At 34.7% G+C, this 110022-nt stretch overlaps 1 protein-coding gene across 2 annotated transcripts; it reads left to right on the top strand.

Annotated features, from left to right (window-relative positions):
* Window positions 1-658: 658 nt before the first annotated feature.
* On the top strand, window positions 659-71374 carry LOC140163028 (uncharacterized). 2 transcript variants are annotated; one of them, XM_072186365.1, is made up of 16 exons: window positions 659-1759; window positions 7063-7216; window positions 8048-8104; window positions 8699-8782; window positions 9447-9514; window positions 11189-11240; window positions 12088-12193; window positions 13373-13515; window positions 14882-15039; window positions 28878-28959; window positions 29613-29659; window positions 34132-34282; window positions 34556-34637; window positions 35850-35967; window positions 37512-37604; window positions 70451-71374. In XM_072186365.1, the coding sequence occupies exons 1-16, from the start codon at window positions 1506-1508 to the stop codon at window positions 70626-70628; spliced, it is 1827 nt and encodes a 608-aa protein (XP_072042466.1). In that variant the 5' UTR covers window positions 659-1505; the 3' UTR covers window positions 70629-71374. The 2 variants fall into 2 exon arrangements, with proteins under 2 accessions (XP_072042466.1, XP_072042467.1); XM_072186366.1 differs by lacking the exons at window positions 34132-34282; window positions 34556-34637; window positions 35850-35967.
* Window positions 71375-110022: the final 38648 nt, after the last annotated feature.

The raw sequence follows: 110022 nt of genomic DNA on the forward strand, positions 1-110022 counted from the left end.
GTTATTTCATTATGCTTAAATTAAATTCAAATATGACATTACTACTATCTAGAAGTAACCACAATAATTTAATCGTACTAACACTTATTACCTTGACGAATGCAAACTTCATTAAGTCAAACGCCGACATACTTTATTAAAAACCTGACTCATATACCTCTAACTTAATTTAAATCTATCCCATTAATAAGTAATTCGCACCGACGTCGGTGTAGTTTTACAAAAAAAGGTGCAGCTTCGCGGCGCCGTCGATGTGGTAGGGTATTCTAAAGGTACTCCATATATTGATTCAGATAATGAAACTTGGATTTTTTTGGCTGCTTCGACCAACCTCGTAGGCCTATACCCTTAAATGTTAAAGACAGACCAGCACAGTATAATTAGGGTCAGGGGTTACTAACCCTAGTCTAACCATAACCCCGTAACCCTAATTAGAGTAATTATCGTGACTATGGTGTCTTGAATGAGACATCTACCTTTTTGGTCAAACCAAAAACTAATCTACCTTTTTGGTCCCTGACACAAATATTGAACGGTCCCTAATCAATAGTTAGTGATAGTCGAATAAAGATCTACAAGTATTTTCATCGTCTGCCCCCGTACAAATACAATATTTATTCAATCGATAAATCAATATCCTTACACATCCTTGCTCCATTAGGCCCTATGTTATTAATATAAATCATCTCGGGAAAATTCCAGGAAAGTGAGCATTTATGCCTACACATAATAGTTTTATGACTTTTTACCAACAGAAAAGAGTCCATTGTTAAATCATGTTAAACTTTATGAACCATTTCAGTTCATTTCGACTGCGGAGCAAAATACAAAGTTTCTACAAGCAGTTAGCGTCATAATGCAGTACATCGTAGATGATAACAACTCAAAGTGAGCAGTCATAAAGTCTTCAGTTCATCGTCATCTTTATTTTTTTACATGGACTATCATGACTATATATATGCCTACTCGATTTTCAAAACTTGCGCTTGCATGCATGACGCCCGGCATGACGCCACCTCTTGAAGAAGTTACGAGTTTGACTTAAAATGACTAAAACTGAGCATACATAGTGATGATAGTGAGCAACCAAACATCCCCGTTGACTGGTGGCGTTGTGCTTCGTTCATGTACGTAGGACCTCAGTTTGATTTGAACAGGCTCAGTGATCAATTATCATCTTCTCATCTTCTCTGGAATCTGGATGGACATACATTAGCACAGCTCAAGTCCTTCACGGCATCGTCTGTCACGATAGTTTTGTGGACACAATTATTCTGTCCAAAGATGACGCTTCTCATCCGATAAATGGTTGTTTAAGTTTTGACAGATATTTGAGTCGACATTGCTATCTGATTCACCAACTTCTGTGGTCGAAGGCCTATGCACCATTATCTACATGTATTCTGTATTGTTTAATTAATGGCATGTTGCAGGTGGCTTGATTGTAAGTCGTGCTCAAGCGCAATTGAATATTCTCCTTATCAGAAATTATCGCTTGATAAGTTATGATGGTTAAATTAACAGCAATGGTACTGATGAAGCACCGTGCATTCATCATTGGGTCATTCATTGGAATATCCATAGGACTTTTCCCTCTCCTTTTCCTGATAAGTTACCATTACCAACAACAACTTTGTAGTGATACTATCATTGCGGCACCTCTGGCTCCAGAGATATGGCATCCCAGAGCTGGTCATTCGGGCAAGCTGGTAATACGAGCATTGCGGAGTAAGGAGGAGGAGATATTTGACGATGTAAGGTAGGTTATATAATCGAAAGCGCTCACGGTAAGCGAAATAAACAAGTTGTGCTAGAAGTATAATTTTATTTAAGTGTTATTGTTTTAAATGAGGCGTTTGGTTTTATGTTATTTAAGTTTTACTTGTTTCAGTTGAGGCGTTTGGTTTTATAGAGTTTATCATTACAGACATAGGCCCTAATGTATTATTTCTGTCAATGCTTTTTAATTCTTTACCAAATGATATGGAATTAGAAATAACTGTTCATTACCGCAAACTTAAAAAATAAAATGGCTGTTTTTACCGTTGATAACACGGTAGTTCGCAACACAAACTTAAAAAACCAGACAAAACAGACACATCATTTATTAATAGTATGACATTTTCGTATTAGAGCCCGGAGAGGGGGAGGGGGGTACATAAACACAATCATTTTGAATGAGGTCAATAGATGTAAATTGAGACATGTGTATAAACATTACATACGGTACTATGCCAAATTTCGGGCCAAATTCATTAAAAGAATCGTACATTGTGACTTTAATTTCACAAGATCACCAAAGATCAGCGGAACTTAATTGACAACCTTAAAGCAAATCTGTTTTTTTCCACATCGACACCATCGTCTCTGCTTGCATCTTTCTTTTTCTCGCTTCGTTTTGTTCTTATTTCCAACTTCTTTCGTTTGTTCATGTTCTTTCTGTTCTTTCCCTGTCATATCGTACAAGGGCGAGTCCTAAAACGATGCGTTAGGTGATAATATTTATTAATATTTTCTAATTTTGTAATGCAATTAAACAACTTCTTTTAATTCTAATGTGTATTTCTGACCCGGAATTTCTGTCCATGCACCACATAGAAAAGCTTGATCCGGGAGATTGATATAGTATGCTATATTTATGTTAGGGGGTAGGGGGGGTTATGGGAGAGTGTATGTGGGAATACGAACCAAAATGGACCATTTGAGAAGGTAACATAATGCAATAGATTGTCACAATAGCTTTTGAACGCGACTATCGTTACATTTCAAAATATTTTTTGAAACAGTAAAACATTTCCAAAATTTGGGTAATGGACATAAAACAACAATAAGATACTGAACTATGCTGCAGTAATACATTTTACTTCCGCGAAAGTATTTCAATTCTACACTGTATACCATCTTCTAATTCAATTGCATTATAAGAAATCAATTTGAATAAATAATAACCTTGTCCAGTAACAATACAACCATGTTATCATCAGCTTATTCTGTTTAATTTAACACCATTTGCTTTTGTCCGCCCTTAATCGGGTTATTGGATTATATTTTACCAGGGGGTCACCCCTATTACTGAGGTGACGCGTATGTAGCAATAGCGGCCGGCGGAAGTATTTAAATTTTGGCGGCCAGTTAGACTGTATTTTGGTGTTTTTTGGGGGGCTAAAAAGGAAAGATGCGGGACAATTATTCCAGGGGGGGGTCATTCCCCGGTCATTCCCATTGTGGCCTGTACACCATCCGCGATAATAAAAACGCGTAAAAAGGGTAGTTTTTCGTGGGTAGGCACGATACGCGCGTATCGTATTGAGGGTGTCAAAAACATGAACAATTTAGGGTATGAAATTTGATGCAAGTAATAAAATCCCTGTTTAGGGCGTGAAAACAGGCACGTGTTACCTGTTTAGGGTATCGTTTTAGCCAAGGGTTAAATCCTTGCTTAGGGTGCTTTTCAAAAGTTGATTATCGCAGATGGTACAGGCCACAATGGGAAACTATTAGGCCTACTCTCACGCAAAGGCACTGTTAAAAAATTACCCCAAATTTAGGTCCAACATTCTGTCTCTCAACAAAAGACCGTAGGCCTATTTATCTCACCGATTGCCCCTTAAGGGATCCAAAATGAGCGTTTATTGCGTTTCGACAGTATTTTTTGTGGGACATGAGAGCACCTCAGACCTATCGAATTGCATTCTGAATACGAAGCATGTCTTTCTGATATCAAACAATTTTCATTTTTTTAAATCACAATATAATACAAATTTTATGACAAATTATAAAAATTTGATATTTTTCGAATTTTTGATATATAACAGTCCTCGAAGTAAATTATATAAAATCTAATGATATATTCTTAAAGTGTATGTAGCAGGGAGGAAAAGCCGACGGTCAATTGAAAATTTTGACCTTTCATATTGAAGATATGGATTTTTTCCCAAAAAGACCTAATTTTTTTTGGTGTTTTGGGAAAAAAATCCATATCTTCAATACGAAAGGTCAAAATTTTCAATTGATCGTCGGCTTTTCAACCCACCTACATACACTTTAAGTATAAATCATCAGATTTATAAAGTTTACTTCAAGTACTGTTAAATATCAAAAATATCAATTTTAATGATTTGCCATAAAATGTGTATTAAATTGCGAATTTCAAAATTCAAAATTATTTGATATCAGAATGACATTCTTCGTATTCAGAATGCAATTCGATATGTCTGATGTGCTCTAATGTCCCAAAATAAATACTGTCCAAACGTTCATACCCCAGCCCTTAAACAACGAAAAAAACCTTATTCTACGGGTCTGACCGCCCGGGGGAACTCCCATATATTGGTAGGCCTACACGTTATGTGCCTGTCATTAGACCTACCCCCATTTTGAGGCAAATCTTCTACCCAATGACCCCCTTCATCAGCTTACACCCAATGACCGCTTTTTTTCCCTTCAAATCTGCCAACCAATGACCCCCTTTTTTCATTAGCTTTACACCAAATCTACAAATTTTTGTGCGCTTTGCGCGCATTTTAAACAAATTTTACATTTTGGTACCCATTTAACAGCAAAATTGCCAATTTTTTGCGCATTTGCTCAATGACGCCCAATTTTTATCATTTTACCACTGAATGACCCCATTTTCTTGGAACCCCCACTGAATGACCCCCCTTTTTCGACGAAAATCGCCACAGATAGACCCCTAGTTTTGTACTCCGGTAGGCACTGCACAGGTACGTCACTTTCATATTCGAGTGCGCCCCCCGGGCCAGACCCAGATTTTTCGATTTGAGAATCGTGTTGTTTTTTAATTTGCAGTAGGCCTATTCATGTAAAGTCAGCCGTTTTTGATAAAAAGTGAACTGGGTTTGACGGAAATTGTTGTATGCATGCACAGTTGTTTAAGGCAAAAGGTAGATTTATTTTGACTGAAAAAAAACACAAAACAAATGTAAAATGAGAGGAAAATTGCAACAAAAAAGTAATTTATTTACAGATTTTGAGGATATTTAAAACCATAGTCCCACCTTCGAGTAAAGTCCCACCCCAAAATTTTCGAAAATTTTTCAGAAATTAAAAAAAAAAAGAAAAAAAGAAATTGAAAGTTATTTATTTTTTCGGCTTTGGAGTGTCCCTGAACCTAGACCTAAATGCTAGGATCATTCATGGTTGACCTAAAAAAAAATAATTTTGCACGGTGTTTGGTGTTTTTAATATGAAAATTGATACTTTGTTTTCATGTCATACTCTATTAATGATATCAAAATGCATTGAATTTGAATGTCAAAGACTTTAAATTCATTATGTGAGGGCAAAAATGCTCATTTTTGGAGAAAAAAAAGTTTTTTGTTTTACCCAAATTTTATCGGACCACGTACCAAAAATATATATATTATTCATTTTTAAAAACTAGATAAAAAATATATAGGACCCGTTTATTAATTTAAAAAAAAATTTTGACCAACTTTGAGACGTTTGAACCAATAATGAATTAAAAATGAAAATCATAAAGAAGCTTAATTTTTGCCCAAATTTCAAATGATCAAAATTAAAAAATTTGGGCCAAAAAACATATAAACCCCGTTTTGGGGGGATTTTCTCCAAAAATGAACATTTGCCCAAATGTCTTATTATGTCTTTAATACACGCCTTTCAGTTAACCATAGTAGGTAATTTTAGCACATCTGTAACACCAACAAACATGACAAAGGTACCAAAATCTCAATTTTGATGTTTTTACGATCCTCCGTATGAAATCTTTTAATAGGCCTTTAAGGGATGGAGTATGAACGTTTGGACAGTATTTATTGTGGGACATTAGAGCACATCAGACATATCGAATTGCATTCTGAATACGAAGAATGTCCTTCTGATATCAAATAATTTTTGAAATTCGCAATGCACATTTTATGGCAAATAATTAAAAATTGATATTTTTGATATTTAACAGTACTCGAAGTAAACTTTATAAATCTGATGATTTATACTTGAAGTGTATGTAGGTGGGATGAAAAGCCGACAATCAATTGAAAATGTTGACCTTTCGTATTGAAGATATGGATTTTTTCCCCAAAACACCGTCCTTCTGGGAAAAAAATTCATAACTTCAATATGAAAGGTCAAAATTTTCAATTGATCGTCGGCTTTTTCTCCCAGCTACATACACTTATATATCATTAGATTTATAAAATTTACTTTGAGGACTGTTGTATATCAAAAATGTGAAAAATATCAAATTTTAATAATTTGTCATAAAATTTGTATCATATCGTGAATTTCAAAAAATGAAAATTATTTGATATCAGAACGACATTCTTAATGCAATTCGATATGTCTGATGTGCTCTCATGTCCCACAAAATGCCAGATCCCTTAAGGGTAGACGCGGTATTGTTGGTCGAAGCAGCCAAAATATTGACTTTCATTATCTAATTACACTTTGCAAAAGTTCATTCTACAAAATAATTTGAGAACTTGCTTGATTTGTTATTAATGAGTTACGTACGTTTTACAAAAATGTTGTTGCTTCAGCCCTCTTTAGAACGTAACTCAAGAACCACAGGACCAACAAAAGTATATCTGTGATACTTAGTATTAGAATCCTTCTATACACGTACTTGCTATGAACTGATCAATGCAATGTTTGTCAAAGCTCACTGCCATTCACAAGATGCTGTGAACTACCAAATTGCAACAGTTTAAAATAGTTGCTAACCACCATGCTTCAACAAGCACAAGGCTAGACAATATTACACTAACCTCACCACTTACTTTTGAACCAATACTAGGCTTGTTTGATCTCATTTCAATGCATTTTTCATACTGATTCCAAATATGGACATGAAAGTTTACAATTCTGAAATTTTTTAATTAAAAAAAAAGAAACTTGTTGTCTGCAGTCGACACCCGGAACCGGAACATGGAGAGAGTTAAACAAGAATGGAAAATTACACCATCATCATCAGTCGGCTGCGGAGCAGGCGACTACAAACTTTCTCCAACTTACATTAACCTCTCCAAAATTGCACTAACCACACGTTTTTCCGTTGTTTTTTGGTGGTTTTTTTTATAGTGATACTAGTAGTATCAATATTGCTGATATGCAGAACCTTCTGTCCCAAAAAGTAATATCGGGCGACGAACTGGGAATAGATGGTTGGTGGATGTCACACTCAAAATGGAATGCCACAACACGATGCGATCAGGATGCCAAGAATTGTACGCAGGTAGGTAATGAAATGGCCGCCATCATGGAATTTAATATGGCCGCTCTTTTAAAGAAATTAATTAATATGAAGTTGAGAGTTGGTCATGCCAGAGCACGATGCGATCGGTACGCGAAGCATTGATTATACGCAGGTATCACCTGATCATGATAATGATATATAGAAGAAATAGTGGCCATATTGGAATCTAATTATGTAATTATATAGGGAATTTTGATTTGATTTGATTTGTTCGGGTTTTGACAACCCTGGATAACCCAAGAAAGCCTCTATTGAAGCTTATTTCCATTGGGGTCCATTTAACACCCTACTCTTTTCGAAACTGGCTGCGAGATACATGTACGGCTCTCTGTACACGGGACCGACGGCTTAACGTCCCCTCCGAAGGACGGAGTACTTTCATGATTCATTTACCCAATTCTAAATGAACCATGGGGAGAGCGGAAGTCTGCAGAATTTGCAAATTAATTTCAGACTTTTTTTTCCAAGTCAATATCCCAGCAAATCGCCACCGCCGGGAATCGAACCCGGGACCTCATGCACTAAAGGCAAGTACCCTAACCATTGCGCCACGCTCTCCCTTAAAATGGCCGCCATTTTGGAATCTAATATGGCCGCTGATTTAGAGAAAGAAATTAATTTAATGTTGGTAGTGCGTGTCGGGTTTAATGATATAAAGGGGAAATGGGCCGACCAACTTGGAATCTGATGTTAGAGAAGTGAATTTATATTTGATGGCTTTGGAAGTTTGAAAAACTATTCAAACCGAGTTAGAGGTATATAGCATCAGTCATTGTTCAATAATTTTGTTAAGTTTTTTTCTCTCCTCAGGTTTTTACTACTGCTTGCAGAAAGCAAATGACCACGGCCATCTACCAGTTCCTACCTGTAAGTCAACGTTACTGTTATTTAAAGTACATTGGGCTATTCCATTTAAAATTCACACTACCCCTGTGGAACATTTACCTAAAGTATTCCACAGAGGGAGTATGCATTTTGAATAGAATAGACAATTGTGTATAAGCAACCATGACTGATCACAAAATCCAGAAATCCGAACTCCTCTAATTGAATTGGGGTCAAAAATCATACAATCGCCCCTCTCGCAATTTCTTGAAAATACGATGTCAACATTTTATGTGTGGGGTGCTTTTTCAAGTCACTGTCAAGACCATAGTATACAATAGCTGCCCTATAGATAATCGACAATATCTGCATTTACCTTTTTGGTAAATCCCATAAGCCTTTGCGGGTAGACCTGAGATGTCGTCATTTGACGTCATGCCGATGATACACATCGTTCAGCGATCATCGTTACTGCGCATTTCATAGCCGTGAAGTCTGTGAATACTAAAAACGATGTTCGCATCGGTGTGACGACATAACATGTCATATCCGAAACAGCTTATGGGATTTGTGAATTCTAATTGTACACATCTTAAGATAATGACATTTGGCTGCTATTATTTGTTTCCAATATAGATTGAGGCAGATAGTGGAATCATCGGTTTTGAATTCTCTGGTAAAGGATCGTCACAGTCAGATTTCCACTGGAAGAACAAAAAGGTAGGCCCTTATACGTCGGTTTATTATTTTTATAGGGTTGCTAAGAATACGCGATTTTGGAGGCCAAACAAACGCACCTTAATTTCCCCCAAACTCGAAAATACGCAAACGCAAACGCAAAATGTTAATAAGAAAATAATAAAACTGCGGATTTGGAGAATCTCTGGGCCTAACACCAAGTTTTTCAATCATTCATAATTGATGAAACAAATAGGGAAAAAAATCACCAACAAATTACAATTTTGTGTCCAAAAGAGACAGATTTGTAACTTGTATTCACTGCATTATTTATTAAGGATCTAGAAATGCATTGGTTTTGGAAATGTCAGTTACAAGCAGATTTATGTCATCCCAGATTACCAGTTTGGTCAAAAACCAGGAGCAGATGGGAGTCACACATTTATATCCAAGGGAACTGTTCCTGCGATGACCAGTTGACCAGTTTGATCAAAACCCAGGGACAGATGGGAGTCAGTTATCAGCAGATTTATATCCAAGGGAACTGATCTACAAGACGACCAGTTTACCAGTTTGGTTAAAACCACATTATTTGACCAAGGTTTTGTCGGGGGTTTTGTACAAGATGTAAGAAAATAAAATTAGTAAAAACAGTTAAACATCATAGATGATTAAAATTTGAAGATTCTTCCTTTAATTGGCACAGATGGATGCCGCTATTAACGGCGCCCAAACCTTGCTGAAGTACACAGACGACAGCTACGATATAGCCAGGTTAGTTCACTATGGATTACAGGAGTAGCTAAGAGTATGGGTCATGTATAGGTTAAATATGGGTCATGCATAGGTTAAATATGGGTCATGCATAGGTTAGATATGGGTCATGCATAGGTTAGATATGGGTCATGTATAGGTTAAATATGGGTCATGCATAGATTAAATATGGGTCATGCATAGGATAGATATGGGTCATGCATAGATTAAATATGGGTCATGCATAGGTTAGATATGGGTCATGCATAGGTTAGATATGGGTCATGTATAGGTTAAATATGGGTCATGCATAGATTAAATATGGGTCATGCATAGGATAGATATGGGTCATGTATAGGTTAAATATGGGTCATGCATAGGTTAGATATGGGTCATGTATAGGTTAAATATGGGTCATGCATAGGTTAAATATGGGTCATGCATAGGTTAAATATGGGTCATGCATAGGTTAGATATGGGTCATGTATAGGTTAAATATGAGTCATGCATAGGTTAGATATGGGTCATGCATAGGTTCAATACCACTAATTAGAGTCGGGCAGTGCCTGAAAAACGAGAGGGACTATTTTCTTTCATGGCATCTGAAAAATGTGTTTAAAAATCACTGAAAATACCAAGCTGTAGAGTCAAGTATAATTATGTGAGTAACATGCAGAAATGACATGCTGTCTACTATTATTTTACCGTGTTGATGAAAAGTTCACCCATATTCATCCGCTGCCCATCAATTTCCAGCCGGGTGAACTATACAATAGTGATATAATTAAGAAATAAGGGGTAATGCATTATCCTTTACACGCAAATAATGTGTCCGAGGCAGTAAAAACGTAAATAATGGGTGAGGCGCAGCCGAACCCATTATTTAAACGTTTTTACTGCCGAGGACACATTATTTGCGTGTAAAGCATAATGCTGCACCCTTTATTTCCATTATATTACCACAAAATAGTGCGATTTAAAGAGAAAATATCACATCAAGTTTTTTGCCCAAATATTTCAAGCTGTTTACCTCAATGTGGAGTTCCTACGCGTAGCCAAAGCGTAAGTGATAAAGTTCGTTGCCCTGGCCACTTTATTGCTAATTAATGGCCTTTCACGTGACGCGTTTCAACAAATCACAGTGCGCGATTTTGAGTAATGGGTCGTGGGGGTAATAGAATAATAAATAATATGACGTCGTTCCTTTAAGCGTGCAATTTGGCACGAATTTGGCAAGTATACGGTACTACAAATTATGTTCATTTAGAATACCTTTGTAAAATAACAAATGAAGAGCGTGTTTCCAAACCATGTTAAGTCCACAACCCCATGTGTCTCATTTACTTGTGTGATACAATCACAATTACTTTGACAAGTTTGACATTAGCAACAATGATTTGTACCATCAGCAAGCCAAATTTTTGCCACAACAAATGCTGCTTAACAATATGCCGACTATTGTTCTCATTTGGGCACCAAATGCCTCACACAGTATTGTTACTGTGCATCCATCCACTGTTTGCTTTATAATGGTGCATCCAACTGAAATTTCTATACATATAGCATCACAACCCATTGCAATATCGCACAGGTAAACCAGAAATAGGTGTTTATGGACTTAACATGGTTTAGAACAAACTCTTCAAATATTGCCTGCCTGTCTGTCTGACCACCTTATCATGTTATCCTTCACAGACTTCTTTTTCCGACTGGGAATTATTCAATAATGTCAGCTCAAGTATCAAAGGTAAATAAGTGGCAAGGGTGTGTGTGTGGGGGTGTCGGATTAACACGTAATCATGAAATCGTCATAAATACTCGTAAATGTAGTGTGTGTTGCTGAAGCAAAATTATGTTATTCTAAAACCGCCGAGGTGCGATTAACATGATTAAGTACCCCACAATAAGTAGACTTGTGTTGGCTTAAAAAGTTACCTTTTCAGAGCCTTAGCAGCGACGTAGCTTGCGAGACTACCACGGCCTCTTCATTCATCATTTAGCGTTGTGTTTACAATCCTCCGGTCTATCGGGTGGTCAAGTGTCAGCAGATGGCAGGCAGGTCATATCCGGCGTCCCCGTTGAGTGTAAACCCTACGCTGAATGAAGGTGTCGTAATATGGTGTCGCAAACTACGTCGCTGCTAACCAAGACTCTGGAAAAGGTAACTTTTTAAGCAAATGTTAAGAATGAGTAAGTCCAATAGCAGTATGGTATCCACGCTGCTAGGCCTGTGTTGTTTTTTCAATTCGTAACTATTAACCGTTTATTATTGAATGGTCTGTTAGCCTTGTAGTTTCGTCAACATCGTACGTCGTATGCGTAATAGGATCTCACCTTTCCCCTTTTTAGGGAAAAAAATTCCTCCTGGCGTAAATAATGACCGCTCACTTCATAGATTGAGCTATTCCAGTTAAAATTCACACACCATATGGAACTCATGACCTTAATTTTCCATACAGGCATTTGAAACCTGCACCCCCTGTCATGCCTGTGTGCGATATTAAGGACATGTCTTCCATAGGGGGAGTGTGAATTTTAACTGGAACAGCCCAATGGGCATCGTTTGCTTACCTCACCTGTTTTTAACATTTCAGATTTTTCCGCATGACAAGCAGATTAAAAGCATTACAGCCATGTTAACGTGTTATGGGTACGACGGCTTTGCTAGGTTTCAAGATATTGTAATCAAACCAATATATGGTAAGAATTAACAAATAACCGTTTACAAACAATATACCAATTAAAAGACAGCTCATATACACACGAGCCCCCACATAATGTAAACACATGCAGCATTACATTATAATTATTATATATATCATCATATCATACCAGTTATGAGATATTTTCTCAAAATATCAAGAGGTAGCTTTAGAACCACTAAACAAATACTAGGCTTGTTTGTACTCATCTTAATGCATTTTTCATGCTGATTCCAAATATGGTAATGACAAGTTAGAATTCTGCATTATTCAGAATATTTTAATGGTGGTTTATGTACGCTCATTTTGATACCCCATTTGCTCAATTTCGTTCAATATTAACAGCAATATTTTTAAAGAAATAAAAAACCCGAATTTAAAGGTTGCAGTAACCATTAATCGCTGTAAGTGCAACTTTAAATTCGGATGTTTTCTTTAAAAAAAATGCCTGTCTGTTGTTAATATTGAACGCAGTTGGGCGAACTGGTATCAAAAATAACGTACATAAACCATCATTATTTCTATGTAAAAATATTATGTTGAATATAAACCGAGCTCAAAAAGAAACTTATAATGTTTTACAACGCGTGAATCACAAGATCATATCTTAAAATACTGTCAATCAAAATGAACCAAAATTACACACAGGATTACTTTAATACTCTACTCAAAATACATGTCAGTAACCATGCAGTTGTCCAACTGACACAACAGCAAAATGCACTGTCATGGTACAGCTTCCTGGACTTCCTCCACTTTCACAGCCCATCATTTGGCACCCAGCACAAAAAAATCTGTGAGAATGCACACAAGATCCTTGCACAGATGATAAAACGGTGCTGCTTTCTGCTTTTCATACACTTTTTTCATGAAACAGGGCTGGGCTGTGAATGTGTTCCAGGAAGCTGTTCCATGTCAGTGCATTTTGCTGTTGTGTCAGTTGGATAACTGCGTGGTTACTGACATGTGTTAAGAGTAGAGTATTGAAGTAAACCTGTGTGTAATTTTGGTAGAATTTGATAGACAGGATTTCAAGATATGACCTTGTGAAAAATTATAAGTTTCTTTTTGAGCTCAATTTATATGTTGTAATAGTTCTGAAGTTATAGGTGTATTTGTAACGGCTGCGTTATTTTTTGGGAAGTCTTTATTATTCTTTATACTTTTAACATTATAGATGACAGTACTACTACCAGCTTATCAGTAAGGAAAGATAGAAAGAAATGTGTGTCATCGTGTCCCAAATATTACAAACAAGAAGACGTCACTCTCCCATTTGACACAGAGAAGGTGATCTCATCCTCAGATACGTCTGACACGGTAAGTCTCAGAGTATAATGTCTTCGTCTCTAATCTTTGAACAAGTTCATTTGGATTGTTAGATTTCACTGTTGACATATTTCTTTTTGTACAAATCCAATAAAAATGAAGATGTTAAACTCACATTTTAGTGACGTTTCACCACTACACTAGTGGTTTCATCAGACTGGCAACTCATCACATCTGACTGCTTCCTTTTATAGGCAACAGGAACCGCTATAGAGGGCCTGATGAGTTGGTCAAAGATGTTGTTGAGTGAGTAGGTCCCCTCGTCCTTGTTTAGAGTGTCTTTTCCTTTTCGGCGAATCCAGATGGCTTCTTTCAGCCATCTGGTGGTCTTGTCAGCTTCTCTATCGATGACTTTTGAGTCCTCCCAATTGATGGAATGGTTTGTCGAGGCAACGTGATCGGTGATAGCTGACTTGTGAATGTATGTAATTGATGACTTGCGGCTGGCTCGTGTGTAGGGCTTAGTTTCAAATTTCTCCACCTCTTTTTGGTGTTCTTTGAGGCGAACACCGAAAGGACGGCCGGTTTCTCCGATGTAAGTGCCAGCACAGTCCCCGCACTCAACAACATCTTTGACCAACTCATCACGCCCTCTATAGCGGTTCCTGTTGCCTATAAAAGGAAGCAGTCAGATGTGATGAGTTGCCAGTCTGATGAAACCACTAGTGTAGTGGTGAAACGTCACTAAAATGTGAGTTTAACATCTTCATTTTTATTGGATTTGTACAAAAAGAAATATGTCAACAGTCCTTCGTCTCTGTTCACATTGTTATTAAGTAAAATATATCGACCAATTTTGATGCGTTTGTTGTAATTACGGGACAACAAGAAAATTTGATGCCGGGAGTTTTCCCGTGATTTTACGAGACCAGTAAAATTACGGAATTTAAATTTTACTTTCAGTGTTTAAGCCGGATTATGAGGTAGTTAGGGACATACATGGATTTGTAGTATTACATGTAGGTATGTGTGTGGGGGTGGGGGAGGTGTGGATGTGGAGGTATGTAGGTGGTCCTGATAAGATCACAAAAAATATGTTTTGCTTACGGCTGGTTCCCGTAAAATTACGGAAAACTTCGAAATTTACGGTCCTTTTTACAATAATCCGCTCATCAGCTCAGTACAAAAACTCTTCGTCTTCATCTTCATCCACACCTTCACCTTCACTCATCCCTTCTACTCCATTCTTCATCTTCTCTTCATCTCTTCATTTTTACCGTCCATTGTCATCATCATCATCATCATCATCGTCATCATCTCGCTATCAACAACAAATATATTTCATCTATAAATTGAAGACCAAATTGTTACGTTGTCTCTTTTATTTCAACCTGTTTTTGTTGTTTTTTCTATATAGATAACTTCCAACCTGACTTTAGTAACCCATTTATCCATTGATCGCATGGAAGCATTACAAGCAATAGCTGATGTATGGACTGGTATCATGGCTGTCACTATATATGTACCAGTCCTAGATGCTAAGAACAGAAATGTCACTCAGACAGTCTTACAAAGGTAAGTTGACTTTAGTAACACATTGATCTATTGATCGCATGGAAGCATTACAAGCAATAGCTGATGTATGGACTGGTATAATGGCTGTCACTATATATGTACCAGTCCAAGATGCTAAGAACAGAAATGTCACTCAGACAGTCTTACAAAGGTAAGCTGACTTTAGTGACCCATTTATCTATTGATCGCATGGAAGTATTACAAGCGATAGCTGATTTATGGACTGGTATCATGGCTGTCACTATATATGTACCGGTCCAAGATGCTAAGAACAGAAATGTCACTCAGACAGTCTTACAAAGGTAAGCTGACTTTAGTAACCCATTTATCTATTGATCGCATTGACGCATTACAAGCAATAGCTGATGTATGGACTGGTATAATGGCTGTCACTATATATGTACCAGTGCAAGATGCTAAGAACAGAAATGTCACTCAGACAATCTTACAAAGGCAAGCTGACTTTAGTAACCCATTTATCTATTGATCGCATGGAAGCATTACAAGCAATAGCTGATGTATGGACTGGTATAATGGCTGTCTGTCTGTCACTATATATGCACCAGTCCAAGATGCTAAGAACAGAAATGTCACTCAGACAGTCTTACAAAGGTAAGCTGACTTTAGTAACCCATTTATCTATTGATCGCATGGAAGCATTACAAGCAATAGCTGATGTATGGACTGGTATAATGGCTGTCACTATATATGTACCAGTCCAAGATGCTAAGAACAGAAATGTCACTCAGACAGTCTTACAAAGGTAAGCTGACTTTAGTAACCCATTTATCCATTGATCGCATGGAAGCATTACAAGCAATAGCTGATGTATGGACTGGTATCATGGCTGTCACTATATATGTACCAGTCCAAGATGCTAAGAACAGAAATGTCACTCAGACAGTCTTACAAAGGTAAGCTGACTTTAGTGACCCATTTATCTATTGATCGCATGGAAGTATTACAAGCGATAGCTGATTTATGGACTGGTATCATGGCTGTCACTATATATGTACCAGTCCAAGATGCTAAGAACAGAAATGTCACTCAGACAGTCTTACAAAGGTAAGCTGACTTTAGTAACCCATTTATCTATTGATCGCATGGAAGTATTACAAGCGATAGCTGATTTATGGACTGGTATCATGGCTGTCACTATATATGTACCAGTCCAAGATGCTAAGAACAGAAATGTCACTCAGACAGTCTTACAAAGGTATGCTGACTTTAGTAACCCATTTATCTATTGATCGCATGGAAGCATTACAAGCGATAGCTGATGTATGGCCTGGTATAATGGCTGTCACTATATATGTACCAGTCCAAGATGCTAAGAACAGAAATGTCACTCAGACAGTCTTACAAAGGTAAGTTGACTTTAGTAACCCATTTATCTTTGATCGCATGGAAGCATTACAAGCAATAGCTGATGTATGGACTGGTATAATGGCTGTCACTATATATGTACCAGTCCAAGATGCTAAGAACAGAAATGTCACTCAGACAGTCTTACAAAGGTAAGTTGACTTTAGTAACCCATTTATCCATTGATCGCATTGAAGCATTACAAGCGATAGCTGATGTATGGACTGGTATAATGGCTGTCACTATATATGTACCAGTCCAAGATGCTAAGAACAGAAATGTCACTCAGACAGTCTTACAAAGGTAAGCTGACTTTAGTAACCCATTTATCCATTGATCGCATGGAAGCATTACAAGCAATAGCTGATGAATGGACTGGTATAATGGCTGTCACTATATATGTACCAGTCCAAGATGCTAAGAACAGAAATGTCACTCAGACAGTCTTACAAAGGTAAGCTGACTTTAGTAACCCATTTATCTATTGATCGCATTGACGCATTACAAGCGATAGCTGATGTATGGACTGGTATAATGGCTGTCACTATATATGTACCAGTCCAAGATGCTAAGAACAGAAATGTCACTCAGACAGTCTTACAAAGGTAAGCTGACTTTAGTAACCCATTTATCTATTGATCGCATGGAAGCATTACAAGCGATAGCTGATGTATGGACTGGTATCATGGCTGTCACTATATATGTACCAGTCCAAGATGCTAAGAACAGAAATGTCACTCAGACAGTCTTACAAAGGTATGCTGACTTTAGTAACCCATTTATCTATTGATCGCATTGACGCATTACAAGCGATAGCTGATGTATGGACTGGTATAATGGCTGTCACTATATATGTACCAGTCCAAGATGCTAAGAACAGAAATGTCACTCAGACAGTCTTACAAAGGTAAGCTGACTTTAGTAACCCATTTATCTATTGATCGCATGGAAGCATTACAAGCGATAGCTGATGTATGGACTGGTATCATGGCTGTCACTATATATGTACCAGTCCAAGATGCTAAGAACAGAAATGTCACTCAGACAGTCTTACAAAGGTAAGCTGACTTTAGTAACCCATTTATCTATTGATCGCATGGAAGCATTACAAGCAATAGCTGATGTATGGACTGGTATAATGGCTGTCACTATATATGTACCAGTCCAAGATGCTAAGAACAGAAATGTCACTCAGACAGTCTTACAAAGGTAAGCTGACTTTAGTAACCCATTTATCTATTGATCGCATGGAAGCATTACAAGCAATAGCTGATGTATGGACTGGTATAATGGCTGTCACTATATATGTAGCAGTGCAAGATGCTAAGAACAGAAATGTCACTCAGACAGTCTTACAAAGGTAAGCTGACTTTAGTAACCCATTTATCTATTGATCGCATGGAAGCATTACAAGCGATAGCTGATGTATGGCCTGGTATAATGGCTGTCACTATATATGTACCAGTCCAAGATGCTAAGAACAGAAATGTCACTCAGACAGTCTTACAAAGGTAAGTTGACTTTAGTAACCCATTTATCTTTGATCGCATGGAAGCATTACAAGCAATAGCTGATGTATGGACTGGTATAATGGCTGTCACTATATATGTACCAGTCCAAGATGCTAAGAACAGAAATGTCACTCAAACAGTCTTACAAAGGTAAGTTGACTTTAGTAACCCATTTATCCATTGGTCGCATTGAAGCATTACAAGCGATAGCTGATGTATGGACTGGTATAATGGCTGTCACTATATATGTACCAGTCCAAGATGCTAAGAACAGAAATGTCACTCAGACAGTCTTACAAAGGTAAGCTGACTTTAGTAACCCATTTATCCATTGATCGCATGGAAGCATTACAAGCAATAGCTGATGAATGGACTGGTATAATGGCTGTCACTATATATGTACCAGTCCAAGATGCTAAGAACAGAAATGTCACTCAGACAGTCTTACAAAGGTAAGCTGACTTTAGTAACCCATTTATCTATTGATCGCATTGACGCATTACAAGCGATAGCTGATGTATGGACTGGTATAATGGCTGTCACTATATATATACCAGTGCAAGATGCTAAGAACAGAAATGTCACTCAGACAATCTTACAAAGGCAAGCTGACTTTAGTAACCCATTTATCTATTGATCGCATGGAAGCATTACAAGCAATAGCTGATGTATGGACTGGTATAATGGCTGTCACTATATATGCACCAGTCCAAGATGCTAAGAACAGAAATGTCACTCAGACAGTCTTACAAAGGTAAGCTGACTTTAGTAACCCATTTATCTATTGATCGCATGGAAGCATTACAAGCAATAGCTGATGTATGGACTGGTATAATGGCTGTCACTATATATGTACCAGTCCAAGATGCTAAGAACAGAAATGTCACTCAGACAGTCTTACAAAGGTAAGCTGACTTTAGTGACCCATTTATCTATTGATCGCATGGAAGTATTACAAGCAATAGCTGATGTATGGACTGGTATAATGGCTGTCACTATATATGTACCAGTCCAAGATGCTAAGAACAGAAATGTCACTCAGACAGTCTTACAAAGGTATGCTGACTTTAGTAACCCATTTATCTATTGATCGCATGGAAGTATTACAAGCGATAGCTGATTTATGGACTGGTATCATGGCTGTCACTATATATGTACCAGTCCAAGATGCTAAGAACAGAAATGTCACTCAGACAGTCTTACAAAGGTAAGCTGACTTTAGTAACCCATTTATCTATTGATCGCATGGAAGCATTACAAGCAATAGCTGATGTATGGACTGGTATAATGGCTGTCACTATATATGTAGCAGTGCAAGATGCTAAGAACAGAAATGTCACTCAGACAGTCTTACAAAGGTAAGCTGACTTTAGTAACCCATTTATCTATTGATCGCATGGAAGCATTACAAGCGATAGCTGATGTATGGCCTGGTATAATGGCTGTCACTATATATGTACCAGTCCAAGATGCTAAGAACAGAAATGTCACTCAGACAGTCTTACAAAGGTAAGTTGACTTTAGTAACCCATTTATCCATTGATCGCATTGAAGCATTACAAGCGATAGCTGATGTATGGACTGGTATAATGGCTGTCACTATATATGTACCAGTCCAAGATGCTAAGAACAGAAATGTCACTCAGACAGTCTTACAAAGGTAAGATGACTTTAGTAACCCATTTATCCATTGATCGCATGGAAGCATTACAAGCAATAGCTGATGAATGGACTGGTATAATGGCTGTCACTATATATGTACCAGTCCAAGATGCTAAGAACAGAAATGTCACTCAGACAGTCTTACAAAGGTAAGCTGACTTTAGTAACCCATTTATCTATTGATCGCATTGACGCATTACAAGCGATAGCTGATGTATGGACTGGTATAATGGCTGTCACTATATATGTACCAGTCCAAGATGCTAAGAACTGAAATGTCACTCAGACAGTCTTACAAAGGTAAGCTGACTTTAGTAACCCATTTATCTATTTATCGCATGGAAGCATTACAAGCAATAGCTGATGTATGGCCTGGTATAATGGCTGTCACTATATATGTACCAGTCCAAGATGCTAAGAACAGAAATGTCACTCAGACAGTCTTACAAAGGTAAGCTGACTTTAGTAACCTATTTATCTATTGATCGCATTGAAGCATTACAAGCGATAGCTGATGAATGGACTGGTATTATGGCTGTCACTATATATGTACCAGTCCAAGATGCTAAGAACAGAAATGTCACTCAGACAGTCTTACAAAGGTAAGCTGACTTTAGTAACCATTTATCCATTGATCGCATGGAAGCATTACAAGCAATAGCTGATGTATGGACTGGTATCATGGCTGTCACTATATATGTACCAGTCCAAGATGCTAAGAACAGAAATGTCACCCAGACAGTCTTACAAAGGTAAGCTGACTTTAGTAACCCATTTATCCATTGATCGCATGGAAGCATTACAAGCGATAGCTGATGTATGGACTGGTATCATGGCTGTCACTATATATGTACCAGTCCAAGATGCTAAGAACAGAAATGTCACTCAGACAGTCTTACAAAGGTAAGCTGACTTTAGTAACCCATTTATCCATTGATCGCATGGAAGCATTACAAGCGATAGCTGATGTATGGACTGGTATAATGGCTGTCACCATATATTTACCAGTCCAAGATGTTAAGAACAGAAATGTCACTCAGACAGTCTTACAAAGGTAAGCTGACTTTAGTAACCCATTTATCTATTGATCGCATTGAAGCATTACAAGCGATAGCTGATGTATGGACTGGTATAATGGCTGTCACCATATATTTACCAGTCCAAGATGTTAAGAACAGAAATGTCACTCAGACAGTCTTACAAAGGTAAGCTGACTTTAGTAACCCATTTATCTATTGATCGCATTGAAGCATTACAAGCGATAGCTGATGTATGGACTGGTATCATGGCTGTCACTATATATGTACCAGTCCAAGATGCTAAGAACAGAAATGTCACTCAGACAGTCTTACAAAGGTAGGCTGACTTTAGTAACCCATTTATCTATTGATCGCATTGACGCATTACAAGCGATAGCTGATGTATGGACTGGTATAATGGCTGTCACTATATATGTACCAGTCCAAGATGCTAAGAACAGAAATGTCACTCAGACAGTCTTACAAAGGTAAGCTGACTTTAGTAACCCATTTATCTATTGATCGCATTGAAGCATTACAAGCGATAGCTGATGTATGGACTGGTATAATGGCTGTCACTATATATGTACCAGTCCAAGATGCTAAGAACAGAAATGTCACTCAGACAGTCTTACAAAGGTAAGCTGACTTTAGTAACCCATTTATCTATTGATCGCATGGAAGTATTACAAGCGATAGCTGATTTATGGACTGGTATCATGGCTGTCACTATATATGTACCAGTCCAAGATGCTAAGAACAGAAATGTCACTCAGACAGTCTTACAAAGGTATGCTGACTTTAGTAACCCATTTATCTATTGATCGCATGGAAGCATTACAAGCGATAGCTGATGTATGGCCTGGTATAATGGCTGTCACTATATATGTACCAGTCCAAGATGCTAAGAACAGAAATGTCACTCAGACAGTCTTACAAAGGTAAGTTGACTTTAGTAACCCATTTATCTTTGATCGCATGGAAGCATTACAAGCAATAGCTGATGTATGGACTGGTATAATGGCTGTCACTATATATGTACCAGTCCAAGATGCTAAGAACAGAAATGTCACTCAGACAGTCTTACAAAGGTAAGTTGACTTTAGTAACCCATTTATCCATTGATCGCATTGAAGCATTACAAGCGATAGCTGATGTATGGACTGGTATAATGGCTGTCACTATATATGTACCAGTCCAAGATGCTAAGAACAGAAATGTCACTCAGACAGTCTTACAAAGGTAAGCTGACTTTAGTAACCCATTTATCCATTGATCGCATGGAAGCATTACAAGCAATAGCTGATGAATGGACTGGTATAATGGCTGTCACTATATATGTACCAGTCCAAGATGCTAAGAACAGAAATGTCACTCAGACAGTCTTACAAAGGTAAGCTGACTTTAGTAACCCATTTATCTATTGATCGCATTGACGCATTACAAGCGATAGCTGATGTATGGACTGGTATAATGGCTGTCACTATATATGTACCAGTCCAAGATGCTAAGAACAGAAATGTCACTCAGACAGTCTTACAAAGGTAAGCTGACTTTAGTAACCCATTTATCTATTGATCGCATGGAAGCATTACAAGCGATAGCTGATGTATGGACTGGTATCATGGCTGTCACTATATATGTACCAGTCCAAGATGCTAAGAACAGAAATGTCACTCAGACAGTCTTACAAAGGTATGCTGACTTTAGTAACCCATTTATCTATTGATCGCATTGACGCATTACAAGCGATAGCTGATGTATGGACTGGTATAATGGCTGTCACTATATATGTACCAGTCCAAGATGCTAAGAACAGAAATGTCACTCAGACAGTCTTACAAAGGTAAGCTGACTTTAGTAACCCATTTATCTATTGATCGCATGGAAGCATTACAAGCGATAGCTGATGTATGGACTGGTATCATGGCTGTCACTATATATGTACCAGTCCAAGATGCTAAGAACAGAAATGTCACTCAGACAGTCTTACAAAGGTAAGCTGACTTTAGTAACCCATTTATCTATTGATCGCATGGAAGCATTACAAGCAATAGCTGATGTATGGACTGGTATAATGGCTGTCACTATATATGTACCAGTCCAAGATGCTAAGAACAGAAATGTCACTCAGACAGTCTTACAAAGGTAAGCTGACTTTAGTAACCCATTTATCTATTGATCGCATGGAAGCATTACAAGCAATAGCTGATGTATGGACTGGTATAATGGCTGTCACTATATATGTAGCAGTGCAAGATGCTAAGAACAGAAATGTCACTCAGACAGTCTTACAAAGGTAAGCTGACTTTAGTAACCCATTTATCTATTGATCGCATGGAAGCATTACAAGCGATAGCTGATGTATGGCCTGGTATAATGGCTGTCACTATATATGTACCAGTCCAAGATGCTAAGAACAGAAATGTCACTCAGACAGTCTTACAAAGGTAAGTTGACTTTAGTAACCCATTTATCTTTGATCGCATGGAAGCATTACAAGCAATAGCTGATGTATGGACTGGTATAATGGCTGTCACTATATATGTACCAGTCCAAGATGCTAAGAACAGAAATGTCACTCAAACAGTCTTACAAAGGTAAGTTGACTTTAGTAACCCATTTATCCATTGGTCGCATTGAAGCATTACAAGCGATAGCTGATGTATGGACTGGTATAATGGCTGTCACTATATATGTACCAGTCCAAGATGCTAAGAACAGAAATGTCACTCAGACAGTCTTACAAAGGTAAGCTGACTTTAGTAACCCATTTATCCATTGATCGCATGGAAGCATTACAAGCAATAGCTGATGAATGGACTGGTATAATGGCTGTCACTATATATGTACCAGTCCAAGATGCTAAGAACAGAAATGTCACTCAGACAGTCTTACAAAGGTAAGCTGACTTTAGTAACCCATTTATCTATTGATCGCATTGACGCATTACAAGCGATAGCTGATGTATGGACTGGTATAATGGCTGTCACTATATATATACCAGTGCAAGATGCTAAGAACAGAAATGTCACTCAGACAATCTTACAAAGGCAAGCTGACTTTAGTAACCCATTTATCTATTGATCGCATGGAAGCATTACAAGCAATAGCTGATGTATGGACTGGTATAATGGCTGTCACTATATATGCACCAGTCCAAGATGCTAAGAACAGAAATGTCACTCAGACAGTCTTACAAAGGTAAGCTGACTTTAGTAACCCATTTATCTATTGATCGCATGGAAGCATTACAAGCAATAGCTGATGTATGGACTGGTATAATGGCTGTCACTATATATGTACCAGTCCAAGATGCTAAGAACAGAAATGTCACTCAGACAGTCTTACAAAGGTAAGCTGACTTTAGTGACCCATTTATCTATTGATCGCATGGAAGTATTACAAGCAATAGCTGATGTATGGACTGGTATAATGGCTGTCACTATATATGTACCAGTCCAAGATGCTAAGAACAGAAATGTCACTCAGACAGTCTTACAAAGGTATGCTGACTTTAGTAACCCATTTATCTATTGATCGCATGGAAGTATTACAAGCGATAGCTGATTTATGGACTGGTATCATGGCTGTCACTATATATGTACCAGTCCAAGATGCTAAGAACAGAAATGTCACTCAGACAGTCTTACAAAGGTAAGCTGACTTTAGTAACCCATTTATCTATTGATCGCATGGAAGCATTACAAGCAATAGCTGATGTATGGACTGGTATAATGGCTGTCACTATATATGTAGCAGTGCAAGATGCTAAGAACAGAAATGTCACTCAGACAGTCTTACAAAGGTAAGCTGACTTTAGTAACCCATTTATCTATTGATCGCATGGAAGCATTACAAGCGATAGCTGATGTATGGCCTGGTATAATGGCTGTCACTATATATGTACCAGTCCAAGATGCTAAGAACAGAAATGTCACTCAGACAGTCTTACAAAGGTAAGTTGACTTTAGTAACCCATTTATCCATTGATCGCATTGAAGCATTACAAGCGATAGCTGATGTATGGACTGGTATAATGGCTGTCACTATATATGTACCAGTCCAAGATGCTAAGAACAGAAATGTCACTCAGACAGTCTTACAAAGGTAAGATGACTTTAGTAACCCATTTATCCATTGATCGCATGGAAGCATTACAAGCAATAGCTGATGAATGGACTGGTATAATGGCTGTCACTATATATGTACCAGTCCAAGATGCTAAGAACAGAAATGTCACTCAGACAGTCTTACAAAGGTAAGCTGACTTTAGTAACCCATTTATCTATTGATCGCATTGACGCATTACAAGCGATAGCTGATGTATGGACTGGTATAATGGCTGTCACTATATATGTACCAGTCCAAGATGCTAAGAACTGAAATGTCACTCAGACAGTCTTACAAAGGTAAGCTGACTTTAGTAACCCATTTATCTATTTATCGCATGGAAGCATTACAAGCAATAGCTGATGTATGGCCTGGTATAATGGCTGTCACTATATATGTACCAGTCCAAGATGCTAAGAACAGAAATGTCACTCAGACAGTCTTACAAAGGTAAGCTGACTTTAGTAACCTATTTATCTATTGATCGCATTGAAGCATTACAAGCGATAGCTGATGAATGGACTGGTATTATGGCTGTCACTATATATGTACCAGTCCAAGATGCTAAGAACAGAAATGTCACTCAGACAGTCTTACAAAGGTAAGCTGACTTTAGTAACCATTTATCCATTGATCGCATGGAAGCATTACAAGCAATAGCTGATGTATGGACTGGTATCATGGCTGTCACTATATATGTACCAGTCCAAGATGCTAAGAACAGAAATGTCACCCAGACAGTCTTACAAAGGTAAGCTGACTTTAGTAACCCATTTATCCATTGATCGCATGGAAGCATTACAAGCGATAGCTGATGTATGGACTGGTATCATGGCTGTCACTATATATGTACCAGTCCAAGATGCTAAGAACAGAAATGTCACTCAGACAGTCTTACAAAGGTAAGCTGACTTTAGTAACCCATTTATCCATTGATCGCATGGAAGCATTACAAGCGATAGCTGATGTATGGACTGGTATAATGGCTGTCACCATATATTTACCAGTCCAAGATGTTAAGAACAGAAATGTCACTCAGACAGTCTTACAAAGGTAAGCTGACTTTAGTAACCCATTTATCTATTGATCGCATTGAAGCATTACAAGCGATAGCTGATGTATGGACTGGTATAATGGCTGTCACCATATATTTACCAGTCCAAGATGTTAAGAACAGAAATGTCACTCAGACAGTCTTACAAAGGTAAGCTGACTTTAGTAACCCATTTATCTATTGATCGCATTGAAGCATTACAAGCGATAGCTGATGTATGGACTGGTATCATGGCTGTCACTATATATGTACCAGTCCAAGATGCTAAGAACAGAAATGTCACTCAGACAGTCTTACAAAGGTAGGCTGACTTTAGTAACCCATTTATCTATTGATCGCATTGACGCATTACAAGCGATAGCTGATGTATGGACTGGTATAATGGCTGTCACTATATATGTACCAGTCCAAGATGCTAAGAACAGAAATGTCACTCAGACAGTCTTACAAAGGTAAGCTGACTTTAGTAACCCATTTATCTATTGATCGCATTGAAGCATTACAAGCGATAGCTGATGTATGGACTGGTATAATGGCTGTCACTATATATGTACCAGTCCAAGATGCTAAGAACAGAAATGTCACTCAGACAGTCTTACAAAGGTAAGCTGACATTAGTAACCCATTTATCTATTGATCGCATTGAAGCATTACAAGCGATAGCTGATGTATGGACTGGTATCATGGCTGTCACTATATATGTACCAGTCCAAGATGCTAAGAACAGAAATGTCACTCAGACAGTCTTACAAAGGTAAGCTGACTTTAGTAACCCATTTATCTATTGATCGCATTGAAGCATTACAAGCGATAGCTGATGTATGGACTGGTATCATGGCTGTCACTATATATGTACCAGTCCAAGATGCTAAGAACAGAAATGTCACTCAGACAGTCTTACAAAGGTAAGCTGACTTTAGTAACCCATTTATCTATTGATCGCATTGAAGCATTACAAGCGATAGCTGATGTATGGACTGGTATCATGGCTGTCACTATATATGTACCAGTCCAAGATGCTAAGAACAGAAATGTCACTCAGACAGTCTTACAAAGGTAAGCTGACTTTAGTAACCCATTTATCCATTGATCGCATTGAAGCATTACAAGCGATAGCTGATGTATGGACTGGTATAATGGCTGTCACTATATATGTACCAGTCCAAGATGCTAAGAACAGAAATGTCACTCAGACAGTCTTACAAAGGTAAGCTGACCCATTTATCCATTGATCGCATGGAAGCATTACAAGCAATAGCTGATGTATGGACTGGTATAATGGCTGTCACTATATATGTACCAGTCCAAGATGCTAAGAACAGAAATGTCACTCAGACAGTCTTACAAAGGTAAGCTGACTTTAGTAACCCATTTATCTATTGATCGCATTGAAGCATTACAAGCGATAGCTGATGTATGGACTGGTATAATGGCTGTCACTATATATGTACCAGTCCAAGATGCTAAGAACAGAAATATCACTCAGACAGTCTTACAAAGGTAAGCTGACCCATTTATCCATTGATCGCATGGAAGCATTACAAGCAATAGCTGATGTATGGACTGGTATAATGGCTGTCACTATATATGTACCATTCCAAGATGCTAAGAAGAGAATGTCACTCAGTCAGTCTTACAAAGGTAAGCTGACTTTAGTACCCATTTATCTATTGATCGCATTGAAGCATTACAAGCAATAGCTGATGTATGGACTGGTATAATGGCTGTCACTATATATGTACCAGTCCAAGATGCTAAGAACAGAAATGTCACTCAGACAGTCTTACAAAGGTAAGCTGACTTTAGTAACCCATTTATCTATTTATCGCATGGAAGCATTACAAGCAATAGCTGATGTATGGACTGGTATAATGGCTGTCACTATATATGTACCAGTCCAAGATGCTAAGAACAGAAATGTCACTCAGACAGTCTTACAAAGGTATGCTGACTTTAGTAACCCATTTATCTATTGATCGCATGGAAGCATTACAAGCAATAGCTGATGTATGGACTGGTAAAATGGCTGTCACTATATATGTACCAGTCCAAGATGCTAAGAACAGAAATGTCACTCAGACAGTCTTACAAAGGTAGGCTGACTTTAGTAACCCATTTATCCATTGATCGCATGGAAGCATTACAAGCAATAGCTGATGTATGGACTGGTATAATGGCTGTCACTATATATGTACCAGTCCAAGATGCTAAGAACAGAAATGTCACTCAGACAGTCTTACAAAGGTAAGCTGACTTTAGTAACCCATTTATCTATTTATCGCATGGAAGCATTACAAGCGATAGCTGATGTATGGACTGGTATAATGGCTGTCACTATATATGTACCAGTCCAAGATGCTAAGAACAGAAATGTCACTCAGACAGTCTTACAAAGGTAAGCTGACTTTAGTAACCCATTTATCTATTGATCGCATTGAAGCATTACAAGCGATAGCTGATGTATGGACTGGTATAATGGCTGTCACTATATATGTACCAGTCCAAGATGCTAAGAACAGAAATGTCACTCAGACAGTCTTACAAAGGTAAGCTGACATTTGGGCTAGTCCAGTTGAAATTTATACACCCCCTATGGGATACATGACCTTAATCTTCACACAGGGAGTGTTAATTTCAAATGGGCTTACTTGAATGGGTGACTCCATATGAAATCTTCACGCCATATGTGGCAGATTCCGGGGGAGTTTAATGTCATTTCTTCCACATTTTCAAATGGAAGAGCCCATTACGAACAATTCCTCCTCATGATGAGATACAATCTTCCAATAATATGTTTCAAAGCAAGTTGTTTTAATACAGTAGAAAAGGTTATTTTTCAGATCCAATTATGCTGGTACTTACTCAGAAATATTTCAGTTCCTATCAGGAATCTTGATCACTCTGTTGTGGTGTTTCTAGATGTTTGATGAAACGGCAACACTGTTTGGTCTTGATGACGTAACCAAATTTCCTAGTTGCTGTTTGTTGATGAGTTGATCGTGGATCTGAAAAAGAACCTTTTCTACTGTATTGAACTATGAACGATCCTGATGAACATGATGAATCTGTTTCAAAAGTTGTTTTAATGTTTTTCATTTTTATTTTTTTATACAGTTCTAGACGAAAACTGCAAGAGGCCTTAAAGAAGATCAATCTCAGATGTCAATGTGATGTTATAGCAGTTTATGCCAAAAATGTAAGTTATATAACTACCGTAAAAATTCGTTAATAAGGTTACCGTAATTAAGATGGGGTCTTGTGGACCATGTCTGTAGGCCTATGTTCTTTTTTCCTTTCCACCAGGCCCAAGTACAGGTGAATAAAAATGGGGGAAAAATCGTTAATAAGCATAAGTATTAACGAGTTGATTTTTAGGGTATTTTGTTCAACTGGTTTTTTTCTTTTAATTTACAAATATGGTAGGCAGATATATGTAACACAACCATTCTTAAATTAAAAGAAGAAAATGAAAAAGTTGAACAACCTACCCTAAAAATTCGTTCTAGGCACATATGCTTATTAACGGATGTTTACGGTATACAGCTACAATCAAGAGATCAGGTTTTTGGGTCAAAATCAGAAGACTAGGCTAATAATCATCAGAATCAGAAGACGAATCAGAAGAATCAGAAGGAGGAAATAGAAGAAGAGTCAGAACTTCAGAAGGAGAGTCAATAGAAGAAAATTATTGGTAAGAAGAGTAAGAAGAAGAAGAGGAAAGGAAGAAGAAGAAGAAGAGGAGGAGGAAGAAAAGGAAGTTGGCGAGGAAGAAGGTGAGAAAGAGGAAGAAATGTTGCATTATTAAACCCAGCACGATTTACCATACCTCTGTTATTCTTTTTTTTTCAGGAAACTGATGAATATCCAACAAATCATATGAGAAACATTGGAATTAAGTAAGTAAACAATTGATATCAGTCCATTCTTACTATACTACGAACGTATTATTAATATCATTTTAAGGAGATACTACACCCATTGCTTTTTTTGTTGCATTTTGTGAAGAAATGAGAAAAAAACTGGACAAAGTGGTTCTATGTCTGTCAAGTTAGCGAATTTGATCTTACCCAGCAAACACAAAACGTTTTCGACATCATTCGCAAAAGGTTATAAAAGGTTGTCAGAAAACATTTAAATGTCGGGTTATATAAAGGGTACATTAATGGTATAAAACGTTTTCATAACATTAAATAACATTTGTTGGTAATTTACTGCACAGCAAACACAAATGTTTTACAGAAAACATTTAAATGTCGGGTTATATAAAGGGTATAAAAACATTTGAATAACATTCCAAAAACATTTTTGAAAACTTGGTACAAATCATTCTAAACAGAATGTTATTTTGGGGTTTAAAAAATATTTTGCAAAAAATGTTTGCTCATAATATTTACACTAACGTTTTTAAAATGTTTTCACGACCTTTATATAACCCGACATTTAAATGTTATTAAAACGTTTTGTAAAAAACATTGTAAGAACATTTTTGTGTTTTCCGGGTGCAAATATTTTAACATAATGTTATTTAAGTGTTAACAAAATATTTGGTCAAAAATGTTTGCAAAAAAGAGTTTACAATGACATTTCGAAAACATTTTTAAAATATTGTTGTAGTGTGTTTTCATACAAAACGTTTTAAAACGATTTCATGGCGTTTATATAACCCGACAAAACCCAACATATAACTTATTTAAAACGTTTTAAAAACGTTTTTGTGTTTGCTGGGTAGGCATCAGACTTCAGTGTGAGAGGTCTCGAGTTCGAGCCTGTCTGATCTCGGTTACGATGGTTATACGTGGGTAGACTATGAGACTGCGCATATATTGAACTGTGTTCCTGAATGTTGTTTGATTGATAAGGTGTGTCTTTGGCCACAATGGTCAGCGAAAATCTGTAAAATATGACTTTGAACAGTTTTATGCAAATTGACGTCGTCTTTATTTATGCAAATTTATGCAAATTGACGGGGCAAATCTTCTCGATCTATTGATGGCATCGGTATCAATGTAGCTTACATGCTTTTAAAGGTAGAAGCCAAAAAGTGGTACATCGGTGGAACGAGAAGATTTGCCCCTTCATTTTGCATACCACTTTGTCTTTTGTTTCTCATTTCTTCAGAAAATGCCATAAAAACGCAAAAAAAAATGCAATGGGTGTAGTACCCCCATAAGGTGGTACTACACCCCTTGATATATTTGTGACTATTTTTGCATTTTCCTCAAAAATATAACAACACACTGGTAACAAAAGTAATGCTATATTATAAGGGCAAGGAATCCAGTTACTACACTGGAATTTCAGTGACTCAAGACAAGCGGTACGTTATTTATGATAAGAAAAGAGGTACCGCTAGAATGTAGCTCATTTCTTAATGAACCACTTGTCTTGAATCACTGAAATTTCAGTGAAGTTATTGGAGTCATTGTCCCTATACATTTACTTTTGTTACCTGTGTGTAGTTAATTTTTTTAGAAAAATGCAAAATTAGTCACAAAACTTAACAAGGGGTGTAGTACCACCTTAAAAGGGCATTTCGTGATCCACAGACTCATTCCCCACTTTTCTCAAAAAAAGTTTTTTTTACCACTGGAAACCTCTGGCTACATGATGTTTATGTACCAAAAATTTTCTTGCAGATTAATGCGTGTCGCAAAGATATCGTCAAATTTGAATTTCGTTCTGGTATACCAGAACGAAATTACAGCACTGGCCTTTGGAGCTGTGTAATACACATGCATAACTCGCAAACGCAAAATCGATATCAACTGAAATTTTGGGAATAAGCTTATTTCGTGGATATCTACTGAAACAAGTATTCCTGAAAAAAAATTGGTGTCAGTTCCAATTTACAATGTAATTATTATTTGAATGTAATGTTAAAGAGAAGTTTTGCACTGTAGCGCTGACAAGAACATGAGTGGTAGTTCATATATCATTAAATAGGCCCACATGTTTTGGCGCAACGTCAGCCTTCTATTCTTCAAATCTTTTCAGAGGGCGCACCACCAAATCACTCCACGATTTATGTACCAGTGAAATTCGGTTAAAATAGTCCACCGCTTATTTGAGCTTGTTGCGGCTTTATTTTCTAAGATAATTGTCAAAATTCGCCCGTTTTCAGCTCATTTGCTTCTGGCAAGTGTCTACATGAAGGAGTCTGAGAAAAAATCCCAATATTTTATTTTTGAGGTGAAGTTTTGGCGCAAATTTGAACAACGTCCGGTTTCAAAAATGAGTGATTTTGTAGGGTTAAATTTGAAATGGAGCCTTGATCTTTGGTGCGAGTTGTATTTTTTCCTGAATGTATTTTATGCTTTCTCTCCCCACCAGCTCCAAGTACAGATAAAATACAAAAAGCTGAAAAAGGAAAAAAAAAGAAAGAAAAAAAAAGATGTGGACACCGTCGGCTTCCGCCGTGTATTATCCGCCGGTGCCATTATCACGTGACTGTAGAAAAATGCTGCTGCCACCAGATATAGGCTAATTAAAACAGCGTATTACTATCAAGACTTATGTTTGAAAGCTGTCCTCAGATCGATGCGTGAAGTTTCCAGTCCATCACACTACGTGCTCTATAATTAGTCCATGTCGATATTATCAAGACAGAGATTGCGTCTGATGACGTCATCTGTCAAAGTCGTTGATGATGACCCGGCGGTAACGGCGCCTAATTTAAGCTTATTGTTAATTTTGCACCTTCAAACCGTACAAACCATTTCAAAAGTTAGGTCTTTATAGTAGGAAACTTTCTTTAGCGGGGGCACCATGTCAACAATGCCTAGAAAAGTTGCTTTTTGCCTTGTAAAAGTACGTAATTTTTCGGCATTTCCTGGTATCAGGTCGATTCGGCCCAAACCAAGTCCACAGTTGACTTGGCCATATGCCAATTCATGCATTGGCCCCAAGCTAACTCAGACACAAACCAATTCGATATTGACCAAAAGGGATAAATGATTTAATATGTTAATGAATATATGTGACCGTCCATAACGAAACAGCTGTAAAGTCGGCTGGTGGTCAATTTTGTTTTATTTCGTGTTTAGAAAATATATCATAAGCTTTAAAATGAAAAATCATTTGACTCCAAACGATATCCAGAAGTAAAAAACAAGGGGGTTAAGTGCACAACGTACAAAAAAGTGACTATATCTCATTTATAACCGATGATCCTACAGATATGCGACCACTGACTTTTCTGTTCCTTTTTGACATATGGCACGACTCTCTAAGATATTTGGTTAAAAATTTAAAAAAGTGACTATATCTTATTGACCAATGATCCTACAGATATGCGACCACTGACTTTTTTTTTGTTCCTTTTGACCTAAGGGAAAAGTTTGACATATCTCACGACTCTGTAGGAAATGATGTACATCATCATCATCATACATCATCATTTTATTTTCATACAAATCGACATACAATATATATATAAAAGACACAACATTTGAATGAGGAGATGCTCAAAAGGCCTGAAGCGAGCACCCCCTTACACTGCCTTAAGTTACAACATACAATTACACAAAGCTAACAAATAAAAGAAAGAGGAGAAGAACATGCAAAGAAAGAAGCAATATAAATATTTATAACATTGCATATAGACCCCGGATATAGACATTCCACAGTTCACAGAAGAAATTGATAGTTGGGGTGGATATGGGTGGGGATGGGTGAGGTCATTAAATAATGCCTAAATATTAGATGTAATTTTTTATTAGACTTTTCTTTATTTGTAACTTAAGCTGGTTTACTGATTTTGCCATCTTTATATATTTATCAGTAATATTCCATTTCCTAGGACCGGCAGCTCACCGGAAGCCCGTGTTGTGAGGGCCACAATAACTGCGGTTACGTACCCCGCTACGTACAGATACGCGAACGCTGACTTTTTTTGTTCTTAAATTATGACCTGAGGAAAAGTTCGACATATCACGCGACTCTTTAGGATATTTGGTTTAAAAGATAGAGGGTTAAGTGCACAAAGTACAACGAATTGGTTTGTGACCGAATGCAAGACATCAAGGCATCTAAATATACAGATTTGGTGTAAAAACCACGGTTATGGAGAAAATCACGAAATAGTTAAAGTTGGCCAACTTTTTTGTACATCAATATACAGGGTTCGAATTAGCATGTGGGCGAATTGGTTTGGGGCTGAATTGACGAATAGTATTGATATCGATATTGATATTTTTGCCCACGTGATATTTCGATATGATGATTCGAATTGTCACGTGATCGTCAAACCTGTACTAAAGGTGTCAGTTCTGCAGGAACTGACACAAAAATGTCATAAAAAGAGGATGCTACGATCACGAAATCCTCCTTTAACTTCACTTACACTTTTATTACATATTATGCATTTCAGAGAAGTGAAGACAGACTACATGGTCATATTGGATGCAGATTTTGTGCCATGTCCTGAGTTTGAAAAGAGATTTTTTCAGACGATGAAAAAAGTGAAGAGGAAAGATCCTAAAATAGCATTTGTTGTGCCGGTATTCGAAGGTAGTAAAGAGGTAGGTAGTACGTACGAGTACGTGTACAGGTATCTGCAATAGCACACATACACTCTACGAAATAAAGGTTCAAGATAGAACCTTTCAACGGTGTTACATCCACTTTGTTCATAATTGACCACTTCGTTGCCGTTGGTGGCGCGGCGCTTGGATATATTTGAATGTTTTGTGTTTGTTGGCGTACCATCTGAAACGTAGTAATTAATTACTTGTGGCGGGACCAAGCGTTTAACTTAAAACCGTTTGATTTGTTTCTTTTAACTATTTCAACAGGTGACTGCATCAAATTTACCAAAAACTAAATTGGAGCTGAAGAAGATGGCGCGTGATGAAAACCCTGCTATCTATCCATTTGGTATCCTTGCCATTATTTATGCCAGTCAGATTAGCGTATTTGATAGGGCATCAGGTTTCAGTGTGAGAGGTACCGAGTTAGAGCCCATAAGAAAATTACCGTAAATGGCTTGTGCACCCAACCAAGCCCGGTGCCTCCTCCCTTATGCCCTCTCCATGGGATGAATCACGCTACGGCATGGCACTGGTTTATGTTAGCAAATTTGATAAGGCATCAGATCCCGAGTTAGACATGTTAGAGCCTGTCTGATCCTGGTTGCGATGGTTATATGTGGTGGGTAGACTAGAAAACTGCGCCTATATTGAGCTGCGTCTCCGAATGTTGTTTAATAAGAGAATGAAGGTGAAGTTGTTTTTAGCTTCTTGAGTGCATCTCCTCTCATATAACACTGGCGACATCATTACTTTAAATAAAACAACAAGGCGAAGATGAGTTGTTTTACGCCGAAAATAATGATGTTGCGCGTTATATGAGACGATAGATGCACGACAGCGGCTAAGATAAATGCCTTTATTCTTATTCTTAAAGATTTCAATTCAAATAAATATATTAATCATAATACCAAATTTTAATCAAATTATATCCTACATTTTACAAGAAACTTACCCAGGGCTTAGATTCGATCAGTCCTGTTGTTGCTATGCATATCCGATTGGTTTAAATACCGCCTATGAGTATCGCGTCGACACGCACGCGCTAAAGTGTGTGATATCGTGTCGTACCACACGGGTAAGAACCAATAAGGTTGCAGGAATGTTCTCAAGTGTATTAGAATAGTTTATAAGGTGTGTCTCGATCCACAGTGGTCAACGAAAATCTGTAAAGTGTGCAAAGGCCTGTGTATTAGTGGGTTGCATCATGCACTATAAATCCCCATATAAAAATATGTACTATGTCGTGTGTAGGCCTACATTGCAAAAACAGTGCTAAGACTTTAAACAATTTTCTAAAAACTATTTTGTAATTGATTTGTAGATATGTTTGAATGCCAAACATATTAAGGAATGTGATTGCTTGGAATTAAACATGGGAACAATGGAATTCAGTTTGACATAGGTGTTTGGGTCATGAACTTGTTTACAAATCGATTACAAAAAAAAGTGTTTATGAAGGAGTGTGTGGGGTTATGGGATGGAGGGGTGTTAAGGCTGGATATTTTAGCATGTTTAGTATTATCCCATTCATGTCCTTTTCCTTGACCATAAATGTCAGCCTATTACAGTTCTCCTTTATCTCATCATCTTACTAATTATACAAAATGGTATACAACATGGAAACCGTATAAGATAAAGAAATATGAAGATGGGTATGAACCCTACTTTGTTTTAAGGTAAGTTTGTTTGTTTCTTGTTTGTGTGTACATAGCAAGGATGGATAAACACCAACAAAACGGTGTGAATTTATGACAAATCGAGAACGCGTGTCCTCACTTCGCTGCACGATGCAACTTGCAATACGTTTTGATACCAGTACAAATTAAGTTATAGGGTCCACAACTTATAAGTTCCCCCTAAATACTTTTTGAAATAAATCGAAAAACATTTAACGAAAGGCAAACCTGTAAAAAGGTATGGATAGCCTTATTTGTTTTACCAAATTATAGCGTCACACGTCATTGCGTTCAGTCACAATGGTTCATTATCATAAATATAAAAGACCGATTTAAACAGTGTTAAAAGTTGCATCTGAGTCCATAGGAGTCAAATCTCAAACAATACAGTCAGCCAGGTCTATCCATGCGTTCGTTAAAGAAGGCCGGACTGCTATGGACTCAGGTGCAACTTTTAAAACGGCCTCTTTTCTTACACAATTAACCATCGTTATAAACGCAATGATGTGTGGTGCTATAAATTGGTCAACATGTGTAAAACAAATAGGGCTATACATACCTTTTTACATTTTTACATTTCGTAAAAATTTTTCGACTTATTTTAAAAAGTATTAGGGGGAACTTATAAATTGTGGACCCTATAGAATCAAATCCAAGCAAAATCCTCATTTGTATGTGTTTGTAATTTGATATGTTATTACTTGCATGTTTAATTTGATCAAATAATGCTTTGTCATTTTCAACTGAATAGCGCCAGCTGTTGGCTATATCCAAGCCGTGCATCGCGTGGTGAACACATAATTCAGTATCATTTAGCAGTGCGCCAGAGCAGTGCGCAATGTAGTGACTATTGTTTTTAATACAAAATAAGTATACCAATTAAAATATTAAAAGGGCATTTCGTGATCCACAGCCTCATCCCCCACTTTTCTCCAAAAAAGTTGAGATTTTTAAATCACTTGAAACCTCTGGCTACATAATGTTTATGTACAAAAAATTCTTGCAGATTAATTCGTTTAGCAAAGATATCTTGAAATTTGAATTTCGTTCTGGTATAACAGAACGAAATTACAACACATTGTCTATGGAGCAGTATACACATAATCATGCATAACTCCCAAATGCAAAATCGGAATCAACTGAAATTTTGGGAATAACCATTTTTCGTGGATATCTACTGACATAAAAAGAGGATGCTAGGATCAGGAAATACTCCTTTAAGTTGCTTGAAATCTATATTTTGTAATTAGCAATTCTGTTTGGAGTCACGTAGGGGTATGGCCACAATAAATTTGATTTAATTAATACACCGATTATAGGTTTCTCATCTTCTCCTATCTATAGCATTTATGAATTTATCACATCGTAAAAATACAAAATACAACGAAAGATGGTCATGATCTAGACGTTGAGGGAAGGATAAGAATATGATGATCAGTGACAAAGGAGGAGGACGAGATAAAGTATAAAAAGAAAAAAGAATGAAAGAAAGAAGAAAAACCACATTGATATTTATTGATATTTATTTATTGTTTATATTTCAGCACAAAAGACAAGAATATGCCTTTATTTGATACACGGTTTTCTGGCTATGGATTTAACAAGATTCAACACACAATTGAATTGATGCATAGCGGGTATGTAGCACAGTATAATAATTATACACTATGCAAAAAAGTTTCTTTATTGTTAGGAAATTTACCCACTATTAAAATCTAGTGACTAATTTTGTACGTTTGCTAAATAATCGCATGCGGGTGATTGTCTTGCGCATTGTGACACCTCAATCACTACCCTACGACACTCCTGAGAAAAGATATGAATGTGTAAGTAACACGAGGCGAAAAATAAAAATTGCAAAAAGGCCTATTCAAGTTTTCAGCATAAAAGAACACACACAAAAAAAAAACATGCAGATAACAGTTAGCAGCCTGGACAACCGATTCTTTAGAAATGCTTAGTCGCGCTGAAAGTCGATCGATACATGTTAAAATCAGCACAATTCAGAGATACACCTTTTTGCTATGAAATTAATTTTCTCGGTCAAATATAAAGCAATATTTTTTTTTCTTCAGTAATGTCAGTTAAAAACTTGGTGCTTGGATATACATTTTTTTACAAATCCTGGTGTTAAAATTAAGCATCAAATTGTGTCTTTTAGTGTGATATTTTGATTTTATAGGCCTTCAGTTCGCACGCGAGCTTTTTACGGAATTCATTTTTAGCGTCTCAAACTAATATAGTTTGCTAAAGAAAGATATTTCCCACCTCTGTAAAGCACATCGTGTGGGTCTATATATTATAGTTTTGTTAGAATTTCCGTTTTATTTTACCCTTTTTCCCTTCATACTCGGAAATGTCTAACTCAGTACTTTTATCTCGAGAGCAACCAACAGAAATAGTCGATATTTCCTTTGTTGTTTATCCAGGTCAATTTTCCATTGAAAGCAAATTGCCCGACCAGCGATTTGGTAGCCCAAATCCCCAATTGAGTGTTCTGGTTAAACATGATCAGTAGGAGCGCTATAGGCCTGGGAATTTCTTTGCTATATTGAAGTTCTAGCAACACTGTAGCCATGCCGGTATTCCTATTAAACCCAGGGATATCGATCCACAATGCTAGTATTAGCCTTAGATTTCACTCGTTGATTTTGAAAAATGGTCAGCCGGCAGTTAAAATAGTGAAATGAAAACGCAAATTCTGACAAAACTATGATATATCGCTCACGGTGATGTGCGTTAGAAAGTTGGGAAAAATCCTTCATTAGCGAACTATCTTACTTTGAAAAGCTAAAAGGTTGATCCAAAAAAAGGCTCGCGGACAGAGTTTAAGCCTATCAAAATCGAAAATCTTACACTAAATGACTAAATTTCACGCCTAAGTTTAACACTAGAATTTGAAAAAAATACAGTATCAAGCACTACAATTTTTCCTGACATTTACTGAAAAAATTAAAATGATTGCTTTTCATTTGGCCGAGAAAATTAATTTTACATCGAAAAGGTGTAACTAAAGATTTAGCTCATTTCAACACCAAATTCGATCGTTTGTATTGCCTCATTAAATGACTGAGTGAGCCTTGCCAAACAAAAGAATCGGTTGTGCAGGCTGCTAACTGATAACATTGTTTGTGTACTTGCTGAGCACATTTCAGGCATCATACTGCCGCAGCTTCCAACTTCACTTGAGATTAATCTCTTTTTTCTTTCAGTACTTTGTGTGTCCACCGTTGGCTTCCTTTACAGCAGCCACGCGGCGTCTCATGCTCCCATTGAGGCGACGAATGTTACCTTGCTCAATCCCGTTCCACTCATTGATAACGATGCGACGCAATCCCACCAGAGTTGTATCTGCCTTTATCTTCTTTTTGACTCGTCTCTTGGGTTAAGATCAAGGCTTCTGGAGGGCCACTCAAGTGTCTCAATTCCTTCTGTTTTGGGAACATATTGAACATACAGTATTTTCCAAACTGCTGTTCATCATGACCTGTTTTGAATCCCTTTTCCAAACCCATCTCTCAACACGTAAATGTCTTTGTACCCACTCACCTTTGTCTTTGATCATTTATCTGCACAATAAGCAAAGGATTATCCAACATGCACCAAGGAAAATGCTTTAAATTGAAAAGGCGGGAATAATGAAACCATCTTCGATCAGTGAATCAGCTCTAAAACCATTGAATAGGCTTCTTTGCAATTTTAATTTTCGACCTCATGTTACTTAAACATTCATATCTTTTCTCGGGAGTGTCGTAGGGTAGTGATTGAGGTGTCAAAATACGCAGGACAATCACCCGCATGCGATTATTCAGCAAACGTACAAAAGTAGTTGCTAGATTTTAACAGTGGGTAAATTTCCTAACCATAAAGAAATTTTTTTTGCGTAGTTTAGTTGCACTATATGGCGACGAAAGAAACTCTCTTCTACCAGTTAAATTATGGGACTACACTTGCTTTGCTAAAAAATTCACAGTTAGCTGAATCCCTCAGGGTTTGGTATTTGTTCAGAGATAAGGTGAAAGAGAACCTACAATCAAGTGCAAATTTCCCTGGGACACTTGTTCATATTTCGCGCCCTCTGTTCAATAAAACCGGTCATATGAAGTTCACCATGTGATATTTTATTTGTATAGTTTCCAACCTATTTCGAATCCCCCCCTCCCCCACCAACCAATGTTGGAGCAAAAATATAGGCCATTTAAAAATGAGGCGTTTGGTATACAACATTGAATAAGGGGTGCGGGGAGGGTCATTGAACTATGAAAGTGTCCCAGCAAATTTGCACTTGATTGTATAGGGATGCGAAAAATAATCTATTAATATCAATAAAATCGCCATAACTCTCGAACGCGTTGCTCGATTTTCATAATTTTTCAGTGATGTCAAGTTAATTTCATTATGCATTACATGATTAGCCAATTTTTTAAAAATTTTATTAAAATAAACATTTTTTTTTTTTTTAACCCTGCAATGCATGCATTTTTCAAGAATATTTGACACATTGATTGCTTATATTAGAGTGGACATATAAATTCTCCTTTGGTAGAATTTACAAACATAATAAAAGCAAACCAAATAAGAAATTAAGAAAATCTAGAAATAAATAGAACAGAATCATGATGTTTGTCTCATCATTGATCTTTCAAACTCATTACCCTATTTCAAATGCTATTATCGGAATGCACGTTAAACTCTTTAATATAGGCCTTCAACTACCCATCACAGAAACGCTAATTCAACGTTACAATGCCATGCCAAAAAGTGTATATACAATTATATACAATTACACATTTTAAATGTGCTTATTATTGGTATTCAAAAATAAAAAAAGAGATAAAGAGCAGGATTTAAAAGTAAACATATCGGCGACAATGAGCTTCGAACCGTAGACCTCATGATCAGAAGGCAGTAAGCAAACCACTACACTATGGTTGAGCTGTTGTTATTCATGCGAATTAGAGTCATGCGGTAGCATGACCAGCAAGTTTTAAAAAACGACTGATAAAGAAGAATAAACAGATGCACCGCGGGACTATATTTACACGGAACAAAACGCTATTGTTCTATGATATTTTTCGCTGGGTACAAAATTTATCTAAAACCATGCTAAATCTTATTTACTGTCCAAAGTGTAATATTTTAATAACTCATTAATTCAAAAAGTTACACCAATCTTATAGTCAATCCGATTGTTTGATAATAAACAAACATTCTTGCTTCATTTCACGCGGTATTTTATAGCCAAAATTAGTGGCAAATCATAGCTAATCATACTGATATCCAGAATCTTTCGACACTGCTACAGCCATACATGGCTGTCACTGTCACCACTACTTTTGAGATTCACTTCCAAATATACCCTAGTATTTTCCTGGATACCCTCCATACAAATTCTGGATCCCATTCGCCAAAAAATCAAGTTTTTCACAATTCTTTTATTCTTTCCGGACCACAGCATACATTCATATTAATAAATACTCCACTTTTACACGTCGTTATATCGAGACGTCCCCTGGCGAAGCGGTTAAGGCCATGGACTTCTAATCCATTTATGAGTTTTTGCTCAAGTTCGAAACTTCCCACCACTTTTTTTTTCAATGTTTTATTAACCAATTTATTGTCATAAATCAAGAATAACACCATTTTGAACACCCGTTGCTATGGTGATATTATTTTTTTTCATCAAACAAACAATTTATCAGTGGCTCTGTTCACAGCTCAGACTGAAATTATATTTGGAATAAATATTATAAATTGTCACAAATTAAAATCACAAACCGCGAAAGATCGCCAACAACTGCCGCTAAATATTGATATCCAACTAGATTTCCCCACAGGGCTATAAAGAACCACAAACCGCGAAATTTGGATATCCAACTAGATTGCCCCGCAGGGCTACAAAGAATCACACACCACGAAATATGGATATATCCAACAAGCTTAAATTATAAATTAGCTCCCGATAGAGGGCAGGGCTTGATAAGGGAAATTCAAACCGCGGAAGATCGCCGACAACCGCCTTTTAATAGGGATATCCAACTAGATTGCCCCGCAGGGCTACAAAGAACCACAAACCGCGAAATTTGGATATCCAACCAGATTGCCCGTAGGCCTATCGATTATAAAGAACCACAAACTGCGAAATATGGATATCCAACAAATTAAGACCACAAACCGCGAAAGATCGCCAACAACTACCGCTCAATATTGATATCCAACTAGATTGCCCCGCAGGGCTATAAAGAACCACAAACCACGAAATATGGATATCCAACAAGCTTAAACTATAAATTAGCTCCCGATAGAGGGCAGGGCTTGATGAGGTAAATTAAAACCACAAATCACAAAAAATCGCCGATAACCGCCGCTTAATAGGGATATCCAACTAGCCCCGCATGGCTACAAAGAACCACAAACCGCGAAATTTGGATATCCAACCAGATTGCCCGCAGGCCTATCGATTATAAAGAACCACAAGCCGTGAAATATGGATATCCAACAAATTAAGACCACAAACCGCGAAAGATCAACAATATTGATATCCAACTAGATTTCCCGCAGGGATATAAAGAACCACAAACCGCAAAAGTTGGATATGCAACTAGATTGCCCCGTAGGGCTACAAAGAACCACAAACCGCGAAATTTGGATATCCAACAAGCTTATACTATAAATTAGCTCCCGATAGAGGGCAGGGCTTGCTGAAAACAACAAACCACGAAAGATCGCCGACAACCGCCGCTTAATAAGAATATCCAACTAGGTTGCCCCGAAGGGCTATACAAAGAACCACAAACCGCGAAATTCGGATAGCCAAGTAAATCGCTCCGCAGGGCTACAAAGAACCAAAAACATTAAAACACGATTATCTTGCCTAGTCGGGGCATTTAGACGCTTCCGTAGTATAGGCTTAAATATATGCGCATTAACCAGTTCCGACTTGACGTAGGCCTAAATCGGACTTACTCTCTGTGTCTCTCTGGCATTGTCAACATTGGGTGTGTGTTGTTCATATTTACATTTACTTTACATATTTACGTTGCCTTGAATAATTAAAGTGTATTAAAATGTATATTAACATTACAGTCACGCGTGACGAGCAAGTTTGAAAAATAAACGACTGATAAAGTTTTGTTTAATTTATTTTTTATTGTCATGAATCAATAATAGCAATCTCAAACATCTATTTTTCGTTTTATTCGTTTTATGGAGCACTTCGTAACCTGATGACTTTCCAAGCTTGGAGCTGATTGGCTACATTCATAAAAAGAAAAGAAATCTACCAAAAAAACGTTGACAACGTAAAGAAATCAGCAAGTTTAAAAGAACCCACCTCGGCTCACTTTTTGAAACTTGGTCCCATTTTCAGTTGAACACCAACAGCAAATCAGTGTTTTTATTTTATTTCAACAGAATACAGCGTTTCCAACAAGATTACAAGCCTACTTGTTATTCGTTTAATTCAATCATTAATCATGATTATTATAAAACAAAACACAATAGGATATTGGTTTACCATGCAAGAACAAGATAATAACCTTTCAGGTCGTTTCAGAAAGCTTACAAATTAATATCGCATTTGCACATTAAAGATACATAACACTTCTGGAAATGTTTTAAATTTATATAAATATGATCAAGTTTAAATCAGTATCTTTTACAAATGGGACCAAGTTTCAAAAAGTGAGCCGAGGTGGGTTTTTTTTAACTTGCTGATTTCTTTACGTTGTCAACGTTTTTTGGTAGATTTATTTATAACAAGGATAACAAGAATTAATGACGCAATAACGGTCTACCAGAATAATATAACTTAAAAAGTAATATATATTTATTTAACATTATGGTAGACCGTGCTCATTTGGCTTAAATGGAGGAATAATTACCAATAAACATATCAAAGTTAGGAAGGTATGTATAATGTGACCGTGTATATTCAAAATATACGTTAGATAAATGCTGAATACGACCAAAACATGAGTTTTAATGAATGATTCCATTGGATCGAAGCTCGATAACACAATACAGTAGCATTGCAATGATAGGATTAAATACGCTGAAATCGAGTGCAATTGTCATCAATCTTCCGGTGGCATATAGTTACTGGCTTTGCTTCTCGACCCCGAGATCTCGAGTTCGAATACATGTAATGCTATTTTTCTTTCTTTCTTTTTTTATTTCTTTTTGTCTTTCTTTCTTTCTTTTTTCTTTCTTTTTCTTTTTTTTTTTTCTTTCTTTCTTTTTTCTTTTTTCTTTTATGTTGCCAATTTACATTTACATTTATCAATGAACTAAAGGGAAACAATTGTTTTGTTTTATGATTTTTTTTGTTATTTCAGTAGGTATTTTTAACTGATTGTACTCTATATTTCCAATATGATTTAATTTTGATTAGTTTTGAATTGTTTTAAAAGTGAATTTTGAGATAATGCGCTTATAATAGCAATCATGTGTCAAATATGCCTTAAATAATGCATATATTACAGCGTTTTGATACCTAAAATATTTAGTTTGACAAAAATGACAATTAAAGTAACCAAAATATGCGCAATGTTATTTGTTTTAAATTAGTGAAAAATCATGTCAATCGAGCAACGCGTTTGCGAGTTATGGTAATTTTACTGAAAGTAATAGATTATTTTTGTCTTCTTCAGGGTATAGGGGATACGAAAAAATTATCTATTAATATCAATAAAATCGCCATAACTCTCGAACGCGTTGCTCGATTTTCATAATTTTTTCAGTGATGTCAAGTTAATTTCATTATGCATTACATGATTAGCCAATTTTAAAAAATTTTATTAAAATAAACATTTTTTTGAATATCTAACCCTGCAATGCATGCATTTTTCAAGGAATATTTGACACATTGATTGCTTATATTAGAGTGGACATATAAATTCTCCTTTGGTAGAATTTACAAACATAATAAAAGCAAACCAAATAAGAAATTAAGAAAATATAGAAATAAATAGAACAGAATCATGATGTTTGTCTCATCATTGATCTTTCAAACTCATTACCCTATTTCAAATGCTATTATCGGAATGCACGTTAAACTCTTTAATATAGGCCTTCAACTACCCATCACAGAAACGCTAATTCAACGTTACAATGCCATGCCAAAAAGTGTATATACAATTATATACAATTACACATTTTAAATGTGCTTATTATTGGTATTCAAAAATAAAAAAGAGATAAAGAGCAGGATTTAAAAGTAAACATATCGGCGACAATGAGCTTCGAACCGTAGACCTCATTATCAGAAGGCAGTAAGCAAACCACTACACTATGGTTGAGCTGTTGTTATTCATGCGAATTTATTTATAACAAGGATAACAAGAATTAATGACGCAATAACGGTCTACCAGAATAATATAACTTAAAAAGTAATATATATTTATTTAACATTATGGTAGACCGTGCTCATTTGGCTTAAATGGAGGAATAATTACCAATAAACATATCAAAGTTAGGAAGGTATGTATAATGTGACCGTGTATATTCAAAATATACGTTAGATAAATGCTGAATACGACCAAAACATGAGTTTTAATGAATGATTCCATTGGATCGAAGCTCGATAACACAATACAGTAGCATTGCAATGATAGGATTAAATACGCTGAAATCGAGTGCAATTGTCATCAATCTTCCGGTGGCATATAGTTACTGGCTTTGCTTCTCGACCCCGAGATCTCGAGTTCGAATACATGTAATGCTATTTTTCTTTCTTTCTTTTTATTCTTTTGTCTTTCTTTCTTTCTTTCTTTTTCTTTCTTTTTCTTTTTTCTTTCTTTCTTTCTTTTTTTTTCTTTTTTCTTTTTTCCTTTATGTTGCCAATTTACATTTACATTTATCAATGAACTAAAGGGAACCATTTGTTTTGTTTTATGATTTTTTTTGTTATTTCAGTAGGTATTTTTAACTGATTGTACTCTATATTTCCAATATGATTTAATTTTGATTAGTTTTGAATTGTTTTAAAAGTGAATTTTGAGATAATGCGCTTATAATAGCAATCATGTGTCAAATATGCCTTAAATAATGCATATATTACAGCGTTTTGATACCTAAAATATTTAGTTTGACAAAAAATGACAATTAAAGTAACCAAAATATGCGCAATGTTATTTGTTTTAAATTAGTGAAAAAATCATGTCAATCGAGCAACGCGTTTGCGAGTTATGGTAATTTTACTGAAAGTAATAGATTATTTTTGTCTTCTTCAATACAATCAAGTGCAAATTTCCCTGGGACACTTGTTCATATTTCGCGCCCTCTGTTCAATAAAACCGGTCATATGAAGTTCACCATGTGATATTTTATTTGTATAGTTTCCAACCTATTTCGAATCCCTCCTCCCCCACCAACCAATGTTGGAGCAAAATATAGGCCATTTAAAAAATGAGGCGTTTGGTATACAACATTGAATAAGGGGTGCGGGAGGTCATTGAACTATGAAAGTGTCCCAGCAAATTTGCACTTGATTGTATAGGGATGCGAAAAATAATCTATTAATATCAATAAAATCGCCATAACTCTCGAACGCGTTGCTCGATTTTCATAATTTTTCAGTGATGTCAAGTTAATTTCATTATGCATTACATGATTAGCCAATTTTAAAATTTTATTAAAATAAACATTTTTTGAATATCTAACCCTGCAATGCATGCATTTTTCAAGGAATATTTGACACATTGATTGCTTATATTAGAGTGGACATATAAATTCTCCTTTGGTAGAATTTACAAACATAATAAAAGCAAACCAAATAAGAAATTAAGAAAATATAGAAATAAATAGAACAGAATCATGATGTTTGTCTCATCATTGATCTTTCAAACTCATTACCCTATTTCAAATGCTATTATCGGAATGCACGTTAAACTCTTTAATATAGGCCTTCAACTACCCATCACAGAAACGCTAATTCAACGTTACAATGCCATGCCAAAAAGTGTATATACAATTATATACAATTACACATTTTAAATGTGCTTATTATTGGTATTCAAAAATAAAAAAAGAGATAAAGAGCAGGATTTAAAAGTAAACATATCGGCGACAAATATGAGCTTCGAACCGTAGACCTCATGATCAGAAGGCAGTAAGCAAACCACTACACTATGGTTGAGCTGTTGTTATTCATGCGAATTTATTTATAACAAGGATAACAAGAATTAATGACGCAATAACGGTCTACCAGAATAATATAACTTAAAAAGTAATATATATTTATTTAACATTATGGTAGACCGTGCTCATTTGGCTTAAATGGAGGAATAATTACCAATAAACATATCAAAGTTAGGAAGGTATGTATAATGTGACCGTGTATATTCAAAATATACGTTAGATAAATGCTGAATACGACCAAAACATGAGTTTTAATGAATGATTCCATTGGATCGAAGCTCGATAACACAATACAGTAGCATTGCAATGATAGGATTAAATACGCTGAAATCGAGTGCAATTGTCATCAATCTTCCGGTGGCATATAGTTACTGGCTTTGCTTCTCGACCCCGAGATCTCGAGTTCGAATACATGTAATGCTATTTTTCTTTCTTTCTTTTTTTCTTTTTGTCTTTCTTTCTTTCTTTTTTCTTTCTTTTTTTTTTTTCTTTCTTTCTTTCTTTTTTTTCTTTTTTTTTTATGTTGCCAATTTACATTTACATTTATCAATGAACTAAAGGGAAACAATTGTTTTGTTTTATGATTTTTTTTGTTATTTCAGTAGGTATTTTTAACTGATTGTACTCTATATTTCCAATATGATTTAATTTTGATTAGTTTTGAATTGTTTTAAAAGTGAATTTTGAGATAATGCGCTTATAATAGCAATCATGTGTCAAATATGCCTTAAATAATGCATATATTACAGCGTTTTGATACCTAAAAATATTTAGTTTGACAAAAAATGACAATTAAAGTAACCAAAATATGCGCAATGTTATTTGTTTTAAATTAGTGAAAAAATCATGTCAATCGAGCAACGCGTTTGCGAGTTATGGTAATTTTACTGAAAGTAATAGATTATTTTTTGTCTTCTTCAGGGTATAGGGGATGCGAAAAATAATCTATTAATATCAATAAAATCGCCATAACTCTCGAACGCGTTGCTCGATTTTCATAATTTTTCAGTGATGTCAAGTTAATTTCATTATGCATTACATGATTAGCCAATTTTAAAAAATTTTATTAAAATAAACATTTTTTTGAATATCTAACCCTGCAATGCATGCATTTTTCAAGGAATATTTGACACATTGATTGCTTATATTAGAGTGGACATATAAATTCTCCTTTGGTAGAATTTACAAACATAATAAAAGCAAACCAAATAAGAAATTAAGAAAATATAGAAATAAATATAACAGAATCATGATGTTTGTCTCATCATTGATCTTTCAAACTCATTACCCTATTTCAAATGCTATTATCGGAATGCACGTTAAACTCTTTAATATAGGCCTTCAACTACCCATCACAGAAACGCTAATTCAACGTTACAATGCCATGCCAAAAAGTGTATATACAATTATATACAATTACACATTTTAAATGTGCTTATTATTGGTATTCAAAAATAAAAAAGAGATAAAGAGCAGGATTTAAAAGTAAACATATCGGCGACAATGAGCTTCGAACCGTAGACCTCATGATCAGAAGGCAGTAAGCAAACCACTACACTATGGTTGAGCTGTTGTTATTCATGCGAATTTATTTATAACAAGGATAACAAGAATTAATGACGCAATAACGGTCTGCCAGAATAATATAACTTAAAAAGTAATATATATTTATTTAACATTATGGTAGACCGTGCTCATTTGGCTTAAATGGAGGAATAATTACCAATAAACATATCAAAGTTAGGAAGGTATGTATAATGTGACCGTGTATGTTCAAAATATACGTTAGATAAATGCTGAATACGACCAAAACATGAGTTTTAATGAATGATTCCATTGGATCGAAGCTCGATAACACAATACAGTAGCATTGCAATGATAGGATTAAATACGCTGAAATCGAGTGCAATTGTCATCAATCTTCCGGTGGCATATAGTTACTGGCTTTGCTTCTCGACCCCGAGATCTCGAGTTCGAATACATGTAATGCTATTTTTCTTTCTTTCTTTTTTTTTCTTTTTGTCTTTCTTTCTTTCTTTCTTTCTTTCGTTTCTTTTTTCTTTTTTTTTTTTCTTTCTTTCTTTCTTTTTTTTTTTTCTTTTTTTTCCTTTATGTTGCCAATTTACATTTACATTTATCAATGAACTAAAGGGAAACAATTGTTTTGTTTTATGATTTTTTTTTTATTTCAGTAGGTATTTTTAACTGATTGTACTCTATATTTCCAATATGATTTAATTTTGATTAGTTTTGAATTGTTTTAAAAGTGAATTTTGAGATAATGCGCTTATAATAGCAATCATGTGTCAAATATGCCTTAAATAATGCATATATTACAGCGTTTTGATACCTAAAATATTTAGTTTGACAAAAATGACAATTAAAGTAACCAAAATATGCGCAATGTTATTTGTTTTAAATTAGTGAAAAATCATGTCAATCGAGCAACGCGTTTGCGAGTTATGGTAATTTTACTGAAAGTAATAGATTATTTTTGTCTTCTTCAATACAATCAAGTGCAAATTTCCCTGGGACACTTGTTCATATTTCGCGCCCTCTGTTCAATAAAACCGGTCATATGAAGTTCACCATGTGATATTTTATTTGTATAGTTTCCAACCTATTTCGAATCCCTCCCTCCCCACCAACCAATGTTGGAGCAAAAATATAGGCCATTTAAAAAATGAGGCGTTTGGTATACAACATTGAATAAGGGGTGCGGGAGGGTCATTGAACTATGAAAGTGTCCCAGCAAATTTGCACTTGATTGTATAGGGGATGCGAAAAATAATCTATTAATATCAATAAAATCGCCATAACTCTCGAACGCGTTGCTCGATTTTCATAATTTTTTCAGTGATGTCAAGTTAATTTCATTATGCATTACATGATTAGCCAATTTAAAAAAATTTTATTAAAATAAACATTTTTTTGAATATCTAACCCTGCAATGCATGCATTTTTCAAGGAATATTTGACACATTGATTGCTTATATTAGAGTGGACATATAAATTCTCCTTTGGTAGAATTTACAAACATAATAAAAGCAAACCAAATAAGAAATTAAGAAAATATAGAAATAAATAGAACAGAATCATGATGTTTGTCTCATCATTGATCTTTCAAACTCATTACCCTATTTCAAATGCTATTATCGGAATGCACGTTAAACTCTTTAATATAGGCCTTCAACTACCCATCACAGAAACGCTAATTCAACGTTACAATGCCATGCCAAAAAGTGTATATACAATTATATACAATTACACATTTTAAATGTGCTTATTATTGGTATTCAAAAATAAAAAAGAGATAAAGAGCAGGATTTAAAAGTAAACATATCGGCGACAAATATGAGCTTCGAACCGTAGACCTCATGATCAGAAGGCAGTAAGCAAACCACTACACTATGGTTGAGCTGTTGTTATTCATGCGAATTTATTTATAACAAGGATAACAAGAATTAATGACGCAATAACGGTCTACCAGAATAATATAACTTAAAAAGTAATATATATTTATTTAACATTATGGTAGACCGTGCTCATTTGGCTTAAATGGAGGAATAATTACCAATAAACATATCAAAGTTAGGAAGGTATGTATAATGTGACCGTGTATATTCAAAATATACGTTAGATAAATGCTGAATACGACCAAAACATGAGTTTTAATGAATGATTCCATTGGATCGAAGCTCGATAACACAATACAGTAGCATTGCAATGATAGGATTAAATACGCTGAAATCGAGTGCAATTGTCATCAATCTTCCGGTGGCATATAGTTACTGGCTTTTGCTTCTCGACCCCGAGATCTCGAGTTCGAATACATGTAATGCTATTTTTCTTTCTTTCTTTTTTATTCTTTTGTCTTTCTTTCTTTCTTTTTTTCTTTCTTTCTTTCTTTTTTTCTTTCTTTTTTTCTTTCTTTCTTTCTTTTTTTTTTTTTTTCTTTTATGTTGCCAATTTACATTTACATTTATCAATGAACTAAAGGGAAACAATTGTTTTGTTTTATGATTTTTTTGTTATTTCAGTAGGTATTTTTAACTGATTGTACTCTATATTTCCAATATGATTTAATTTTGATTAGTTTTGAATTGTTTTAAAAGTGAATTTTGAGATAATGCGCTTATAATAGCAATCATGTGTCAAATATGCCTTAAATAATGCATATATTACAGCGTTTTGATACCTAAAAATATTTAGTTTGACAAAAAATGACAATTAAAGTAACCAAAATATGCGCAATGTTATTTGTTTTAAATTAGTGCAAAAATCATGTCAATCGAGCAACGCGTTTGCGAGTTATGGTAATTTTACTGAAAGTAATAGATTATTTTTGTCTTCTTCAGGGTATAGGGATGCGAAAAAATAATCTATTAATATCAATAAAATCGCCATAACTCTCGAACGCGTTGCTCGATTTTCATAATTTTTTCAGTGATGTCAAGTTAATTTCATTATGCATTACATGATTAGCCAATTTTTAAAAATTTTATTAAAATAAACATTTTTTTGAATATCTAACCCTGCAATGCATGCATTTTTCAAGGAATATTTGACACATTGATTGCTTATATTAGAGTGGACATATAAATTCTCCTTTGGTAGAATTTACAAACATAATAAAAGCAAACCAAATAAGAAATTAAGAAAATATAGAAATAAATATAACAGAATCATGATGTTTGTCTCATCATTGATCTTTCAAACTCATTACCCTATTTCAAATGCTATTATCGGAATGCACGTTAAACTCTTTAATATAGGCCTTCAACTACCCATCACAGAAACGCTAATTCAACGTTACAATGCCATGCAAAAAAGTGTATATACAATAATATACAATTACACATTTTAAATGTGCTTATTATTGGTATTCAAAAATAAAAAAGAGATAAAGAGCAGGATTTAAAAGTAAACATATCGGCGACAATGAGCTTCGAACCGTAGACCTCATGATCAGAAGGCAGTAAGCAAACCACTACACTATGGTTGAGCTGTTGTTATTCATGCGAATTTATTTATAACAAGGATAACAAGAATTAATGACGCAATAACGGTCTACCAGAATAATATAAAAAAAAAAGTAATATATATTTATTTAACATTATGGTAGACCGTGCTCATTTGGCTTAAATGGAGGAATAATTACCAATAAACATATCAAAGTTAGGAAGGTATGTATAATGTGACCGTGTATGTTCAAAATATACGTTAGATAAATGCTGAATACGACCAAAACATGAGTTTTAATGAATGATTCCATTGGATCGAAGCTCGATAACACAATACAGTAGCATTGCAATGATAGGATTAAATACGCTGAAATCGAGTGCAATTGTCATCAATCTTCCGGTGGCATATAGTTACTGGCTTTGCTTCTCGACCCCGAGATCTCGAGTTCGAATACATGTAATGCTATTTTTCTTTCTTTCTTTTTTATTCTTTTGTCTTTCTTTCTTTCTTTCTTTTTCTTTCTTTTCTTTTTTCTTTTTTTTTTTTTTTTTTTTTTTTCTTTTTTTTTTTGGGTTTTTTTTTTTTTTTTTTGTAAATTGGAAACAATTTTTTTGTTTTTTTTTTTTTGTTATTTCAGTAGGTATTTTTAACTGATTGTACTCTATATTTCCAATATGATTTAATTTTGATTAGTTTTGAATTGTTTTAAAAGTGAATTTTGAGATAATGCGCTTATAATAGCAATCATGTGTCAAATATGCCTTAAATAATGCATATATTACAGCGTTTTGATACCTAAAAATATTTAGTTTGACAAAAAATGACAATTAAAGTAACCAAAATATGCGCAATGTTATTTGTTTTAAATTAGTGCAAAAATCATGTCAATCGAGCAACGCGTTTGCGAGTTATGGTAATTTTACTGAAAGTAATAGATTATTTTTTGTCTTCTTCAATACAATCAAGTGCAAATTTACCTGGGACACTTGTTCATATTTCGCGCCCTCTGTTCAATAAAACCGGTCATATGAAGTTCACCATGTGATATTTTATTTGTATAGTTTCCAACCTATTTCGAATCCCTCCTCCCCCACCAACCAATGTTGGAGGGAGGGGTGCAGGGAGGGAGGGTCATTGAACTATGAAAGTGTCCCAGCAAATTTGCACTTGATTGTATAGGGGATGCGAAAAAATAATCTATTAATATCAATAAAATCGCCATAACTCTCGAACGCGTTGCTCGATTTTCATAATTTTTTCAGTGATGTCAAGTTAATTTCATTATGCATTACATGATTAGCCAATTTTAAAAATTTTATTAAAATAAACATTTTTTTTTTTTTTTAACTCTGCAATGCATGCATTTTCAAGGAATATTTGACACATTGATTGCTTATATTAGGAGTGGACATATAAATTCTCCTTTGGTAGAATTTACAAACATAATAAAAGCAAACCAAATAAGAAATTAAGAAAATATAGAAATAAATAGAACAGAATCATGATGTTTGTCTCATCATTGATCTTTCAAACTCATTACCCTATTTCAAATGCTATTATCGGAATGCACGTTAAACTCTTTAATATAGGCCTTCAACTACCCATCACAGAAACGCTAATTCAACGTTACAATGCCATGCCAAAAAATGTATATACAATTATATACAATTACACATTTTAAATGTGCTTATTATTGGTATTCAAAAATAAAAAAAGAGATAAAGAGCAGGATTTAAAAGTAAACATATCGGCGACAAATATGAGCTTCGAACCGTAGACCTCATGATCAGAAGGCAGTAAGCAAACCACTACACTATGGTTGAGCTGTTGTTATTCATGCGAATTTATTTATAACAAGGATAACAAGAATTAATGACGCAATAACGGTCTACCAGAATAATATAACTTAAAAAGTAATATATATTTATTTAACATTATGGTAGACCGTGCTCATTTGGCTTAAATGGAGGAATAATTACCAATAAACATATCAAAGTTAGGAAGGTATGTATAATGTGACCGTGTATATTCAAAATATACGTTAGATAAATGCTGAATACGACCAAAACATGAGTTTTAATGAATGATTCCATTGGATCGAAGCTCGATAACACAATACAGTAGCATTGCAATGATAGGATTAAATACGCTGAAATCGAGTGCAATTGTCATCAATCTTCCGGTGGCATATAGTTACTGGCTTTGCTTCTCGACCCCGAGATCTCGAGTTCGAATACATGTAATGCTATTTTTCTTTCTTTCTTTTTTATTCTTTCTTTCTTTCTTTTTTTCTTTCTTTTTTTTTTTTCTTTCTTTCTTTCTTTTTTTTTTTTTTTTCTTTTATGTTGCCAATTTACATTTTCATTTATCAATGAACTAAAGGGAAACAATTGTTTTGTTTTATGATTTTTTTTTTGTTATTTCAGTAGGTATTTTTAACTGATTGTACTCTATATTTCCAATATGATTTAATTTTGATTAGTTTTGAATTGTTTTAAAAGTGAATTTTGAGATAATGCGCTTATAATAGCAATCATGTGTCAAATATGCCTTAAATAATGCATATATTACAGCGTTTTGATACCTAAAATATTTAGTTTGACAAAAAATGACAATTAAAGTAACCAAAATATGCGCAATGTTATTTGTTTTAAATTAGTGAAAAAAATCATGTCAATCGAGCAACGCGTTTGCGAGTTATGGTAATTTTACTGAAAGTAATAGATTATTTTTGTCTTCTTCAGGGTATAGGGGATGCGAAAAAATAATCTATTAATATCAATAAAATCGCCATAACTCTCGAACGCGTTGCTCGATTTTCATAATTTTTTCAGTGATGTCAAGTTAATTTCATTATGCATTACATGATTAGCCAATTTTTAAAAATTTTATTAAAATAAACATTTTTTTGAATATCTAACCCTGCAATGCATGCATTTTTCAAGGAATATTTGACACATTGATTGCTTATATTAGAGTGGACATATAAATTCTCCTTTGGTAGAATTTACAAACATAATAAAAGCAAACCAAATAAGAAATTAAGAAAATATAGAAATAAATATAACAGAATCATGATGTTTATCTCATCATTGATCTTTCAAACTCATTACCCTATTTCAAATGCTATTATCGGAATGCACGTTAAACTCTTTAATATAGGCCTTCAACTACCCATCACAGAAACGCTAATTCAACGTTACAATGCCATGCCAAAAAGTGTATATACAATTATATACAATTACACATTTTAAATGGGCTTATTATTGGTATTCAAAAATAAAAAAGAGATAAAGAGCAGGATTTAAAAGTAAACATATCGGCGACAATGAGCTTCGAACCGTAGACCTCATGATCAGAAGGCAGTAAGCAAACCACTACACTATGGTTGAGCTGTTGTTATTCATGCGAATTTATTTATAACAAGGATAACAAGAATTAATGACGCAATAACGGTCTACCAGAATAATATAACTTAAAAAGTAATATATATTTATTTAACATTATGGTAGACCGTGCTCATTTGGCTTAAATGGAGGAATAATTACCAATAAACATATCAAAGTTAGGAAGGTATGTATAATGTGACCGTGTATGTTCAAAATATACGTTAGATAAATGCTGAATACGACCAAAACATGAGTTTTAATGAATGATTCCATTGGATCGAAGCTCGATAACACAATACAGTAGCATTGCAATGATAGGATTAAATACGCTGAAATCGAGTGCAATTGTCATCAATCTTCCGGTGGCATATAGTTACTGGCTTTGCTTCTCGACCCCGAGATCTCGAGTTCGAATACATGTAATGCTATTTTTCTTTCTTTCTTTTTTTTCTTTTTGTCTTTCTTTCTTTCTTTCTTTTTTTTTTTTTTTTTTTTTTTTCTTTCTTTCTTTTTTTTTTTTTTTTTTCTTTTTTCTTTTTTCCTTTATGTTGCCAATTTACATTTACATTTATCAATGAACTAAAGGGAAACAATTGTTTTGTTTTATGATTTTTTTTGTTATTTCAGTAGGTATTTTTAACTGATTGTACTCTATATTTCCAATATGATTTAATTTTGATTAGTTTTGAATTGTTTTAAAAGTGAATTTTGAGATAATGCGCTTATAATAGCAATCATGTGTCAAATATGCCTTAAATAATGCATATATTACAGCGTTTTGATACCTAAAAATATTTAGTTTGACAAAAAATGACAATTAAAGTAACCAAAATATGCGCAATGTTATTTGTTTTAATTAGTGAAAAATCATGTCAATCGAGCAACGCGTTTGCGAGTTATGGTAATTTTACTGAAAGTAATAGATTAGTTTTTTGTCTTCTTCAATACATAGGGGATGCGAAAAAAAATAATCTATTAATATCAATAAAATCGCCATAACTCTCGAACGCGTTGCTCGATTTTCATAATTTTTTCAGTGATGTCAAGTTAATTTCATTATGCATTACATGATTAGCCAATTTTAAAAAATTTTATTAAAATAAACATTTTTTTGAATATCTAACCCTGCAATGCATGCATTTTTCAAGGAATATTTGACACATTGATTGCTTATATTAGAGTGGACATATAAATTCTCCTTTGGTAGAATTTACAAACATAATAAAAGCAAACCAAATAAGAAATTAAGAAAATATAGAAATAAATAGAACAGAATCATGATGTTTGTCTCATCATTGATCTTTCAAACTCATTACCCTATTTCAAATGCTATTATCGGAATGCACGTTAAACTCTTTAATATAGGCCTTCAACTACCCATCACAGAAACGCTAATTCAACGTTACAATGCCATGCCAAAAGTGTATATACAATTATATACAATTACACATTTTAAATGTGCTTATTATTGGTATTCAAAAATAAAAAAGAGATAAAGAGCAGGATTTAAAAGTAAACATATCGGCGACAAATATGAGCTTCGAACCGTAGACCTCATGATCAGAAGGCAGTAAGCAAACCACTACACTATGGTTGAGCTGTTGTTATTCATGCGAATTTATTTATAACAAGGATAACAAGAATTAATGACGCAATAACGGTCTACCAGAATAATATAACTTAAAAAGTAATATATATTTATTTAACATTATGGTAGACCGTGCTCATTTGGCTTAAATGGAGGAATAATTACCAATAAACATATCAAAGTTAGGAAGGTATGTATAATGTGACCGTGTATATTCAAAATATACGTTAGATAAATGCTGAATACGACCAAAACATGAGTTTTAATGAATGATTCCATTGGATCGAAGCTCGATAACACAATACAGTAGCATTGCAATGATAGGATTAAATACGCTGAAATCGAGTGCAATTGTCATCAATCTTCCGGTGGCATATAGTTACTGGCTTTGCTTCTCGACCCCGAGATCTCGAGTTCGAATACATGTAATGCTATTTTTTTTCTTTTTTTCTTTTTGTCTTTCTTTCTTTCTTTTTTCTTTCTTTTTCTTTTTTTCTTTCTTTCTTTCTTTTTTTTTCTTTTTTCTTTTATGTTGCCAATTTACATTTACATTTATCAATGAACTAAAGGGAAACAATTGTTTTGTTTTATGATTTTTTTTTGTTATTTCAGTAGGTATTTTTAACTGATTGTACTCTATATTTCCAATATGATTTAATTTTGATTAGTTTTGAATTGTTTTAAAAGTGAATTTTGAGATAATGCGCTTATAATAGCAATCATGTGTCAAATATGCCTTAAATAATGCATATATTACAGCGTTTTGATACCTAAAAATATTTAGTTTGACAAAAATGACAATTAAAGTAACCAAAATATGCGCAATGTTATTTGTTTTAAATTAGTGAAAAAATCATGTCAATCGAGCAACGCGTTTGCGAGTTATGGTAATTTTACTGAAAGTAATAGATTATTTTTTGTCTTCTTCAGGGTATAGGGGATGCGAAAAATAATCTATTAATATCAATAAAATCGCCATAACTCTCGAACGCGTTGCTCGATTTTCATAATTTTTCAGTGATGTCAAGTTAATTTCATTATGCATCACATGATTAGCCAATTTTAAAAATTTTATTAAAATAAACATTTTTTGAATATCTAACCCTGCAATGCATGCATTTTTCAAGGAATATTTGACACATTGATTGCTTATATTAGAGTGGACATATAAATTCTCCTTTGGTAGAATTTACAAACATAATAAAAGCAAACCAAATAAGAAATTAAGAAAATATAGAAATAAATATAACAGAATCATGATGTTTGTCTCATCATTGATCTTTCAAACTCATTACCCTATTTCAAATGCTATTATCGGAATGCACGTTAAACTCTTTAATATAGGCCTTCAACTACCCATCACAGAAACGCTAATTCAACGTTACAATGCCATGCCAAAAAGTGTATATACAATTATATACAATTACACATTTTAAATGTGCTTATTATTGGTATTCAAAAATAAAAAGAGATAAAGAGCAGGATTTAAAAGTAAACATATCGGCGACAATGAGCTTCGAACCGTAGACCTCATGATCAGAAGGCAGTAAGCAAACCACTACACTATGGTTGAGCTGTTGTTATTCATGCGAATTTATTTATAACAAGGATAACAAGAATTAATGACGCAATAACGGTCTACCAGAATAATATAACTTAAAAAGTAATATATATTTATTTAACATTATGGTAGACCGTGCTCATTTGGCTTAAATGGAGGAATAATTACCAATAAACATATCAAAGTTAGGAAGGTATGTATAATGTGACCGTGTATGTTCAAAATATACGTTAGATAAATGCTGAATACGACCAAAACATGAGTTTTAATGAATGATTCCATTGGATCGAAGCTCGATAACACAATACAGTAGCATTGCAATGATAGGATTAAATACGCTGAAATCGAGTGCAATTGTCATCAATCTTCCGGTGGCATATAGTTACTGGCTTTGCTTCTCGACCCCGAGATCTCGAGTTCGAATACATGTAATGCTATTTTTCTTTCTTTCTTTTTTATTCTTTTTGTCTTTCTTTCTTTCTTTCGTTTTTCTTTCTTTTTCTTTTTTTCTTTCTTTCTTTCTTTTTTTTCTTTTTTCTTTTTTCCTTTATGTTGCCAATTTACATTTACATTTATCAATGAACTAAAGGGAAACAATTGTTTTGTTTTATGATTTTTTTTGTTATTTCAGTAGGTATTTTTAACTGATTGTACTCTATATTTCCAATATGATTTAATTTTGATTAGTTTTGAATTGTTTTAAAAGTTAATTTTGAGATAATGCGCTTATAATAGCAATCATGTGTCAAATATGCCTTAAATAATGCATATATTACAGCGTTTTGATACCTAAAAATATTTAGTTTGACAAAAAATGACAATTAAAGTAACCAAAATATGCGCAATGTTATTTGTTTTAAATTAGTGAAAAAATCATGTCAATCGAGCAACGCGTTTGCGAGTTATGGTAATTTTACTGAAAGTAATAGATTATTTTTGTCTTCTTCAATACATAGGGGATGCGAAAAATAATCTATTAATATCAATAAAATCGCCATAACTCTCGAACGCGTTGCTCGATTTTCATAATTTTTCAGTGATGTCAAGTTAATTTCATTATGCATTACATGATTAGCCAATTTTAAAAATTTTATTAAAATAAACATTTTTTGAATATCTAACCCTGCAATGCATGCATTTTTCAAGGAATATTTGACACATTGATTGCTTATATTAGAGTGGACATATAAATTCTCCTTTGGTAGAATTTACAAACATAATAAAAGCAAACCAAATAAGAAATTAAGAAAATATAGAAATAAATAGAACAGAATCATGATGTTTGTCTCATCATTGATCTTTCAAACTCATTACCCTATTTCAAATGCTATTATCGGAATGCACGTTAAACTCTTTAATATAGGCCTTCAACTACCCATCACAGAAACGCTAATTCAACGTTACAATGCCATGCCAAAAGTGTATATACAATTATATACAATTACACATTTTAAATGTGCTTATTATTGGTATTCAAAAATAAAAAAGAGATAAAGAGCAGGATTTAAAAGTAAACATATCGGCGACAAATATGAGCTTCGAACCGTAGACCTCATGATCAGAAGGCAGTAAGCAAACCACTACACTATGGTTGAGCTGTTGTTATTCATGCGAATTTATTTATAACAAGGATAACAAGAATTAATGACGCAATAACGGTCTACCAGAATAATATAACTTAAAAAGTAATATATATTTATTTAACATTATGGTAGACCGTGCTCATTTGGCTTAAATGGAGGAATAATTACCAATAAACATATCAAAGTTAGGAAGGTATGTATAATGTGACCGTGTATATTCAAAATATACGTTAGATAAATGCTGAATACGACCAAAACATGAGTTTTAATGAATGATTCCATTGGATCGAAGCTCGATAACACAATACAGTAGCATTGCAATGATAGGATTAAATACGCTGAAATCGAGTGCAATTGTCATCAATCTTCCGGTGGCATATAGTTACTGGCTTTGCTTCTCGACCCCGAGATCTCGAGTTCGAATACATGTAATGCTATTTTTCTTTCTTTCTTTTTTATTCTTTTTGTCTTTCTTTCTTTCTTTTTTCTTTCTTTTTCTTTTTTTCTTTCTTTCTTTCTTTTTTCTTTTTTCTTTTATGTTGCCAATTTACATTTACATTTATCAATGAACTAAAGGGAAACAATTGTTTTGTTTTATGATTTTTTTTTGTTATTTCAGTAGGTATTTTTAACTGATTGTACTCTATATTTCCAATATGATTTAATTTTGATTAGTTTTAAATTGTTTTAAAAGTGAATTTTGAGATAATGCGCTTATAATAGCAATCATGTGTCAAATATGCCTTAAATAATGCATATATTACAGCGTTTTGATACCTAAAAATATTTAGTTTGACAAAAATGACAATTAAAGTAACCAAAATATGCGCAATGTTATTTGTTTTAAATTAGTGAAAAAATCATGTCAATCGAGCAACGCGTTTGCGAGTTATGGTAATTTTACTGAAAGTAATAGATTATTTTTGTCTTCTTCAGGGTATAGGGATGCGAAAAATAATCTATTAATATCAATAAAATCGCCATAACTCTCGAACGCGTTGCTCGATTTTCATAATTTTTCAGTGATGTCAAGTTAATTTCATTATGCATCACATGATTAGCCAATTTTAAAAATTTTATTAAAATAAACATTTTTTGAATATCTAACCCTGCAATGCATGCATTTTTCAAGGAATATTTGACACATTGATTGCTTATATTAGAGTGGACATATAAATTCTCCTTTGGTAGAATTTACAAACATAATAAAAGCAAACCAAATAAGAAATTAAGAAAATATAGAAATAAATATAACAGAATCATGATGTTTGTCTCATCATTGATCTTTCAAACTCATTACCCTATTTCAAATGCTATTATCGGAATGCACGTTAAACTCTTTAATATAGGCCTTCAACTACCCATCACAGAAACGCTAATTCAACGTTACAATGCCATGCCAAAAAGTGTATATACAATTATATACAATTACACATTTTAAATGTGCTTATTATTGGTATTCAAAAATAAAAAGAGATAAAGAGCAGGATTTAAAAGTAAACATATCGGCGACAATGAGCTTCGAACCGTAGACCTCATGATCAGAAGGCAGTAAGCAAACCACTACACTATGGTTGAGCTGTTGTTATTCATGCGAATTTATTTATAACAAGGATAACAAGAATTAATGACGCAATAACGGTCTACCAGAATAATATAACTTAAAAAGTAATATATATTTATTTAACATTATGGTAGACCGTGCTCATTTGGCTTAAATGGAGGAATAATTACCAATAAACATATCAAAGTTAGGAAGGTATGTATAATGTGACCGTGTATGTTCAAAATATACGTTAGATAAATGCTGAATACGACCAAAACATGAGTTTTAATGAATGATTCCATTGGATCGAAGCTCGATAACACAATACAGTAGCATTGCAATGAAAGGATTAAATACGCTGAAATCGAGTGCAATTGTCATCAATCTTCCGGTGGCATATAGTTACTGGCTTTTGCTTCTCGACCCCGAGATCTCGAGTTCGAATACATGTAATGCTATTTTTCTTTCTTTCTTTTTTATTCTTTTTGTCTTTCTTTCTTTCTTTCGTTTTTCTTTCTTTTTTTCTTTTCTTTCTTTCTTTCTTTCTTTTTTTCTTTTTTCTTTTTTCCTTTATGTTGCCAATTTACATTTACATTTATCAATGAACTAAAGGGAAACAATTGTTTTGTTTTATGATTTTTTTTTGTTATTTCAGTAGGTATTTTTAACTGATTGTACTCTATATTTCCAATATGATTTAATTTTGATTAGTTTTGAATTGTTTTAAAAGTTAATTTTGAGATAATGCGCTTATAATAGCAATCATGTGTCAAATATGCCTTAAATAATGCATATATTACAGCGTTTTGATACCTAAAAATATTTAGTTTGACAAAAAATGACAATTAAAGTAACCAAAATATGCGCAATGTTATTTGTTTTAAATTAGTGAAAAATCATGTCAATCGAGCAACGCGTTTGCGAGTTATGGTAATTTTACTGAAAGTAATAGATTATTTTTGTCTTCTTCAATACAATCAAGTGCAAATTTCCCTGGGACACTTGTTCATATTTCGCGCCCTCTGTTCAATAAAACCGGTCATATGAAGTTCACCATGTGATATTTTATTTGTATAGTTTCCAACCTATTTCGAATCCCTCCTCCCCACCAACCAATGTTGGAGCAAAAATATAGGCCATTTAAAAAATGAGGCGTTTGGTATACAACATTGAATAAGGGGTGCGGGAGGTCATTGAACTATGAAAGTGTCCCAGCAAATTTGCACTTGATTGTATAGGGATGCGAAAAAATAATCTATTAATATCAATAAAATCGCCATAACTCTCGAACGCGTTGCTCGATTTTCATAATTTTTTCAGTGATGTCAAGTTAATTTCATTATGCATTACATGATTAGCCAATTTTTAAAAATTTTATTAAAATAAACATTTTTTGAATATCTAACCCTGCAATGCATGCATTTTTCAAGGAATATTTGACACATTGATTGCTTATATTAGAGTGGACATATAAATTCTCCTTTGGTAGAATTTACAAACATAATAAAAGCAAACCAAATAAGAAATTAAGAAAATATAGAAATAAATAGAACAGAATCATGATGTTTGTCTCATCATTGATCTTTCAAACTCATTACCCTATTTCAAATGCTATTATCGGAATGCACGTTAAACTCTTTAATATAGGCCTTCAACTACCCATCACAGAAACGCTAATTCAACGTTACAATGCCATGCCAAAAAGTGTATATACAATTATATACAATTACACATTTTAAATGTGCTTATTATTGGTATTCAAAAATAAAAAAAGAGATAAAGAGCAGGATTTAAAAGTAAACATATCGGCGACAAATATGAGCTTCGAACCGTAGACCTCATGATCAGAAGGCAGTAAGCAAACCACTACACTATGGTTGAGCTGTTGTTATTCATGCGAATTTATTTATAACAAGGATAACAAGAATTAATGACGCAATAACGGTCTACCAGAATAATATAACTTAAAAAGTAATATATATTTATTTAACATTATGGTAGACCGTGCTCATTTGGCTTAAATGGAGGAATAATTACCAATAAACATATCAAAGTTAGGAAGGTATGTATAATGTGACCGTGTATATTCAAAATATACGTTAGATAAATGCTGAATACGACCAAAACATGAGTTTTAATGAATGATTCCATTGGATCGAAGCTCGATAACACAATACAGTAGCATTGCAATGATAGGATTAAATACGCTGAAATCGAGTGCAATTGTCATCAATCTTCCGGTGGCATATAGTTACTGGCTTTGCTTCTCGACCCCGAGATCTCGAGTTCGAATACATGTAATGCTATTTTTCTTTCTTTCTTTTTTATTCTTTTTGTCTTTCTTTCTTTCTTTTTTCTTTCTTTTTCTTTTTTTTCTTTCTTTCTTTCTTTTTTTTTTTTTTTTTCTTTTATGTTGCCAATTTACATTTACATTTATCAATGAACTAAAGGGAAACAATTGTTTTGTTTTATGATTTTTTTTGTTATTTCAGTAGGTATTTTTAACTGATTGTACTCTATATTTCCAATATGATTTAATTTTGATTAGTTTTGAATTGTTTTAAAAGTGAATTTTGAGATAATGCGCTTATAATAGCAATCATGTGTCAAATATGCCTTAAATAATGCATATATTACAGCGTTTTGATACCTAAAAATATTTAGTTTGACAAAAAATGACAATTAAAGTAACCAAAATATGCGCAATGTTATTTGTTTTAAATTAGTGAAAAAATCATGTCAATCGAGCAACGCGTTTGCGAGTTATGGTAATTTTACTGAAAGTAATAGATTATTTTTTGTCTTCTTCAGGGTATAGGGGATGCGAAAAATAATCTATTAATATCAATAAAATCGCCATAACTCTCGAACGCGTTGCTCGATTTTCATAATTTTTCAGTGATGTCAAGTTAATTTCATTATGCATTACATGATTAGCCAATTTTTAAAAATTTTATTAAAATAAACATTTTTTTGAATATCTAACCCTGCAATGCATGCATTTTTCAAGGAATATTTGACACATTGATTGCTTATATTAGAGTGGACATATAAATTCTCCTTTGGTAGAATTTACAAACATAATAAAAGCAAACCAAATAAGAAATTAAGAAAATATAGAAATAAATATAACAGAATCATGATGTTTGTCTCATCATTGATCTTTCAAACTCATTACCCTATTTCAAATGCTATTATCGGAATGCACGTTAAACTCTTTAATATAGGCCTTCAACTACCCATCACAGAAACGCTAATTCAACGTTACAATGCCATGCCAAAAAGTGTATATACAATTATATACAATTACACATTTTAAATGGGCTTATTATTGGTATTCAAAAATAAAAAAGAGATAAAGAGCAGGATTTAAAAGTAAACATATCGGCGACAATGAGCTTCGAACCGTAGACCTCATGATCAGAAGGCAGTAAGCAAACCACTACACTATGGTTGAGCTGTTGTTATTCATGCGAATTTATTTATAACAAGGATAACAAGAATTAATGACGCAATAACGGTCTACCAGAATAATATAACTTAAAAAGTAATATATATTTATTTAACATTATGGTAGACCGTGCTCATTTGGCTTAAATGGAGGAATAATTACCAATAAACATATCAAAGTTAGGAAGGTATGTATAATGTGACCGTGTATGTTCAAAATATACGTTAGATAAATGCTGAATACGACCAAAACATGAGTTTTAATGAATGATTCCATTGGATCGAAGCTCGATAACACAATACAGTAGCATTGCAATGATAGGATTAAATACGCTGAAATCGAGTGCAATTGTCATCAATCTTCCGGTGGCATATAGTTACTGGCTTTGCTTCTCGACCCCGAGATCTCGAGTTCGAATACATGTAATGCTATTTTTCTTTCTTTCTTTTTATTCTTTTGTCTTTCTTTCTTTCTTTCGTTTTTTTTTTCGTTCTTTTTTTTTCTTTTTTTTTTTTCTTTTTTCCTTTATGTTGCCAATTTACATTTACATTTATCAATGAACTAAAGGGAAACAATTGTTTTGTTTTATGATTTTTTTTGTTATTTCAGTAGGTATTTTTAACTGATTGTACTCTATATTTCCAATATGATTTAATTTTGATTAGTTTTGAATTGTTTTAAAAGTGAATTTTGAGATAATGCGCTTATAATAGCAATCATGTGTCAAATATGCCTTAAATAATGCATATATTACAGCGTTTTGATACCTAAAAATATTTAGTTTGACAAACAATGACAATTAAAGTAACCAAAATATGCGCAATGTTATTTGTTTTAAATTAGTGAAAAAATCATGTCAATCGAGCAACGCGTTTGCGAGTTATGGTAATTTTACTGAAAGTAATAGATTATTTTTTGTCTTCTTCAATACATAGGGGATGCGAAAAAATAATCTATTAATATCAATAAAATCGCCATAACTCTCGAACGCGTTGCTCGATTTTCATAATTTTTTCAGTGATGTCAAGTTAATTTCATTATGCATCACATGATTAGCCAATTTTTAAAAATTTTATTAAAATAAACATTTTTTTGAATATCTAACCCTGCAATGCATGCATTTTTCAAGGAATATTTGACACATTGATTGCTTATATTAGAGTGGACATATAAATTCTCCTTTGGTAGAATTTACAAACATAATAAAAGCAAACCAAATAAGAAATTAAGAAAATATAGAAATAAATATAACAGAATCATGATGTTTGTCTCATCATTGATCTTTCAAACTCATTACCCTATTTCAAATGCTATTATCGGAATGCACGTTAAACTCTTTAATATAGGCCTTCAACTACCCATCACAGAAACGCTAATTCAACGTTACAATGCCATGCCAAAAAGTGTATATACAATTATATACAATTACACATTTTAAATGTGCTTATTATTGGTATTCAAAAATAAAAAGAGATAAAGAGCAGGATTTAAAAGTAAACATATCGGCGACAATGAGCTTCGAACCGTAGACCTCATGATCAGAAGGCAGTAAGCAAACCACTACACTATGGTTGAGCTGTTGTTATTCATGCGAATTTATTTATAACAAGGATAACAAGAATTAATGACGCAATAACGGTCTACCAGAATAATATAACTTAAAAAGTAATATATATTTATTTAACATTATGGTAGACCGTGCTCATTTGGCTTAAATGGAGGAATAATTACCAATAAACATATCAAAGTTAGGAAGGTATGTATAATGTGACCGTGTATGTTCAAAATATACGTTAGATAAATGCTGAATACGACCAAAACATGAGTTTTAATGAATGATTCCATTGGATCGAAGCTCGATAACACAATACAGTAGCATTGCAATGATAGGATTAAATACGCTGAAATCGAGTGCAATTGTCATCAATCTTCCGGTGGCATATAGTTACTGGCTTTGCTTCTCGACCCCGAGATCTCGAGTTCGAATACATGTAATGCTATTTTTCTTTCTTTCTTTTTTATTCTTTTTGTCTTTCTTTCTTTCTTTCGTTTTTCTTTCTTTTTCTTTTTTTCTTTCTTTCTTTCTTTTTTTTCTTTTTTTTTTTTTCCTTTATGTTGCCAATTTACATTTACATTTATCAATGAACTAAAGGGAAACAATTGTTTTGTTTTATGATTTTTTTTTGTTATTTCAGTAGGTATTTTTAACTGATTGTACTCTATATTTCCAATATGATTTAATTTTGATTAGTTTTGAATTGTTTTAAAAGTTAATTTTGAGATAATGCGCTTATAATAGCAATCATGTGTCAAATATGCCTTAAATAATGCATATATTACAGCGTTTTGATACCTAAAAATATTTAGTTTGACAAAAAATGACAATTAAAGTAACCAAAATATGTGCAATGTTATTTGTTTTAAATTAGTGAAAAAATCATGTTAATCGAGCAACGCGTTTGCGAGTTATGGTAATTTTACTGAAAGTAATAGATTATTTTTTTTCTTTTTTAATACAATCAAGTGCAAATTTCCTGGGACACTTGTTCATATTTCGCGCCCTCTGTTCAATAAAACCGGTCATATGAAGTTCACCATGTGATATTTTATTTGTATAGTTTCCAACCTATTTCGAATCCTCCCTCCCCACCAACCAATGTTGGAGCAAAAATATAGGCCATTTAAAAAATGAGGCGTTTGGTATACAACATTGAATAAGGGGTGCGGGGAGGGTCATTGAACTATGAAAGTGTCCCAGCAAATTTGCACTTGATTGTAGGGTACTGTGACTATCATCTTCAGAATTCCATTTGGTGGAACCGAAAGGTGCGTCTTAAAACTAAGAAGTTCTTTTTTTATCAGGATTGGTTTGAACATGGTATTTGCACTCTAAATGACCTTAATAGAGGTCATAACTTAGTGAAAACATTTGAAGATCTTGTTATGAAATTTGATATCTCTATTAAGGACAGAAGAAAATACAACTCTCTTATGAATGGTATTTTAATTGATTGGTTCTACAGTCCCAAAACGGTTCAGGTGAATATTTTTGATAACATAGTTGCTACTTTGTTTGAAAATAGCAAAATTACCAAATATTCTTACAATATTTTGAAAGCAAAGTACAGTCCTGTAAACACCGAACTATTTTGGATTGATGCCTTGAATCTTGAAGACGATATTGAATGGAATAAAATTCATGATAACAACTTTACTTGCAGTATTGAAACTCAGATGAGAGCATTTTACTTTAAAGTTTTTCATAGAGCTGTTTGTACCAACAAATTTCTTCATAAGATTGGTAGAACTGATTTTCCATTTTGTTGTTTTTGTAAAAAAAATGATGAGACCCTGGTACATTTGTTTTGTGAATGTGAAAAAATTACTTGTTTGTGGGATAGCTTGAGTGCCTTGATTGAAAGTAAAACCGGTGAGTGTTTTGGATTCTCAAATTTTCAGAAAATGTTTGGTTTGGATGTTGAAGAATCTGAGCACAAAAATGCCATCAACTTTCTTGTTTTATGTTTGAAATATTATATTCATAGATGCAAATTTCAAGATGTCAACCCTAGTTTTCAAGCTTACAAGAACATGGTGAAAGTTAGATTTGGCACAGAATATAAAATTGCGGAAAGCAAGGGAAAACTGGGTAACCATTTTAAGAAATTTTCCTTTGATCTTGGTTTTTAATGGGATGCAATTTTCATTTATCATGGTGTTGCCATGATGGACCATGTTATTTGCACTGTGATATGGGAAAGTTTTCAGTGTTTTGTTTTGTCACTTGTCCTGCATGTTTGTGTGTGGGGTGTCTGGGGGGATTTGTGTTTTGTGTAGAAAATCCCTGGTCTAATTTTTTGATGCACTCGTAACCAACATGAGTTGCTTGATCTTATTATGCATGTTGTATGGTGCTGATTCTGCCCGCCCATGGCAGGGGGACCCAGCAGTTGCCTTTGTGTTTTCATGCTTTTGCTGGGCTACCACTTCTTTTTCTGCTTGCCTTTTTCATCACTCTTGGTAGCGTAGCATTTGCTCTTTTTTTAGATAATTTTTTAACAGAGGTATTGGTTGGGTCCTGTTGTCATGGTGGGGCAGTATTATTTAAATCTCATTGTCATAATCTGATTGTATCTTTGCATCTATCTTGGTTACCGTAATTAAGATGGGGTCTGGTGGACCATGTCTGTATGTTCTTTTTTCCCTTCCACCAGGCCCAAGTACAGGTGAATAAAAATGGAAAAACAACAACAAAAAAATATGGGACTAAATTGGTTCCTTCGACCAAGTATAGGTTCAATATTGCTAGTAGTGTGAAGACACTGAAATCAGTCTCTTAAATACGCTCGGAAGGTTTCTAGCTATCCCTAACCCCAAACCGTACCCCCTAATCCGTAGCCCTAAACCCTAACCATAACCCAAAACCCTGTCCCTAACATATACCACCATGGTCTTCTGGTGTATGATATGCCTATTATAATACCTTGTGCTACGGGTGGGCGGCGGTATTTTCCAAGTAGCAAATGACTCTAAAAAGTCGAGGATGGTTTGGAAAACATTTTTTTTAAATGTCAAAACAATATTTCCTGAATGTTCTCCAATTTGGAAACTGTGTTATCAACTTTCAAATAATATGAACAACGTTTTCTGAAACGTTTTGAAAACAATATAAAAAATTTATCACCTTTAGGCATACTAAAGTTCACATGTTAACGTTTTTTGGTAGTCTTTGAGCGTGGTTTAAAAAACTTGAAGGAGAAAACTATGAAGGTGTATGTGTATGCTGGGTTGGCCAATTGGATTGGGGTGAGTTAGCCTAGTATAGTAATAGTAATTCGAAAGTCGTATAGCGCGAGAATTAAGTGGTAGCCTATTGTTGGTCGAAGCAGCCAAAAAAGTTCATTTTCATTATTTAAATCAATATATTATTGAAACATAACACTTTGATGTTTTGCAAAAGTTCATTCTACAAATCATATACTTACTAGAAAACTTACTTGATTTATTGTTGTCAATGAGTTATGTACGTTCTACAAAAGTGTTGTTGTTCCAACCCTCTTTACAACATAACAATATACTTTAGACCATCAATTTAGCAGTTATGAGGCCGGAAAGTTTCCAAAATTCCAGTTTTTTAAGACCACCCTTGAGCTAAACATTACTTATCAAATTCCTAAATATCAACATCACGTATATCATCGAATCTCAGTGTTTCTATTTTATCCATTTTATCATTGTGTATTTCTTCTTTTTTTTTTCAGATACTCGCTTCAAGTCCTACCAAATGTCTGGGCAACTCACGTGTATCATCGAATCTCATCGTTTAAAAAGAAATTCCTAAATGGACCAATCACAAGACTAGAAAACCGTATCAAACGATATGAATATGTGGCGGAAATTATGAGAAAATATCACATTGGTCCTTGCGCTGCTGAGTGACTAACTTGAAGCTATAATGTTTGATTTGCTCCACAGCGACGCCCTCAATTTTGGTTGAATTTCTACTTTTTACTTGATTGTAATGCCCAATGGTGTACTAAAATACCATGTGAATTTTAAGTTTTTATGTTAAAACCGCAGTTCTCCGGTTTTATTCAGAGTTCACAGATCGAGTGGTGGCTAAACACATCGCGTGCATGTGTATTGTTGAATCATTGAATCAGTGACGTATAAACTGTGTTCATATTGCTATTCGTCATACATCTTGATGCATAAACCGTGTGCATATCGCTATTGGTCTTACGTCTTGGTTGTTCGTCCTAGCTGTGTGAAGCTATGTCAATATCCATGATAATAATACGATCGGAAAGGTAATATACGGATTGTAAGCGCTGGAATGAAATGGCAATTTTCTTCGCTTTACCTAATTTGTTTGGCTCGAAATTAAAAGGGGACAATGTGATCAGTGAAAACTATAACATTTAAATAGGAATCTATTCTTTATGCCAATTATGGCTTTAAAGCGACTGATATTAAGCACATACATAAATTCTACAGAGTTTATTGGTTGATTGCCTTTTATTATTTTTACCAGTTGCCTCTCTGTGCGAGAGTTTTATTACAATTACAGTATTGCACAGTAATACGCATGCACCAGGCCGTACACTAATTCGTGGACGCACTGATTGAGTTATTGGGGTGGACCCTAAAATGCAAAATGTGGTGTTCGTCACGGCAAAACACACAGGAAAAAAAAAATTGTTTGTAAAAAGGTGTTTTTTTGCTTTTTGCCAAAACGTCGGGTTTTATAACGGCGATGAACACGTTTTTAAAACGTTTTTTATTGAAGAAAAAGCTACAAAAATAATTTAAAATGTTGTCCAAATGTGTATTGTAAAAATGATTTTGCAAGTATTTTTGCAAAATATTTTGCCAATACTTATTAAAATGACATTATGTTAGAATGTTTCGGAACAAGTTTTCAAGAATGTTTTATAATTTTAATAACACGCTTTATAGAACCTTTATATAACCCGACATTTAAAAGTATTTAAATGTAATACAATGTATGTATGAGTGATATAAAACAAATATTAACTGTTTTAAATTCATGTAATGGTCGAAATATAATCGGGGAAAGATGTAGCTATTCCACGGCTGTGAGCAGAATCTTGGACAACTATCCAGTCACTACCACACGGAATAAAGCAATTCTATATCGTAACTGTATAGTTGTCCAAGATTCTGCTTTCTGTCATTCGAGCCATCTTTCACCTCGTGGTTATAAATAGGGCACACAACATATAAGTTCCCCTTAATACTTTTTAAAATATGTCAAAATATTTTACGAAATGAAAAAATGTAAAAAGGTATGCATAGCCCTATTTGTTTTACACATGTGGACCAATTTATAGCGTCACATATCATTGCGTTCAGTCACTATGGTTAAAAAGAGGCCGTTTTGAAAGTTGCACCTGAGTCCATATTGCAGTCAGGTTTTCTTGAACAAACACATGAATATACCTGGCCTACTGCTTGAGAGCCTACTCCTATAAAGGAATCAGATGCAACTTTCACCACTGTTTAAAACTTGTTAAAATCTGTTTTACGTAATGAATCATTGTGACTGAACACAATGACGTGTGACGCTATAGTTTGGTCCCCGGGAGTTTGGTCCATGTGTAAAAGGCTACCCATACCTTTTTACATCTCGCCTTTGTCATGACGTCAGACGGTTCACAATAGTGCCGATCACGCGCGCGGATGTAATAAAAGTACGGAAGCTGGCCTTCTATTTTCATTTTAATGTCACACTTTGTATTGATCACAGTGTTTTTATTTTTGTCATTTGTCCACTCATTAGCAATTTCAATGCTTGTTTCAAAACAATGATTTGTACAGCCGCTAATTAAGCGCGTTGTGATAACAGCATGAGAGTGTTCACATATGAAGTGCATGGTCCAAAGTTTATTTTAAGATATGGAGGCATTTCAAATTTGACCCCTAGTGACCTCTATAGGTCATAGTGACCTCTATAGGTCACGAAAGGTCACACAGGGGTAAAGAGTGTGAAAATGCTCCACAGATGTACCAAATGATTCGCCTGATCCGGGGTCTGATCACAAGGATTTCAAAAATGTACATAGTTTGTGCTATCCACGACCGTTACAGAGTATACCATGCTCACTCACACACAGAGAGGTCAGTCACCAGGCTATTGTCAATAGCCTTAGTCGGATGTCCCTTGGCCCATTATGCGTCTCAAATCTATTAAACAGGTCGGAACAAAATGGCCATGCGTGGCTGTGGAATCAACCTAGCATTACTGGTTTGTGGTGGACGGTCACAAATATCAGAAAAAATATTACAAGAAAATGTACAATACCATTATAAAGAAATTAAAAGAATCATGAAAATTATAAAAAAGTGAAAATCAATGAACAGTGGGGTTATTGAGAGCTCTTGATTTAAATTCACTTAGGGACGCACCATTAGATTCTCAGGGGGGGGGGCATGGGAGTTTGGGTCAGGCAGATTTTTTTTTTCGCCTCCAAGAGCACCAAATTTTTTTTTTTTCGCCGCCTTCGGCGGCGAAGTTATTTTTTTTTTCAATTTTAATGTACATTTTTATACAAAGTTGGGTGGGGAAATTTTTTTTTTACTCATCAGTGAGGCAAATTTTTTTTTTTCGTCTCACTAGTGGGCAAAGTTTTTTTTTTCTTCTCACTAGTGGGCAAAGTTTTTTTTTTTTTAATACTCCCATGCCCCCCTGGAAATCTAATGGTGCGCCCCTTAAGCTCAAGGAAATATAATTAGTGCGGGTGTCAACATCAATAGAACTATTCCACAGATTTGCTGCTCTCGCCTGAAACAATCTCTTACCAGGTTATTGTTAATTGAGGAACAACAAGTGAATTGGAGGAGGTATACCTCTTATGTCATGATAAACAGGAGCTCTTCCAGTAAGGCATTTATATAACGTAATTATGATTATTCCACCTATTATCTAGTTTGAGCCACTTGAGAGAAGATATCATTGAATCAATATTAGTTCTGATATCATTAATTTAGCAAACCGATAATAATATAGCCACATGAAAAAGTTCTATGTGCATGTGCTGTGTGCGTGTGCTGGCTGTGAATGGGAGATGAGACTAGACTATTTGTAATAATTAGCTAAAGTCGTTTGGGCGTAAATGCGTGCGTTTCGCTATGACGGATCAAAAGTCTTGGGAGGGGGAGGTGGGTTAAAAAGGTGTCACTGCCCAGCAAACACAAAACGTTTTCGACATCATTCGCAAAAGGTTATAAAAGGTTGTCAGAAAACGTTTAAAATTATGTCGGGTTATATAAAGGGTATATTAAGAGTATAAAACGTTTTCATACAGTTAAAAAACATTTTTTGATAATCTACTGCTCAACAAACAAAAATGTTTTACAGAAAACGTTTAAATGTCGGGTTATATAAAGTATATAAAAACGTTTTAATAACATTCCAAAAACATTCTTGAAAACTTGATACAAAACATTCTAAACAGAATGTTATTTTGGGGTTGAAAAAATATTTTGCGAAAATGTTTGCCTTAAATATTTTCAATAACGTTTTAAAAACGTTTTCATGACCTTTATATAACCCGACATTTAAATGTTATTAAAAGGTTTTGAAAAAACATTTTAAGAACATTTCTGTGTTTGCTGGGTTCAAATATTTTAACATAATGTTATTTAAGTATTGACACAATATTTGGCAAAAATGTTTGCAAAAATAGTTTACAATAACATTTTTGAAAACATTAAAAATATTGTTGTAGTGTGTTTTCATACAAAACGTTTTAAAATGTTATCATGACCTTTATATAACCCGACATTTTAATGTTATTAAAACGTTTTTACCTAAACCAAAAGCCAAAATATAACTTATTTAAAACGTTTTTAAAACGTTTTTGTGTTTGCTGGGTGGGTATAACAAAATGAAAAACGGGTAATTGGGTATAAAATTTTAAAATGTGGCAGGACGGCCGAGTAGTGCGCGAGTCTGATTATTTATTTTAGTCTCTATTGTGTTTAAATGTAAAACCTGATTAACTAGGCCTATACGCTTTGAATATGAAACGTCATGTGACCTGTTTTGACACCAGTTCACGAAATAGGAACACTAAAGTTTTTGGGATGAGACATAGGTAAAATGTGGAGACAGAACTCCACCTTTAGAGTATCCTTTACAAACAGATGTACATCGATTAAAACTCACGGAGTTCTTCAGTTCTTTCGACAAATTCGTTTATTTAGTTCCAGACTACCACATAAAGTCTGTACAAAAAGTTACGCAGCTGAGCTGTTATAAATACGCTTATAGCTTCAGAACTAATAATCGTTTCCACAATAATTCAACATAGAAAGAAGGGTGAGTTATTAACACGCATTTTGATACCCCGCTTGTCAAATGTCGTTCAATATTAACAACACAATAGTGCTTTTAAACAAAAATACCAGAATTTAAAAGTTGCAGTTTACAGCGATCAATGGTTATTATGCAAGCATTGTGGCGCTTGTAGAATCCTCCAATATCTTCGCGCTGACTTCAAATCAATACAAATAGCTGCAACTTTTAAATTCGAGTTTTTTCTTTAAAAACACTGATGTGTTTTAATATTGAAAAAAAATGAACGAATGGGGTATCAAAATGCACGTAAATAAATCATCCTTCTTCCTATGTTGCAATATTGTGAAAACAATTATTAGTTCTGACGCTATATGCGTATTTATAACAGCTCAGCTGCGTTACTTTTTGTGCAGACTTTATGTGGCTGTCTGGAACTAACTAAACGAATTTGTCGAAAGGACTGAAATACTCCGTTTTAATCGATGTACATTATTTTGTACTATATAATCTAAAGGTGGAGTTCTGTCTCCACAACTACATATTTTTTATCCCAAAAACTTTCGTGTTCCTATTTCGTGAACTGGTGTTAAAACATGCCACGTGACTTTCATATTCAAAACTGCGTTACCTTTTGTGCAGTCTTTACATAAGATTTAGTCACACCCCCATATACTCTAGCATCCTACTCTAGCTAAGCATGCTAAGTACTGCTGTATTTAATAATACAAAACATAACCAGCAAGGAAACGAAGCACTCGTCACCGCGCATGGGCAAAAGCGGCCAATCGGGACAGCCTATTGTCATGACGTAAAGCAGAAATGAAAATTAAAGTGATTCTGCGTGTTTCGGATAGGAAAATTAAAGGGGCATTATACCTAAAAAGAGTACTATGTGTTTGTTTGGTCTACCAATACCGTTTCAAAGATAAGGGGGGGGGGGGGGTCATTGGAATAACATTTTGAAAAAATGGGTAATTGATTAGAACATTTCCAAAAAATAGAACAAAAATTCTATATTTTGTTTGTAAATTGCCAAATGTACAATACAATTTGAATGTTACCTCATTATTTTATGGCACTTTGATGATAAAATCGTAGAAAAATAATAATAATAATAATAATAATAATAATAATAATAATAATAATAATAATAATAATAACACTAACACTACTACTACTACTATACTACTACTACTACTACTACTACTAACAATAATAATAATAATAATAATAATAATAATAATAATAATAATAATAATAATAATAATAACACTAACACTACTACTACTACTACTACTACTACTACTACTACTACTACTACTACTACTACTACTACTACTACTACTACTACTACTAACAATAATAATAATAATAATAATAATAATAATAAGCATAATAATAATAATAATAATAATAATAATAATAATAATAATAATAATAATAATAATAATAATAATATTAAAAGAAATTCGCCCTTTCAAGTAGTGAACACACAATTACAGGCACCCTAGCCATATGGATGAGTACCAAGTCAATGAGTGGGATGAGCTGAGATGTATCAATGGTCCGGTGTGCATGTTTTAGACATTATAGTCTAAATATATTATGCATAATTAATTATCAATTATTTCATTAAAGATAACAATAATAATAATATGACTCTGCTATTCAGATAAATCTAAATAATTTGGTGGACATATAGGATATATATGGCAGATCACAGACTTTACAGCCCCAATCAATTAGGAAAATGGGCAAATAGCAAGTCAGCAAATTTTGAATCAAATTTAAGATAAATTTTGACATTTTTAGGTAATCATTTCCGAGACCTTTTGTGTCCGAGTCCGAGCCAAGTCCGAGTCCGACAAAAAGTGGACTAGAGTCCGGACATGAGTCGAGTCCGGACTCGTACGATACATCACTGCTATAAGCAGAATATCTATATGCCCCGTTACACGGACATACAGACCGTAACAAAAATATTTATACAATTTAGAAAACAGTATTAGGCAAGCATGTCGCCTATTGATTGTATTGAAATTTGCTTGGTCGTCAATTAAGTGAAAGAAAAGCATGAAAACTTTTGCTTTTGTTCTGAGATCTTTGACGATAAGCATGAGAGTTGATTTTACACGGTACAAACTTGATGTGCAAAATTGGCAAGAAGTAGCCCAACTCGGGCGATTAAGTAAAATCGGGCATAGCGTTTGAACCTGAACTAGGAAAGACACCAAGTTTCTGTTAGCCAAGACATTACAAATTCAAATGCATATTACATATACGCCACCACCACTTTTATTTTTTCTGAAAAGCAAAAATGCAATTGCTAATCATGAAAGTCGATTTTACACAATACAATCTTGATATGCGCGAAAATGTCAAAAGTGGCCAAACTCATTTTCAGGACGATTTAGCATAGCGTTTGAGTCGGCAAAGAAACCAAGGAAAGTTTTTCTGTTAGCCAAGAATGTTACTGATTCTACTGCATATAACATTGTTGCCATGATATCATTTATTTATTTCTGAAAAGCGAAATTACAATTGTATAATTTTTATTGTTACAGCCTGTATACTATAGATAAAGAGAAGACTGAACACGACAGTTACACGCGAGCATAGATAATTTTTACACGAACTTTGGTACATCTTTTTATGAGAAATAAGCATTTGGTTATCTGAGATAATAATTGGCCAATTTACGTCTTCACCCAAGGCAAACAATGTAAAAACTACTATTATTACATGCATTATCATTCAATACAAATACGCGTAGTAATTGTATGTGAGTTGGTTTTTCATAAACCTCATCATGCCGATAGCTTCCCGCGATGTTAAGTAGTGCTAATTACTTAATTAATTATAAAGAAATAAGCACTTGGTTATATAACAATATTTAACAAAATAATAACTCATCAGTGCAAGGCGAAAATAATGAAACAGCAGTCAATCATTGACACAAACATACATAGTTTACCTTTGTTTACCACAATCCCCCAATATTTTGATAAGGGGGATGGTCCATACAATCATCCACTCCAATGTTGACGCCTGTGTGGGTTTTTGACCAAATTGACCTCATACTTTGGCCATTTTAGCCTAAAAACTAAGTACAAGCTGAAATACGACATCTTCAATAGACACTCGTAGCAACATAAAATAAGATAAAATAAGTTATATATCATCAGTAGATACATATAGCAACATGCTTACAAGGTCACCCAGCAAACAAAAAAACAACGTTTTAAAAACTTTTCGCCAGGGCTGGTACCTAATTCTGAGATGGGGTTTGTGTACACTAAAGATTAGCTAAGATTATAGCCTTCTTCTATTAGTATGAATTATTTTTTTTACTTCTCGTGGTGGAAATGTTTTTGATGTCTGCTAATTCGATTTGCAAGGAAAAGAAAGTATGTTTTGCCGTTTCAACGAACGAAAACGATTGAGTATTGCCAAAGTTATGTTTGAATTAATTATGACTTAAAAAGTTATCATAGGTTAGGCCTACACATATAAACATAAACTTGTTCAGCAATCAGCATATCAAAAAAATGACATGGTCAAAGCGGGGAATGATCACGAGGTCATATCAGTGGACTACTGAGCATAGCATGATGTTTGGTTGCCTGTGAGTGCATAATTGATATGTTGATAACAGATCTAATAATGTTGTAGAATCAAAATCTTCATTATATGGACCACATTGAAGTCAAAGTAATTATCTATCCTATCCTGTATCGTTTTATGGATAAAATTGACTCAAAATGTTATTGATGATATTGTTGCTATCTTTAACATCAGTTTTGTCTTTTCAACGGGAAAAATCCGATTGAAAATAAAGTTTTTAGGGGCTAGCTATAATATTGAACAATATATCCCATATTTTGACATGCACTTATAGAAAATAAATAAATTATTGTCTTACTTTATAAATTATAAATACTGTAAAATGACACATAACTAAAGTGAGGCCAATTTCTATCTTTTTATTTGATTCATAAAATTACATTCAACAAAATGATTGAAGACTGAGAAAACACACAATGCAGACTATTACAGAATGGAGTAGGTTAGCTGCCATGTCCATAGCTTTGCAGGAATTTCGGACTTACAATCAACACATTCAAAAAATACAGTTTAAAAGTGAAGATTGTAGTGAATGATCAGTTCTTTATCATGTGCTTGCCACTATCTACTTTATAGTAAACTATACATTGCGAAATAATATAAAATTATTTTAAAATAAAATGTGCATGTAAGTTGAGTTAACATAGCGAATTAACTAACAACTGCAGTGTATTTCTTGATTTTAATAATAAGCATGGGTAAAAAGCAGTAAAGACAAAAATACAGAACAATTTGGAGTAATGAATTAAAGAGTTGACAGGAGTTAATGTTTTTGCTGTTTCAGTGTGCATGTTCTCACCATTGATGGTTTGGTGAACTGTCATGTAACATGGATGTAAGCGTGATCCTAAAAATGCCTTTCACGGTGACCCAAACTATTTACAAGACCTCTTCTGCATTGAGGCTGGCCTTCCCTTTAAAAGGGAATTTTTATTAAATAAGTTATATTTTGGCTTTTGGTTTAGGTAAATACGTTTTAATAACATTAAAATTGCGGGTTATATAAACGTCATGAAAATGTCATTTTTTAAAACGTTTTGCATAAAATACACTAACTATGTTTTAAATGTTTTCAAAATGTTATTAAAAATATTGTCTGCAAACACTTTTTGCCAAATATTTTGTCATCACTTGTCAGAATGTTTGCAGTAAGTTATTAAAAACTGTTTTCGAATGTTATGAAACGTTTTATACCCTTTATATACCCTTTATATAAATCGACATTTAAACGTTTTCTGGCAATCTTTTCTAATCTTTTTGCGAAGATGTCGAAAACGTTTTGTGTTTGCTGGGGACCTTGTATATTTGCATTTGGGCCATTATTGTAGATGTTATTTATTATTGGACTTCTGTGGCCAAGCGGTCAAGTTAACTCAATCGATAAGGCGTTCGACTATGGTGCGAGAGGTTGCGGGTTCGAACCCTGCTGGTGCCTAGTACGCTATCGTGGAAAAATTGAATTAGCTTGAAATTCCCCTGGACAAGGAACTTACTGCTAATTGTCTCGTTGTAACCCGTAGAAAGCTCGGGGAGCTGATCCTGGTTGCGAAGATTATTTGTAGAATGTCTAGGGTATGCGCGCTTGTAGCAGTAAAGTCCCTGAATTGTTGTTAAATGATTCATGGAATGATGTGGGGCGGTAGTGGTCAGCGACAACCTGTAAAGTGTGCTGAGCGCATAAAAATTTTATTGCCGAAATAGGGGGGTTGCAATTTTGTTTGTAAATTTGGGACCCCCTTCCGAAGAAAATAATAGCCTCCAGTATGTTCTGATTGTTTCACTTCGGTTTAAAAACCGAAGTGAAACAATCAGGACAATTTTTTCAATTTCAAAATAATGTTAGACTGATTAAAAAGTAAACAAAAGTCAGTCGAAGTGAATAAAAAGAGCAAAAATATGCATAAACTATTTAAATTTGACAATGTCAAATGATTCATATCGATTTTAAGTTTTACTTATTTGTTAAACCTGGTGGGTCTTTAAAAACACTCCAAATATCTTAGTGATAGTGGGGGAGGGTTATAAGAATTAACTCTGGTCACAGAGATTCATGACAAATGCTTGGAAATAATGGCTGAGACAATCAAGCCCAAAAACTTGTACTAAGACTAATTATCAGTATTTTTAGGTTATCAATCTACTTTTTGGAAAATATATTATCTAATCTTTTTCATAACCAATTACCGTAAAATGGGGTAACTTTGGGCACTTTTCAGAGTTTTTAAGGGTAGACGAGGTATTGTTGGTCGAAGCAACCTAAAAATATATTTTTATTATCTAGATCAATATATTATTGAACATTAACACCCTGATGTTTTGCAAAAGTTAATTCTACAAATCGTATACTTTGCAAACTTGCTTAATTTATTGTTGTTAATGAGTTATGTACGTTTTACAAAAGTGTTGTTGTTTCAGCCCTCTTTACAACGTAACTCAAGAACTGCAGCACCTATAAAAGTATATCTGTGATATTTTAATTCTTCTACACGCTCGCTATGAATTGAGCAATACAGTTTTTGCCAACGCTCACTACCATTCGTAAGATGCTGTGAACTACCAAATCACAACAGTTTAAAATAATTAATAACCTTAAACCACTGCTTCCAAACAAAACCCATTACATTTCTAATTATCTCTTTTTTTATGACATTAGGGTTCCATTCTACACCTTGAAGTTGAAAAAGATTTTAAAATAATTTTGTAAGGGTGCCCTAGGGGTTAAAAATAGCCTGACCAAAGTTACCCCGCATTTGGGGCAACTTTGGTCAGAGTATTACATTCCATGAAGAAAAAAAATCAAAAAAATTGATCTTCGCTGTAAATGGGCAAGTTGTTATATTTTGTGACATTTGACCCCTTGCAAAATTAATCATGTACACATTTTTGCTCATAAATATCAATTTTTATTTTTTCTGAAAAAAATGTAAAAAAATGCCCATTTTTGGTCAAAAATCCTGAGCGACTATTATTTCTTCCAAATATATTTCTTAACACATTGATACCAAATATGACCAAAAACAATATTGCTGTACGAAAATATGACCATTTAAAAAAATATACTTGACCGACCAAAGTTACCCCGCTGACCGAAGTTACCCCATTTTACGGTATCAAAAATAACATAAAATATTAAAATTATTGGCTAACTCTTACCTTGTACTCAAAGATTTTGATTGCATGTTTTGGGCCTATTTTCGCTCAAATTGCAAAAATATTAATATTAGAACTAACTAAAGAATAAGAATTAGTTATATTTCATTTTGCAAAACAAGATATGGGATAATATGTTTTAATCAGTGGTGTATAAACTACCATAGCAATAGGTGAAAACAATTTTTGATTGTTTCGCACTGCACTAGTATGTTCTCGCGGCACCTCTCTGCATTGAACCATATCATGTTGATCACTCGCACTTTTAAGATTAGTATCTTTGGAAAGAGCGATATTGTATTCAATCTATGATTGCATAATTATACAGCCTGTCTCAAAAAAAATTGTGCAAGTGAAAAGCGCCCTCTTTGGCAATTAGAAAATACTGTTGCTTACATCAATGTCACGGGCACAATCTTACCTCTCAAATGCCGTTTGTTCTGTTCAATTTGCTTGTTCCAATTTCGAGATATGTTTATTTAACAACGAAAGGGTAAAATCACAATTGTGCCACTTTTACTAGGGAAGAGAGCTGTACATATAAATCAATGATAGCTGATGTTGATGCGTTTAATGCACTCCCCCTTTCGGGGCGCACGCATTAGACGCATCAACATCAGCACGCGTGCATTATTTTGTCTAATATCTCTCCCAACAAGTAGTATGCGTTCATTAACCTATAACATGTATAAGTGCGCAATATTTGCTTGTCTTTTAACATGTCTTTTAGTCACTTAAAAGTGACTAAGAGAACAGTGATAAAATCATTGACATGCACATGCAAAACAGCAGAATGTGAAATCCATTTTTACAACAGAATGTGAAATATTTATTTATCTTTTAATTTCTTTTAAGTGGAAAAGGAGAATCATCATTCCTGCATCATGATAAAACAGTAAAAACAGTCAAAACTTTTTTGTATTGTGTATTCTTTTGATAAACTCTTGATAAACTTGATGCTCTCACTGTTACATGTAAAGCCCTCTTCCATAGTAAAAGTGGCACAATTGTGATTTTGCCCTTTCGTCTTTCACTAAACATATCTCGAGATTAAAACAAGCAAATTGAACAGAACAAACGGCATTTGAGAGCTAAGACTACACCCTTGACGTTGATGTAAGCATTATTTCACAACGATACTTTCTAATTGCTTTTCAATTGCACAATTTTTTTTGAGACAGGCTGTATAATTACATTTTCTCTGGTAAAACGTACCGTACATAACTCATTAACAGCAATAAATCAAACAAGTTTTCAAAATAAATCATTTGTAGAATGAACTTTAGCAAAACATAAAAGTGTTATTTTTCAATAATATATTGATTTCGATAATGAAAATCGATTTCATGGCTACTTCGACCAACAATAACTAGTCTACCCTTAAATGTGATGGGATCAAGCAAAATCAGTCTGAAGTCGGGACAGTTTAAAATAGTTGCTAACTTTAAACCTTTTCTGTAAAACGTTGTATGTTTGCCGGGTAAACAGCCAAAATAACATTTATTTTTTCACTTTACCTTGTTACTTAGGCTGGACAGAAATCATTCCTAATAGTTATTATTAATATTATTTCATATTTGAGTCATGAATAACAAAATTTTAAATTGATAGAAGTCGTACAACGTGGCTTTAACGCTTGACGTCTGGGCAAAAATTCCAGGGGGTGGCACTCTAATATGAAAAGTGACGTACCTATACATCGCTGCATATATCGCTGCAAGCTACTGGTGCCGGAGTATATAGGGTCAATCATTCGCCGGTGTAGGATTTTTGTCGAAAAAAGGGGGTCAATATTTGTGGGTTCCAAGAAAATGGGGGTCATGTGGGTCATTCAGTGTGGGAACACTAAAAATTGGGTTAATTGACCATGAAAAATATATATTTTTTTGCCAAATATGGGTCGATCCTTCATGTAATTATTTCGTATAAACTAGTCATAACCCAAATCCTAACCCTAACCCAAACCCTAATGCTAATTAAACCCTAATACTAACCCTAACCCTAATCCTAACCCTAATCCTAACCCTAACCCTAATCCTAACCATAAACTTACCCTAATTCTAACCTTAACCCAACCCTAATTTCGTGTAAACATGGGCGTAACCAGATCTGACCTTCGGGGGGCAAGATAGAAAAATTTCCCAATTTCTGATTAATAAAATTAGTATTTATGTGTGAGCGGTTTGATGCGAAGCGTTAAACGGGTGGGGTCCAGGGGCCCGCCTTAGGGCCCCTGGTGGGGTCAGGGGCAAAGCCCCGGCGAGGGTCAAGGGGTCGGAGGCCCTGAAGCTCTGGTTTTTGGCATATTAGAAGCTAAAAAATCAGTGTTTCAGTGTACAAATTTCACAATGAAAGTAGTATAGATCTTCTTCCATCTTTCTTTCCCTTTTCTCTCCCCCCTTCCCTTTTCTCTTCTCCCTTCTCCTTTTTCTTCCCTCTTTTTTGTTTTCTTCTTTGCCCTTTCTCTTCTTCCTCTTTTTCCCCTTTTTCTCTTCTCCCTTTCCTTTTTCTTCCCTCTTTTTTCTCTTCTTTCCCTTTCTCTTCCCTCTTTTTGCTTCCCTCTTTTTCTCTCCTTCCCCCCCTTTCCCCTTCCCAATATTTTGCTCTTCTTCCCAGTTTTTTGTGTCCGGGAGGGGGGCAGCTTGCCCCACTGGTTACGCCACTGCGTGTAAAATTGCACGAAGGAGTAACCCAAATAGGTGCAACATTTTGCGAAAAGTTGCAATTTTGACAAATTAATACAAAAATGTTAAATTCATTCAAAATGCGCGCGAACTGCATAAAAATTAGCATATTGATTTGATGTACATTTTTAATAAAAAGGGTCATTGAGTGTAAGCTGAGGGGTTCATTGGGTGTAGAGTTTGGCTCAAGAAGGGGTCTATTAATTTTATAGTCACATGACGCGTACCAATATAGAGAGTGCCACCCCGTAAAAATCGAGCAAGCACGCGATCGTAGCAAAAACTGCAAATTGGCAATTATAATCTAATCTTTATTTGCCCCTTATCTAGTTTACATGTTATTACAAGTTAGTAAAACAACCCAATTGACGCAAATACTGATACCGAATTTGCATAGTAATCGATGAGACAGGATGCACATGTTCAACTCCGGAGGTTGAACTCAACTTAGACCACTCCCAATAAGCTGTTCCTTTTGACAAATACACCCCACTGTCGACGACTTCTAAATTCCAACCTAATTGAACAGTTTCAATTATTCTAGATCCAGATATTTTAATCCGTAAAAAGTGGAATAAGTTAAATTTTATACCAAATTATGTAGGCCTAAATATCAACTAGATTTGACCAATTATAAAAAACAATTCATTCAGTGATCCCAGCGAAGGTGTGAAATTCTTTTTTATAAATTGCCTAAGAGTGAAGGATTTAAGGGGTACTACACCCCTGTGGTAAATTTGTGACTATTTTTGCATTTTTCTCAAAAATAATAACACACTGGTAACAAAAGTTATGTATATTATTGGGGCAAGGAATCCAATTACTACACTGAAATTTCAGTGACTCAAGACAAGCGGTTCAGTATATGATCGGAAATGAGGTACATCCTAGCGGTACCTCTTTTCTTATCATAAATAACGAACCGTTTGTCTTGGGTCACTGAAATTCCAGTGTAGTAATTGGATTCATTGCCCCTATAATATACATAATTTTGTTACCACTGTGTCATTAGTTTTGAGAAAAATGCAAAAATAGACACAATTTATCGAGGGTGTAATACCCCTTAAATATTAAAATTGTCATTAGGAATTTTTGCTAAACATTTGGCAAAACACGAGGATGGCAGGAGTACAGTTGGTTCTGTAGTTTAGACCGGTCTATCCGAGACCAAGACCGAGACCAGGCATTTCAAGACCGAGACCAAGACCGAGGCCGGCTGGTCCGAGACCAAAACCGTGACCGAGACCGAACTTGAAAGTAATATAATCAATGAACAGTGGTACCGCAAGCATTTTTTTGGGGAGGAAGGAGCATATTTTGTTCGGTTTTACTGAGACTTTTTTGTGCGCACGAAACGTGCAAATTCAATATCAGACTATTTTAGCCACAAATGTGTTTTGTTCATGATTTGATAAGTCATTACGTGCGCAAAATGTTGCAATTGTACCCTATTTGGGTCCAAAACACTGTTTTTCGTGCTAAAAAGGAAGATACATAAGGCAGATCCTTCTTGATTTTTATTCTATTTGGATGTTTAGGCGGAACATCCACCTTGCGAATATTTAGGGGGACATGTCCCCTATCTGACGCCTATTTTTCATAATGAATGATAACTATCGCAGTGGCTAGTACATGATGTGCCATATAATCCATTTTTAGCACTAGCTTTTCAAGCAAGATACCAAAAGCAAATTTCCTCACAAAAATTTGGATCCCAAAACAAGAGAAATAAGGGCAGTTCAAATGATCCGTTAGCAACATAGTTTTATTATGCGCTTTAGCTTTGGTAATTATATGAGGGCCCCTGTGTAAAGCACTGGACCACTGATCTTGGCTACCCTTTTTGAATATGTCTGAAATAAAAATAAAATAAATAAATAAATAATTGATCCGTGAACATGCAAGTTTTATGTAGCATTATCCGCTATGAATGGAATTTGAAAAAAAAAAAAAAAAAAAAATCCTCGGAAAAATAAATGTCCTTTTCAAAGAGATAATAAATTCACTTAAGGGCTGGGGTAAGGACGTTTGCACAGTAATTTGTGTGGGACATGAGAGCACATCAGACATATCGAATTGCATTCTGAATACGAGGAATGGATTTTTCACCAAAACACCAGTCAATCATCTCTACCGTTTGATTTTTACGAGTCCTTTTGCTACGATACCCAATTTCATTATTTGTCCACGAGGTACCATGTATTTTGAATGAGAGCACACAATGCAAACGATAAAAAAAAAGCAAGATAATGCACGATAAAGCGACCTCTAGACCAGCAGGTCCGAGATTGAGACTGATACCAAGAGCAGGCTTAGCATGCTTAGCTGGTCTCGAGACCTACTACACTGAGTGCAGTGTGGTCAAAAAAGAACTGAACCCAATTTTTAAGGTTAATTTCTCGGAGTTTGGAGAAGCTATTCTCAAATTTGTTACATATTCTAAATAGGCTATATCTTTCTTAAAATAGGTGGTGAAAACATTAGAGAAAAGAAGCTAAAGTAACAAAATGACAGCAGGTTTACGTCAGAAGGTCCACAATCACTTTGTCCCCACGTAATTCAATGGAATGTATCCGATTACCGAGAGTATTGCGTTAGGAGCTGTTAAGCATGCATAATTGGTAATCACTCGGCTAGTCATTCGCAATTTTACATCATTCAGGCTATGTAATATCCTGATTTTCATCAGTACCCCTCTTCTTTTTATTCTTGCAAATTTATGAAGTACATAAATATGTTCATCACCTCATGTCCTGACCTTATAAAATATCTCTACATACAAAGTGCTTTTAAACCATTTTAGTATATCATTTTGGCCCTATATATTTTTTTGTTTACTGTATCCTAGTAACTCAGATGTGTGTTTCATAACAAAACACAATTCATTCTATTCAAGTAGAGTACTTCAATACTATGAATAGAATACATTAAATCTTTTGTTATCAGTCATGCACGCGAAAATAAATATAATAAGCTCTTCCACACAGTTAGGACGCTGGACAACCGATTGTTATTGTTCTGCAAGGCTCACTCGGTCATTTAATAAGGCAATACAAACGATCGAATTTGGTATTCAAATGAACAAAATTTTGAGTTACACCTTTTCAGTGTAAAATTTTTTTTCTCGGCCAAATGAAAAGCAATAATTTTCATTTTTTCAGTAAATGTCAGGAAAAACTGTAATGCTTGATACTGTATTTTTTTTCAAATCTTAGTGTGAAATTCAGTCATTTAGTGTAAGATTTTCGATTTTGATAGGCTTCAACTCTGCCCGCGAGCCTTTTTTTGGATCAACCGTTTAGCTTTTCAAAGTAATATAGTTCGCTAAAGAAGGATTTTCCCAACTTCTTACGCACATCACCGTGAGCGATATATCATAGTTTTGTCAGAATTTCCGTTTAGATTCCATAATTTTTGACTACCAGCTGAAAAATTTTCAAATCCACGCGTGAAATACTAGCATTGTGGATCGATATCCCTGGGTGCCCGGCCTAGATACAGTGTTGCCAGAACTTCAATATAGCAAAGAAATTACCTAGTGTTTCAATTGTCTTGAAGGTGACTGGGTATAGTGCCTTTTGTTTGTGTTTGTTTGAAATTGCTTAAACCCACCGAAAGTCATAATGAAGCAGCCAAAACAATACAAGGTTAAACATGGAAGTTTATAACAACCTATTATAATGACCTACAGGAAAAATCATTTATGGCAACAATGAGCCTTGCATTGTAAGTCATGGTTAAAATGTGTTGAGTACCCACCCCACCCCCATAGGCCTACATAATATTACATACCGGTACCTTATAATATTTATATAGCACGGCTATAGCTATACATTTAGAAAGTAGGTCCTATAGCGCTAAATTATGACAAATACAGGGTGTATCAAAATGATTGGTACCGACGACTTCTCATTTTTGCCGATTTTTTTGTGCTATTTTTGTACCAGTTTGGGGTACATTGTTTAAATATTTGAAATTATAGTAGTTTTATCTTCCCTAGAAATTTTAGATCATAAAGATAGCACATTCTGTTCAGAAGTTAAATGAATCTAAAGGAAAGTAGGTGTTTTTTACACTTTTCATCGTAACGCTGGATCAGTAACGCACCATTTTCGAAGCTCTATTTTACTTCAAATACCTTGTGAGAATGATATGTTGAAAATCATGGAAATGTTTAATTTTTTCCTTGCCTATTTATACATTCATAATATATATAAATGTTCATATTTATTGGTTGAGAGAAATATTATTGACTTGAATAATTTTGGTGGGGTGGTGAAAGAAGTTTTTGTATCAACACCCTCTAGGGCGGTAATTTAAATTGTAGTAGATGTTTGAGATTACTAAGTAGATGGTGTGGCAGAATGGCTATAGGCTGTAGACAGTGTATGTTAGGTTAGACCTGGTAAAAGTTATTGGTATGCCTGCACAGTATTTAACAGTTCAGCGTGCATTATTAACTACTGGTTGATACGAAGCTATGGAGAAGTGGAGAGAAGATTTAGAAGACAGTTTCCAAGAGCAAGGAGTATCCCATGCAAACATGCTATTTCAAAATTTGATATGGGCAGTTACAGAATGGATCCATCCCAGAAGTTCATTCAAGATATGGCTTCACCTCACACTGACAGAGTCGTAAGGCATGGACTTCAGGATCTATCTTTCTAAAAGCATGTGTAAAGCAATTTTATGTTATGTAGATTGAGGTGAAATATTGAAGAGCATGTATACAATAAATAGTTCAAGCAGGGAACCTATTCATCTTGTGTTGTGTAAGCATGTGGTAAGTAAAAACATGATTACGTCGATCTTCGTTTAAATGACAATAGCTCTCAGATGCATCAACCTATTATCTTCAGATTATTAGATCAATAAGTTAATATATGCCCCTTTCAATTTATACTACAAAAAGTATATTAATTATTAATTTTATATTTTTGATATATTTTTGAAAATGTCACATAGCCCGGTACCAATCATTTTGATACACCCTGTAGGCCTACACAAACCCGAACGCAAGTCTGAAGGGTGTAATGAAAATGCCAACCCGCGATGGGGGGGGGTCATTCAAAATTCACCTGGAGATAGGAGGGACAGAAAATTAAAATCCCCTCTAATAACACGCGAATTTTTCTAGGTTTGGACAGTGGGTTTTCCCATGGACCTCATCCTAGGTAAATAAACAAACAAACAAACAAACAAACAAACAGACAAAATGGTTTTCATAATCATGGAATCCATAGCCCCTATAAATTGAAATTGCAGGCTATCACGGGAGCAAATTTCCAAAATTCACCTCATTTACCAGAATTGGGGATTTGGGCTACCAAATCGCTGGTCAGGCAATCCTGGTTTTCAATGGAAAAGGGACCTGGTTGACAACAATTGAAATATCGATTATTTCTGCTGGTTGCTCTCGAGATAAAGTACTGAGTTTGACATTTTCGGAGCATGAAGGGAAAAAGGGTAAAATAAAACGGAAATTCTGACAAAACTATAATATATAGACCCACACGATGTGCTTTACAGAGGTGGGAAATATCTTTCTTTAGCAAACTATATTAGTTTGAGACGCTAAAAATGAATTCCGTAAAAAGCTCGCGGGCGAACTAAAGGTCTATAAAAATCAAAAATATCACACTAAAAGACAAAATATGATGCTTGAATTTTAACACCAGGATTTAAAAAAAAATGTATATCCAAGCACTATGCCTTTAACTGACATTACTGAAGAAAAAAAAAATATTGCTTTATATTTGACCGAGAAAATAAATTTCATAGCAAAAAGGTGTATCTCTGAATTGTGCTGATTTTAACATGTATCGATCGACTTTTAGCGCGACTATGCATTTCTAAAGAATTGTTTCTAAAGAACTAGTGGATTCTATCCAATTTAATACTATGTAGGTTCTGTCATGTGTTTCAAATTTCAAATGCCATAGGTCATCATAGGTCAGATTATAGGTCACTTGGTTCAGGTCAAATTTAGGCATCCATTTTGAAATACATGTGATATCATAATGAGGCATCAAGTTTGATATTTTGTACTGTTTGTCTTTTACTGGATATATATTGAAAAGGCATGTAGTGGATTTTATAAGATACCTTGGGATGTAAATGGTGAGTATAATTTAGATTACCCAGTTGAAATGGATTGGAAAAACAAAGGTAAAATTGTTACCAAAATCACAAAATTGAAGATTACGAAAAACTACCTAATATGGTGGTGTAGGTGACGAGAAATGCATTTTTTTCAACATTGCTGTAGTATGGTTGTGGTAACCTGTTACCTATGGCTTAATTAAGTTTCAGTGAAGTAATGTCGCTAGTTAAAAATACAAAATATAGCTCAACATTGAAAATAGAGGCATTTTAACCAATTCGTTTTTTGATAGGTGTGGAGCACTGATAATCACCAAGTTCATGAAGTCATAAAGGAAATCAGGAACCACCTATTCCCATTTCAACATATCAATATTATTTTTCTAATGCGTTAGCAACACGTATCCAAAATTTTAACGAAATACGTTGATAGTAAGCTTTCCAAGCTGAAGTGAATTCAAAACATTAGTGATGTACCACTTTTTGGCTTCTATCTTTAAAGGCATGTAAGCTACATTGATACCGATGCCACCAATTGAACGAGTAGATTTGCCCCTTCATTTTGCATACCACTCCAATTTTTGAAAAAAAAAACCGCAAAAAAAGTGCAATTGGTGTAGTACCCCCTACTGATTACAATCTAAGATCTTAATCTTCACTACAGCCTGTCTCAAAAAAATTGTGCAAGTGGAAAGCGCCATCTTTGGTAATTAGAAAATACTGTTGTGACATGATGCTTAATCAACGTCAAGGGAACAGTCCTAGCTTTCAAATACTGTTTGTTTCATTCATTTTGGTTTTGGCAATCCAGAGATCTGCTTGGTTAAAAACAAATATATGAAAACCCTTTTGTGCCACTTTTTTGGAAATTAAATAGAATGTTATAACCAAATACCTGTACAGTACAGTTATGTATGACTCAAAACTGATATGATCATAAGCAACATTAGACCTACCAATTGCATTATGTACCCACCACTGATCTTTTAATTGGTAGAATTCAGTCTAAACTATTATTAATATCGATCTAATTGTTTCTATTCATTAATAAGATATTAAAGTATATATTTCAGCCAAAAACAATAAACAAAATTCTTAATTAGCTGCTTAATTAGCACTTAATTTCTTAACTTTCTTTCTTAATTCAGAGATATTTAACAATGGACCAATAGAGAAAGCATGTAATGCCCTTTGATTTCTATAGTTAACATGTATAGTATTGTAGGCCTACAATATATTTCATCAGATTTATTATGTTAAATGTTGTCATTATGAATTTTTTAAATCACATTTAAGTTTCAATATCAATTCTAGGGTTTCATGTTAGCAAAAACATAGATTTCTTCATATAGATATAGATGGAAAAGCTGAAATTGCAGTGTGCATCTTAGTGTATCTGCACACAAGGTCACGCTTGCACAATCACAATAGGCATATATAAAAGAATTCGGCCAGTTCTTTTGTGCTCACCTACACACAAGCAGTGTGTGCTATTTTTTGTTACTTCTGGTTGTTACACATTTGGTAGGTCTGATATTGCTTATGACCATATGAAAATCCACTCGCCAGTTATTTGGTTAATAGAAATTAAACCAGATACATGGCCGATGGATCTTCCAGTGAGACGGGGAAAGACTCGAACAGAAATATACGGATAGCAAAATATAACTTCACAAATAAACTTTAATTTCTCATCAACAAAGTGATCACAACATAATATAGCTGATTGAATATGCTTACGTCTTGATCCCACTGCGGCTGACTATCGACTACCCAGAATAATCAGTGTTGCCAAAACTTTTCAGCGTCAAGGCGCGGCGCATTGACTCGCCAGGCCGCGGTAAAGGATTCTCAAGTAGCCCAATACCGCGCCCAATACCGGATATTTGGGCGGATTTACCCGAATTTAGAACGCAAAACACCCAATTGGGCGGAAAAGCACTTGACTTTGAAACTTCCGGTACTTACTGGGAAGTTACTGACCGATCAATAAATGGTCACAAAACCCATTGTAATTTCAATTTGGAGCTTCAAAGACTCAAAACCTTTATAAATCGGCTAAATGGAAAGGAAAATACATCAAATTAGTGCCGCGGCCTGAGACTGGCAAAAGTAGCCCAATTTTAGACAAGTAGCGGCATGCTTTTTTGAGTAGCGGCAAGTGATCGCCAAGTAGCCCAATTGTGCGCCTAAGGCGCGGCGTTGGCATCACTGAGAATAATAGACGCGGGTAATTGAGGAGAGGAAGCCGCGGAGCGATATATGTAAATGAGGAAAACATAAGAAAGAAAATAGCGCCATAACACACGCCCTGCCTTTTTTTGAATTGGCGCCTGACAATATAACTTTTTAAAATAGCAATTTGAATTGATTTCAACATATGATTTAAAAATAATTATATCTTTTTAACATAAACTTTAACATCAGACATAACAGTCATCAAGTAACTGTATGACTAATAATTAACAGCATCTTTTAATCTGAAACATTTAACTCCAAGGAAAAGGGGACAAGGAAAAGGGGAATAGGGGATGACAAACTAACGCAATTCTGAAAGACATCGAAAAAGACCTTGCACAATCCCCAAACTGGGCATTTACAATGTCAAGTTCCATGTGTTTCAGAAAGTGCGAAGATCTTACTCTACACCTTAAACTACACCTTAAAATTAAGGTTGACGCTGATCTTGACGTTGAACTTGACACTTGCGTGATGAACTCGACACTCAATTTGTCGGTGTGATTCAGATCATGTTTTCCATAAAATTTTAAACATGACGTAACAAGAATTGCTTTTTGCAATTAGACGATAACTGATAACGGATGTCAATATAAATAACAGAAGAATTGATTTCTTCATATAACTGCAGTTTTCAATGCACCATCATTGTGAAATAAGACGCAGTTCCTCCCGTAGATACAGTACTTAACGAAAACGACGAAAGAATTCCACACGACGAAATTGCACTTAGACATTCAGCGCTGAAGACCAATACCTTGATAATATTTGATTCAGAATATAACGGGCTTACATGAAAACCGTATGCAAAGTTCCAAGGAAAAGGTTTTAAAGTTGCAACATACTTTGCATGAAATGATGTCATGTATCAGGTCACAGTTAAAAACCCGTATAATATTTCTTTATTTCTGAATCAAATCTTATTCTGGAATCACACAAATATTGTACTGACGAAAATTCACAATCATATCAGAATCACACATATTGCATACACAGCAAAAACACTGTTTAAAATGTCGCTGTTTAAAACGATGTTGTTCAAACTTTGAACAATATTGTTTAAAAGACAGTCCTTGAATTTTAAACAGTGTGTGTTTAATTCATGAATAATACCAAAAAGGGAACTTTTAAACAACGTTGTTTAAAAAAGATCGAATTTTGCAAAAGGGGTTTCCTTCCTTGAAATCAGGGTCAGATTCATCATGGCGGATGACTATGTGATTGACTTGCTCCAAAAGTGGGAAATGCCAGACCTAATTGATACATTCAGAGGTGAGTGTTTGGTTTAAATATTGTTTGATGTGATAGAGTATTATATGAATACACAGTTGTGTGTTGTACATGCTAAATGATGCAAGCTGTGCAGTATGCAGCCGCCGTGACAAGTACAGTGTGAGTGTAACCCTGGGGAGTGTAAGCTTAACCACATCAAACATAACAATATTTAACATGATGCAGTCATGTCTACAGTAGAATTCACCTCGACCTTTGCAGGACTTAAACCCCATTAAAAGCTATTAAACCAAGATAACACTCATTGAAACAGCTCAACTGATTAAATCGGATCTTCTCTGGCTGTGCACATGTGTCTGTTTTATATGTGCGATATAGCAATGAGCTGCTATAATTCAGCTTCAGTTGGGTAACCGATTATAAAGGAAACGCAAGGAAACAATGGTATGTAGAGCTTTGTTCACGAAATGAGACAATGGCCTGCTTTTTGTTAACCAGCATTCTTGAAAATGAGCAACATAATGATTGTTGACTTAACACGGTTTGGAAATAAATTCTTCATATTTTTTGTGTTATCTGTCGTTTACATATCCTTCCTAAAACACAAAAGTGCGACCTTTTGTCAATCACCTACAGTACCCAATTTCGGCATACTATATAAGAAACTCATCATGATGATTGCCAGAGAATATTTTAAATGTAGCTTGTACCGTTTTTTTGTGGCATCCTTCAGAAGTGAGCGGTCCGATACCAATATTTTCGGTCAAATCTCCATTCAATTAACACGGGGAGTTGGCTAGCTATGCCTTGCCCTCACTCATATTTTACAAAAGTGCGACTATATCTGAACATCTAACCTAGCTGTAATTTTAGGTCATGTTAGAGAAATATATTTGCTAGAAGTTTGGAGAATAAGTTAAATATTGGCTAGTTATTTTTCACACAGTAATGTTAACTAGGCAAGTGCCCATTCTTCCAACATACATCATTTGTAGAGGTCACGCGTCAATGGTGAGAGCACTGTGTATTGTGTGTAGGAAAACGAACAGTAACTGCAGTATGAACCAAACACTTACCTCATGCCTGATGATGAAAGCTACATTAATCCAGTCGCCATTATGGAGTTTGAGCAAATAAATTACGGATCCAAGCATATACAAACAAGTATCATTTTAAGACCGATCTATTGTATTGGTATATTAACGCTTGCTTCGAATTAATTAAGCTTTAATAAAAAACACTATGCTTGTAGACGGGGTTTTACGGTACGTTGGTATCATATATATCAGTACAGGACATTTAATATAGAAAATTCGGGGTTTTCAGCTATACAATACTATAGATCAACCTGATTTGTACAGCTAAGTATACGATTCGTCTCTTTGCCGAATTCATTTATCGCACTTAGGCGCGATTCGTCTGAATCAAAAGTTCAATATTTACGTCGGAAAGTAAGATTTACGATTACTTTTTGGTGGAAATAAAAGATCACCTGAAATATAATCATAAGCATACAAAAACCCAATTTTCTCAAAATTCTCGATTCGTCACTCTGCCGAATTCATAACGATTATGTATAACGCAATGCTGATGGTATTCGGATACATCCCATTGAATTACGTGTAGACAAAGTGTTTTTCGACCCTCTGACGTAAAACTACTACTACGCTAAATGAAGACGCCGTGATGGTGTCGTAAGCTACGTCGCTGCTAACCAAGACTCTCAGAGGTAACTTTTAAAGCAAATGTCAAGAATGAGTCCATATCAGTATCCATACTGCTACTGCCAATTGTTTTTTAGTTTAGTAATTTCCTCCCGGTTGGATTTTTTTTTCGCCCGGTGAAAAATTGTCAACTTACATGTAGCTCATGTGTGTCAAAATAAAATTTCCATCGATCTTTTATAAAATTACCATGAACAATTTAGTCCTTAGTCTGTCAAATTCGAAAGGGTTACCAAAGCCTCTATTGCCTGACTCGGCAACATGCTGTCTGAATCGGCAGTATTTCCTGATCAGGCAGTCGGACCGGACTGCTTTTTCACCGTATATTCTTAGAAAGATACATATCTAAAATATGTAACACTATTGGGAATAGCTGCTCTAAACTCCGAGAAATTAAGCTTTCAAATTGAGTAAAGTTCTTTTTGGACCACCCGTAGTTGAAGCCCCATTCAAATACATGTAGTTAATTAAGTATAGAATTTACAGATTCATGCAGTGTCTTGTTTTGTCTTCTAATACTTGGATTTCGGCATAAAGAGGAAGCCCCGTCATATAGCATTTCTTCTGGGTGAACCAATCCTGCCTGGTTATTTTGATGTGCCCTGAGTAATTTAATTTAATTATTTAACTTTGTTTACAAGCTGAAAGGATTTCATGAGATGGGAAACCCCCTTGCACTTGCAAGAATTGGTGTGGAAAGTCATTTTGGAATTCCCCCTAAAATATTGTCTTCGTGCTTCAAAAAAGAAGTACATTTTAACCAGTTTACATAGCCAATGATTGAGCTATTTTAACGCGGCTGTGTACTCTAGCCATTGTTTCTTTCTCAAAATTGAGTTTTTTGATATGTTTGTACCTTGTTATGTTTTTTATTAATACAAGGAATGAAAATCCAGATTTGTAAACTCCAACTGCAATATTTTAAGGATTTTATTTCACTATTCCACTCGTGTTTGAAATTGAAAAGGAAAGAAAATCTTTGTTGTACCAGCAAGGTACACGCGCGCAACAACTCATCGCGTTGCGTATCGCGCAATTTGTTAACGCACAAATACGCGACGCTTATCTGCATGCGCGGCGCATCTTATGGAAACACCACGGAAGCACTGATTTCACAAAAACCTAGTGGTCAAATGGCTCCTTTTAGCTGATAAAATGTGGGTTTTTCAAGTTCTTTCCCCGATTTAAATATCAAGTTATGAATGGATTTCGCTCAAACTTCTCAAGGGGCTGTGGATTTACCCGATGTNCACGTAATATAAGTTACAAAAACGAAAACTGTCGCATTCTCCTGTGAGATTCGATGAAAGTGCAAAATGTGACCACTTTAAACTTCAACGGCCATTATTTCAATGTTCATTTTCTCGGTAATATGACGATTTAGGTACACGATAACTCAATAAATACAGCATCTATAGGTAAGCAAATATGATCATCGTAAAAAGCATGATCGACTCAAGAAACGGTTTTCTCATTTTTTATATTTTGGTCTATTTCCGATTTTGGGCATCATTTTGTGCAAATAGGCGTTTTTGAATTTTAAAAAGTTCATTTTGATGCCTTATATGGTCAATATCTCAAAAAATAAGGCCAATATCAAAAAAATAAAAAAACCGTTTTTGGAATGAAGCCTCAAGATTGAGCTAAAAACAAAATAAAATATTTTGGAAAGAGTATTTTTTGTTATGATGTACCTAACAAATATTGCCAAAAACTCACTTTTTGTGATTTTCTTCAAAATTGTTGTTTTTACCCCAAATCTGTATTTATATTAAGATTTATTGATGTCTTGCCTTCATAAAAATGTATACTTTTATAAGTTATTGCACTTTTACTACATGCATGTCTGAGAGTACACAGCCACCTTAATACAGCAACAAAGGAGATTTATGAGTACGTGAATGTGCTCTTCCTCATCAAAGGATTAAAGTTCTTCTGTCGAGTTTGCTGGGTTTATGAAAACCACACATCTGTCAAATACAGCGGAGCTGCAGCGGAGCTGTGTTAAAGAAGCCTGTTCCCTGGAGAAAGAGTGATTGGTGAAAGAAACACAATTTTTGGAGGAAGCAGCGCAAGAAGATAAGTGATTGGGGAAAACAGTATCATTTTCGTATGCGGATTTCATACGCAAGGATATTTATAAACGCAAGTGTACAATGGACGTCGCTGATTTTCGCAGGACAAGTGAATAAGGATATATTACATCAGTCGTCCAGAACATTGCAAGAACTCTAGAATCACCAACAAGAAGACCGCTGGTTAAGTACTGATAGAATAAAACTGATTGTGTGATTTTATTGTATATGCAATATTGTTGTTATATGTACCAATCACACTTTGTTTTCAATTAAAGACTTAGATTTTGTTATTTTGAATTCTTGATCCAAGATCCGTCAATGTCCAAAATCCTGTCTACTCAAGGGAAACCCCCGGTATATTACAGTCTCAGTCCAAGTCCTGAAGACTATGTTTTCACAGTGTTTTCCAAATAGTCGTCTACGTTGACCATAAGCTCCTCTCTCGAAGATCTCTTGAGCAAGCTTTCTGCTCCACTTGACTATTTTAATAGATAACACACTATGTTAGTCCAGCAAAGTACCACAGTTCGTTGATGGAGATATTTCAGTATGCCGCTTTTTGAGTTGACAGCACAACCGAACACTATTGGCTCTACTACGGCCTTTGGCGTATATTATTCTCTCCAACACACAAGAACCGGGAACCGAAGTTTGAAGACTTCAATTAGGGTAACTTTTGTACCACTACTGGCTAACATAAACTTTACAGAGTTCCCTCTTAGAGCTTCATACTATTGCAGAGATCATTTCCAGGCTTTTTATCTATTTTTTTTACCATTCTAGAATAATCTTAATTATTTCATGACACATTACAGCATTTAATCTTCTCCACATATGGTACATTTCTAAAAATAGTACATAATCACCACAAACCAATCAGACTCATTAATCGGTATACATCATTTCTAAATATAGCTCATTACTTCAACCCAAACTAATCAGAATAATTCCTTGTGTACATGATTACTGTAATAGCGCCATCACTTAATATTCTAGAAACTTCTGGGGCAATCATGATCATTCTTTAGTTTCCATTAAATGTATGACTGTGTATTACTATTATTATCATTTGCCATTGAGTTTGCAGAATATTCGATGAACAAACCAATAGAAAATATCAAAATAAGTGAAAATCTGATGACAAAATACATAATTTTAAATAAATATTATGGAATATTTGGGGAGGATTAGGGGGACTTGCGGGCCCGTCCCTCCTCTTAAACAAAAAATGAGAGGAGAGGAGAGAAGAGAAAGGGGAAAAAGGAGAAAAAGATAAGAGAAAGGGATAAAAAGAGTAGAGAAAAGGGAGAAAAGTTAAATAATTGAACGTGATCATGGTTATTGAGTAGGCACATGCCTAAAAAAACCGCACGTTCCGGGCGATCGCAAGTTAACATAGGACTGTGATTATTTCAGGCATTGCTATAAGGCGGGCTCTCGCCCCAAACGTCTGTGAAAGTTACTGCAGGGACTGCGATATGCAGAACCCCCCACATTTTGTCACCAAAGTCAGTACCAGTATTAAAGACAGACTCAATGCTGACTTCAACATCAATCCATGCATGCTTTAGTAATTGCGAGTCTGAAGTCTTATAAAGTGTCAGTATAAATAGTGTAAAAATTAACGTCCAAATGGCTTCAATTGGACCTTCATTTTGCAAAAAATTCCAACATTTACAACAATAGGTAAAAATTATCAAAGAATGGCTTCCTTTGGGCCGTCATTTCACAAATTGTCGACTTTTTCAAACTAAAATAGTGCCAAAATACTCCACCAGATGGCTTCAATTAGGTCTCACTTCTCAGACACCCCCTGCGCCCCGCAGGCGCCACGCGATTAGCACTTTGCTTCGCGGCATTTTCCTTAAAAATTCATTATTTTTTCTCCAAATGCCACCACCCAAACTGCTCTAGATCCGCCACTGAACGTAGGTGACAAAATCTGAATTTTGATGATATTTACTATCCTCCGGATGAGCAAATCACAATGGGCCTTTTATAATGGTTAGAGTCTCCTCTATCTGTTTAACCCGGCTGGCATTAGTGAATAGTGACGTGGACTGAGACATTTTGAAAAGAAAAAAGAGCAGTCTACCGACCCAAAGTGATACAATTAAACAAGACAACAAACAAACACAAATCCAGACCAGCACACAACCCAACTTGAAAAAAAAGTAAGGGAATGTGCCGGCATGGAATTCCAACCCACGACCTTCCGATCTCTAGACGGACGCTCTATCCATTAGGCTACCAGGTCCCACTGATTAACGGTGGTTAAGACTGGGAGCAGTCGAGGTATACAATACACACAAACAAATATTACGCAAGCACACAAGTACTGGAGATCATTGCTGATACTTAATCGTTAAACTCAGCATAATAAATACAAGTAAAGTAGGTAATGGGGATACGCATCCTGCACAAGAAAATTTCATTTCATTTTATTTAGCACTCAATACATCAAAAATTGCAAACAAAAAGAAAATACAATAGATTGCACATTATAGATAAAATCTACTGGACATGTATGTAATTCAGGGTACCAGAATTTGCACGAGGTGATAATGGAATAAATACCAATGAGTACCAATGATAGCCCAAAAAGCCTTCCGAAGAAAGCTTAATTCCATTGGGGTCATTGGAATAAATAAACACAATGGAGAACGATTGTTCGCTACAAGAGGAAGCTGAAAATAATTAATGAACAGTTTATAAACTGTTCTTTCTTACCCAACCCAAAGATTTACAATTAAACAAGACAACAAATAAACACAAATCCCGACCAGCACACAGCCCAACTTAAAAAAAAGCAAGGGAATGTGCCGTCATGGGAATCGAAACCACGACCTTCCGATCTCTAGACGGACGCTCTATCCATTAGGCTAATTAGAAAACATAAGAAAATATAAGTGACTTTGAGGTATATTCATGCATATACCCCAAAGTCACTTGCATTTATTATGGAGGGCATAATTAATCGTCCATTTGTTACCGAAATGAGTAACATGTAATTGAGAAAACAATTAATGGACATAGGTGGTTCTGACTCTAAGCTCTCGATATGAAGTTCCTACTTTATTTACTTTCAAAGTTATAGCTGTTTTGATATTGACATTGTTGGTAAAAAAAAGGGTACAAAATATAAAAATCACAAAAATTGCATTTTTCAACCCAAATAGCTCAGCTCACGTCATATTTCAGAAATGCTAGCGGGGTTAAACAGCAATATGAGACTCTAATGGTTATTACTAACCAGGCTGACACCTTTGTCCAAAAATGTTGCACACAATTCTTAACCAGAGCAGATAGACAGATGTGGCCTCTCTACAAATTTGTTTGTTTGTTTGTTTGTTTAAACGGTCGCTCTCCTGCGAAAACACGCTTGGGTCCTAATGGGACCAGGCAGAAACCAAATGCGTATGAAAGGCCATATACACCCTTAGGAGAATTTTTTTAAATTTTGTTAAACATGTATTATTATCTTTACCCAAGATATGCCCGAATCAGCTTAAAGGTTCTACATGTAACCTGTGCCTTGCAATGTACAAAGTTAACACAATTTTACAATAACCAGAAGAGGAACAACACTAGCTACTTTCCGTAAGTTCGGAAAATGTTTGTTAAACTATCACCAATGACAGATCTAGCAATTTTGAGGATCTTGCAACTTATCATCAATTCAACACCTTTGTTCCATAACCATTAAGGTATAGGACATTTTTTGTATTTGCTATAGCCCCCGAATGAAATGTATTTAATTATGTTTGTACTCACTCAGGTAGCATTGTGTGTGAATTTTACATCCGAACTAAGTGCTATTCTTTTTTATGGGCATTTTAGTGTCTAAAATGGCCCCAAATGAGAGTTTTTCAATATTGTCGTCCATTTCTAATCGTCACCCCCATAGACTTTACATGTAAAATAAAAAGGCTCATAAAAATTTAATAGCACCTAGTTCGGATGTTAAATTCACACAAAATGCTTTTTGAGTGATTACAAAGATAATTAAATACTTTTCATGCGGGGGCTATGTGGAATTTTTTTTAATGTATTCCTTGTACAATGAAATTTCACAATAAAATGTCCATTGGAAACAAAGATGTAAAGTGGCTTTCGCTGGACTCATAATAAGAATTTTATTATTTATCAAATCATGCGAAATACGAGGTAAACTCAATTGTGGCTTCACATCGATATAATATTGGTGATAACATTAGCGGAGTATTACAGTCACCTTATTACCAATGTATTACAATAACACTTACACGCTTCACAGTCAGAAATTGCTTTAGATCGAATAGATGTAAATAATCACGCTTTGACAGATGTTAAGCGATATTAGTTTTAAGCCATGGGGACAGGGCCGGATTTACCATAGGGCCAGATGGGCCCGGGCCCAGGGCCCCCAAATTTTTGGGGCCCCAAAAATTGCCCTGTGCAGTGGGCATCTTCCATTTTAGCCGAAAAACACCATGTTTTGAGCCAAAATAACCTACAAAAATTGCAAATTTTTGCGGGCTTCGCGCGCACTGGTCTGTTATATAGCTAAATTCTGCTTCAATGTGGGCTAAAATAGTCTAAAATTGAAAATTGAAATGTCCTACAAAAATGTCAAAACTTGCCCAGTTGAGTGCACATGCCTTCCGCACGGTGCGTTTGGGGCCTCCAAATTTTGGCCTGGCCCAGGGCCCCAAAAAGGTAAATCCGGCCCAGCATGGGGAGGGGAAGCTTCAACATTCTTGCATTTCTTAGGAATACGCTTATTTTACATAATTAAACATTTGCTGCCACATATACAATGCATCATTAACATTATCACATTTTTTAAATATAATTCCACGGAACATTTAAAAGACAATTGCCGAATAGGGCGCAACTGGCAAGACTTAAGTCCAGTCCTCGTTTACGGAGTTTAGAGTTAGGGTTTAGGATTGGGATAGGGCAAGACTTGAGTCCAGTCCTCGTTTACGGAGTTTAGGGCTAGGGTTTAGGATTGGGATAGGGCAGTTTGCCCCATTCTTACTGCATAAATCATAAAATGGGCAGTGGTAGATGTTTGAATATAACTCCACAGTTCACGAACAAATCAGGTTTAGAAGTGAAAAACAGATAAATTATTGTTGAAGTGTAGTCGGTAACTCTAACTGGGGGAGCTAGAAGCACCGCCTTTGCACTAAATCAAACCAACTTTTTAGGTTCCTGAGATGACACCAAAACATGAACAGGATGTCAGCAAAAATATGAACGGACCCGAGGGTTTTTCCCAAGATGGCGTCCAAAATGGCCTCCAAATTCAGGTAATCACTATAAATGACCATATATGACTACTTTTTCTGAACCAAACTAACCTTTTTAGCTTAATTGGCATAAACTAAGGTTGATATAAAGAAGAAAAAAGTCCTAATTAAGAGACAGTGTATTTTCAAAATGGCGTCCAATATCAACCTGTTGTTAAATCAATCAACTGTTGCAAATTTTCAGCTTCTTTAGAATGAACATTAGTTGTAAAATCGCAATTAAAATCACCTAGAAAATAAGGTGCAAAGTTGAGAAAATGAAAAGGGGTGTTAATCCTTTTTGGTTCTAAAAATCATTTTTAGAATATTTGGAGTCAGCATGAAAAATGCGTTAAAATGAGTACAAACAAGTCTGGTATTGGTTCAGTGGTTCATGAGATAGCTCTTGACATTTTGAGAAAACACCAAAAAAATTTTTATGTCGAAGTATGGCACAGAGCATTAATTAAGACAGCAGTGAAATCCACAGGGGAACGTATATTTTAAATGGAATAGCACAATTTTTGACGACTCATAATTAATGATAAAATCGGACCCGTTTCTACAAAAGGCTGAACATAACTGCAGACCTACTTTGTAGATAATGGTCTTTAAGCTATCAGAACATTTTAGCAAATTCTTAATTGAGTTTTTAATGTTTTTAACTGTGATATTCTCAACTCATATCACTTTTCAAATAGTTGAAGCAAAGCAATATTTCCCTTAGAACTAATTTGCCGAAGAAGTAGTTACGTAACAGGATTAATTACCATAGCAATGGGTTTACAATATTTCAATGTATCGCCCTGCACTATAGGCAGGATACACTATTCACTTTTGTATGCGTGTAAAGATAGATTGACTATGATACCGCTCTTTTCAAAGATACTAATCTTACAGGTGCGGGTGATCAGCATTATATCTTTCAATGTATCGCCCTGCACTATAAGCAGGATACACTATTTACTTGTGTATGCGTGTAATGATAGAATGACTATGATACCGCTCTTTTCAAAGATACTAATCTTACAAGTGCGAGTGATCAGCATGATATCTTTCAATGTATCGCCCTGCACTATAAGCAGGATACACTATTCACCTGTGTATGTGTGTAATGATAGATTGACCATGATACTGCTCTTTTCAGAGATACTAATCTTACAAGTGCGGGTGATCAGCATGATATCTTTCAATGTATCGCCCTGCACTATAAGCAGGATACACTATTTACTTGTGTATGTGTGCAATGATAGATTGACTATGATACCGCTCTTTTCAAAAATACTAATCTTACAAGAGCGGGTGATCAGCATGTGAAAATTCTATAGAATTATGATCTAGGTCTTTATCATTGGACGGCGTCGTCTAGTGCAGAGCAATACATTCAAAAGTAGTATAAACCCATTGCCATGGTAAGTAATCCTGTTACATCACTACATGTACAGCGAATTTATTTTACCACAATGCATATTGCATAATAAAGGAGGTATGGAATCCATAAGGTATGAAAACGGTAACGATACCTTATTTGTATGCCGAAATGGCCGATTACACAGGGCTGACATATAAAAGTTACCCATCTTGTTGGCGGGCCTCACATCCTTGCGTCTTCAATTGAATTTTTAACGGTTGTGTTAAAATTAATGCGCATTTTAGCAGCTGGTCTGTTTATACAATGTAGAACCCTCTTTAAGGGGGTACTACACCCCTGGCCAATTTTGTGCCTATTTTTGCATTTTTCTCATCAATTATAGCGCATTGGTGACAATTAAGATATGTATATTATAGGGGCAAGGACTACAGCTACTGCACTGGAAATTTTATTTCAGCACAGACAACAGTTGTGGAGTTACAGTCAAAAATGAGGGAAAACCAATATTTGATCAATAAATCAATAACTACTTGCCTTGAGTTGCTGAATTTTCAGTCCAGTTGTTGTAGTCTTTGCCCCTATAATATACATATCTTACTTGTCACCAATACGCTATAATTTTTGAGAAAATGCAAAAATAGGCACAAAATTGGCCAGGTGTAGTACCCCTTAAGCATGATTTTGTATATTTATGTGCTGATTTTAAGCCTGTTTATTTAAATTTTTAAACCATTCTTAAATTGTGTAATCAAATATTTTTGCTGTGATATGTATAATTCTGATTGTATTGTTGTTAAAGCGCATTGAGCGATTTTTATTCGTTATGCGAATAATAAATAATTTTATTATTATTATTATTATTATTATTATTATTATTATTATTATTATTATTATTATTATTATTATTACTACTACTACTACTACTACTACTACTACTACTACTACTACTACTACTACTACTACTACTACTACTACTACTACTACTACTACTACTACTACTACTACTACTACTACTACTATTATTATTATTATTATTATTATTATTATTATTACTACTACTACTACTACTACTATTAGGGTGGTGCAATAATTATGTGTATTAATTATGGGTGAATTCTCAAAATGGCCGTGCCAAAAACCTTTGCCCCCCATTCGACGTGCCAAAAACCTTTGCCCCCCCTTTGACGTGCCAAAAATCTTTGCCCCCCTTACACATGCAAGATTTTGGGGAACCCGAATTGAAAACCTTTTTCTTAACATATAATACGTTTTCCTACGCCTTTTTAGGGCGTAATATAGAAACGGTGCCCAAAATATCTGTGCCAAAAATTGCTTGCCCCCCTTTCGACCTGCCAAAAATCGCTTGACCCCCCTTTCGACCTGCCAAAAATGCTTGCCCCCCTTTTGGCCTGCCAAAAATCTTTGCCCCCCTATAATTCACCCCCGGGTACACATAATTATTGCACCACCCCTTATTATATTATTATTATTATTATTATTATTATTATTAGTGTGTTGTTGTTGTTGTTGTTGTTGTTGTAATTTTGACTAAAAATGTGGTTTTTGTATAATGAGTCGGTAATAATGATCAGACGATATATCATTCAACAAGATTTTTTACCCCTGTATGACCTTTCGTGATCTCTGGCGGTCAAAAGTGGTCAAATACCAAATGCCTCCACATCTTAAAATTAAACTTTGGACCATATACTGTATGTGTGCAAGTTATGATGTTTTTATCAGAAAGTGCACATTATTTTTTTGGATTACCAGCTATTTATTTATTAATTTAAAAATGTTGTCAATCTTTAATTGATTGATTCATTGATCTTTATGATCTGTATGATTGTAGCTACATCAAAATCCTGGAAAGTAAAATTTTGACGTGTTCGGGTTTTGAGGTTACATCAAAATCTTAGAGAGTAAAAGTTTAACATCTTCCACATTTTGTCGGAATGGGTCAGAAATGGTTTGCCTATCGTGTGAGATCGGATGCAGATGTTCAAGTGGAAGTCATGTTCATGTTCAAGTCAACAATCGCTGATAACCATATCATGTTTTTCAGATGTCATTACTTTTCAATTGTCGTCAAAAAGTATAAAACACCCTGCAGCTCAGCTTCTGGTCACTTTCTGCCTGGAACGAATTCAGTGGACAAGCCCGAAACGGTAAGGCAATGCAATACTTCTTGTATCTCTTTTACTTTATTACTTCATTATTTCATCTATGCTCTGCATACTAGCCATAGGCTTCCACATAAATGTTTGAGATATTTTTTTCAAAATATCAAGAACTATCTTAAACTTTATCGAACCAATATTAGGCTTGTTTGTATTCATTGCAATGCATCATCATGCTGATTCCAAATATGGTCATGAAAATTTACCTAATTAAAAACAAATTGAAACTTGCCACCTGCAGTCGAAACGATAAGGCAATACAATACTTCTTGTATCTCCTTTACTATATTGCTTTATTACTTTAATCATGGACGTACTAGAGATGGAAGATAGTCAGAGAGTTTCTGTTACGCAATGCAGGATAACTGACCCTTGCCGACAAAGTAGTTAATGAGTTTTTCATGCTGGTTTATGCCCTTGAGCACTGCTTTACTATTATAGATCAGACTTGTCGTTGGGTAGCCAGTTCTCTAGCTAGCGCTGGCTTCCATTCATAATTACTGGAGGAGAGAAAGTGTAAACCTGATGTGCTCGAACAGGGTTCATATACTTCCATACTTTAATGCTCTGTGTGCTCAAGAGCCTCTGAGTCAATACCAGGCTTGTTTGTATACATTGTAATTCCTTTTCAAGCTGATTCCAAATGTGGTCATGAAAATGTACAATTCTGAAATGTTTGAATTAAAAAAATTGAATATTGTCGTCCTCGTGGAGAGAGTTAAAATAAGAAAGGTTCTTTTTCAGAATCAGGATCAGGAATCTTGATCACTCTGTTGTGGTGTTTCTAGATGTTTAACTTCTTTGAATCCAGATTGCTTATTTCAGCCAACGAGTTGATTTTTCTGCTTCGTGCATGGTCTATGATCTGAGGCTCCTTCTACCCAAGTACGTGATTTTGGGCTGCTACATGCTCTGCGATTGCCGATTTGTGAATTTCTGTTGCTGAAGGTTTTGTTTGAGTCCTGCTAAAACCTTAATCACTGATTTGTGTTATATAAGCCTTGTACAGAATTTCATTACTTTATTGTTATGTATTCAATGTAGCTACTAATCTGGTCGTTAAATCTTGATGAGGTGCAGGCAACGAGGTAGAAAGGATAGAGCGCCCTGCTCGCCGAATCTGTGAAGCCGGTTTGGGTGCTGTATAGATACACAAAGTTGAACAAATCATGTATTAAAATGCATTAAATTTCCCAGTATACCATTGCTTTTATCAAAAAAAATGCTGAATTATAAAGGCAATCACGTCTGAATCTGGTATTTCATCAGTGTTGCCACGCTAAACAACCCGTAAACAACTCTACCACTTTTCGAAATTTCGCTTTCAGTCGCCGTTCCAGTAGTGCCGCATGGCAACGGGCGAATGAACTAGATTTAGGGGCGTGCTTGCCTTTATTATTCAGCAATTGTTTGATAGAAAAATGGTACACAGTAAAGTTGAATATGCTAAAACAAGTCATTTATTTAATTTTATTAATCCATACATGCTAGAGTAAATTCAGTTCCCATAATAGTTGTATTTGATGCTGATTTTGTTAGGTCCCTTCATTTCATAATGGCTTCAGTGTGTGTGATTGTCAATATAACGGCAACGTACCAGCTCGAGCTCAGCGATCTATGTTTTTCTACGTCATTGGGTGCAGGTGTTAACTAACTTCCATTGATTCTCTTTTTGCGTGTCGAACGCAATTTGCAATTTTTTTAAGTTAAAAATTCAGAATTCTAAATTATCATGATATTTAGAATCAGCATAAAAATGCATTAAAATGAGTACAAACAAGCCAAGTATTTTCAAGCCAAGTATTGGTTCAATGATGTTAATGGTTTGGTAGTCTATACATGTATTCGTCTTTGGTTCTTGAGGTCACGTGTTGTCACCATGTCCTTGGTACATTCATAATTTGATAAATGAATCATGAAAGCACTCCGTCCTTCGGAGGTAACGTTAAGCCACCGATCCTGTGTACAAAGAGCCATATCTGTAGTACACGCAGCTCGCACTCAGTGTCGAAAACGCTTATGGCCCTGATTACTACTTATCAAAAAGTTATACATGTCAGCGTGTAACAACAATAGATAAGTAATATGAAGTGTAATTAAACATTAATATTTTAACTTAAACTCTCTGCACGAGTGTGTTGATTGCAGACGACATTTTGCATTTTTTTAAAATTCAAAAATGTCGGAATTGTCAATTTTCATGACCGTTTTTGAAGTCAACATGAAAAATGCATCAAAATGAGTACAAACAAGCCTAATATTGGTTCGGTAATTCTTAAGAGAGTTCTTAATATTTTACTTGGACTTGGACTTTTTCTGTTGAAGCCTATGTCTAGCACGCTGTGCATTAATAAAACATGAGTACCTCGGTGATGGAATAATCGAATACCATTTTGTGTTCTGCATATGATAAAAAAGTTTTACTTAATCTTAATTATACTGTTTCCTAAAATGATCAGAAATATTTATTCACAATATTTTGTTTATGTCAAATACTCATCTTTTGGACTCAGGGTAATATGTATAATGTTAAATACTCTCCTAACACCTTCACGTTTTTTTACTGCCTTTCTTACAACGTTTCTCAATGGCGAATTATACGATATGTTCATCTGAGTAGCCAATCGCTATCCGGTTACGATATAATACAAAATGTTAACCCATGAGAACTACTACCTTTATACAGCGTCTCTGACTGGTTAATTACGTGATATGTTCATCTGAGTAACCAATCGCTATCCGGTTACGATTCAATACAAAATGTTACCCCATGAGTACTACTACTGAGTGACCAATCAAAATATAGCTTCTAAATATTAAAACTCAATCCTCAGCTGTTCATCTAATTGGTACCACTTTGCTGATTGGCGAAATAAACATCTCAAAAAAAGTAACTAACCCCCTTACATAATGGCCATTATTCAAAAACGGGCGATTGTATTACAAATCTGTAAAACGTGTTGGAAGCAGAATTTATTTCTGCGCATTTTGACACCTCACTTGTAGCAATTGTCTATATATTGATGCCGTAGCGTACATTTAAATCAATGTAACCCAAGATTTGAAAGTTGCAGTAAATTCTATTGATACGTATTCAGTATAATGAAAGGAAATCTGCTCGGCTCTCATGAGAATGTTCATTTTGTTTCATGCATTTGGGGGTCAAAATGCCGGGAAAATCAACATCAATTGTCATTATTCTTATCGTTGGTCAATATTCACTTAATTCCTAGTTGAAACCTGAAGAGTTAACACATTTTTAAATGCCCCGCCAAGTTGTCATTTCAACGGTTAAGTCAGACCAGGTTAGGCTGGTCATCTTCGTAACATCTCACCTTTTGAACATGCC

Source organism: Amphiura filiformis, chromosome 10, assembly GCF_039555335.1.
Source record: "Amphiura filiformis chromosome 10, Afil_fr2py, whole genome shotgun sequence".
Classification (NCBI taxonomy): domain Eukaryota; kingdom Metazoa; phylum Echinodermata; class Ophiuroidea; order Amphilepidida; family Amphiuridae; genus Amphiura; species Amphiura filiformis.

What these genes read in the sequence shown, in the direction of transcription:
- LOC140163028 (XM_072186365.1), top strand. Translation starts at nt 1,506, where the DNA reads ATGATGGTTAAATTAACAGCAATGGTACTGATGAAGCACCGTGCATTC. An exon ending in ATGCCAAGAATTGTACGCAG is followed by an intron (nt 7,217 to 8,047) that starts GTAGGTAATGAA and finishes TTCTCTCCTCAG; the next exon opens with GTTTTTACTACTGCTTGCAG. An exon ending in TCCACTGGAAGAACAAAAAG is followed by an intron (nt 8,783 to 9,446) that starts GTAGGCCCTTAT and finishes TAATTGGCACAG; the next exon opens with ATGGATGCCGCTATTAACGG.